Source organism: Dipodomys spectabilis, unplaced genomic scaffold (genome assembly GCF_019054845.1).
Source record: "Dipodomys spectabilis isolate Male_0828 unplaced genomic scaffold, ASM1905484v1 ptg000002l, whole genome shotgun sequence".
Lineage (NCBI taxonomy): Eukaryota > Metazoa > Chordata > Mammalia > Rodentia > Heteromyidae > Dipodomys > Dipodomys spectabilis.
In genome coordinates this window covers 26,500,591-26,644,769 of record NW_024870679.1, presented here as the reverse complement: position 1 = coordinate 26,644,769, position 144,179 = coordinate 26,500,591, and the positions used below count along the sequence as shown (strand labels likewise).

At 34.2% G+C, this 144,179-nt stretch overlaps 1 protein-coding gene across 1 annotated transcript; it reads right to left on the bottom strand.

Annotated features, from left to right (window-relative positions):
- Nucleotides 1-26,470: 26,470 nt before the first annotated feature.
- Adgrl4 (adhesion G protein-coupled receptor L4) lies at nt 26,471-135,066 on the bottom strand. The gene is made up of 16 exons (XM_042682767.1): nt 134,806-135,066; nt 133,328-133,477; nt 86,666-86,818; nt 80,597-80,746; nt 80,148-80,218; nt 78,382-78,561; nt 78,096-78,279; nt 76,244-76,360; nt 70,914-71,113; nt 69,025-69,198; nt 67,664-67,867; nt 64,870-65,090; nt 64,677-64,743; nt 29,121-29,212; nt 27,411-27,579; nt 26,471-27,071 (listed from the first exon to the last, which is right to left on the bottom strand). The coding sequence occupies exons 1-16, from the start codon at nt 134,825-134,827 to the stop codon at nt 27,009-27,011; spliced, it is 2,217 nt and encodes a 738-aa protein (XP_042538701.1). The 5' UTR covers nt 134,828-135,066; the 3' UTR covers nt 26,471-27,008.
- Nucleotides 135,067-144,179: the final 9,113 nt, after the last annotated feature.

The window sequence follows — 144,179 nt, the reverse complement described above, 5'->3', positions numbered from 1 at the left end:
TTCCTGGGTAGTTTATATTTTATTCCATTTCAAGTTGGGAAAAATACCTTGCTTCAAAGCTTTGTTTTCATATACTTTTTTTGTGAGGTGGATCACATTGTAGGCAATTTGGATAAAATGTTTATACTTATACAGGCTGAGAATCTGGTCCTTACCCAACACATATTTTAACATATAGCAAAAATCAGAGCCACATTATAATCCTGCTGTTCACGAAGCAAAGCTTGATTCTGGGACACACAAACAGTAGAGTAACTTTAGGAAATCCTCTCACAGTCCTTAGCCTTAGAGCTTCATATTTACAATAGACTAAAGCAATTCAAAGGAGATATGTGGATTCTGAGAGAATCCAGAGGGAAAAGTCAAAAATGATGTAGAGATTCCTCAGTTGCTTCATGTAAAAGAGTGCAGTTCAGCAAGCATTTCATGTATAAGATACCACAGGAAAGTCACAGCTTAAGAGGGTTGGTCTCACATCTCTTTTACTAATCTGCATTTCTGGGTACAAAAGAGCACCCGCGGTCATACGTGATAAACTGAAAGACAGGACAGGCCTTAACAATTTGGTAGTGATTCCAGAGGAAAAGAAGACTGCTGATGCACAAACCAAGAGACAAACAACACAATGAATATACAAGGAGAATGGAAAATGATTCATTCTGAGTAAATAATTATTGAACATGTTCTGGGGACGTTTGAGCATGAGATTGGGCTCTCATGGAATTTTCTACAGGTTCTCGAGAGAGAATGGGGATTCCTGGCTGTTGGTTCATGTGTAGAGTTAGAGAAGTAGAAGAGTCCACTATATTGTTTAAAAGTGGTACTGCCATGTAAAGTATATGGTGAGAGGTGAAACTGAGAAAATTAGACAAAAAATTATGGTAATCACAGACTGTAAAAAGTTTGGTCATCATGTTAAGATTACGGCTTTATTCTTTAGTCATTCAATATGTGAACTAAATTATGGCAATATCAGGTTTACAGTGAGTAAATATGTAATTTATAAACATCTTAATCTTCAAGACTATGCTGAGGCTTAGGAAGTTTAAGTAATGTTTCTAAGATATATATCTTGTTAATAACCTATCCAACTGAATCTCAACCTGCCTGCCACAGGTCCATGACTATTAACTATCAAACTAGGCTATCTTTTTTTTTTTTGTCAGTCGTGGGGCTTGAACTCTGGGCCTGGGCGCTGTCCCTCAGCTCTTCAGCTCAAGGCGAGCACTCTACCACTTGAGCTACAGCGCCACTTCCGGTTTTCTGGTGGTTTATTGGAGATAGGAGTCTCACGGTCTTTCCTGCCCGGGCTGGCTTTGAACCGCGATCCTCAGATCTCAGCCTCCTGAGTAGCTAGGATTACAGGCGTGAGCCACCAGCGCCAGGCAAACTAGGCTATCATAATATCAATAATGCTCTTTCTTCAGAGGAGCTGATATCAGAAGAACCAGATAATCAGTTTGAGGGATGCAAAAATATAGGAATGTGAAATGATGAAATTAGTAAGAATATCTCAATAGTCCAAAGAAATGATCATTTAAGGCATATACATAGAAATGACAGTTGAAGTGAAACAATGTTAAAGTTAATATGATCAGTACTCACTTCAAATATGGGGATATGTATGCCATTGTACAATCAGCTGAAATAATCCATCTTTTTCTGTTTCCATACACAGTGACTATACTTTATATAGTATAAATGGAAAATGTGTAGAATCATGGGATTAATTTGTGATAAATTATATGTAGAATGGAGATGTTTTATTTTTTCCCTTGAGTGCTTAATCTGTAATGTATGTCCTCCTCCACCCACCCCGGGCCTCCCTCTCAAGTTCTTTTTCACATTGGCCACATTTTTAGAAATCACCTTCTCTTCTAGCATGGTCTTTGAGTGCCTACAAGTTGCAGAGAGTGAATCAGTTGACCCTTTAGAGATTTGTGTACAAGAAAGCAAGCATTGTGATGATATACCACTGGGGTTTTAGGCTTATTTGTTATTTTAGCAAACATAACTTGTCTTAACCAGCAAAATTATAAGCTAACATTTATGAATTATGGGTTGTATTTAACAATATGCTATCATTTATGAGTACTTCCAATAGAACATGCATCTTTTTTTTAAGTTTTCAGAGGGAATCTACTGAATGAACACCATTATTATTCTATCATTAAAGGAGTATCTGAGATGTACTACTATTGATAGAGCTTAGCTAAGGATTAGTCAAATAAGTTAGATTTTCCTATTAGTCAAATAAGCCACATTTTAATCTTGGTAACTTTTTCCTCAGTGCTCATAGTCTTTTTTTTGGTCCGGTCGTGGGGCCTGAACTCTGGGCCTGGGCGCTGTCCCTCAGCTCTTCAGCTCAAGGCTAGCGCTCTACCACTTGAGCCACAGCACCACTCCGGCTTTTTCCTTTTTGCTTATGTGGTGCTGGGGAATCGAACCCAGGACCTCAGGCATGCAAGGCAAGCGCTCTACCACTGAGACACCTTTCCAGCCCATCAGTGCTCATATTCTTGAGCATCATTTTCCCCATCATAGTCTCTTGTTGGGATAATTGGGATAATAGTTGTGCAAATCTAATTAGTTGAAAGAATCATAGGACTCTTGAATGTGTGTTGAGAAGTGATTACATTTCTAAATATTTTTAGGTATAGTTGGATATTTCAGCAGCAGAATTGAATTGGGCAACTTTATGTCAGTCAGCTTAGCATTTGGTAGAACAGTCACAGCTAATGTGGAAGAAATAATAATGTCTCTCCACCCAAATGCCTATGTTGTCATTGCTCAATCTGTGATGTTATCTATATGACAAAAGATTTTTCAGTTGTGATTAAATAGTAATTGTGAGATAGGAGATTTTCCCGTATTTTCTGATGTTGTTGAAGTTATCACAACAGTTTCTAATAAGGGAAAAAATAAAGGGATCTAATGATGGAAGCATGTGAACATCTAAAGTCATCAAGAAATTTGAAGGTAGTATACTGCTGACTTAGTAGGTGGAAGAAGGGGTCACAAGCCAAGGAAAGCAAGTGGAAACTGGAAAATGCAAGGAAATGAATTCTTCCCTAGACTCCACAGAAAGAATGAAGCTCTGTGAACATGCTTTTCACTTCTGACCTACAGGAACAAATAAGATATAAGGTAACAATTATAAGTTGACAATTTTCTGTTGCTTTAGCCTGTAAGTTTGAAGCATTTTTAGAGAGGAGGTAAAAGGGTTAAGACAATTTATTACAGCAGTTGACAGAAGAATAATAGAGTAACATTCCCCTATAGAAGAATGCTTACTTATTTACCAAAGCTAAGATATGGTATAAACCCAGACGCCTCTCAGTAGATGAATGGATCAAGAAAATGTGGTAATATACAGAATGGAATTCTATGCTTCCATCAGAAAGAATGATATTGCCCCATTTGTAAGGAAATGGAAAAGACTTGGAAAAAACGGTGTTAAGTAAGCCAGACCCAAAGAAACATAGGCTCCATGGTTTCCCTCATTTGTAATAATTAGTATATTAGGTCAGTAATAATGAGTACATTAGGATAGTCCTAGCAGAGGTTCACCATAGCCCAATAGCTATGTACATATGACCATACAAAATGATGCTAATTGAAATGATCTCCACAATATGTAGACAAGAGGTTTTTTGTGGTTGTTTTGATTTTTTTTCTTTTTAGTGTACTGTTTGCAGTTGTTTGTTTTGTTTTTCATTTTTGTCTCCTCTGGTTTATTCCCTGTGGCCACTGCTTCTGATTTTGGTACCCTTTGTTTTTGTTGTTGTTGTTAAATACGACCCATAATTCATAATATTAGCTTATAATTTTGCTGGTTAAGACAAGTTATGTTTGCTACAATAACAAATAAGCCTAAAACCCCAGTGGTATATCATCACAAAGCTTGCTTTCTTGTACACAAAGCTCTGAAGGGTCAACTGATTCACTCTCTGCAACTTGTAGGCACTCAAAGACCATGCTAGAAGAGAAGGGAAGGGAACCACATAATTGGTGGGACAATGGGTGAACCAATGTAATGGCAATACTCACTAGACACTGTGTTGGAAATGAACTTTACAACTTGAGGGGGAGGGGATTTAGGGAAGGGAAAGAAGGAGAAAAGAAGGGTAACACTTTTTGAAAAGAAATGTACTCTTTACCTTACTTATGTAACTGTAACCCCTCTGTACATCACCTTTACAACAAAATATTTTTTAAAAGGAATGCTTACTTCCAGTCAGTAGGAACATGGTAGTTTTGACTTCATGGGCTCTTCCCTGCCATCTTCATGAGAATTTGCCCATGATATGGTTGATTACTAATATTCCTCAAATCCCATTTCTTTCTATTCATGCACTGGCTGCAGCATCAAGCCACAAAGGCTTCCTTCTTCTGTAAAGATGCCAAGCATGTGAACATTGCTAGTTTTCTTCTGCTATTCTCTCCACCAAGACAATAATACCCAATTATAAAGTATTTATTACATAAGTCATTGTGACATGAACTTTAAACGTATATGATTTTCCTGTTATAACTAATTCATGACAAGGTATCTTACCCACTATCACACTATTTACCAATAGGATTGCCAGATTCAAGCTCTATCAACATGACTATAACTTTTTTGTTTCTCTTTCATTTTTTCTCAAGACTTTGCTTACATGCCTATACACCTCATAAAAATATTTCCTCAGACATTCTTTATCCTTTGTAATATTGTATTTCTGCCCAAGCATTTGTCAGTATTTGGCATTGTATTATATACTTATTGGTTGTTGTCCATATTCTATATTAAACATGCAAGTTCCATAAGAACTGAGACTTGACTTATTTGCTTAACTACTTGGCACATAGTGACATTCAAATATTGGTTGGATGAATTGAATGATTAAATTACTGCATATTTACTCTATGCCAAGCATTGTTGTAGATATTTGGTCTACCTCCAAGATCCTTACTTTTTTTTGCAATTCACATTAGATGAGGATTTGGAAGGAAGAAACCAAACAATAATTATCATATAAAGAGTTTTTAGTATGTTCAAAGATGATAAATTCCATGAAACAATAAGGAAGTAGTGTTAGAAAAGAAAACCAGGAATGCTGGTTTTAAACTACAACTTAAAGAGTGACGGTAAACTGTGAGAAGATGAGGGTGGGGAATTGAACTCATACAGCAAGTGCTAAGTCCCTAAGGCTGGAATTTGACTGGAGAGCTATTGCTACTGTAGTTGAGTGACAGGTGAAGACAGTTAGAAGTAGAAATAGAGATGCAGGAAGTCAGAGCCAAGGGAAAAAGAGAATGCCAATTCAGTTTCAGAGAACTATAGCTTTAACATTGTAGGTAGCTGGTGTTCATGCATATAAGTGACATGATTTTGCAGAATGAATAAATGAATGAATAATCATGAAAAAGAAAAATCTTTATTATTCTCTTATTTTAAGAAATACTTAGAATGATGTCTGAGCAAATTCTCTCACCATGACCAGAAGCCTACAAAACAAAATTAGCTCAAACTTTATTAATATCCCACTTCTTAGAATGTGAGTTTATAATTCTGTAACAATTCATTAGGTTGAAAGAGAAGGAATAATTCCCACAATTTAAATGGGAACTCAGATATGGCATGGGACAATAGATACTGGTAGAAGAATAGCCAGGGGAAATTGTGAATTCTGACAAAATTGTATTTCTTAAGAAAATCTCTTTTAGTCCTTGGAAAAACCTATTTGCACTTTGTGGCATCAACTTTAGATTCTCTTTCATTAAAGCCACTGTTCCAGCACTAGGGATGTAAAATTAACTGACCAAGACATGCCCTTAAGAAGCACATAGTCTAGTGAGATAAAACACAAACAAATCACATTAATATGATGTGTTCCTTGAAATAATAAAGATGTATTTGCTATGGAGGCATGCTGGATGGAGCACTAAGTTAATTTTCACTAATCCTTTTCCCACTGCACTATCTGTTGAACACATGTAACAGAATCTCCAAGGAGAGTGTTCATTGAAATGGTGAATCTGGGCCCACCTCCCAAATACTGACTCAGAATGTCTAGAGACCAGGCTTAGAAATCTACTTTTATAACATGACTCTTAATGATTCTTATCTACCCCCAAAGCCTCTGAATTACTTCCACATAGTTCTTTTCTTTCCTCCAGTGATACCTGGTTACTGTGCTGAGCACAATGAGTTGGTTTACAGCTCTGTGGAGTCTCCGGAGAAATCCAATGATAGTCTTGTCATATGTCACACAGATCATCCAATGATAGTCTTGTCACATGTCACACAGATCTAGAAATTCTGAACTGAAAATAGAAAAACGCAGGCCCTCAAGTTAGTCTTCAGATTGTAAACATGCTGTGGTTGTCTGTGTTTAGAAGCTAGATATGATTATTTTGAATGATATGCTTCAGTCAATTTTTTTTATTACGATTCACTGTGATTTGCACTAATTTAGTAATATACTATACTTTTGAGTAAGTCATTTTCTGACCACAGACATGTCATTTGTAGTTTTCCTTTGTCACATAGATGAAGGGACCCAAGTTAGCTTGATTACTTTTATTGCTTCAATTGATAAATTCTTCATATAAAGTAAGTAAATGAGGAAGAAAAAAAAATTCTTGTCTCAGCTTCCCACTCTTCCACGAGGGTTTTAAAGATGCCTTTCTTACAATGGGGCTTACCTATGGAATTTATTGAAGGAATGGCCCGTTTATTGAAGTGAGGCCAGTCACCCAGACCTTTCATAATGTTTTCTCAAGGTCACATAGCCATATATATTCCTAAAGTCATTTATATTCCCATAATCTTTACCCTCAAATTCTCAAATCTTGTTGGCTTCAATTGATTCCTAAAGAATGCCTTTCTTTCATCTAGTTCCAATGTTTGACATTTCTATTTTTAATATTCCTAAAATACCACTTTCATAATTCAATGTGTTAGACTTATTGAGCCAAAGCACAAAAATTTGCCTTGACTAAATTGGATACTGAAGGATTGTTGGCAACAAATGCCCATTCTCTTTGCCTACCAGTGGCCTGTGTTTTATATGTTTTCTCTTAATTTCTCCTGTCATTTGTATAATTAGTCTGAGTGACTTACATAATAAACATCATTCATAAGGGAGGGACCTCTGTTGGAAATTAGGATAGGTCTGCGTCTTTAAAAAAATTACTGTAAAGGTGATGTACAAAGGAGTTACAGTTATATACGTAAGGTAATGCATACATTTCTTTTTGAACAGTGTTATCCCCTCATTTTCTCCCATTTCCCCTCCCTCTGGTTCCCTTCCCTCCAATTTGTAAAGTTCACTTCTTACATAGTGTCTCGTGAGTACCGCTATTGCAGTGCTTCACTGTTTGTCCCACGCTTTCTGTGATCCAACCGATTAAAAAAATTCAAAGTAGCCAGGCGCTGGTGGGTCAGCCTGTAATCCTAGCTCAGGAGACTGAGATCTGAACATCTGGCTCAAAGCCAGCCTGGACAGGAAAGTCCATGAGACTCTTATCTCCAATTAACCACCAGAAAACCAGAAGTGGTGCTGTGGCTCAAGTAGTAGAGCTAGTGCTTGAGCTGAAGTCCCAGAGTTCAAGCATCATGACTTACAAAAACAAACAAACAAATTCAAAGTATTTCTTTTTACTTTCCTTGGTAAGATTTCTTACCACGTGAGCATCGACATCATAAATCATGGTGTTGTATTCAAAGTTGACATTGCAACTCATTCCACATTATCTGTATGAGAATTTCTGTCCTTTCAGAGAGCACATTATCTATTCTTTCTTCCATAAACCTGTTTGATTGAATGTTATCCCTTGCTAAAGATTTTATTTCAAGTATTTTAATGCCTAGGTAACAGAAGTAAGTAGGCCTTAAAAGATCTGAGAACCTTTTCACTATAGTTTAAATTACTATGTGTAAAAGGGGAACTCTTTTGCTTGTATACTTTGGAAGTCAAGGGTGGATTTGATTTCATGTGCATTAGAATCTGAAGCTATGATGATATTATTCAGTTTTTCTCTTCATCCTTAAATTTTTGCTTCTTGTAGTATATCAGCTTAATGTTTTCTTTTTTCTTTTTCTTTTTCTAGCGATGGAGGAACTTTTTACATGTGTCTGATTAAAAACCTGAGGGTAGGCACAGGTCTTCATGTTTAGCTTAATTATGAAAGAAAAGAGACATTCTGTCTCTCAACTTTCTCTTTAGTAAAAAAATAAAAAAATAAAAATTGATTAGCTCTGCAAGACCAATCAGTTCCTGTTATCCTTTGGTGAGGGTCTTGGCTTTTATGTTTAGTTCAGTGCTGGCTGTGTTTGTCCCCTAGTGACCTCTTTTCAGGGTTGGTGCCCAGAGCATGCTGGATACCACCTGTAGCAAGATTACATGATTACTTTTCTTGTAGGAGAATTCTCCCAATAGAAAAAACAACAACAACAAAAAAATGAAGTAGAATCAGTCATTCATCATACATCTACGGTTATGACCTAATGTGAAGATTGTCCTTACTGTACTGGAACCAGTGAAGTAAGAGATAATGTCATAATGTCATTTTAATAAGGTTCAACTTTGCTGTGGGCTAACTTGTGAACTTGTATTTCTTGAAGTTGGATGCAATAAATCTTACAGCCCCCATCATTTTCTTCAATAAAATGCTATCACTTATCAAGCAAAAGGCAAAGTCTAACTGCCCCCACACTCCTTCCTCCAAATTGTACTATACCCAACACAAATCATGTTCAGCAGTGATGCACTGGATATGGGAAACCACGTTAAAAGAAGTCTGTCAGTTTTTGTCTTGGACTCTTGGAATATTTGTGCATTGACTATTCCATCTAGGTACTCAGAAGTCATATTGTAAAGATCTCAAACTATATTCTTTGATCACATAGCGATATCCTGATTGACAGTCATAGCTAACTAAACTTTGCATCATTCCAGCCTAGCCCAGAGCATGATGTGTGTGTGTGTGTGTGTGTGTGTGTGTGTGTGTGTGTGTGAATGGTGTGTGTGTGTGTGTGTGTGTGTGTGTGTGTGTGAATGAAGCATCATGTTAGTATATACTATAGGTTCACCTTTTCCAGTTATTTGTTTTTCTATCATTTGAGGCTCCATACATAAAGAAAACCTAAGCTACTAGGTGCTAGTAGAATTTCTGACCTCCAAAATTCTCGAGTATACTAAAATAATGGTTTTATGCTATGAGGTACTGCATTTGAGTTAGTTTGTTAGGAAGTAATACAAAATTAAAGGTTCCATGCTGTAAGTGCTCAGCACAATCTTTTACAGAAGGCCAGGAGTATATTTTCACTCTGACATTTAAGACAAATTGTTCTAGAACACAAATATATAGCCTGAAAATAATAATTTGAAATGCTACATTTGATTTTGTCCACTACTCTCTGTAATATTGTCAGTGATAATTAGAGAGGTGAATTTTGAAAAGTCATTGAAGGTTATTACTTGATATGGAGGCATATAAAATAAAACCCAGTTATAGAGAATTTAGGAATGAGCATTTACTTAGGAGAAAAACAAGTTGATTTGAGAGAGCAGAAATCTCCTTTTGTTTTTTTTTTTAAAAGAATGAAAACATTTGGCTTTGGATGATGTTCTAATAAGCTTACATGTGATGTCTTATGTTACAGAGGAGTCCAAACAAGAAGTGAGGGGAATGTTTCTGTCATGTAGTTATTAGTGTCTGGTAAAAAAACATGATTATTGGGTAAATGTAGACATGATAGAAGGAAAGTATGATAGTTTTCTGGCTGATTATGATTAAGGATTAGTTATAAAGTTTAGATTCCCATGGATGAACAATTTTTTTATTTTATTTTATGGTAAAGATGCTGTACAGAGGGGTATAGTTACATGGGTGAGGTAATGAGCACATTTCTTGTCGTGCTTTGTTATTCCTTCCTTCCTTTGTTCTCCACCCATCCCTTCCCTCTCCAACCTCCCTCACTCCTTTCCCCTGCCAAAGTTGTAAAGTTCATTTCCAATATACTGTCTTGTGGGTATTCTTGTTGCAATGTCTTTGTTTCAGCATTTTGTTATTTCCTTTCTCCTCCCCAAATTAGACAAATGTATATACAAGATGCAGGGTACCAAAATCAAGTACACTGACAACAGGGGATATACCATAAGGGGAAGAACATCCAACGGATTGACAATTTTCATAGTAACTCCAAGTATGACTACAGCTGGAAATTTGAAACAGCTGGGGACATAAGCTTATTTTTGAAGGATTTCTTGTGTCAGCAGTGAGAGATGCAGCTTTCAAAAAATAGTAGAAACAAAGAGATTGTCACATGACATTTTTATGCTCTCAGATTTTTCACATCAATCTATCAGTCATATCTACCAATCTACAAGATGTATTGGATTTTAGGTTTAGGATTTTAAAATTTCAGTGAAATAGAAATTAAATTGGATGCTTAATAAGAAATGTACTCATTATCTTGCCCATGTAATTGTAACCCCTCTGTACAATATTTTCACAATAAAAAAATTAAATTGGTAGCTGCTATTGTTTTTAAACAAAAAATTCATATGGGTCAACTATTAGCTGAGTATTTCATTGTTTATGGAAAATTTTGATGAATAAGAGATGTGGAAATATTTTACATATTGTGAAATGGAATACAGATAAAACATTTTAATTCTGGAATTATATAGTTTTGAAGGAAAATAATAGGTCAGAATATTTTAAAAATGTTGATGGTTATAGACATCCTAAGAGGTATCAAAACTGAGCTAGTGAAAATGGGGAGGCCTTTCTTTGCTGATGATATTTTTAATGTACTGTATGAACTTCATTTTTCTTTTATGTTTTTTTTTCCTATGGTTTATTCCATGTTGTCCCTGTATTTGATTTTGATACTCTGGGTATTGTATATATGTTTATCTGAATTAGGGAATGGAAGGGGAACAACAAAATGGTGAACAAAGGACAAAGGGTGAACCAATAAAACAGTGATACTCACAAGACAGTATGTTGCAAATGAAGTGTACAACTGTGGAGGGATTTAGAGGGAGTGTAAATGGGGAAAAATGAGGGAAGGGGTTACAAGTTGGACAAGAAATGTACTTAATACCTTATGTTTGTAACTGTAACCCCTCTGTACATTACCCTGACAATAAAATCAAATTGAAAATAAATATTAAATAAATAAATATTAGATATTAAAAAGAAAGAAAGTGGAGTTATGGCTCAAAGTGATAGGGCACTAATATTGAGCACAAAAAGGCTCAGGGATAGTGCCCAAGCCCTGAGTTCAAGCCCCACAGACAGACCCAAACCAAACAAAACTGACTAGTTTCTACATTTTTATGTGACACTTTCTATTGGGAGTAATTCAGCATAGACTGAATGTTGGAATGTTCTATTAGTTGTTGAGTTAATAGGTCCATTGCATAGGGAATAGAACCAGAATTGGAAATGGAGATAATGAGCGATATGTAGAGACTATGTTGAATCCAAAAGTAAGAAAGGGGAGATGGCAAAAGAGATATGTATAGATTGAAGGATAAAAATGTCGTGAATATTAGGAGAGTCAGAAACACTAATGTGATTATTTTGCTTTATCTGTTGTTCCCTCTTAATGGGAAAGGCTCCCTCCACTTCAAAGGTTTAATGGGACATTCTTGGTATGATCACTTACTTATTTAGAGTTATATCTGATTTAATTTTTTAATTCTCAAGATTTCTTTCTTTCTTTTTTTTTGGTTGGTTGTGGGGCTTGAACTCTGGGCTTGGGCGCTATCCCTCAGCTCTTCAGCTCAAGGTGAGTGCTCTACAGCTTGAGTCACAGCGCCACTTCCAGATTCTCAAGATTTCTGTACCTAATTTTTGTTATAGTATCATATTCTTTTACATTCTGCATTATATCCTAAGATATTTCAAGTTCCTAAATAATTTCTAAAAATTTTCATAAACTCAAGTTCACCATGAGATCAACTAATTAATACTGTTGTGAATCACCACTATGCTATATAGTGAGTACAGAATAATTTCACTGAATTAAACACAAAGCCTTATAATCACATCTTTTTAGGCCTATTGTCCCACTGTCCCCTGCAAAAATCAATCTTTTTCTGTCTTTAAGGGTTTTCTTTTTCCAGAACCTCATACATATGCAATTTTTCATTGTACAGAATGTTTCAGATGAGCTTTGCTCCATTAGCATTATAGTTTGAAGGCTTGTCTATGTTGTTCTTTAGCTCCACAAAACCATTTCATTCTATGGATGCACCACATTTTGCTTTAGCCATTCACCTTTAAAATGAAGGATATTTTGGTCATTATGAATAAGGGTTTAATAAATATGCATGGACACTATTGCTTACAATAATGAATTTCAAATCAATTGGACCAATACCTAGAAGTATAATTGGTGGATCATATGGTAAAATTATATAATATATAATATATTGTATTAAATTATATATAATTAAGATTCTGTACTAGCTTTGTAAGAAACTTCTGACCATTTTTCCAGTGTAGTTACATTCATTTCCAACATCAGTGAACAAGAATTTCTATTGTTCTGCTTTTCTGTTGGGTTGTTCTGATTTTAGTCATTGTAGTTACTTTTAACAGCACATGGTGCTATTTCAGTATTACTTCAATCCTTAATGATTAAGGATATTGAAATCTTTTCATATAATCTATGATACACATATCATTTTTAATGAGGTATCCAGAGCTTCTGCCCATCCCACTGAGTCATTTTATTTCTATTGCTGAATTTTACAGTTGTTTGTATATTTCAAATACAATTCCTCTGTCAGATATATGATTTGCAATTATTTTCTATCACACTGTGGTGTGATTTTAATCTCTGGACTTTTTTTTTTGTCAGTCCTGGGACTTGAACTCTGGGCTTGAGCCCTGTCCCTCAACTCTTCAGCTCAAGGCTAGCGCCCACTTGAGCTATAGCGCCACTTCTGGTTTTCCGGTGGTTTATTGGAGATAAGTATTTTACAGGACTTTCCTGCCTAGCTTTGAACTGTGATCCTCAGTTGTCAGCCTATGGAGTAGCTAGGATTACAGGTGTGAGCCACCGCCGTCCGACTTGGATTGTGTTTTTCAGAGAGCAGAATGTTTACTAAAGCTCAACTTGTAAAACTTTCAAGGATTTACTTTTCTTGTTATATATAGAAATTTCACCAGAAATGCAGTTATAGAGTTTTTTTTCAAAAATGTCCCCTAAATTATAGTGTATTATTTTTTATTTAGGTCTCTATCCATTTTGAGTTAATTTTTGTGTAAGATGTGCCATCTATTTCTCGATTTATTTTGTTATTGTTATTCCTGTAAATGAACATCTAATTGTTTCAACCTCATTTATTAAAAATATTCTATTTTCTCCTCCAAATTGTATTGTTCAGTATAAACATTAATTGCATACATATGTTTATGTCTGCTTTTGGATTAGCCATCTATATTGTAAGTGGATATAATCCTCAAAAGACTTTTGTAACTAGCAACAAGTTCAAGGGCTCCACAGGGCCCCCTCTAACTTTAGTCTTGTTGACTGCTGTGATTGTTAGTTATGTGTGTCAGATGGTTGGGCTATAAATTGCACATAGTTAATCAAACACAAATCTGGATTCTGCTTTGAGATCATTTTACAATTACATCGATAAAAGGAGATTATCCTCAAGTATATGGATGGAACTCATCCAATCAGTTCAAGAACTCACAAGTAAACACGAAAGTTTACTAAAGGAAAAATACGTTGCCTTAAGACTGTATTATCAATATTTTCTTGACTTTCCAATCTACAGATTTTGGATTCTAGGCAGCAGCATTAATTCCTGCCTGAGTTTCAGCCTGGTAATCTACCCCATAAATTTTCATCTTGTCATGTTTGACAATTGGGAGGAAATTCCCTAAAATGAATATTATATATGAGTATGTATATATTATTTCTCAGATTATATAGACATGTAAACATACCTTGATTTTATGTAATCCTGTAAATAAAGCTTTTTTCCTCAGATATTTTAATTAATATAGGTATAATTTCTGATGGCCCATAACCACTCAAAGGTTTACTCTACTTAACAGTTATTTTGTTATTGTTTTCATCTGTTTATAAAACCAAGTCTCACTGGGTTGTCTAGGCTAATTTGTCCTTCTCCCTCAGCTTCTCAAATGCTGGGTTTTAGAGAAGTTATATTTCCTTTTATTTTATCAGTATATCATAAATTATAATACGTTTAAGTATTTTCTAACATAAATTTCTGAAGATTTTAAATAAGAAAATTGTTAAAATGGATCAATTTTGCACCAGGTATATTAGCTGCAGCCAATGTATGCTATCATGTGTGTAAGCATAAGATGTTTTTTATTTCTCAGAGTGTAGGAAGAAGAAGCTGCCCCACCATCACATGGTCTTTCTTCATGTACATATTCTCCCAACAGATAGCTATTAATTACCTATTAATTTTTACTTATATAAATGATTTTTTGTGTGTCATTCATAATTAGGTCGTGACACTCTATAAAAGCCTCCACACTGGGTTACGATAAACTAACAACACTTTCAGAATGTCACATATTGAAAAATATACCTAATTACAAAATCAAAATAATGGCCTGTCTTCATTTCAAGCATCTCAGTGCCACCCAAAGGAATCACCACTGACTCTGAGACAACATTTTACAGACAGCCTAATTAGTATAAAGGATTCAACCTATTTATTTTTTTTGCACTACTCAGTTTTCCCTTCAAAAGGGAGAGGCCTATGCCATAGCCAAGGCTACCTGATAACTGTATGTAATATTTGTAGGCCGTGTCATTTGGGTGGTTTCAGCAGAAAACATTTTGACATGAGATTTTTCAGTTTTCTATTCCCTCAAGTTGCCCTGCTGGGTGTGTTGGGTGATTATGTCTGATTCAGTAGTCTGTAATACTCTCATCTCACTTGGAAGTTTTGCATACAAATCATCCATTAAAAGGGTAGACTTCAAGATATCGCTGAATGCTGCTTTAAGATTCGGTAGATGCCTTTTCAATTTTGTGTAGCTTCAGGGGAGGCATCCTGCAAACTGCTTTCATTTAAAGCTTCTTTCATCTGCTCACTAATTCATAAATTCATTTTCCCTTGAACACACCTTCATCTCTCCATTTGTACACTGTTATAGAGAAACAGGCCTGGGGATTTGTTGATGTGGCAGGTAGCAGGCACATATATTGGTAGTGAGTTGAAAAAAATTCCTCAACTTTTTCTGGTGTAAATGAAATCAGCTCTTACTATCTAACTTGTGTAGGCCATAAACTTTGACTTGATGGCTAGGAAAAGAGAAAGAATGATATAGTTCAAGTGACACACTCAATACTAATCTCAGTAAATATATTAAAATTTTTAATGAATTCTTATATTTATAAATTTGTATTTCCAAATTTTCTCATTCTAATTATTTTCCTTTTCTTATTTCTAGGCAGATCAATATGGTAAAATATTGTTTTGTAAACAGTATCTGATGCCTAGAACTGTGTCAGACCTGGATACGCTTGTATAACCTAAAAAATACTTGGGTGAGTATACTTAGTATGAAGAAAGTTAGCCAATTCACATTAGTTTAGAAGGTATGATACAATTATTAATCTTGTAATAACTAGAATTAATAATATATCATATTCAAATAGCACAATAATTTGTATGCACTTTGGTGAAGAGAAGTTATGAGGATTGTACAGTGTTTTGAAGAACTAGGCATGTTCTAAACTTGAAAGCATATCTAAAGTTAGCAAGGAAGTAAAAGGCACTTGTAAGCATTTGACCTACTTTAGGTTTATTAATACAACTTTGAATGTAGTCCTGAGATCAAGTTATTTGTGAAGTTCACCTGGGTAAACACTTACCTATATATTGAGTAGGACAAGGTTTTCACAAAATTATTCCTAAAATATTGCATATATGTTATAGGAATTTGAGCTGTTAATCATTCAGTCATTTGTTATAGTCTGTGGTAAAGAATCCTTGGCTTACCTCTATGTGAGGCTAGTGGGCCTTTCTTGTTGCTATAGAAGAATGCCAAATAAATCACTGGATTAGATGAATATAAAGCGATATTGTTACATATCGATCTCATACTTAGCTGCAATCATTCTCAAATCAAACATTGCTCAATATTTTACAACAACTTTACTGATCAGATCCATAGTTATGGGTTAGTGATGATGGGAGAATGTGTAAACTCTCATCAGCACTTACTGATCTGTGAGGTCTCTCGTATCTTAGAGTACTCTACAGAAAAAATGCACTTGGAGTTTTCAAAAGGGTTTTGGGGGTTAAATCAATTTTAAAATGTATTTAGACTTAAGTATTTCTTAAAATATGAATAATTTTCAACAAATTATATATTAGAAAATGTCACACTGATTCAGGTTGATGTTGGAGTTGATCATGAGGGTGGCTTTATGGAATTTCTAAAAAAATACATATTGAATATCTTTATTATTTTTGTGGAATACAAAGATAAAGTATAGCATGCTAATACTGTTAATGATTTTTAAAATCTATCCCGATATTAACTTATCATAACCAAAAGTCATTAATAAGGCCATAAAACTCAGGAATTTGTGGCTTTTAGTTCTTTACTGAATTGATTTTAGTTTGATTTAAAAGATCTACAGAAAACAGTTTTGTAAAATTCATGTTTGTCTGTCATTCAGGAATTACCATGATAGCTTTAGAAAGAACATAAGATTTATGGCAGATTATATTTTCAAAAAACAACTTCAAAAATATTTTCCCTTTGCAGGTATTCTTATGCTAAACAGCCTTGTCATTCCTCTATTGACAGGTAAATATAGTTCTCTTGTAAACCTGGATGGGTTTTGTGACTGGGGTGTGCTGTATCAGCAATAAAATATATCACTTTAGATAGAGGTAAGTAATAAGCATTTAAGTTTCTATAAAAGCCTTCTATTTTTGATTAGCATCATTTTATTATGATCATATGTACATAGCTCTTGGGTTATTGTGATACTCTGCTAGGACTATCCTAGGTGTATACTAATTATTACAGATGAGGGAAACCATGGATCCTATGTTTATTTGGGTCTAGCTTACTTCACTGAATATAATTTTTTGCAAGTCTTTCCAGTTCCTTATGAATGGGATGATGCCTTCTTTCTGATGGAAGCATAGAATTCTGATCTATCAATCTATCTATCTATCTAGCTATCTATCTATATCTATATCTATATCTATATATCACATTTTCTTGATCCATTCTACTGAGGGACATCTGGGTTGATTTCATATCTTAGTTATGGTAAATATTGCTAAAATGAACATAGTTATGCTGGTTGCTTTAGTGTAATCATATTTGTGGTCATTTGGGTAAATGCCAAGGAGTGGAATTTCTGGGTCATAGGAGATCTATATGTTTAGTCTTTTGAGGCACCTTCATACTGTGGTTGAACAAGTTATGTTCCCACCAACAGTGTAGTAGCATTCCCTTTTGGGCATATCCCCACCAGGATCTGTTATTATATGTTTTTGTAATATTGGCCATTCTAACTAGGATGAGATGGAATCTCAATGTTGTTTTGATTTGTATTTCCTTTATGGCCAGAGATGTTGAACATTTCTTCATGTGTCTATTGGGTATGGAAATAAAAGGTTTTGTGTGTGTGTGTGTGTGTGTGTGTGTGTGTTTGTGTGTGTGTGTACTATTTGCAGTTATTTCTTTTGTCTTTTATTTTTGCCTCCTCTGGTTTATTCCCCTTGGTCACTGTTTCTCATTTTGGTACCTTTTGTCTTTTATATATGTTTATCTGATTTGGGGAAAGGAAGGGGAACCACAGAAATGATGGGTCAAAGGGTGGACCAATGCAGTAGTGACACTCACTAGACACTATTCTGGAAAGGAACCTTAAAACTTGGGGTTGGGAGAATGAGGGGATTAAATGGGAGAAAACGAGGGAGAGGGTAACATTTTTTGAAAAGAATGTACTCATTACCTTACTTATTTAACTGCAACTGCTCTGTACATCCCCTTTACAAAAGTATTTTATTATCACCTTAAAAGTAAAATTAGATTAAAAAATTAAAAAACAAACCTAGAAGAAAATAAAGATTGAAAAAAATAAAGTATTAAAAAACAAAAAAGCGTCAAGAACAAAAGCCTTCTATTTTTGAGATGCTTCCTCAAGGCTTCTCAGAATACATACTGTGTGAATTCCATATGACACAAGGCACCTATGGATGGGTCTTGGTAGGCTGCCGCTGATAAGATTATAGTGAACAGTTATAGCACATCTCTGATGCCCAAGTTAGCGTGTTCCTGAATCCTCATGACAAACCCCTGTTGTAACTATCTGCCTGAGGCCAACTAGTCAACATGAATGCCAGACACAATAGTCAATCAATATGTGTTTAAGCCAGAAGATTTTTGTGTGGTTTTGCTTTATAGTAACAATTTATATGACAGAAGTTAAATGGGTAAAACATTCATATTCTACTAAAGATTTACCTTTATAATTATACTCTTTGTTTATTTGGCTCAACTTTTCATGCATTTCATAGTTGCAGTTTTTGTTCTACTAGACACTATATTCAACTAGCTACTATATAGTTTTACTAGAAACTATATTCATCTTGGCAAAATGCCTTAAATTCATTTCATTAGAAAATATGGTGCCTATGATTCTTTATGTATGAAATTTGCATGTCCCAAGAAAAAAATTAATCAATTTTATTTTTCTCTTATAAAGAAAATAAATTTCTTATAAAGAAAATGAAACAATACTAGGAAATAACATTACCTTCTTACTTACAAGGATATTGTTTTAGTGAATGAGAGAGAGGTTCCTAGTTACTAAGTTTGAGCCACAGCACCACTTCCAGTTTTCTGAGTGGTTTATTGGAGATGAGAGTCTCACAGACTTTCCTGCCCAGGCTGGCTTTGAACCGCAACCCTAAGATCTCAGCCTCCTGAGTAGCTAGGATTACAGGTGTGAGCCACCAGCGCCTGGTGTTTATTTACTAAGTATTATTGGGACAAGTAGAGAAAATGTTCAGTTATGTAGAGTTATTCAACTTATTCAATGTATGTATGCAAATCTGCTTGGAAGAGAAAATCACACAAAGCTAACCATGCTTTACCCTTTATCATAGAGAAGTGAAAAAATCTTATGTTTCAAACATGTGAAATGTTATCAGCATGTTGAAATTAATGTTGACAGACATAATATTTGAACTTTCAATTAGTAATTTAATAAAAATCCTAGCTTATTTGTATAAAAATATTTAATACCTACTAAAATTTGCTTTTTACACAATACCAGAGAAATCTTATTTTGCAAAATCTTAAATTACATAAATAATTAGATAAAAACCAAATGTACTTTAATACTTATATTTGCAAGTAATGTAGGCCTTTATTAAAATTTATTTCTCCTTTTGTATTGAAGACCCCTTTATTATTTTTTCTCAAATATTGAAAATTTCATTTGTGTTTGTCTCTGAATGTACCAGAATTATATTTTAAAGAACATAGTTTTTTTTTAGTTTTATACTATCCAAATGCAAATAAAATCAATGTAACATATTCTGAACAAGGTATGTGAAATAATCAAACAACATCAGTGTGAATATTACCTCCTTTGTAGAAATATATGACAGTACTTCTCAAGTTCATGTAAATGCTGTAGTATTTGTGTTTAAATAAAAATGTATCAGTGCAAACTTTATCCACATGTCACCTAATTTTTAGTTGAAACTTAAGTGATATTCTTGGATAAATTTTGTATGAATACATTACTCCTGCATGGTCAGATTTTATTTATATTTGTGTGTATGAAATAGTATGGTACGCAGGCTACAGCTTCAACATCAACAATGCTGAACATTTATATTCTATCTAACATACTACCAGCTCTACTATGGATAGCAATGAAATTGCAAATGACAAGAGTTGAGTTGGGCAGAATGGGAATTGTGGAAAGTAGATTATGTGCTGGTAGAAAATAGAGAAGTAAACCTACAAGTTGACATTATCATTACTCATTCTTGTTTCCCTTGCTTGTTTCAGAAATAACTTGTGGATAAATCAATAATGTGAAATCCTGACTTTGAACAAAAAATCTTATTTTTTTTTTTTTATGAGTTTGCTCGATTTTCACTGATGAATTTCACCACACAACTAAAACAGTTACTGGCACCTCATAAGTGTAAAATCAAAAGTCCTTCCAGGATATATAACAATTAATGCTAATCTTGGATGCCACTTGCTATATGCTGAACACTGTGCTCCTATATTTTGAGTTAATTCTCACAAGACTATGAAGTAGGTAGAATTGTTGCCTGTGTTTCATAGACAAGCAACAGAGACATGCACCGAGCTCTGACTTCTAGGTGACATAACGTACTGCTAGAAAGGGGATTCTAGCCCAGGCAGACTGACTGCAGTCTGACTTGGACTTGTATTCTGCTGAAAGTAAAGGTCAAAGAAGATGTGAGAGCGATTGTTTATTTACACATTCCTTTAGGAGAATATGAAGAATTTATCTGAGTGAGAAGAGCAAATTGGGGAGCATTTCAGTGGCTCTGCAAAGGAGTGGTCGCACCAGAGCAAGGAGAAGCAATGCTGTTTTGAATAATCACTTTCCTCATGCAGGTCACAGAAGGTCTTTCAGAAAAGCCTTATGTGTTAGATTGAGTGAAAAGATGTAGTTGTCGTGATTGCTGAGTGGGCCGAAGTGACAGAATAAATGACCTCACCGCACAGTACTGCTCTCCAGGAGTCAGGATGAAGAGAGAAGCAGGGAAATTTTAGGGTAATTTGAACAATATTTGCAGTGGTGGCAACATGTAACTGCTTCTTCACAGCAGGCTGAGGTAGCAGGGAGTCTTTCTTAGGGCTCCATTGTTCTCACCTAAAACTTCCAAAGCTTAACTGACTGCCAGGATAATTAACCCCCCTGCATACTCAAGGTTCTTTTAGATCCACTTCCAAAACATTAAAGACAAAAAGAAAAATAATCATTTTCAGGTTGAGCAGCTTGGCCCTTAGTTGCTGATCTATGGCAAACTGCAGTCCAATAGGAAATGAAACCAGATTTCTTAAGGATATGTTTGAAAGAAACCTATTATTTTTTCCCTCTTATTTTTGAGTGCATAAAATGGTAATATGCTTTATAGATTTTTATTATTTACAATGCCTCAAAGTAGGTGGTTGAAATCACAAATGTAGCTCATCGACACTGGTGCAGGTAAGTGAACCCTGTCATTTTCTGTTAATTGTAACTATCATACAAGCCTATGGTGTGTAACATCTGAATGAATTATCAAGTAAAAATGTTCTGCACTTCCGGCTTTGATCTTAATACTGTTCAAGCCACCAATGTATGGTAAATAACTCAAATCCTTGTCACTTAGATGAAAATGCTCAAGGAGATTTGTGAATCTTAAATCCATAGTGTATTTTTCACTGGATACTTAGAAATACTAATAAACAACCCTTACATGAGGTGGTGTAGGGGGGGGAGAGAAGATATTGTGTGTTAGTCTGGCCTTTTGAAAATACTGAAAACTTAAAGTAAGAGTGAGAGGTTGATTTGGGCTTATCCCTCATTGGATGCAATCAGTTGGCTCTGTTACTTCATGGCACCCAGGAAGCAAATAGAAGCAAGGAAGAGATGGTGACTAAACTCCCATTAGCCCCTTCAAACGCATGCCACCATTGGCTTAGCTTCTTTAGGTGCTACTTCTCAAAGGCTCTGTCAGGTCTCAGTATCATGAAGGGATGGAGACACCATCTAAAATATCTGAGCCTTTAAGAGCTGCTATTTATCCCAACCATAGCAATAATAGTACTTTGCCTATGCATCACCCCTTGGGGGAATTATGTTGGCTTTCCAGCAACAAAACCAAGTTGTAAGGTATAACATTGCTTCAGAAAGATATCAGAATCTTCTAATGATCACATTAATCCAAATTATATACCAGCTGGGAAATTCATAATTCTCTTTCAATATGGAATTTTATTCAACTCCTAAAAAGGATAACTCAAGCAACAAGGTGTTTTTATGATGAGATCTCATTTTAGTGATTTTAGTGTGATAATGTGAACAGGAAGAATAATATAGAATAGAGAGTTTGTTAAAATAAATTGCCTGGTTGAGGGTATGAATAGGAATGGGGGTAGAAATAAATATATGGAGCAGAGAGCAGTGGTTCATACTTGTAATCCTAGTGAGTTGGGAGGTGCAAGTAAGCATGACCGCAATTCAAGGACAGCCAGGGCAAAATATTCATAAAGGTCAATCTCAAACAATAAAATGTTGGGTACAGTGGTATCTGTTATCTCAGCAATGTGGGAAGCATAAATAGAGGATTATGGTCCAGGCAACACCCTATTTATCAAACAACTAAAGCAAAAATGACTGGAGGAATGACTTAAATAACATCGCCTGCCTAGCAAGGAAAAAGCACTGAATTCAAACCCCAATATCACCAAAGGGAACAGGAAAGAAAGAAGGAAGGAAGGAAGGAAAGAAGGAAGGAAGGAAGGAAGGAAGGAAGGAAGGAAGGAAGGAAGGAAGGAAGAAAGGAAGGAAGGAAGGAAAGAAGGAAGGGAGGGAGGGATAGAGGGAGGGAGGAAGGAGAGAGAGAGAGGGAGGGAAGGAAGGAGGGAGGGAAAGAAGGAAGAAAGAAGGAACAAAAGGGTTGAATAATCACTGCCATCCTAAATTTGTAACTTTTGTTGGGTTGCCAAAATGTGGACTATGAAGCATTTGTTTATGGAATGTCTTATATTTCTTATAATTGACATATTTCATATAAATAAGTTTTTCCCCAGGCAAGGTATAATTAGTCACCTAATACAGACTGTTTCGAAAAACAATCTTAATCATTTAAGAACTTAAGGGACTATTGTTTCTGTAGCTAACAGCAAGTTTTCACATGAAGAATTTGTTTGGTGTTTTTCCATTTCATTATTTCAGGGCATGGTTAAATACGAAAACTTTGACTTTTGAGATTCTACCCCGTTTGCTTATGAAACAAGGCAGAGTTTGTATGTTCGTCTTATTAGTGAATTTGTGGGCTTAGGGGATTGTGTTGACATTCTAACATTTATCCTACTCATTGCAATGATGAAGTGAAAAAGGAATAAATAACACAAGGGATAACAGCTACATGGAAAAAAGGAAAAGCTCCTCCACACTACTTTGATTGTTGCCTCTTCCATCTTTCTTTTTTTTTTTTAAAAAATTTTATTTTATTTGAGAACATACTGTACAGAGGGGTTACAATTACATGGGCAGGATAATGCATACATTTCTTACCAAGCATTGCAGCCTCCTCCTTTGTTTACCCTTCACATCCCTTCCCAGCCTCCCCCTCCCCCCACCCAATCCTTCCCCCCCTCTCCCCCCCACACCGACATTGTAAAGCTCGTTTTTGACATGACATTTTGTACTTCTCATTGTTGCAACAGGTCCACCTGAATCCTTAAATGACTTGTTTGTCCCCATCTCCTCCACAAGTTATACTGACATCAAATATAGTGAAAGCGGGGGTTACACTGTGGGGGAGGGACATACAAAGCAACAAAGAAATCATCTTATAAATGTTCGAAACACATGCATGAAAGAAAAAAAAAACATTAAAATACATATTTAAGGGTTCGCTTTCCTAACATCACATTATCTGACCTTTTCCGCTTGACTCATACATATACTAGATATTGCAAATAAGGGAAACCATGGGACCTATGTTTCTTTGGGCCTGGCTTACTTAATATAATTTTTTCCAAGCCTTTCCATTTCCTAACAAATGGGGAAATGTCATTCTTTCTGATGGAGGCATAGAATTCCATTGTGTATATATACCACATTTTCTTGATCCATTCATCTACTGAGGGGCATCTGGGTTGGTTCCATATCTTAGCTATGGTAAATAATGCTGCAATAAACATAGTTGTGCTGGTAGCTTTAGTGTGGTCTTGTTTGTAAACATTTGGGTAAATGCCCAAAAGTGGGATTGCTGGGTCATAGGGGAGTTCTATGTGAAGTCTTTTGGGGAACCTCCATACTGCTTTCCAAAGTGGTTGAACAAGTTTACATTCCCACCAACAATGAAGTAAGGACAGAAAGGAATCCTCCTTCTTTCTAAGCAAGCTGTGTTTGAAGCAGCATGGAGGCTTTTCCAAGCTGGCTTCTGGAATCTAATACCTAAAGCATGATCTGGAAATCCAGACCATCAATACCGATTAGACATGTTTCTTAGCAATCCTGTGGTCAGGACACAGCTGAAGACACAAAGCTTCCACTCAAAAAGCCAAAAAGAGAAAAGATCCCTACTTTTAAGGAAGAACAAAACTCAGCTCATTGCATGCCTTACATTTGCAAGACAGTGTGATAAATGTTAAATACATGTGACTCAAGGGTAACGCATGGTTGGAGATGACTAATTCCTTCTTAGCCCTAAGAAGATCTCTCTCTCTCTCTCTCTCTCTCTCTCTCTCTCTCTCTCTCACACACACACACACACACACACACCAAAAATATTAGGAACAAGTAGATGTTTGACAGAGTAATGTTTGTCACAAGAAAAATATTCTAGAAATAAAGAAATTGATAAACCATGGTAAGGATTTTCCCTCATGATATGAATAGTAAGCTCATCTCTAAAAATATTACTACAGAACTATTGCCATAGCAGTAAATTTACTGTGGCTGCTTTAGCAAATTACCATACACTTAATGTTTGAAATCATATGTTACTGTCTTACAGGTCTGGAAGCTAGAAGCCCAAAATAGGTAATGCTAGGCTAATAACAAAGTCAGCAGGGCTGACTTCCTTCAGGAAGTTCTGGGGAAGAGTCCCTTTTCTTGCCTTTGTCAACTCCTGAAGGCCATCACACTGTGGTATGTGGACTTCTTCCAATTCAAAACCTGTGGAGGTTAGTAGAGTCTGTCATGCCGCATGCATTGGGTCATACTGTAACTCTTTTGTTTTCTTCTTCCGCTTATAAGGATCCTAGTGATAACTCTAGTCTGGAATACATAACACGTTAGTAAATGGGAAATATTATTCCATCACAAGGCCAGCTGATTAGTAACATGAATTCCATCTGCAGCCTTCATTCTCTTAACCATGTAAGCGAAGATAATAATAGGTTCTAAATATCCAGGCTTGGGTGTTCTTTTTTCTTTTTTGGAAGGCTATCATTCTGTCCACCACCTTGTTTTGTTAATATATTGATTGAACTATTGTTTTTCAATATCTCATTCCTATAAAATATTCTGTAAGCTAGGTACTGGTGGCTCATGCCTGTAACACTAGTTAATTAGAAGGCTGATCTAAGGACTGCAGTTCCAAGGCAGCCTGCACAGGAAAAAGCTTGATATTCTGACCTCTACTAGTTACCAAAAAAGCTGAAAGTGGAGTTATGGCTCAAGTGGTAGAGCACTAGCATTGAGCAATAATGCTCAGGAACAGCAACCTGAGTTTAAACCCCAGGAATTATATATATATATATATCCCAAGCTTGTTCTATAATGACCATGACAATAAATAGTTACCAGCTTGTCATGAGAAAAATTAGGATATATAGTGAAGTTATTATCATGGATGTTCTAGAAATATAAAAGAGCTTATTGTCAAGCAGATTATTTCTTAATGAAATGACTTAGCAAGAAGTAGCCTGATTGTTTCATTTAGATAACATGTTTTTTCTTGGAGCACGATTTAACAGACTTTAACAGATAGGGAAATTCATTTAAAATCACAACATTCAATGATTTGGTGTATTTTTGCAGATAGATACAGAAAATTTACATATTTAAAAAAATAAAATAGCTACATCTTCCATTTAATGAGATTTGTGAATAAATAGGAACCTCACATTTAAACAGATACATTTAAATAGGTAGTAGAAAACTGACAGAAAATAGATCCCATGAAAACGTTTGTATTTCCTGGTGATTTCTTTGTCATAAAAAAGTTTTAAAATGTGTATTTTTCTGATGAGAAAAAATAGCAACTCACTTTATGAATCCTTCCATATTTACAATGCCCTTTTTAAAACATTAAGGTTAAAGGTACTATTGCAATATGAGTTATAGTACGTCTAAAATGAAAAACTTACATACTTAAATATATTAATCTAATTTCATATGGTAACTTTTCACTACCCTGAAAGGTTATAGAATAAAATGCTTCCATTTTCATTCACTGTGTTTCCATTAGAAGGCATAAAATATTATATTTTGACACATTTATTTATTTAGTGATTATGCATCTGAAGTTCACCATACTTATTTGTGAAGCAGGTATAGAAATGCCATATACTTCAATCTAATGTTAAATTTAAAACAGATATCTTTGTTTCTTTCATTTGCAAATTATCTTTTTACATTGGAAGCAAAATAAATGTAGTAAAAAGAAGTGTAGGTTGTGAAGTTCAGAATAATTCACAAAATGACACAATATGTTTATTCAGTTCTTTATTTTTACCTCATAATTTTCTCATCCAGTTTGCAGAAAAACAAGTTTATTCAAAGTACAGCCATTTTGATTGTCCTGTTTTATATTCTGTCCTTCTTTCTCTTATGCTCTGCTTTCTGTAACAAAGCTCATTACCAAGTGGTAGGGGACTCGTTTCAAAGGCAACACAAGTCACAAAAATATCAAGCCAGTGGTTTCCTTCAGGACATTCATATATTTCATGTGTTAGGAAGAAAATCTTTCCTTGGGTGCAGTGATATCACTCCTGAGAAACAAATTACTTTCCAAATATCTGCAGTACTATTTTTGACATTTAGGAAAACACACTATAGCTATGTGGTATATAATCTTACCTAATAATCTACAGTTCTCATAGAGTAAACTGAAAAAACTGAATTAAAATGTGTAACTACCTAGGAGCTAGTAAATGGGTAATAGGATTAAGTGATTTTTATACTCTGGTCATCCATAACTTGGGGTTTTAGTTTCTTTGCAGTTGTAATTATCCATAGTTCTCCATGTTTATCTTAAACATCCAAAGCAACACGGGACATTTTTGAACAATCTATAATACTCCTCTTGAATCTTGAAAAAGGAAAAGAAAAAAAGTTACATGTAATCATGACAAATGCATCAAATTACTATAAAGTCACAATAGAGTGGCATATTTTGTTTGTTAGAGCCTTATAGCTTTTTGTATATTGGAATAGGCTCCAGTAGATATGCACTATAATTACATACCTAATAGAAAGTATTTTTAAAAGCATATTATTTCCCCTAGGAACAAATAATGTTCTGATTATTTTAGTACCAAAAATGCACTGTGCTTAGGCATGAAAAGCAGAAGTCATCAGGCTGGTAGAATAAGAATTTCCTATCGATTTCAGTGTTGCCCAGAAATCATCATAATAAGAAAATACTTGCCTTTCTGGATAAAACACAGAGGAATAAGAAAATGAACATTCCCTGGAAGGCATTGCTGACAGTGAAGAGGTAAGCTGTCACCACGGAGGCGTGTACCACATGCAGAACCCCAAAGATCCAAGTGGTACCAAGGAGGAATAGGAGAGCAAGAGCTCCTCTTGCGCAAGACCTAGAATATATTTTAAATGTTTTAGTTAAGAAAACCAAGCATTGCTGGGTGCCAGTGGCTCATGCCTGTAATCTTAGCTTCTCAGAAGGCTGAGATCTAAGGACCAAGATTCAAAGCCAGCCTGGGCAGGAAAGTCTATGAGACTATTTCCAATTATCCACCAGAAAACAGGCTCTGTGGCTCAAAGTGGTAGAGGGCTAGCCTTGAGCAAGAAGCACAGGGACAGATCCAAGGCTCTGAGTTCCAGCCCTACAACCGATTACAAATGCATATATTCCCCTCCAAACACTTCAAGTTAGGTGAGAAGAATTTTTTCTTCAGCCAAGAAACCTACAGAGACCCCAAATGAGTTGGACACTGCTCAAAACTGTGTGACAGTTTGTTTGGCCATATTGGAACAAGATGTCTTCTGAAATCACAGCCCTATTATGAATATATGTCATTTTAAAAGGAATGACTTAATCTTAAAATATTTTATCTGTGATTCTGACTGTATGTGCACTGATTTCAGATTTAATGTGGAAGGAATTCTCAGGGAGAAGACATACATCTGTCAGCTAAGAAGTCTTCATAGAAAATTCTAGAAAGTGTTCCATATGGATGGAGCCAGTAGCTGTTTCTGACATCAAAGCAGACTTCTGTATTCCTTTCTGGGTTGGTAGTGAAGAAGGCATAAGCTATAAAACCAGCCTTCTTGTTTACCTCTTGGTTTGGCAATGCAGTTACCTCACATTCATGTTAGAATACCAATTTCTTAAGAATTAAAGGAAGAACACGCACACACACACACACACACACACAGATTCTCAAATGTATTTTCCACTGATTTTCAGGTAGCTTTTGGTAAAATAATATTCATTATCTCCCCATGATGATATTGCCTTGAAAATGAAGCAACTAAATGATTTTTCTTGCATTCATTCAGTCCAATCATTCCTCACTGCAGAAGGTGATTTTTCGCAGTGTGCCTCAGAAAAGGACTCATTTCAACTTTATTAAAAACAGCACACCACATGAAAACTGTGAATGTTGAGAACTAAAAGAAAGCAATCCATCAAACATCTGCTAAATCCAAACTATAAATCTTCTGGAAGACACTGAAACTACAAGAATGTTCCAAGCAATACAAACAGTCAGTTGTTTCCCACATTCCCTATAGTATACTTCAGCTTTTCCTGAACAAGCCACTTTCAAGATCTCAATAAATCAGTTTAAGAAGAGAAGGTTAAAGGAAAAATATCTTGGCAACATGTAAACTAGGAATTACAAGGGAAAAACATTTACTAAGCACAGAGAAATGCTTTACAAAGGAAAGCACCAATACCTATTTGGTTTCTAAAACAACCATCATCTATAAAAACAAAACAAAACAAAAACAGAAGAAAAAGCAAAAACAATAACCTAAAGGATTTTGGTTATGGCTCAGTGGTAGAATGGTTGCCTGGAATGTCTGAGACCCTGGATTCAATCCTCAGAACAATAACAAAACAGTGATTAAAGATTTTTATTACTAAAATAAATGAACTTCAGTGAACACTTACCTTACATTCTCATAGCAACTAACTTCTGGTTTCAAGCCAGCAGTGTGACGAAAAACTTTGTATATGATAACTCCAAAAGCCAAGAGATTCACCTGGGGGAATATATTAGTTTCCAGAAAGAGATAATTCATGGTAAATTAAATACACATAAAGGCAATAAATAAGTTGTAAAGATTTAAACTAAACAGTATCCACAAATTCATAACACACACACATATATACATGTATACTTATCACATATTATATATGTGTATATATAACAAACTATATACAGTATTATATACACTATATATAATATATATGTTATATACAAAATATACACTAATATAGAAAGTTACTGGAGGCTTGATCTCATAAACTCTGTAGCTGATTTATACAATAAAACTGAAAATCATTTGTATACATGCTAGGTATTTATTTTGAAGGTGGACACATAATCTTTTATTTAGTCATTCATTTAACATGTTTTTGAGTACCTACTATGTGTGTGCATCACAAACACTAGGTAGCTATTGTAATTCCCTTCATTTATTTGGTGACATTCCTAAGGTAGTGGTCAGATTTCCATCAGTATTATTGGCTTACTAATTCAGTTAATTCAGTATAAGTGGTCTTTGTCCTTTCCTTTCCCCTGTGGATAAAAATGTGCAACATGTAACAGATGCTTTTAGCCATCTATGAGATGGGTCTTCAGAACTCAAAGGAAAATGGTGAACTAATTCTGACCATGGAGCTACCAGAAAAAAAATTATAAAGCTATGAATTCACATGGAAAATATGCAGTATGGGTTATGGAAACATACTCATGAGGAAAATAATCCCTAAACCATAGTATGGCTGTACCAAATCCAAAGGTAAGGGAGGAGTGAGTGGCAGATACAAAGCACAAAAGGAAACAGATGACAGCAATACTACTTCAAGGAAGTTGAAGTAGTGGCTAGACAATGTGTAGTGTGGATGCTGTAGATCTGCCCAAGCTCCACACAGCACAGAATTGCATAGTAGATACTTCAATATCAGATTCTGTAGGCAGAAAAATGTTTCAGGTGTTATAATCACATCTACAGGTTGGTCAGTATGGTGTATTGCTATAATAGGATTGATATATACATAAGGATATATTTGGACCTGCCTATAATCTTAACTACTCAGGAAGCTAAAAGCTGAGGATTGAGGTTCAAAACCAGCATGGGCAGGAAATTCTGTCTCCAATTAGCTACTAGAAAACCAGAAGTGGAACTTTGGTTCAAAGTGGTCAAGTGCTAGCCTTGAGCACAAAAGCTCAGTGACAGCACATAGGTTCTGAGTCCAAGCCCTATGACTGATAAAACAAAAGAAAAAAAGAAAAGAAAAGAAAAATAAAAAACAAAACAAGCCAAAAAAACCCAAAACAACAAAACCCAAAAAAACATTTGATTTGGAAAACACTATAAAACCTTAAGGGCAAAACATCATATTCACTGTTGTTTTGAAGAGATGCAGATAACTTTTTTAAATGTTTTTTATTATGAAAATAGTTTACAGAGAGGTTACAATTACATAAGTAAGGTAATGAGTACATTTCCTATTGAGCATTGTTACCTCCTCCTTTTTTTTCCCCCTACCATCCCTTCCTTCCCCATTTCCCTACCTCCTCAAGTCCCCCCCTCCCCAAGTTGTAAAGTTCATTTTTAACATAGTGTCTTGTACATCTCATTGTTACAATGGGTCAACCCATATCCTTGTTTCAGCATTTTGTTATTTCCCTTCCCCTCCCCAAATTAGAAAAATATCTATACAAGATTCAGGGCACTGACTTCAGATACAATGAAAACAGGAGTTATACCTTGGGGGAAGAACATACAAAAGAAACAAAAAATATCACATAGTACATTTTAGATATGTTAAAAACAATAGCAAGAAAGAAAAAACAAGTTGTGTCCCTATCTTGGGGTTTATTTCACTTAACATCACCTTATATGGTCATATGTACATAGCTTTTGACCTTTTCTACTTGTCCTAGACTTATACTAGTTATTGTAAATAAGGGAAACCATGAAGATCTTCACTAGCCATACAATGGACAAGGGTCTCATATCCAAAAAATACTTAGAATTCAAAAACCTAAATCCCCCACAACAAATCCTCCAAGAAACAAATGCCCAATAAATAAGTGGGCTAAAAACATAAAGAGAAACTTCTCTGAGGAGGAAATAAGAATGGCCAATAGACACATGAAGAAGTGCTCAACTTCTCTGGCCATAAAAGAAATGCAAATCAAAACAACATTGAGATTCCACCTCACCCCAGTTATGGCTAGATTGATTATATGGCTATAATCAAGAAAGCTAATAACAACAGATAATGTTTTTGTAGATAATTCTCTCAACCCCTTACAGAATTTATTCTGGGAAGAAAGATTCAAAGGAAATTAGATAACTTGACCAATCACTTCAATTAATAGGCCAAAATTTTTTGAATGTATTTTTCTTTCATATAGGGCTTCTATTTATAGGGATATTTTTCCTCCAGACTTAACCTCACAATCTTTCACAGTCAATGGAATAAATGCTTGTTGAAGGTTATAAGTGATATTAATTTTTACTTACACCTCATATTACCAACTGAATAATGTATACACAGAGTTTAATGTGTTTTTCTTCTCTTTTCTATATTCTTTTGAAACCGACAAAGCATATTTGGAGTGTCAGAAGATTAAAGGAAGGTGTATTCTAAACGTATCAATGTATTCTAAAGTAAATAAAACAATACTATAAATATTATAATTGATAATATATTATAGAAATAATACATTAGCCCTTTGTTGACTGCATTTTACTAACCCAATTTTTTCAAAAGCCATTTTGAAATGAGAGTAGTTAAATATAATATCTTTTATCTAAATCTTCCTAGTAATTTTGAAGTCTGTAGTTATAAAAACTTTCTTCTAAATGTCAGTTAATTTATATAGCTTCACAGAATAAAACTGCACAATTATTAAAAAGCAGTATAGCCAGGCGCTGGTGACTCATGGCTGTAATCCTAGCTACTCAGGAGGCTGAGATCTCAGAATCAAGGTTCAAAGTCAGCCTGGGCAAGGAAAGTCCGGTCATGGGCCTGAACTCTGGGCCTGGGCGCTGTCCCTCAGCTCTTCAGCTCAAGGCTAGTGCTCTACCACTTGAGCCACAGTGCCACTTCCAGTTTTTTCTGCTTATGTGGTGCTGAGGAATTGAACCCAAGGCCTCACGCATGCAAGGCAAGCGCTCTACCACTGAGCCACCTTCCCAGTCCTGGGAGACTCTTATCTCCAATAAATCACTATAAAACCAGAAGAGGCACTATGGCCCAAGCGATGGAGCACTCGCCTTGAGCGGAAGAGCTGAGACACAACACCCAAACCCACAGTTCAAGCCCCAGGACCAACCAAAAAAAACAAAAAATAATCAGTATAACATTATGGGTCAGAGAACTTCATATTATCAATTGTTTTGGAGATTCTTTGCAATGAATCTCAAATAAATTAAGGATTTAGACTTTTTTTTTATAATTCCAGCTGTCCAATATTCTAATTATATGATTAATTAATTCTAATTACAGTAATGCTTTCATACAAAAAATACATTAGCAATTGTAGAGGGAAAATAAAGTATATTTAGTTGATGTAGTCGACAGCTTCAGTCTATTCCTATGTTTCAATAATTAGCTGAAGTAATAATTTAATAATATTTAATTTTATAAATACTTTTTAATGATTACAAAAGAGGGATACTTGGTATTTTCTAATAGCTATGGTTTTCTTCTAATATTGAAGACAATTATACTTAACTTTATAACTACATGTTACAAAATAACTTCAATTTTACTAAATTTAATAAATAATGTAATCCCAGCCACTATGTTTTAAAAAAACTTCAGTTTTTACTAGATATTTAATTTAAACTTGTTATCACTTAAATATAGTTGTTAATAAAATAAATTATTGCAAAATCTATCTCTAGACCCATAGTTTTCCCACATAAATAGTTAATTTAAAACACTGAAAATTCTTTGAGTTCTACTTTTAATAACACTGACTTTGAAAAGTACTTTCTCATATTGCCTGGTACCTCAGAAGTGCATGTACATTGTACATAGATCTTCTGTGTCATATGCTAAAATTGTGAACAGTGAAGAAGGAATATTCCCTGGGGGAGATACAGAGCTGTAAAGTTCATTGTTCCTGTGAAGAGGGAAAATGTTTATATATATATAAAAACCAGATGCTCTAGGCAAGTGGGAGACTAATTATTATTTCATAAGCTCATTTTTTTCTAAAGGTACAAAAAAAGAGATCAAAACATTTTATCAATAAATTTTATATGCTTTTTGCTTTCTTTTCTTTCTTCCTTTTTCCTTTCTTCCTTCTTTTTCCCTTCCTTCCTTTTTCTCTTCCTTCCTTTTTCCCTCCCTCTATCCCTCCCAACCTCCCTTCCTCCCTTCCTTCCTTCCTTCCTTCCTTCCTTCCTTCCTTCCTTCCTTCCTTCCTTCCTTCCTCCCTCCCTCCCTCCCTCCTTCCTCCTTCCTTCCTTCTTTCTGTAAGTCCTGGGGCTTAAACTCAGGGACTGTTTCTGACCTTTCTGGCTCAAGATTAGCATTCTGCCACTTGATCCAGAGCTTTACTTCCAGCTTTTTGGTGGCTAATTGGATATTAGAGTTTCAGGGAGTTTCCTGCCAAGGCTGGCTTCAAACAATGTTTCTCACCCTGTTGAGTAGCTAGGATTATGGTCATGAACTACTGGGGTCCAGCATGGTTTAAAAGTTTTATATAGCCAAAAAATTACAATATATTGATTACTTATACAGAATAATAATATAAATGTCAATTGTTTAGTTTTGTTCAAGTGTTTTCTAAGGGTTTGCTAAGTGTCTGAGACAATAGTGTAGGCTTGGTACATACATGTTAATAGAGCTGACTTTTTTGTTTTCATAGATTCTATTAAGAAAAGAAATAGTGAACAAAAATTATAGTGATACTTATAAACCTTCATACAGACTATGCTATTGATTTACAATTTGGACTAGTAGAAGAGACAGAATAGAGGTGGGCTAGATTTCCCAGAACCTCTTACAAAACTTGATGACTTACAATACATCAGCAGACAAAAAGAATGAAGTGGAGAAGGTAGTATATGAAATAAAAGAACCTGGATATGAGTCCCTAATATTTAATGGAGATGAGGAAGTGTTTTGCCTTTGGAAGAAGAGTTGAAGAAATGGAACAGCTTGAGAAGTAGTAGCTTGGGTAGATATAAACATATATCACTTAGATTTTATCTGAAGCGCAATACTGTTTTATATATTCTTTCCTTCAAAAATCACTTATGGATGATAGGTCTTTTCTTCAAAGAGGAGATATCATATCTATGAACAAGGGTACAAGTCAGTAAGTGGCCTGTCATAGATTGCATAGCAGATTAAAAGAACACTAGTGACATTGCTCTATAATGTAATTTCTAAGCCAGCATTGAAAGTCAGCATTGATGGGGAGGACATCAGAGAGAAAATATTGGGCTTCTTATGTTCACTCAGTGCCTAGGTGCTCAGATCCAAAGGTTCCAAGTATTATCTACTCCAAGTCCCTAGCTGACTGTGCTTGGAAGTGTAATAAGCATTGTGAGTTAAAAAAAAAAAGTCAATACTGAACTGCTGGCTTTTCCCTAAAAAAGAAAATTTTGTTGTGATCTTACCTATCTTAAAGCAAGCTTTTCTTATTCTTATGCTTACCCCTTAGCATACGTTCCCCTCTATCTCAAATTATTTTTAGAATAGGACACTTTTCCTAACATTCATTCATAGTCCCTGAAAGAGAACACCATGAAATCCCCCATGAGATTCTACAGAAGCTTTCTCACTTATCTCTGAGCTGCAGTACAGGCTTTCCTTTGATCTATCACATCCTATCTCATTGTAGTCTTCAGACAGATCTATTTAAACTAATTGTGAGACCATTTCTGTGTTCAGCACCCTCCAATGGCTGTCTCGTCTGGAATTCTTACAGGTGTTGAAGGTGTGAAATGTGGTCTCTGCTAGACTTCTTCCCTCAGGTCTTCTCTGTCCTTCACTGTCACATTCCAGGCAGCTGTATGGGCTCTGAAAGTGTACTAATACTCATTCCCTCATCACCTTGGTTTTAATGACATGACTTAATGAAAAACACAAAGTATTGTTCTCTTGGTAAGTTTAGTTCTTAAAAACTGAAAGAATTTCTCCTAGGAAAAATTAAGTCATGATTTCCAGGGCCCTCTTCCTAACTAAATGTAGACTGTAGAATCTCTGTATAGAGATTTGTTAGGGAGGACACTAAGTTCCCCCGATATCTACCACTCTTAGAATCTAATCAGATTTCTGATATCTCAAGTTGAGATATCTGGTCTTCTTTTAGCAAGACTGTTACCAAGCCAGTTTTACTAAAAATCAGCTCTTCATGTCTCTTCTTAAAAATTACTCCATTTCTTTCAATCATTCTTTTGCTGTAAATCCACAGTTGTCTACTGCTTTCAGAATTAAGCCAATTTCTCATTTTGCCATGGTGTTAACAACTACTTCATAGTTTTGAGTAAGTCTTTCTTTCCACTTAACAAACATCAGAACAAATTTTGATAGAAAAAAATTATCAGAATAATAATTTATAAGGTACCATGTGATTTTTTTTTTGCTTTGTATGTTCCTCCCTTACGGTATAACCCTGTTTTCACTGTATTTGATGTTGGCATAATTTGGGGAGGGGAAGGGAAAAAACAAAATGTTTAAATAGGGATACAGGTGGACCCATTGTAACAATGAGATCTACAAGACACTATGTTGAAAAACGAACTTTTCAATTTAGGTGGGGGTGAGGGGTGAGGGGTGGGAAGGGAGAGTGTACTTGTGGAGGTGGGGGGGAAGGGATGCTAGGGGGAAAAACAAAGGAGGAGGCAACAATGCTTGATAAGAAATGTAGGCATTACTTTACTCATGTAACTGTAACCTCTTTGTACAGTATTTTCACAATAAAACATTTATAAAAATAATTTTTACTCATATAATAATCTTAAAATAAGAATAGTTTACTTGAGTTGCCTCAAATTTTCTTAGTATTATGTTACTATGGCTCATATGATGCAGATATGTTTACTATATTTATTAATTACTTCTTTTATATTGGTTGCACTAACTCTTCATTAGAAAATTATATGTTACCATAAATTCTTTCTTGATAGAGTGATAAATCATATATAAAAATCAGTATCACTTAAGGTTACAGGACTTTATATATTTTAGAGATAGGTATCAAGTTAAAATTCTGTGTAGCATTTTGTGTGCTGGCAGGGCTTGAACTCAGGGCCTAGGTATTGTCCTTGAGCTTACTTACTCAATGCTAACACTCTATTATTTAAGCCACAGCTCCTTTCTGGTGGTTAATTGGAGATAACTGTCTTGTAGATATTCCTGCTTGGAAAGTCAGGCCTGGAAGCCAATAGCTAGAATAAAAGCCCTGAGCAGGACCACACCTTAGATGCTTAACTAACACAATACATTCTTAAATAAAGAAGACTTTATTATTTTATCATCTAGGTTACCCTGATTATTTATGTCTCATTGTTAGTGCCACTAAAGTATAGAGCTAATTTTCTTTTAATTTTATTGTAAAGGTGATCTACAGAGGGATTACAGTTTCATAAGTCAGGTAATGAGCACATTTCCTTTTGAACATTGTAACCCCTCCCTCATTTTCTCCCAGTTTTTCCCCTCCAGTCATCCCTCCCCACCAATTGTATAGTTAATTTCCAAGTGGGTTTATTGTCAAGTGGGTTTAACTGCTGAATTTGTTCATCTTTTGTCCTACCATTTCTGTGTTTCCCCTTCCCTTCCCCAAATCAGATAAACTTATATACAAGCTAAAGACACAAAGAAGACTCTGACAGAAGATAATAAACGAAAGAAAAAAGGGAAAAGAAAGAAAAAAGAACTGTAAACAGTACAATAAAAATTCTCTTACTTCCATTTCTTGGAGTTCATTTTGATAAGCATCACTTAAATGATCTTATGCACATGGATATTGAGCCCTTGTGATTCTCTCCTAAGAATATCTTCCATTGTTCTCACTGTGTCTATGTTTAGACTGTTGTTTAATTAGTCTTGTCCAAGTATAATTTTTGTCTTTTACTGTCTTTTGGGTTTATTTGTAGATTTATAGGCACATTCTAATTATTAAAAATGAGGGAAACCATGTGGTTTTGGGTCTTGCTTACTTCTTTTAGTATAATTTTTTCCAAGTCTTTCCATTATGAATGGGCCACTTTTATTCTTTCTGCTGGAAGCATAAAATTCCATTGTGTATATGTACCACATTTTCTTGATTCATTTGCCCACTGAGGGGCATCTGGGTTGAGTTCATATCTTGGTCATGATAAATAACAATGCTGCAATAAACCTGCTCATGCCTGGCTTTAATGTAGCCTGATGCGTGGTCAATTGGATAGATGCCCACAAGTCGGATTACTGGGTCATAGGGAAACTCCATGTTTAGTCATTATTTTTGGTATTGTCCTTGGTTGTGGGGCTTGAACTCTGGGCATGGGCGCTGTCCCTGTGCTCTTCAGATCAAGGTGAGCACTCTACTGCTTGAGCCACAGCGACACTTCCAGTTTTCTAGTTGTTTATTGGAGATAAGATTCTCATGGACTTTCGTGTCCCAGCTGGCTTTGAACTGCGATCTTCAGATCTCACTCTCCTAAGTAGCTAGGATTACCAGCCAGCAACATGATTCATCTTTTGAGGAAACTCCATATTGTTTGCCAGAGTAGTTGAACAAGTTAACTACATTTTCACCAACAGTGCAAAAGTGTTCCCTTTTGGCCATATTTCCTGATAGCATCTCTTATTGTTTTCTTGATTATGGCCATTCTAACTGGGGTGAGATGAAGTTTTTATGTTGTTTACTAAGGGTCTGTCCATTTTGTTAATTTTTTTCAAAGAACCAAATCTTTGTTTTATTGACCCTTGCTATGTTTGTTTAGACTCTAATTCATTTAATTCTGATTTAATTTTAATTATTTGTTCCTGTCTACTGGATTGGGGTTTGACTTGTTGCTCTTTTTCAAGTAGCTTCTGGCACATCATTAAATTTGTTGATGTAGGAACTCAAAGCTATAAATTTTCCTCTGAGTACTGCCTTTGCTGTGTCCCAGAGGAGCTGGTATTTTGTATGTTCATTTTTGTTAAATATCATGAATATTTGAATTTCCTTTCTGATCTCTTCAATGACCCACAGGTGATTCAACAATGCGCTGTTCAGCTGGGCGCAGGTGGCTCACACCTATAATCCTAAGTACTCAGGAGGCTGAGATCTCAGGATCACAGTTCAAAGCCAGCCTGGGCAAGAAACTGTGAGACTTTTATCTCCAATAAACCACTAGAAAACTGGAAGTGGTGCTGTGGCTCAAGCTGTAGAGTGCTCGCCTTGAGCTGAAGAGCGCAGGGACAGAGCCCAAGCCCCGAGTTCAAGCCCCATGACCAACAAAGAAAACAAAAAAACAAAAAACAAAAAATATGTGTTGTTCAATCTACATGAGTTCAGAATTTTCTATGATGGCTTTTAGTGTTGAGCTCTAATTGTATTCCATTTTGGTCTGAGAGAATGTAGGGAATAGTTCCAATATTTCTGAATTTGCACAGATTTGCTTTGTGACCTAAAATGGGATCTTTTTGGGAATGTTCCATATCCTTCTGAGAAGAATCTATATTCTAATGCTGCTGGATGAAATATTCTGTAGATGTTTGTTAAGTCTAATTGGTCTATGCAATTGTTTAGTTCTGAGGTTTCTCTGTTGAGTTTTTGTTGGGTTGATCTATCCAGAGGCAACAGTGGTCTGTTAAAGTTACCAACAATCAATGTGTTTGGATCTGTGTGTTTTAAGGGTAAGTAGTGTTTGTTTGATGAAGTTGGGTGCTCCAGCATTTGGTGTATAGATATTTTGAATTGTTATATCTTCATGTAAGAGAGATATTTTTATTAGTATGTAATATCTTTCTTTGTCTCTTCTTCTCACTAATTTTAATTTGATGTCTATTTTTATCTGGTATTATGGGGCTATTTATGGAGACCATTAGCTTGATAGATTATAGTCCAGCCTTTCACTTTCAGAATATGTTTTTGTGGGCAAGATGTGTCTCTTGAAGACAACAGATGGATGGATCTTGCTTTTGATCCAAGTAGTCAATCTATGTTATTAAATTGGAGAGTTAAGTCCATTAATACTGAGAAATGTTTGGTAGTTCCTGCCATATTATCCATTTTCTTAGGTGGTGTGTCTCATCACTTCTTACTCTATTTATTTGATTTGCTGGTATGGGGCCAATTCTCTGCCAATATCATATGTACTACATCTTTAAATATCTCAGCAACACATGGAACATTCTCTAAAATAGACCACATTTTAGGTCACAAAGCAAATCTGTCCAAACCCAGAAACATTGACATTATGCCCTCATTCTCTCAAGCCACATGGGAATAAAATTAGAATTCAACACTAAAAACAACCGAAGGAAATCCTGTAACACATGGAGGCTGAACAACATGCTGTTGAACTACCAGTAGGTTATGGAAAAGATTAGAAAGGAAATTCAAATGTTCATGATTTTTAACAAAAATGAACATACAAATTACCAGCTCCTCAGAGAAACAGCAAAGGCAGTACTCAGAGGAAAATTTATAATTGAGTTTCTACATCAACAAATTTGAGAGATTTCAAACAAGCAATTTAATGATGCATCTGAAGCTCCTTGAAAAAGAGCAACAAGCCAAACTCCAATCTAATAGACAGAAACAAATAATGAAAATTAACTCAGAATTAAATTAATTACAGTCTAAAAAACTATAGAAAGAAAAAACAGAGTTGGTTCTTTTAAAAAATTAACACAATTGAAAGACCCTTAGCAAATCTTACCAGAGAAAGAATAAACAAATTGAGATGAGAATGGAAACATCACCACAGAAACAACCAAGATTCAGAACATTATAAGGGACTACTTCTCAAATCTTTATGCTAATAAGTCTAAGAATCTAGATGAAATGGAAGAATTTCTAGCAAATATTGATATGTCCAAACTAAACCAAGAAGATTTAAACCAACTTAACAGACCCATATGAAGCATCGAAATAGAAACAGTAATAAGATACCTCCCATCCAAGAAAAGCCCAGGACCAGATGGGTTCACAACTAAATTCTACAAGGCCTTCAAAGCATAACTCACACCAACACTCCTCCAACTCTTCAATGAAATTGAAAGTGAGAGCTCACTACCATACTCTTTCTATAAAGACATCATAGCCCTCATCCCAAAACAAGGCAGGGACTCATCAAAGAAAGAGAACTATAAACCCATTTCTTTGATGAACATCGATGTAAAATTTCTCAACAAAATTATGGCCAATTGACTTCAACAAGTCATCAAAAAAATCATACACCATGATCAAAAAGGATTGATTTCAGGGATGCAAAGCTGGTTCAATATATGCAAATCAATTAATGTAATTCATCACATCATATCTTCTCTAATGCTGGTTTGGTGTAAATATATTGTTTCAGTTTTTCCTTGTGAAAGGTTTTTATTTGTCTCTTGATTATGAACAATAGCTTAGTTGGGTATAATATTCTTGGCTGGTAGTTGTTTGTCTTTAAGGCATGTCATACTGTGTTCCAAGCTCTCCTTGCTTTCATAGTCTTGGCTGAAAAATCTAGTTCTTTTAATTGGTTTTTCCATTATAGGTAATTAAGCTTTTCTCCTTGTCAGCTTTAAGGATACTTTCCTTTGTCTCTATTGATCTTGTGCAGATTACAATGTGGCAGTGGATGTTTTCTTCTGGTCTGGTCTGTTTGGGGTTCTAAAGGCTTCTTGTATTTGAATGGGCCTATCATTTGGAGGTGTATGAAGTTCTCTGCTAGAATTCTGTGCAATGACTTTCCTATCCCGTTAGGCTCCTTTTGTTAACCTTCTTCAATGCCTATTAGTCTTAAAATAGGTTTTCTGAATGAGCCCTGAAGCTCCTTTAAGTACAATTCTTGTTTCTTGGATAATTGTCTAGTATAGAGGTGATCAATGACATAAGTGAACTTTCATTCATTCTCACTTTTTCTTTAAAACAGTTTTAGAGTACCAATGAAGTGTCCATAATAATTTCATAGAAATAAACAAGATAGAAACCTTAGATAGAAAAGGGCTCACTGCTGCATTTCAGAAAACATATAAGAATGATTGAAAAAAGCTATGTAAAGCCACAAACTCTTAAATCTTAGAAAAAATCAATATTTTAACAGAAATATATTATTAAATTAATATATACTTAAATTAATTAAATATGCTTCTTAACCAGATATATGCAGTTTGTCAAAATTTAGCACACTTTCTGTTGTTAGACAAGGGTTAAAATTTTTAAGTGTCCTTTTTAAAAACAGAAATTTAAATGGATGATCCAGTGACAGAGTGAGAACTAACTGAAGGATTTAGACCTTCAGGTACATTGAACCCAAGGGCTTCAAATTTAGACTTCAAAATTAAGCATCACAATCAATCATTTTTCTTTTCTTAGCCTTTTCTCAATAATTGATGAAGCCATCTATATGCTGATGTCAGATCTCACCAAAAAGAATGAGAAATTTTCTCTTACAGCCCTTTTAGACCTTACTTTAAATTTTCATGTATATCAAATGAAATCTGCCCCATTTAAGAATGTGCCATGATCACAACCTGTATGTCCTTCCAAATGGTTTTATTGCCTTTAAATTAACTCCTCAAGACAAACTTGCTTCTACTATGAACAAAGGACAGCATTTTACAAGTGGACCAAGTGCCAGGAAGGAAAAAAGCCATTCATTTTCAGACCTTAAATCACTGTCAGAAGAGCAAAGCAATTATAAACTGAAGTCACAGAATCAAAAACCATGCTTTATTAATTGTCCACGACTCAAATTCGAATCAAATATAGAGTATGACTTGCATTTTTCTTTCTGTTGATTCAAATGCCCTAGTTTTAATGCTAATTTCTTTTCTTAATATTTTATTGTAAGGTGATGGGGGGGGGTGGTGGTGGTGAGGGAGGGGTTGTGTTACATTTACATAAGTAAGGTAATGAGTACAATTCTTTTTAAACACTGTTACCCCTCCCTCTTCCTTTTTTCTTTCTTACCCTCCTACTTCACTCTCTCCCATGTTGTATAGTTCATTTCTAACATAGTCTCTAATTAATATCATCGTTGCATTAGTTCATCCTTTGTCTTGCTGTTTCTGTGATTCCCTTTCCCTTCTATGGATCAGGTAAATTTATATACAAGACAAAGGATACAGAAAGCTAAAAAAATAAAGAAAATAGAAATAACTGGATACAGGTAATGCTAATTTCATATGGTATCATGCATGTTTGGATGTATGTTAAGCAGAATAATGTTCTTCCTCCAAAAATATAATGAAAAGGCCAGTTTGCATATAAAAATAAGATTATCAATTTTTTGATAAGGAGATGATCCTAAATTTTCCCTTTGGGCCCAATTTAATCATGTTAGCACTTAATACAGAAGTAATTGGGCAGATGTGATTAAATGAAGCCTAAATGAAAAGGAGACACAGAGAGTTAAAGCATGAGAAGGCTTCAACAGTTGTTTCTTTGAAGACAAATGGGTCATATGTTAGAGACTCTGAGGAAATCTGGCAAACTGAGAATGAAACTTGACAAGCTGTCAGACCACACTGTTTTATAACCAATAAAGAAATGGGCTCTCACTTCTACAATCACATGGAAATAAGCTTGGTCAACAACTTGAAAGCATAGGAAATGAATTCTCAACCACCCAGCACCTTCAAAAGAGCTGATATTTTATATTTATCCCAAATAAATTATGCAAAAAAGTCAGCTGAGTCATATTATACCATACCTGCTCTATGGAACTATGTGATGATACCTTTTGTGTTGTAATAAGCTGCTAAATTGTGTTAATTCAATGTAGCATTTATAAATGGGAGAAAAACACGAAAATATACATGTATATGTAAATAGATAAATAGATATACATGTACCATGTATATACTTTATATAAACATTAAGCATAAATGCTGACCTTCCCTATAATGTTCATTATTTTAACCAAAATATTCCAGTATATAATAAATACTAATTTAAGTATTAAATACTAATGTTTATTATTAATGCTCCACATGTTTAAAGTATAGGCAACTATATAAAGACTCATTGATTATTTGTAGATGATACTTCGATCTCTCTCTCTCTCTTTCTTCTCTCTCTTTCTTGCTGATCCTGTGACTTGAACTCAGGACCTGGAAGCTTTTCCTGAGCCTCTTTATCCTCAAGGATAACTAAAGTTCTACCACTTGAGCTACAGCACCACTTCCTGCTTTTTTTTTCTGAGTAGTTTATTGGAAACAAGAGTCACATGGACTTTCCTGCTTGGAATGAATGTTGATCCTCAGATCTCAGCTTCCCGAGCAGGATTACAGGCATGAGACACCAGCACATGGTTCTTCAATATTTCTTGAAGTAAATATCTAGCACAGTGGATATAGTCTATAATCCCAGCTACTTGGGAGGATATAGGTAGAAGAATTGTTATCCAGGATGGCCCTAGGCAAAAAATGTGAGACCTTATCTAAACAGTAATCTAGAGCAAAAAAGGATGTGGGTATGACTCAAGTGGCACTGCACTTGCCTAGCAGGTTCATGGATCTGAGAACAAACACCAGTCCTGCAATAGTTACATGTGTGTTTAAAGATGAATTATAAATAATAAATGACTTTCTTTTTAGGAAGTTATAAATTTGGCTTGCATTTTCAAGTAAATATCACATTTTCTTTTGTATAATATTTTCATTCATAGAACTACCAGATATAATCAATACAAATAAAGCATGCCAGTATAGTTCAATTTCAGAAATATAATGAACAATATTTTAATAAAAGCATGTTACAAATATGATTCATGTTAATCCAGCATTCCCTCTACTTTTTACACCTTCAAATTCATCTTTTACCTTTATTTTAATTAGGGACACTGACTTCTTAGTCAAACTCCTCAAGTATGTGTCTCCTCCTTGTACACTAATCTATTAGTGTGAAAAGAGACCACAAAAGAAGAGGGAGGAAGCTTTCAGATGCTCCAAATTTTGTGGAAATTGAACATATGTGCATATATCCAGGGCGGTAAAGTGCTCTAAAACTATAGTGGGTGAAAAAGCACCTTAAAGGATGGAGCCTAGAAAAGACTATGTCAGGACATGGCATAACTCTTTCCACTGTGAAAGCCCTCTGTGTGTCTGATAAAACTCTGCTAAAAAGTTATTAGGGTTGGTACTTACAAAATAACTTTGGTTAATAAAGTAATGGCTAGAAGTTGAATATGCAAATTTTAGGTATTTAATAGCATTAATGGAAATTTGATACATTCATAGAAATGATGACATGGTATTTATTGACTTATTGTCAAATTATGATGAAAATATTTTATCATGTATACCTACATGACATTGTTGGCAAATGTCTCTCCCTGAACATTAAGAGCCTTATCACTTGGTTCAGAATTTACAGCTTTGGGAATATCTATAGAGCTGAATGATAGCTCTCTGCTGAGGTCACCAACACCTAGCTCAGGGGGAAGCAGACTGCAGAGATGTGAGGTCAGTCTACAATTATATGAAATGCAAAATACTAACTGGAACACATTGAAACATCTGAAAATATAATAGATTCAAGAACCTAAAAATCACAAAGGAGATGATGTTAATAGTTTACTCTGAGACCTTATAGTTTTCATGGTACTACACTCATCTCTTGAGATCTATGCTTTAGAAAACAGCAGTGTTCTCCCACCAGGCATTGCCTTCTGAGAAATGCAACAGTTGTTTTTGGGTAGGATACCATTTTACATGTGCTTTATCAGGCAATGATAAAAATATTTTTGAACACTAATATTTACAGAGTGCTTTCTATGTGACAGATGCTTGTTTAAGTCTTCTATATTCATTTAACCCTGACACCAACTTTTAAGTGTTCTTCCATTACCATTATGTTATTATTGTCATTGATGTTATTGTATCAAAGTTTTTCAGATTTATTTTAACAGAAACATAAAAAGGTTAAATAACTGACCCAAGAAGCAGAGAAAAATCTAATACCTATTAAACAGTTTATGCTCCCAAGCACTTTGCAAAACTACCATATTGTAGATGAAGGACCCAAGTAGGACAAATCTACTGACACTGCAAACTCCAATATTTAATTATGTTGACATTTGTTTATATGAATCCTATGATTATTTCACTTTAGAAGTGGTTAAAATAGAAGTAAGACTTGATGCTGGTGACTCATGTTTATAATCTTATTTACTCAGGAGGCTGAGATCTGAGAATTGAAATTGAATTCAAAGCCATCCCAGGCAGGAAAGTTCATGAGTCTATTATCTTCTAATAACCACTAAATAAAGCTGGATCTGGAATTATGGCTCAAGTGGCAGAGAACTAGCCCTGAGCACTAAAGCTCAGGAACTGCGTAGGCCCTGCACTCCAGCCTAAGGACTGGTGTACCTGTGTGCATGTGTGTGCGTGTGCACACACGCACACACACATAGACACAGACACACAGAGTAGAAGTGATCTAGTTAGATATATAGTATTAATGGTATTAGTGTTCATTAAACCTGGCCAACATACTAAAGATGAAGTCTTACTATCGGTGAATAGGAATTAATGTATTATTCAATCAATCATCTGCTAGAGATCAATGTCTTCACTGTTCCCCATTGTCAAAAGATCAAAGAACATGGTACATTTTCACATTCTACTGAACAATTGTCGTTTCATTGTTGTTTTTAGGTTTTTTTCACTGATATCCAAAGTATGATGTCAAAATAAAGAGCATTGTAGAATTTTAGTTCATATTTTCTAAAGAAAAATACTTAAAACATGAATGACACATCAGATAGGGTCCCAGGAGTGATACAAGCTATTTTGAAAGATATTAGGTCCTCACCTCTTTGGTAGTCTTTAAACTTCCTACCGTGTGTGCATGCTTGTTCTGTGGATATTCATATTGTATTATATTCTTTTAATAAAGTAACTAATAGAATAGATAGATTTGAGATATTTAAATGTATATCATGGTTTAAAATCAACACTGACAAAGAATATATATATATATATATATATATATATATATATATATATATATATATATATACACTGATATATGGCCTATTATTTAGGACTCTAGGCATTATACATTCACACACCGAGGCCAAAGGAGAAGGAGGATGGACATAGGAGTATTTGACAAAGTCTCAATAGCTAGCTATGTTTGTTGGTTTGTTTGTATTTGGGAGGGTAAAGGGAGACACAGAAAAGGTGAAACAAAGGATAAACAAATACAACAGAGGCACTCACTAGAATCTTTGTGGAAAATGAACTGAACATCACGTGGGTGGGGATGGGAGGGAAAAATTTGGAGAGGGAAGGGGAGACATGGGTCAAGGACAATTGTACTCATTACTTGATTTATATATCTGTAAACCCTCTGTATATCTCCTTGATAAAAACAATGAAAATAAAATAAAAATTTAAAAAGAATATAACTTGCTAATACAATATTTATTAGTAAATTAATAATTATATCCTTTAAAAAATCCCTGAAATCAGTTCTTTTTTTTGTCAGTCAAAGGGCTTGAATTCAGGGCTTGGGCCGTCTGAGCTCTTTTTGAGTACTCTACCACTTTGAGTCACAGCACTACTTCCCAGAAATGTATTTTAATGTGCTCTATTGAATGATTAGTTTAAAAGTCACAGATAACCAAAGGCAAGAATTGTTCATCATGGTGATGGATGTTGATTGAAATAATACCAGAAAGATACGATAGTGTCAAATTTAAGTGTATTCTTTATACACTTAAGCACATCTCTTTCAATAATTACTGTTTTAAATGCAATGATAAGGTTTTGGGGAATGGATATTAGCATTTACAGGGAGGTAGCTCTGACACACAGAGATGAGAATTATGGATATTTAATGTGTATTCCTTTATGAGGTAGTAACTCTGGTAGTCACTAAAACCAAGCAGAAAAAGGCACTCACCTTGCATTTATGTTTGTATTGCTGTAATAAAAGTACAATAAATACTATATTTCAAAAATGATACCTTAGTGAGGTATCATTAAAATAGGTTAAATATTAATACTTCATTCTTTTTTATGTGTAATGGTGCTAGGGCTTAATCTCAGTATCTAGGTACTGTTTCTGAGCATTTAGCTCAAAACTAGTACTCTACAATGTGAGCCATAGCTCCACATTAGGCTTTTATTTTGGTGGTTAATTAGAGTTTACATTGACTTTCCAGAAGAGGCTGGCTTCAAATCACAATTCTCAGATTTCTTCCTATTAGGTAGCTAGGATTATAGGTGTGAGCCACTGGCCTGATATTTCATTCTTTATAAAATTTCAAATATGTTTTCTAAGATACATATTATATGCAATATAATGTAGCATGTAAAAGTAACAACTATACTACATATTTTCTAGAAGAAAACATACAATGGTTGAAGTAATGTACATTCTTTTTTCTTTTTTTGGTTAGTGGTAAGGCTTGAACTCAGGGTCCCTGATCTCTTTATGCTCAAGGGTAAGGGTCTACTACTTGAGCCACAGCTCCACTTTTAGCTTGCTGGTGGTTAATTGGAAATAAGAGTCTTACGGACTTTTCTGCCCATGCTGGCTTTGAACCGTGATCTTCAGATAGCCTCCTGAGTAGCTAGGATTACAAACATGAGATACCAGCACCTGGCTAATGTACTTTGTAACTGAAAGACCCTTTAGTCAAAAGTTGAAGGATCACTACTTCTTTTTTTATTGGTAATTTTTTTTATTGTCAAGGTGATATATGGAGGGCTTACAGTTACATAAATAAGGTAGTGATTACATTTGTTGTCTAATTTGTTACCCCATTCCCTCATTTTCCCCCTTTCCCTCCCCCAGTCCCCCCAAATTGTTCAGATCATTTCCAACATACTCATTTAACAATTTTAAGAAAACAACAGCTGTATCTCTAAAATAACTAGAATAAATGAGTTCTAGAACAACATTTCAAATTCCATGCCAGATACTAACTCAGCAATTTGTTGAATTATTGCATTAAAAATATCCTTGTGTGAAAATCATGGGAAATATTATATTTATTTCACATGTCTATCATGTGTACAACATAACATAATATAAAGCACTCAGAATAGTGCCTAATATATCTTGCCAACAAACATTACTTATTGTAATCTCATAAAATTTAATTTTTCCAGATTTTCTTAAATATCTTAAGGGTCCAATAATACATTTAACACAACAGTTGGATAAGCATTATATTGAGATATAGCTTCATTGGACCTATAAGTGACATCTTAAGGTGTTAGAACTTTATATAGCAGTTTTTATTTTGTGTCATGACCTTCATTATTAAAAAGAATTATTTTCCCTTATAAGGAATTTTGTTCTGAAATAATTTCAGCAAGAGAAATATTAAAATGAATATAATTGAAAAGCAAGTCCAGAATTTAACGTTCCTGTAAATAATTTCACAGGTAATTCTTATCCTGGGGTAGAATTAAATTTTCCAAGTCAAACTCTATTTTAAAGAAGTTTTTGGAAATGAAAGAAATAACTACATTGCAAAGTGTTAAATATAGAATATTGTAGATATAAGAGACATTCATAATGAATCTAATATTCTGGCATATTTTATGGAGGACAATAGCTATTTTTTTCTTGCATCAGTCTCTTCAGTCAGTAAACACTTTTTGTCAATAGCCTGATAGGAAATTTTGGAGGTTTTGAGAGACATATATTCTCTTTTACAACTACTCAAATTTGCCTTACCGTCAAGGTAACTTTAGATAACATGTAAACAAATGTGTGTGTGTGTGTGTATTTAAATAAATCTTAATTCACAACAATATAGACTATGGTTGTTACTGACTCTTAGTCTATAATAACGGATAAAAAGTAATAGACTTTGTTTATTCAGTGATGAATTTTTTTCAGCTCTAGAGCCATGATTGGCTCATAGACGATATACTTACTACAGTGTACTCATAAACTGATATGTGGAATTGAAAACTATGAACAACCATGTAAAGATAATAAAAATTATAAACAAAATCATAAAAGAAAATGCTCAGAAAACATTTGAAGAAAGCATTCCTTACTTGTCTCAGATACCTTTTATTCTACCATTGATTTGATGATACACTGCAATTTGAAAATTATGATTTAAAAGTATTTCATTAGACATAGATCATTTGATAGATGATAAAGAAACCGAGATGTATAGTGTAAATTATCAAATAAAATCAGAAGCAAGGAGGAACAAACTGATAACTTATAAACATTAGGGATAAATGACTCCCAGTTAGTGTAAATGGATTCTTTTTATAATCAAGTTTAATTGATCACAGACATTAAAAAAGAGGTCAACTGTGAATTAGGAAAACTATGTGAGGAGCATTTACCACAACTGTTCATTTAATGTCACAATGAAAACTGTATGATGAAGACTCTTTTGTAAAGCCATACATGATGAAAAATGTTTCTTATAAATATAGATTTGCAGAATCAATGAGGAAATAGGTTAGTAAGAATAAAATAAATGATTTGAATATTCTCATTAATCTAAGGTAGAACTGGTGCGATTAAATTCAAAAGTAACTGTCAAGTTAATTTTTAATTGAAGAAAAAGAAATGATAGAATTGTTCTCCAACTTATTAAAATTATCCTTTCTAAAACATTTTTTGGTGCCTTTAGTGGGCTTAAACTCTGAGCCTTAGAGCCTGAGTGCTCTCCCTTAGCTTTTTCACTCAAGGCTAGTACTATACTACTTGAGCCACATCTCCACTTCTACCCCTTGCTTATTAATTGGAGGTAAGACTGCTGCTTGAGCTATCTTTGAACAGCAATCCTTAGATCCCAGCTCTTGAGTGGCTAGATTTTAAAAAATATTATTGAAAAGGTTGATGAACAGAAGGGGTATAGTTACATAAGTCAGTTAATGAGCACATTTCTTTTTAATTTTTAAAAGATTTAAAACTTTCTATAATTGGGAAATTTTGAAACTAGATTGAACCATGTTCTCATAAGAGAAAGAAATCAAGAGAGAGCCCTACAGGCAGTTCATGTTCTCATAATGACTACTTTCTACTTTACAGGGCATAATAAAGATAGATGGGGAATTTGATAAACACAGGAAGTTTATTGTACAAGAGTTCTCAATTGGCTAGATGCCCAGGAGTGGGTGGGGTTGCTGGATCATAGGGAATCTCTACATTTGTTTAGTCTTTTGCGGAATCTCCACACTGCTTTTCAGAGTAGTTGAACAATTTACATTCCCACCAACAGTGTCGTAATGTTCTTTTTTGGCCACATCCCCTCTAGCATCTGATATTGTTACTTTTCTTGATAATGGCAGTTCTCACTGGGGTGAGATGGAATCTCAATGTTGTCTTGATTTGCACTTCTTTTATGGCCAGAGATGTTGAACATCTTTTCATGTCACTTGTCCATTCTTATTTTTTCTTCAGAGAAGACTCTCTTTAAGTTTTTCGGCCCCTTATTAATTGGGTTGTTATTTCTTTGAGGATTTGTTTTTGGGAATTTATTAACTTTTTGAGCTCTAAGTATATTTTAGATATGAGGCTACAGTAAAGCCACCAGCATGATCATGTTCAGGGCAGCATTGTTTACCATAGCCAAGATATGGAATCAACCCAGATGCTCTATTTATACACAATGGAATTCTATGCTTCCAGCAGAAAGAATGACATTGCTCCATTTGTAAGGAAATGGAAAGACTTGGAAAAAATAATTTCTTTTTTTACTAAAAGAAGTAAACCAGAACCAAAGACACACAGGCTGCACAGTTTCCCTCATTTGTAATAATTAGAATGTGCCTATAAATCTACAAGTAAACCCAGTGGACAGTAAAAGAAAAATAATTATACCTCAACAGGATTAATTAAACAGCAGTCTAAACATAGACACAATGAAAACAAAGGAGGATATTCTTAGGAGAGGACTACAAGGGATCAATATCTATGTGCATAAGATCATATAAAAATGCTGCTTCTTGAAATGAACTCCAAGAAATGGAAGTAAGAGAAATGTTTATTGTATTGTTTGTGGTTCTAATTTTTTAATTTCTTCTTTCCTTTTTTCTTTGGTTTATTTGCTCCTGTTTCTGATTTCTGTAGCCTTTGTCTTGCATATAAGTTTGTCTAATTTGGGGAGAGAAAGGGGGAGAAAAGAAATGGTGGGACAAAGGAAGAATCAATTCAGCAATGAAACACACTAGTCACTATGTTGGAAAAGAACTATACAACTTTGAGGGGAGGGAAGTCTGGAGGGGAAAAATGAAGAATGAGGGAGAGGGAGACACTGTTCAAAGAAATGTACTCATTACCTGACTTACGTAACTCTAACCTCTCTGTACATCACCTTTATAGTAAAATTTTTAAAAAATAAAAAATTCTGTAAATACTAATGAGTACTAATTAAAAGAAAGGTTCACACTTGTATACAACTTCGAATATGCTGTATACACAAATATACTCAAAGGAAGATTAGAAATCTAGGCATGAGCAGAATGCACACACTGTGCTCTTGGATAAGTTTAAGTAATTTAATAAAGTCTCATTGAATACATGCTTAAAAGTATTATCTGTTAGCCACAAATTAAAGTACATTATTTTCTTTCGTGAAATCAATCCTTTTAAAGAATTTACTTCTTACATGATAAAAATAGACCCCTTTGGATATTTATAAATAGGCAAGTCAAGATGATAGTGCCAGAGTATGAAAATCAAGTAATACATTTATGTTTTGCTAAATGACGCTACTACTTTTTATTTTCATGTGCTACAAATGTGTCTGTGGGGATTAACTGAGATACATTAAAAACTTTTATAAAGATTAAAAGATTATATAAGATAAAATGAACATGATGCTAATGACTGATTTAGTCTACCAGCATACTTCATGTTTTTTTTTTTTTTATTTTTCATATGTCCTTAGAAAACATTCCTCACTATCAAGCTACTTTTAGAGGGAAAAACTAATGATTTTATTTATTTTACCTGGTTCTTTCCAATTGGGATTAAGAGACCCAGGAGATTTAAAAATATTTTTTGTATCTCTCATTTATAAGTAAGTAGACCCAAAGAAACATAGGCCCCATGTTTTCCCTCATTTTTAATAATTAGTGTATGTCAAGGATAGTTCTAGCAGATGAGCAGAATAGCTCAATAACTAAATACATATGACCATATCAGACGATCCTAAGCAAAATGAACTCCAAGACATGGACAGGAGGTTTTTTCTGTGTTGTTGTTGTTTTTAATGTGCTATGTGATTTCTTGTTTCTTTTGTATTTGCCCCCGCCCTATGGTTTATCCCCTGTTGTTACTTGATTTTGGAACCCTGGGTATTGTATATACATTTATCTGAATTAGAGAAGGAAAGGGAAGGGAAGAGAAGGGGAACAACAAAATGCTGAGACAGGGACCAAGGGGGAACCAATGCAACAGTGATACTCACAAGATGATACTGTGGAAATGATATCTTTGAAGGTATTTGAGTAAAAATATAACTCCTATATATAAGAATATGTTTAAAATTACACATATCATGTCTATATTTGAGGCTATCTTTTAAATAATTCTAGCTATTTTTTCTTTTTTATATTTTATTTTATTTTATTTTTTTGTGAACATACTGTACAAAGGGGTTACAATTACATGGGCAGGATAATGCGTACATTTCTTATCAAGCATTGCAGTCTCCTCCTTTGTTTACCCTTCACATCCCTTCCCAGCCTCCACCCCCCACCTCCCCCCCAATCCTCCTCCCCCCACCAACGTTGTAAAGCTCGTTTTCGACATGATAACTTGTACTTCTCATTGTTGCAACAGGTCCACCTGCATCCTTAAACGATTTGTTTTTCCCCATCTCCTCCACAAGTTATACTGACATCAAACAACGTGATACCTATCAAAATTCCAATCTCATTCTTCAAGGAAATGGGAGAAGCAATCCAAAAATTCATATGGAACAATAAAAGACCCCGAATAGCAAAAACGCTCCTCAACGGAAAGAACACTGCTGGAGGAATATCAATACCAAATTTCAAACTTTACTATAAAGCCATAGTAATCAAAACAGCTTGGTATTGGCATAAGAACAGACCTCAGGACCAATGGAATAGAACTGAAAACGCAGAAATGAACTTGCAGACCTATAGCCATCTAATCTTCGATAAGGGAGCTAAAACAATAGAATGGAAGAAAGACAGCCTCTTCAGTAAATGGTGCTGGCAAAATTGGTTAACTACTTGTAGAAAACTAAAGCTAGATCCTTATATATCACCCTGCACCAGAATCAACTCTAAATGGATCAAAGACCTCGAAGTCAAAGCAGACACTCTGAAAACATTACAGGATGGAATAGGAGAAACCCTAGGTCTCCTGGGCTCAGGCCGAAATTTTCTGAACAGAGACCCGGAAACACAACAAATCAAAGAAAGGTTGGACAATGGGATTGCATGAAGTTGCAGAGCTTCTGCATGGCAAAGGACATAGCTAGCAAGATCAATAGAAAGCCCACGGATTGGGAGAAGATCTTCACTAGCCATACAACCGACAAGGGTCTCATATCTAAAATATACTTGGAACTCAAAAAATTAAATCCCCCAACAACAAATCCTCAAAGAAACAACTGCCCAATAAATAAGTGGGCGAAAGACTTAAAGAGAAACTTCTCTAGCTATTTTTTCAAAAAGACAAAAATAATGAAACAAGTTAAGTATGACAGTTAAGTATGCTTTATAAGAATATAGAAGAACATTTAAATATTGAAGTACTTTTTTAAAAAGTTTTATTGTCAAGGTATTGTCCAGAGGAGTTAGTTACATAAGTAAGGTAGTTAATACATTTGTTGTTGAATTGTTACCCCCTCCCTCATTTTTCTCCCACTTTACCTCTCCTTAACCCCTCCCCCCAGTTGTACAGATCATTTCCACAATATTGTCTTGTGAGTATTGCTGTTGCATTGGTTCCCCCTTGGTCCTTTGTCTCATCATTTTGTTGTTCCCCTTCCTTTCCCCTCCCTTCCCTTCCCTTCCCTTCCCTTCCCTTCCCTTCCCTTCCCTTCCCTTCCCTTCCCTTCCTTTCCCTTCCCTTAAATCAAGTAACAACAGGGGGTAATCCATAGTGGGGCAAATACAAAAGAAACAAGAAATCACATAGCACATTAAAAACAACAACAACACAGAAAAACCTCGTGTCCATATCTTGAAGTTCATTTTGCTTAGGATCATCAGATATGGTCATATGTACCTAGCTATTGAGCTATTCTGCTCATCTGCTAGAACTATCCTTGACATACACTAATTATTAAAAATGAGGGAAAACATGGGGCCTATATTTCTTTGGGTCTGCTTACTTCACTTAATATGAATTTTTTCCCAAGTCTTTCCATCTCCTTACAAATGGGGCAGTGTCATTCTTTCTGATGGAAGCATATAATGCTTATATATGTATATATATCACACCTAAAGTGACTTACAAAAGTCATGAATACATGTTAAATATGTGACATTAACTTAAAATGTATAAAGAAAACATTGATACTATCATTCAAAATATTTAAAATTCAAATGGGTAATGTTTCTAATATAGCTTTAATCAGGCCCTCTCAATTACTGTGCCCAAGCCCCGACTATAATGTTTTAAAATGTGTTATTTGTTCAAGACTCTGAAATGCATTCATATGTAGGCTACTTAAAATACAAGTCTAGACTGGCAGTTCCCAACTAAAAGAACTGGGAATAACATTGTTCAAGGACAATTTAGTTTGTCCTAAGACATTTTTGTTTGTCATATCTGAATGGCTGTGCTAACAGAATCTAGTCAGGAGAAACAATTCACAGATGTTGCTAAGCTCCTACAATATACATGACAGTCTTCACAACAAAGATTTTGTCCAAAGTGTCAACTGAATCACAGTTGTGAAATACTGACTCAGTATAATCCTTTCATTGATTTATATATTGCAATGTAGTCATTGGGACATCACAGTAGATGAAAATATATCATGTTGTGATAAGTATTAGAGAAAAAGACCTTCTCATGTGTCATTGATCTATTGATAATTGAAGAAATGGTTTTACAGATTGATATGTAAATTTCAAAATCTACATCTAAGAATCATTTTCAAACAATTCTCTGTGCCATATTATTTGTAATAAGGAAACACTGGAAATACTTATGCATCTATACGCAAAAGGTTAAATACGGTGCACTCATAATATGTAATAAGATGGTGGAACAGTATTTTCTAGTGGAGCAAGATGTAATATATTGTAGCCTGTAGGCACTTAAAAGTTTTGAACCTGTAACAACATATGTATTTATAGATGTATACATATATATATTAATATGTATGCATGCATATAAGTATATATACACAAAGCAAATATCTGGAAGGATGAAGGTTAATATTTAAGAAAGAAGCTGTTAGTTATCAAGGACATATGTTTAGGATAAAATTTTCACCTTTTACTTCACATAGTTTTATGATATTTTCATTTCTTTTAATACTGGATTTTTTGCAACTAATGCAATGTAAATATATCATATAATATCATATGAATGTGCACATGATATACAGATATAGATGTAGTCTGTCAGATAGAAGGTTAACTTTTAGGAGGTTTTATTAGGCATTTCTTGGTAAAAAGAGAATTAGAGAGGACATCCTTAGAAGAAACCACTAAAGATGAGTGGTGCTCTGGTCAAATCTAAAAAGAAGTGGATAAGAATAGTAACACAGTAGCACTCAATTATAACCATTTTGATTTGCATTCTAATGAAAGTTCACAATTTTAAAGAAAATGCCCTTATTTGGACATGGCTTAATTAGTATTTGCTTCAATCAAGCAAATCCAATTCTTCAATCCTGAAAGTATCTGTAGAAAAGTTCCATTTTTATTTAAAAGTTAAATTATTTTTACAAACTTTTTTATATTTGTATACTTGAATCTATTAGCTTGTATAGTTTTTGTTGAAAGAATTCAGTATTAAAGATTAAAAATGTGGAAGAAAATATTATGGAAATTATCATCAGACTGCAGCTTGCTTTACAAAGATTAGACGACTCTTTCTTCTACAGTTCCCTTTTTCAAAAGCATGGCTAGGCCTTTTCATGTGTAGTCACAATCATAAAATTTAAATGCAGTGATACATAGATAGAATCAATGGGGTCACTGGTTCATTTTTCAGATTTCAAGAGACTCTTAATATTAATGAATCAATACCTGAGGAAATACTTTCATAAGATCAATGCAGTAAATGTTGCTATTCAAACATCTAAGTAGTTAACACTTATCAGAATAGATTAAAAGCTTGAATATTTGTTTGAAACAACATACCTCGGGGCAGAAAAAGCCACCAGTGTTGAACCAATTCATTCTTATTCATTTATATATTGTCTCAAAGGCATTTTACATTTTACTTCCAAACTAGGCATGCCCCAGAGTTCTGTTCTTAAAATCTATCAGATTCCATTTGCTAGTTCTTTTTTCTATGGAAAAAATACAGTAATTCAATGTAAGAAAGGAAGTGGTTGTAAATTTTCCACAAAATAGGAGTATGGGGTATGTCTTCCTAGGTTTATTCAGGGAAAGCTATGAGAGAAATCTTGTCAATCACTTAAGGCAACAAGTATTTTCTGCTAATTCCATATTTAAATTTGAAGATTCACTTAGATGGTATCTTTATTCTAGAAAATAAATGCCATTTTATTAAGTCTCTGACTTTTCTCTATTTTAGTTATTTTTTTCTGTCAAAGAGTATAGAGGTAAAACAAATTCTATATTGTAATTGGTATTGCCAAGCTGCAGTCTGATCATAATTTCCATATTTTCTTCCACATTTTTAATCTTTAATGCTGAATTCTTTCAACAAAAACTATACAAGCTGATAGATTCAAGTATACAATTACCAATTATATCAAGATATGCCTTGATATAATTTAATGCTGTTACATAGTCACTAATAAATTGAAAGTCAGAATATGTATATGAGCATACATACTATATTTGATCTTATATGCATTCTATTGCATATTATTTTTGGCTGTGATATGTTGGTTATAAAATCTGTCTTAATTTTATTTTTAAAATAAAAAGAATAAAAAAGTCATAGGGTCATCAATCAAATTGCTGGGCATTTCCATTTTTCATTGTTAAAAATGAATGCTACTTAAGATTTTTTTCATTTTGGTTTAGTATTATATTGGGCTGACATTATCTTTATTTACATATTATACACAGCAGTAAATAACTTCAGAATGATCACATGGATTGTCTGTCTCATAAATTGCTATACTTTTATTAATGGAATGATTAGTTTCATAGATAATTACTGAGGACATAATAGCCAATTTTATGTTTTAAGAAGACCAAGGTTAGTATAATATACACAAAATTGTCATGTACAATATAAAATTTAAAATGTCTTTAAAAAGGGTTAGAATCCAAATACCTGCAAATATGATGGAAGCATTAGTTACAAACTTGTGCAATGATTGATAATAGTACTCAAGATAGCAGAACTTGGCATAAGGGATAAGATTGTAGATGAAAAAGCAAAAGAATATATCCAAGAAATATAAAATATTCTAACAAAGATGAAGTTTGTAATATAGAAATACAATGTAAGTGTTGTAAAAAAGGCAGGGTTAATCAAAATTATGTATAACTTTAAGTATCAGTCTTAGGTATTTGCACTTAGGTATTTGGACTATGGCTATCAGCAATGGAACTAAGATTGGAGGCACTAAATAGAAGCCCATGAATGTGTGCCCAAGTATAGTAATAGTGGCTATTGGGCAAATGATACTCTCCATACCTCATTTTTTTTCTGGTCCTGGGGCTTGAGTTCTGAGCTTGTGTACTGCCCCTGAGCTTCTTTTGCTCAAGGCTAGCATTTTACTACTTGAGCCACAGCTCAACTCCCAGCTTGGAAATAATAGTCTCATGGACTTTCCTTCCCAGGCTGGCTTTGAACTGTAATGTTCAGATCTCAGCCTTCTAGATAGTTAGGATTATAGGTGTGAGCCACTGGTGTTGGGCTCTTTTACTTTAAAATGACACCAATCTCTCTCTTTGTATCTCTCCATTTCTCTGTCAATCTCATTCCCTTTCTCTTTTTCTCTCCTCTTCCTGTTTATTTCTCTCTTTCATACATACATAAAATATAAACATAAACACATAGTGGTTAGTCTTTTATATAATAAATTAAAATGTGTTAATACATTCAGAATGTTTAGGTTTTAAAATCAACATATTTTCTTGTTATTAATAGATCACATGACCTGAGTTTATGTTGGTCCAGATTATGCTGCCTAGATTAACTCAAAATAAGAGAGAATATAGAAGAAAGATAGGTTGATGGCAAATAAAAAGGAAGTCAATATAAACTGAAAGTTGGATTTTAGATTTAGGTTAAGAAATACATTCATGTACTATCCCTAAGTTTCACATGTAGACTTCTATGCTTGGAGCCAACCACTTAATATTTTTGAAGCAAATTTCAGGTATAGTAAAAATAAGGATTACCCAGGTGCCAGTGGCTCAAGCCTGTAATTCTACCTACTCAGGAGGCTGAGATCTGAGGACTGTGGTTCCAAATTAACCCAGGCTGGAAAGTTCATGATATTCTTACCTCTAATTAACCATCAAGACACTGGAAATGTAGGTATGGCTCCAGTGGTAGAGTGCTAGCATTGACCATAAAAGCTCAGGAGCAGGATCTGAATTCAAGCCCCAGGACTGGCACACACTCACATTAAAATGGTTTTTTAAGGAGATCAAATATTTATATTCATACGTTTTAAAAGTAGTAGGTACTCAGTAAATTATTTTTAAAACATTAAAATTAAAAAATTGCAACTTACTGAGGGATACCAAATGCTTAACTTTAAAAGTGGACAAGATAGAGCTGTATTTATTTAGAAATAAATAATTTGAGAAACAATGACAATCTGGCCTGGAGGATGATGGTTTTGTAAAACATAACTCTTACTGGAATGAGGTAGAATCATAATGTTGCTTTGATTTGCATTTCCTTTATGGCCAGAGATGTTTAACATTTCTTCATGTGTCTGTTGACCATATTTACTTCTTCTGAGAAGTCTCTTTTTAAGTCTTTAGCCCATTTATTAGCTGGGCTGTTGTTTCTTTAGGGGTTTATTTTTGAGGATTAGATTTTTTGAGCTCTAAGCATATTTTTGATATGAAGTCTTTGTCTGATGGCTAGCTAGTAAAAATCTTTTCCCATTCTGTGATCTGTCCACCTTACCCTTGTTAGAATGACCATTGTTCAACCACTCTGAAAAGCAGTATAGAAGGTCCTCAAAAACCTAAACATAGGGGCTGGGAAGGTGGCTCAGTGGTAGAGTGCTTGCCTTGCATGCATGAGGCCCTGGGTTCGATTCCTCAGCATCACATAAGCAAAAAGAAAAAAGCCAGAAGTGGCTCTGTGGCTCAAGTGGTAGAATGCTAGCCTTGAGCTGAAGAGCTGAGGGACAGCGCCCAGGCCCAGAGTTCAGGCCCCATGACTGGACCCCCCCCCCAAAAAAAACAGAACCCTAAACATAGAAGTACATGTGACCCAACAGTTCCCCTCCTGGGCATTTATCCAACAGAACATAATCAAGGCCACACTAAAGCCACCACCCAAACCATGCTTTTTGCAGCATTATTTACCATAGGTAAGATGTGAAATTATTCCAGATGCTTCTCAATCGATAAATGGTGTATATACACAATGGAATTCTAATCATCCATCAGAAAGAATGATATTGAACCCGTTGGAAGGAAATAGAAAGACTTGAAGAGGGTTTTATTAAGTGAAGTAAGTCAGATCCAGAGAAAGACAGGTTGCATGACTTCTATTACATTAGTGGGAACTAGAATGTTCCTATAAATCTAGAATTAAGCACACTGGGTGGCACCTAAGCAGTTATAAATGAATTAACTGAAGTATAATAGAATCTATACAGAGCACAAATAGTGTAATTCTTTAGGAAGTTTAAGTCAAAGGCTAACAAAATGAATACTAGGAAATGGGTACTTGAAAGGGGGGAGATGGGGTAAAAGGGGAGGGGTAGAAAAATGAGTGGGGGAAATGAGTAGAATACAGGCAAGAATGCATTATATATGCCACAGAACTAAGAAAAATAAGGGAAATGAGGGGTGAAAGATGGGTGAAGATGTTGAAGAGATGGTACAGATAAAGATACATTGTATATATAAATTTCTTTTTTAAATGGCAAAAAATATAATATATAACCTAAAAGTTGAGAAAAGTGAAGGAAAGGATGACTTTGGAGGGAAGCGTGAGAATATTAAAAGGGGTGACAGTGATCAAGAGGCACTGTGTTCCTAAACTGCTCTATTGAATGATAACTCCTTTTTATAACTACCCAAAGAAAATAAGAGCATCTTAATTGTTACAAATTAGGGAAACAATGGGACCATGTTCCTTTAGGTCTGCCTTACTTCACTTAATATGATTTTTTCCAAGTCTTTCCATTTCCTTACAAATGAGGTGGTGTCAGTTTTTCTGATGGAAACATATAATTCCATTGTGTGCATAAATATATTTATATGTATATACCTCACATTTTTCTTGGATCTATTCATCTACTGAGGGCATTTGGGTTGGTTCCATATCTTAGCTATGGTAAATAATGCTGTGATAAACATAGTTGTGTTAGTAGCTTTAGTATGGCCTTGTTTGTGATCATTTGGGTAAATGCCCAGAAGTGGGGAGCTCTATGTTTAGTCTTTTGAGGAACTTCCAAATTGCTTTCCAGAGTGGCTGAATAAGTTTATACCTCTACCAACAGTATATTCATGTTCCCTTTTGGCCACATGCCCTCCAGTATCTCTTGTTATTAGATTTCTTGATCTTCCTCTTAAAGGATCTGGTGTTCTCATAGAATTGCGTGGTAGAAATATAAGTTCACATTTTAATGCCTTGCCCAATCTGTATCAAAATTAAAAGCAAAGGTGCTTCTTGATATTCCATAAGCAGGCATAGATGCTGAAGACTTTTTAAATACCTATGGGAAGTGTTTTATTTATTTTTTCCATCCTGAGGTTTGTAACCAGGGCCTGGGCACTGACCCTGAGCTTTTTTGCTCAGAGCCAGGACTGTACCATTTAATCCATATCTCCATTTTCGGCCTTTGGTAGTTAACTGGAAATAAGCATCTAACAGACTTTTCTTCCTGGTCTGGTTTCAAACCTTGATCCTCAGATCTCAGTCTCTTGATTAGCTAGGATTACAGGAATGAGCCACCAGCACTAGACCTTCCAAGGGCATTTATTGATTGCTTCTGCATCACCCCAGTTCATATTTTATTTAATTACATACTGTTCTTTTAGTCTTTGTCATTTCTTTTGTCTTCCTTTGTATTTGCCACCCAAGTCACCAGGGGAAATGTTATGCAATGATTGGCTATAAAGTAAGTTGGTGATTTTCCAATCAGCATGTAATTGCTTTCTCCCCAAATGGCTAGTGATCAGTTTTGAAGATGTAAATCTCATTTAGTTAAACAGACACCTTTTAATATAAAAATGATTTTTTTTACTCTGGGCATGGCACTGGCAAAACTTTAAGTAATTTTAAACTCAAAAGAAATATATATTATCCTTCTTTCTCCTCTTCAGAATTTTGGACTCCACGTTGTCTGAATGAAATGTGTATGAGTGTGGGATAGATGGCTTGGTTCTGGGATCCTGTCTCTACTCTCCAGTTGTAGAAGCGCTCCTCCAGGGCTAGAAAGTTCTCATCTGTTGGCAGTTGAGTGGAGGTGGAATCCACACCACTTTAGTGTAGAGTAGTTCCTGTTACTATGGATATTCTTCACTTATGAGATAGACTCCATCTTGCTCAAATATGTTCATTTTGGTGTTTGTAGTACTTCATTTCTGCCTTCATGCCCTCTTTGGAACTGTAGTCTTCATTCAACACATGCTCTTAGAAATGCATTTATATTGAGGAGGCTCACAACTCTTTTTAGCTTTCTAGTGTTTCTATTTTTATTCTCTTTTTGGGATTAAGGGTTAAGATCGAGACTCTTTTTTAGCCCAGCAAGGACTCAAACTTATACTCCTCCTGCTAAGACTCAGAGGTACTGGGCTTACACCATGCTTGGATATCCTTTCTTAGCATTTGTGTTCCTAGAATAGTTGAAGTGTTTACATGTTGTCCAATCATTTGATCCCTAGCCACACTATATGCTATTACCGCTGTTGATACTCTTTCAAACATATAGCCTTTTGGAAACTTTAAGCAAAAAAGGTGCTAGTCTCAATGTTTCTATTTGGCCTTGAATAAGAAAGGCATATGTCAAAAAATCATGTAGTGATGTGCTCTTAGTATTTTGCTCATCTTACATACCAGGGAGATATGAAAGTTATATAAGCCCCACTATATATTTTGGGATCAGGATGATAATTTTCCTCTGATTTTTACTTTATGCAAAATCTTTTCTTAACTTCTGCTCCTATCGACTTCAACAGGTGTGGGAGCACTGCCTATCTTTCTCACTGGTAGGGAAAGTAAAAGTTACTGAGATTGCTGTGTTCCCTAAAAGTTAAGCACTCCTCAATCATAGCTATCTCTGTTGGAAGCTTCCCTTACAGGGTTATATCTATTCATAATGTCTCTTCTTAATATTAGTTGGAAATTTGGTAAGGAACCTATGGTCTTTTCACTTGAACTTGAAACTATTCTGGGACAAGAGGAAAAGTACCACTTATCATCATGTAATACAATTATATAGTTCTTAACACATGGATATTAGCAGATAATAGGAATCGCTTGTTTCCATTCATTTTCCTTGAGAAATTAAGATTTTTTCTTATTTTGGAAGACATAATACATAGAAGCAGAATTTAAATTTTGGGGAAACAGAAGTGCTTTACCCATTTCTTAAGCAGCCTGACCTTCTGGGTAATCTGGGAATATCATACGGAAACTGTACCAAAGACACATGGATTCATTAATTCCAGATGAGAACAGGATTAAAGTTCGCAGGACTGGTTTTTAGATAAGCCCATCTAATGTCTGCACACCTTACTACAAAATATTTTAAAATCATTTTAAATAAACTTTTCCTTTCTTACTTTAGAAAAATATTTCAATTTTTCTGTCCCTACCATACATTTTAGCCTTTTCTTGTTTATATGTATACTAAAAATCATTATTTCATAATACCTCTACTTGTACAAAGCAGTTTCAGACATGGTTTGCTCAATAAAGCAAGACTTAAAATATATCTCCACATGAAATACTCATGCCAGAGCCACCAATGAAGATACATGTGTTATGCTAGGCTTAGAAAACTGGCACTCAATCAATTCCCATTATTTTAGCTGAAATCTAACAAGTGACTGCAATTTATTTACTAAATCAATTGTAAGAATTAGAAGCAATTTTCTGGGATGATTAGAAAGTATAATTCTTGAATGTACTTGATTTTACCACATCATTATAAAATAAAGCTTGATGAAAATTCTCTGCTTTGCAATTCAATTTTTTCTCTACTGAGTTGCTCCCTTGAAACCATAAAGCACTCAAGGGAAAAGAGGACAACCTAAAATAATTTAAAAAGATGACTAGCTTTTGGTCAAAACATATGGAACATAGTCGCCCAAAATGTTGTACCAATTCCTCTGGTGACAATTCATTCCATTGTAGAATCTTGTCAGAGTTCCCAGATTCATTGACAGACTATTATATTCTAAATGACTGTTGAAAACCTTCAGCACTTAGAAATGCTCTTGAAACATATAAAAATGCCTTTATTTAGAATGGAACATATAATACCTGCCAAATTTGCAGGATTGAAACCACTTTCAGTAAGAATTAAAAGGCCTTCTTCCTTGCTGAAACAGGACTATCAATATATGATTTGTCTGCTCACGAGAAATAGTAGGTTCTTGTCTCTGATGTTGTAATTCAGCTTAAAATCACTTTATGATGACAGGGTACATAAAGATGATAAAACTGAGAAGATGACAGTCTAATCTTCAAAGATGGCTGATCATCGATAAAAGATTAAGTAACCTAAATATTTGAAATGCCAGATTAACAGTTGGTTGGGATACTCTCAGTATTTCAGGATAAAGAACCATCCCTGATAAGTGATTTATTCTATTTTATGCAAAAATCTATCTTCCCCCATAAGTGATAATTGTTTTGAATCTGTAAACTAGTTTGTTTTCCTCAATCACAATGCATGTGTAAGATGTTAATAAATAATATACGGTAAAATCTTAGTAAATGATATACTGCAAAATGTTCCAAGACCTTTTTTTACAGTATAATGCCTGATTTAAACACTTCTTAATCAGAACTCTTTGGATTATTAATAATTATTATGAATATATACGTACAAGAATGATTAGACACGCTGGTCCTATAAAACTCCAAATAAAGTTGTTTTCTGTGCTAAGCCAACATCTGAAAAGTAAATAAAATATAAACCCATAAATACTTTGAATGCACTTAAACAAAGCAACATTCTCAAAGACATGCAAAGAGCATTCAGAATTGTGCTTCAAACGATCAAGAATTATCTTCACTTACACTTTGGTGGTGCCATAATATCTGTATCCCAAGGCTGCTGAAAATCCCACTACCACAGCTGGGCTGAGATAGCCAAAGATATAAAAATTCTTGTGCAAAAATCCCTTGTTGTAAATGACTCCCACAACAATGAGATAGAGGTGTATGCCCTCAATGCACATCCATGCAAAGGCAGCTAGAAAGAAATAGTGGAGCAGCCCGGCAATGATTGAACAGAAGAGCTAGAAACCAAAGAAAGAGACCATAAGTAATTGTTTCTTTAAAAGTATCATAACATAGCTTTTGTGTTTCCTCATTAGATTGTACCATTTTATAACATGATTTTTCACGTCAAAATATTCCTTCCATACTAGCATTTTAAAAAATGTTCTACACTTCTGACTTTAAAGAACTGTTTTATCCTTAACCAATCCTGTGATAAAACTAAGCTACTAAGATGTGTCATGTTAAGTACAGTTTATGTTACATGGGATTTTTCACATGTAAATCATGGTATCTTGGGGTGAACATGTACTAATTTAATTTTAGTTTGGAGATATATCTACTCTCTTTTACTTATGATCAAAGAATGAACATTGTTGGTAATAATAGTATGATAAAAATTAAAATAGATATATTAAGTGATAAAACTGAATTTACAAAGCAAATAATTTCTTTTTACCAAAATATTCATTATATGATTGCTTCAAGTTCTAAGATTATTGAGTAAAATTGAGATGACTTTCATATAAACACAATTTCTGAGCTTTTGAATACTTAGAACTGAACTTAAGCTTACAGGAAGAGTACAAACAAGAAAAGTTCCCTATTGTTAGAACTAATTATACCCATCATTGGAGAGACAGCATAATATCCATCCTCATACCACTCACTAAAATAGAATAAAATTCAAGAATAATATGATTTTATTCTAATATAGAATTGGAAAGTAACATCTAAGGTTGAGAAACAGAATGATCACTGGACAAACAAAATTTGAAGGCTACTTTAGTGAGAGCAGAAATACAGTATAGAAGATGGCAGGATTTGATAGCTCTATCAAATAAGCACAAGCAAAGAAAAAGTTACAAAGCAAAAACTATGGTGGGAGGAATCTGAGAAGCAGAAAGAGACACTTAGTATTGTGGACTGTGTATAAAATTGAGAAGTGCCATAAATAGTGCTGCAAAACATAAACACAGATATGGAATTTATAGTCCAGTTTCTACTATTTCAGATAGATGCTTTATTGTAGAAGAAAACTTTGATAACTGACTTCTAGTTTTAGTCCTTGAAATATTTCTAGGAAGAATGAAAATAAAGAGGCACTTAGATGTTTTGTGGTCATGAGAACACACTTCTTCAGTCTTTGACTGCAAGGAGTGCCATTAATCCAGAACTCTAACTGCTGCCACTGTTATGAACTCCATTGCTGTGGATACATCTCTCACAGGCTGCTGCAGCCTGTGATTGAGTACAGAGGGTTACTAAGGCTTCCCTGTTCCTGAGAGATGGGGGGAATTCCTCTGACAGGTGTCTTTGGTTCAAGGATTTCCAGAAGGACTGTTGACAGCTCTGATGAACCTTCTTTAGCATGGTAGTGCTCTGTAAAGTTCTTCACTTATGTGCGCCCATTATTACAATTTGTTTAGAGGAACCTTATCTATTGCTGTCTCTGCATTCTCCCTACCCTCTATCATTTAACAGTTTTCAGTGATTCATTGTATTATGCTCACAAGTCAATACCATGTATTTCAATAATATTCACTCTGCATTAATCTCTTTCCACCTCCTTTCTTCTTTTCTCCTGAAAGCCCTTTGCTTGATTAATGTACACTAACAGGCCATGGTGGGGTAATGATAGCAGAGAAGGTGGGTGGAGAGGGACAATTAACAAAAGTGAATGAGAGTGAAGTGGCCAAAGTATTTATATTCATGTATCAATCTAGGTCATTGGAATCTGTTGATATTTTTAAAGGGAGAAGCTAGGTGAGGGTGATTCACATCTGAAATCTTACTTAGGAAGCTGAGATCTGAGAATTTCAGCCACCAAAGCTAGAAGTGAGGCTGTGTCTCAAGTGGGCAAAAAGCTCAGAAACAGTACTCAGGCCCTGGGTTCAAGCTCCAGGACTAGCACCAAAAACAAAGTAGATGAAGAAGAGGAGAAAGAATGAAGGAAAGAGATGGAGGTGTGAGTTTGATCCAGGGTGCATTAGTTCTTTCTTCTTTCCTTCACTTGGAGTTAAACTGCAACTTGTCTGTGGGAGTCGAGGCCATATTCTCTTTCAAACAACTGCCACTTGCAGATTTATTATAGATTTCATCCCATTTTAGTGCCTCATTCTAGGAGATTCTACATAATACAATATGTAATGATTTAATAAGGTCCTGGAGCAATAATCGTAAGAAATGAGTATTTGAGGAAAGTGCAGAGAAGAGGTTAATTATCATATTTCCTCCTGTAAGTCCTAGATACATGCTTAGTCTCTATCCTATGTAAACTGTATTTCTCCTTAGTCTTTGTTTAATGCTCATCTGAAAACAAGGAAGTATTTCTTCAATTTGTTGTGAAGCTTTTATTTTCCCAGTAATTTATCATAGGAAGTATATTTTTGATTAGTTATCTTGATATATAAGCTGCTTAGATATGTTAGCAGTATCAAATTTAAACTTAGAAATTACATTAAAATAACTTAGGAAGAAACCATGTTGTCTGCTTGCCCATTAAGCCCTTCATTATAATTCATGCTTCTATGATATGCATATTTAGGGAAGTACAAAACAGAAAATAAGAAGAGTGAAGAGGGCTACCTACCTTATTAGTGTTTATGTTGATCCCAACAAGAAAAACAAGTTCCGCAAGGAATAGGCTACAGCACAGATTTTTGTGAATTGTTGTCCTGGTGCTTTGAATTTCACTGAAGAACCAGAAGGTAAAAATGCATATGGCAAGACAAATCAATGAAATAATTATTCCAAGTTGAGTGATCCTTGTGAGGATATTATAATCTTTAATACCCTGAGGGAAAATAATAATAAAGCTATAAGAGGATAATTCAGTTAACTTGTCAAAGCAACTACAATGTGTAATGAACTTTTTTTTTCTGGAAATCTTCAATATCCAAAGAAGTCTGATATAAATCATGTGACACTTAAATGGTGCTGAAAGTAAGGACTTTCTCCTAAGCATAGTATATATTACTGTGTGGCCTAGCAACGTTATTGTCATCACTTTTGTGATATTGGAAAGGTAATTCATTATTGTAATGGGAAATGGTTAATTAAAACAGATTTATCAGTGTTAAGTCCAAGTCTTATTTCTGTGTAGCAATTCATCTAAAATACATTAAACAAAGGTATAAAAAAAAGCTGAATATACAGAAGAGCAAAACTGTATAGTTCAGAGACTTTGAAATGGAAAATGTTGGTTTAATTCTACCATGGTTAGTATTTACTTTTGTAAACAGACTAGAGACTTATTTGCTTCAGTCTTATTTAAGCCAAAATAATAATCTTTGTGATTGACATTACTTTAAGTAATATACTTAGCAGTGCATTCTAAGTATGCATGGAAGTTAAAAAAGTCCAATCTAATAAAAATTATTATACAGCTATAAAATAAGAAATTGTACAATAATTACATACTGTAGGATATTACTAAAATATATATTGGTAAGATATTCATTTAAAAGAGATTTTTCATATTTGAAAATCTTATGGGTTTCTACATTGCTAAAAATACGATATTAATTACAAATATGCTAAAACATTCATTGGCCATCAAATATTTTGTGGTACTTTGTGACAGGTAAAAACAGTTTCACTACATATGCAAAGTCCCTTAAATTCCATGATATATTATAATATGTAAATGACTTTTGAAAGCAACATTAAAAACTACTAGTCAACAGATGTATATTTCATACAATATATAGTAACTAGAAAAGGATTAGAGAATTCTAGATTAGAAAAACCTGGAATCAATACTACATATTTCCTAGAAGACAGGAAGAAAATTAAAGACCAAAAGAAAGATAATGTTGAAGTTTTACAAAAATATTAAATATTTATTACACAAAAGAAAAACAAAACGATTCCTTAGATGACGTAGGTGAAGAGCAGAGAAAGGAACACAGTTGGGCAGATTTGATAATATGAAGTGGAAAATAGTCTTACAATTTCAGTACCAGAAGACATCAAAATTGCAAAATGTGTCAGGTGATTGCAACGACATGAAGTGTGGGTTTCATTTGAATATGTTAGTTCACAGCCTTCCAAAGACCAGCTGCCATTCATGGTATCAGGTGAGTAGTTCCAAAATGCACATTGAGTCCTATAATTATCTTTGATCTGAAAACAAAACATTTTACTGATGAAAAATGTATTCTATTGCATCATATAGTTAATATGAATAAACTAAGGCTTCTTTCCTTCCTTCCCTTCTTTCTTTCTTTTTTCTTTCGTTCTTTCATTCTTGCATCTATACTATAACTTGTACTTAGAGCCTTGCATTGTAGCCTGTCTTACTTGCTATACCACTGGAGCCATATTTATGGTCAAGCATATTTACTAACTAACTGAAGGTGGAATCATTCTGACTTTTCTGCCAGAGCTATACTGGTTTTGAATCATGGTCCACTAGCTCTCAGCTTCCTGAGTAGCTAGGGTTACAGGTATGAGTCACAGGCTCCCACCTAAATTAAGAATTTTTTAGGATAGAAATTGAAATTTATATCTCAGCAATTGTATTTATTAATATTGTGTTACAGGATTGTGATAGTTTTTTATTATTAATGAGATTTTATGTGATTAAAAACAGAATATGAGCTGAGCATTGGTGACTCATGCCTATAATACTAGATATTCAGGAGACTGAGATCTGAGGATCGGGGTTCAAAGCCAGCCTGGGCATGGAAGTCCATGAGATTCTTATCCCCAATTAACCAACTGAAAATAGGAAGTGGAGCTGTGACTCAAAGTGGTAGAGTACTAGCCTTGAGCAAAAGAGCTCAGGGACAGTGCCCAGGCCCTGAATTCAAGCTCCAGGACTGACAAAAAAAATTATAAATATATTCATCATATATCTTTGATAAATATCATATTATATATATTAATACATAAATATTTATTACTTACTGAATATTTATCATTTATATATGCACTAAAATACAGTAAAATATGAGCAATGAGCAAAAATTAATTTTTATTATGAGAAATTTTATCTTATTTTTCTCAAGATTAAGTTTATGAGTGTCTAGGTTTTTTTTTTTTTCTTAAGGTCCAGTTGTGGGGCCTGAACTCAGGGCCTGGGCGCTGTCCCTCAGCTCTTCAGCTCAAGGCTAGTGCTCTACCACTTGAGCTACAGCGCCATTTCTGGTTTTTTTCTTTTTGCTTATGTGGTGCTGAGGAATCGAACCCAGGGCCTCATGCATGCAAGGCAAGTGCTCTACCACTGAGCCACCTTCCCAGCCCTGATTTGAGGTAATATTTACCGATTCTTTTCTCCTCCCTCTCCCTCTCCTATCTATCCCTTTCCCTTTGCCTTTTCTTCTCTCCCATCTCTCTGCCCTTCTTCCTTTCTCCTCTCCTTGTATATTTCTTTTTATTTTTAATCATCTTGCTTAGTCTCTAGAGTACTGTTATTACAGGGGTGCACCATGATCACCATGATGCTTAGCTTACATAAAGTTTTTTTTCCTTTTATACATTCAGTTACTGTTTATATTAAATTACTGCCAGAGCTGCTCTCAAATTCTGATCTTCCCAATCTCTGATTACTGAGTAAGCTGACACTATAGGTGAACCACCACGCCAGGCCTTCATAGGAATCAAATGTTTTATAGAAACGTTAGTTGAGATCTGGATTTTCCTACAACCCACTAATAGCATGAATAAATACTCAAGTTCAAACCTCAGCACTGTGAAAGAAAACAAAAACAAAGGTCAAAACCATTCTATTCTTCTAGTTTGATTTGAAAGCTGTATGTTGAACACCCAAATAAGCAGAAGTTCCCTTCTCTGGGTATATTACAATTTTAACTAGCAACTCTAGGAAAACAAGTTACCTTTATGTGACTCAGTGTAAATGTAATTTTTTCAAGTTCATACAGGGTGGATGGGTTTGAGGTGACCGAGGCAGAAACTACTGAAGAGATGACTTGTTCTTCCTCCTCAATGTCTTCACCAGGTTCCAGTAAAAAATGGTCAGATGAGGAAAGCAAGGGGCCAATACCCTTGTAATATAAAAATGCAACTGCAACATTGCCTAGCAATCAAATAAGTACATTAGGTGAAATTTTTGGAACTCAAAAGAACAAACGTAAGCCCTTAACACAAAACAGACAGAAATGTTACTCTTAGAAGTCACATGAAGACTCAAATGGAGCCCATGTTCTATAAGCCCATGCTACATTATCAATCCAGGTTAACTTTTATATTCACTGGCCTTTCATAACCAAACCTCCATTCCATTTTCTATAACAAACTGTAGTGAGAAAAGTAGTTCTATGTTCACTACAATAAATTATAGTTAGAAAATTAGTCCTAGATAAGTCTACATCTAAATCTTAATAAAGAACCAGAGTGAATCCCCTTGAGAGAGAACATTTTGAGTTATTACTTCCATGTGCACATATGTGACTTAGAGAACTTAAGAGTAACCATTACCCATCTACAAAACTACATAAGAACTGAATGAACTGGGACCTGCCACAGACTTTAACTTTGTGCTCCCTGCAGGGATTTCTGTTTAATACTGAAAACATAACAACAACAACAACAACAATAGTACTGATAACATATACAGTCCCCAGAAGGAAAATGGCTTCGGGATACAATCATTAATATAATCCCCTGGTACTCCTCAGATGTAGTATATTAGACCATAAAGCTACAGAGTTATGGATACAAATATTGATCCCACTGTCAAAAATGATTATGATGATACTGGAAACTTCTGCAGTCCAGTAAAATGTAGTATTCTTTCTGAATGATTAGAAGAGGCAGGAGTTGGCAAGTGTTGCTGCTACTCATGTTCTGTATCTTTATTTGAAAAGACATCAGAAGATATCCTTGTTTAATCTAGGTGCACTACTTAATGCATGTTCCTGGTCTACAGCTTTCTTGTTTGTTTAATTTGCTGGTTTCTGTTTTCTTTTGTTTTGGCTCTGAAGCTTGAACTTAGAAGTCTCATTTGAACCAAGTCTCCACTTTTTTTTTTCCATTTAATTGGAGATAACATGAGCAGATAGGTTGGCTCTGATCTCAGATCTCAGCCTCCTGAGTAGCCAGAATTATAGGCATGAGCCACTGGTACTAGCCCTAATCTGCTACTTTGAAAACTTTGTCAAAGAAAGAAATGGACATGAGTCTAACATAGTAACAGTAGTGAAACTATGATTCCTAGTTTTGACAATTATTCTAAAATTTGCTGGACATAGATCAAACTCTGGCAAAGGACCTCAAAACTTTTCTTGGCCAGTCATGGGGTGTGAACTCTGGGCTTGGGTGCTGTCCCTGTGCTCTTCAGCTCAAGGAAAGTGCTCTACGGCTTGATCCACAGCACCACTTCCAGTTTTTCTGGTGGTTAATTGGAGATAAGAGTCTCATGGACTTTCTTGCCCGGGCTAGCTTTGAACTGTGATCCTCAGATCTCAGCTTCCTAAGGATTACAGGCATGACCCACTGGTGCCCAGCCTGAAAACTTTTTAAATCAACCAATATCAAGTTTAAGGGGCTGTGACTTCTCAGAGACGATAACTGGAGAGGGTCCAGTATCAAAGGAAGTATCAAATTAAGGTAGATTTAAAAATTCTAACAATCACTACTATCCTGTCTAAAGATAAATGATTATTCTTATCAATGCTTTACTCTGGACAAGGGCTTCCTCAAAATGCTCTAAAATCTCTTTTGATCACCCTTGGGAAAATTGTTTCAGTATGTGTTCAATCTCAGCATTTTGAACCTCTTGTGAATACTAAAATTTGTCACTAATTCTAGATCTCATGTAGATTCAACCCTCCTTACCATAATCAGTGCCTTATCACAAAATTAGGGGTTCATACTTTCTCATTTTTTCTTTACAATATTTGTGCTCTAGATCTTAGTAGTATATTTCTCTAGATAAAAGGTACTCTATGATTCAATGAATAGAACAAATACTTTAGTATTTACTTAATGTAAATAACTCTTCTAAAATTCTAGAGTTTCCACTTCAGAACTAACACATTCTTTTGTTAAAGTTTTAATTTATTGTGTTTCTGAATCTCTATTAAGAAAATTTTGGCCTGTGCCAAGGAGACCTACGGTTTCTCCTATTCAGTCCTGTAATGTTTTCCGGGTGTCTGCTTTGGCTCCGAGGTCTTTGATCCATTTGGAGTTGATGTAAGGTGATATATAAGGATCTAGCTTTAGTTTTCAACGAGTGATTAACCAATTTTGCCAGCAACAAATCAAAGAGAAGTTGGACAAATGGGATTGCATGAAGTTGCAGAGCTTCTGCATGGCAAAGGACATAGCCAGCAAGTTCAATAGAAAGTCCACAGATTGGGAGAAGATCTTCACTAGCCATACAATGGACATGGGTCTCATATCTAAAATATACCTGGAACTCAAAAAATTAAATCTTCCAACAACAAATCCTCAAAGAAACAACTGCCCAATAAATAAGTGGGCTAAAGAATTAAAGAGAAACTTCTCTGAAGAGGAAATAAGAATGGCCAATAGACACATGAAGAAATGCTCAACCTCTCTAGCCATAAAAGAAATGCAAATCAAAACAACATTGAGATACCACCTCACCCCAGTTAGAATGGCTATAATCAAGAACTCTAATAACAACAGATGCTGAAGGGGATATGGACAGAAGGGAACTCTACTGCATAATTGGGAGTGTAAATTTGTTCAACCATTTTGAAAAGTAGTATGGAGGTTCCTCAAAAGACTCCACATAGAGCTCCCCTATGACCCAGCAATTCCACTTTTGGGCATTTACCCAAATGATCACAAACAAGACCATACTAAAGCTATCAGCACAACTATGCTTATTGCAGCATTATTCACCACAGCTAAGATATGGAACCAACCCAGATGCCTCTCAGTAGACAAATGGATCAAGAAAATGTGGTATATATACATAATGGAATTCTATGCCTCCATCAGAAAGAATGACATTGCCCAATTTGTTAGGAACTGGAAAGACTTGGAAAAAATTATATTAAGTGAAGTAAGCTAGACCCAAAGAAACATAGGTCCCATGGTTTCCCTTATTTGCAATATCTAGTATATGTCTGAGACAAGCAGAAAACGGTCAGGCAAATTGATGTTAGGCGAAATGCAAGATAAGGACTCAAATTGTTTTTCTTTCTTTCTGTTGTTTCTAACATATTTATAAGATGATTTCTTTGTTGCATTGTATATCCCTCCACCATGGTATAACCTGTGTTTTCACTGTATTTGATGTTGATTTAATTTGGAGAGGGGAAGGGAAAAAACAAATTGTTTAAATAGGGATACAGGTGGACCTATTGCAACAATGAATGAGATGTATAAGACATTATGTCGATAAACGAACTTTACAACTTTGCGGGGCGGGGGCAGGGGTGCTTGGATGGTAAGGAGAAACAAAGGAGGAAGAAATAATGCTTGATAAAAAATGTACTCATTTCCTTGCTCATGTAATTGTAACCCCTCTATATGGTATTTTCACAATAAAAAACTTATTAAAAGTTTTAATTTAGCAGTCCTTTTTTGGATTTAGCTAGTTTAATTTGTTATCTATATTTCTTTGAAATGAACTTAAAAAAGATTCATATTACTATAATCCAATTCCAAGTTATTGTCCAAACTACTGGAAAAGTATTAGGGAGAGAGAAATTATAAATTTTCCTTCATGCTAAATTCTAGAAACAATGTTTCTATCACAGCCAATGCAATGGATTCTTTAGAGGATCATTTGCATATTTAAAAAATGAATATGTTATTAATGAATTTCTTCAATAAGTAAAATCACTTGTAGACAACATCCAGAAGATGTGAATGGTTTGTAAAATTTGCCCTTACTTTTAAGTTCCAACCTTGAGGAAAACATATTTTCTCATTTTGATTTTTTGAGGGCATATATTACTGTCACTGAAAAATGTCAGTTTGCTTGTGTTATCATTAAGTATAACAAAGCTACCATACAAACAGACAGTATCTATTTGAAGTATTAGCTCTACGACAATTTTATCATCTGTCACCCTAATAGGTATTTTCAGTATCTTTCCCTCAACTTTAAGCACTATTCAAGTAGTCTTTAAAATTTCAAGTTTAATTTTTTTCAGATATGATTTTAAATATTTTCTGTATGTTTGATTGGTTATAATATGGTAATAGAACAAGAGTTAAGAGTTTAATAGTAACATGACAGTCATTTTCCTTTGTTTGATAATCATTTGTTGCTTACTTTTGTAAAAAAAATGGTAAGAAAAAAGTGGTGAGGATAATATTGATGGGTAAGAAAAAAAATTTTACCAGTGAAGTAAAATAAAACAAAGCAAAGTGAAATAAAAAGAAATTCTCCTGAGAATGCATGTATATATGCTTTTGGACATAAAGAAAAATAATCATTTGATGATATGGTGTCTATTTGTGAGATCTCTGGCATTTATTTTATAATTTTTCTATTTATAACCAAATTTATATTCTTTGAGAAAGTATTTCAACTTATGTCTCCCTAAATAATGTAGTTTTACCTTTCTGAGAAGTTACAACAAAAATTCTCCTAATAGCATTCTAGTTAGCATATTGTTTCAAGAGAATAAGTAAATAGTTATATTAAATGATATTAAAATCTAGGTAAGTGACAAGAAAAGCTGGTTGAGCTGATTTCTTAGTTAATTACCTCCTTTCTAGTTCTGGTTCCATACTACTTGCTGACATACACCATGGCAAACTCATTAGCATTGCACTTCAGTTTCAAAATGCATCCCACAGTGGGTGTTGCATGCCCATGAAGTTGCCTTCTAGAGTAGCATTCTCACTTAAGAGTTTAAAAATGGTGCTTTAGATTAATTGAAGCGTTTACTGTTGAAAGGCTGAGAAATGACAAGTGGAATGAGATGTCTAACCCCAAACAATAGTTATTTTTAACATATTATCTCAATTTACTTTCCACCCAATGACAAATTTGGTTTAATGGTTAAGAGTAAGTATCTAGATATTTTCAGTTAAAAGTCTTCTCAGGTATTTGTATCAGAAAGAAAATTTCAATTAATGTATAAATATTCTGTATATAGATATCAAGTACTTTTTCTATAGAAAGGCCCGTGTCAGTTATAGATATGCATGATATAATTGAACACATGAGTATTGCACATTCATTGGAATATTATATATAAGATGTTTAAAGTCCTACCATCTGAATCATATGTAGTTTTCCTCTTTGGAAATATTTTTATATAATCTCCTTCCACATTCATATGAGGATGGATATGTTTCATGTGATATGAATCTAAAAGGAAAACTTTGAGAGCTGCAACAAAACCATAAAAATCATAAATCCTCTGAAATTATTTTAATCAACATGTATTATCAAAGTTTTATATAGACATAACTCCTTCAATCATTATATTTCAGCTAATAGATGGCAATTAGAATAAATATTATGAATATATTTGGATAGGACTATGTATAACTAAGTTGAAAAGTTTAAAATTTTTCATTTTTCTATAGCACCATGGTTTAATCTTTACTGACGCTAACAAAAAACAAAATATACATGAATTCAGAACCACAATTACTAAACAATGAGATGTAATTATTACATCTTCAAGTATAGTATGCATGAAATAAATATAGCTTTCTACCTGAAGAGTAATTGAATTAAATTCTCGAGTGACAATTTCCTTACGTACTATATATTTACTTTATAAATACAGAAACAGAGATGTTACATATATATGTAAGGTGCATATACTTATATACATACATATTCATAAATACATGTATATTATAGAATATATAAATTATAAATATAAATAAATATATAAATTTGTAAATAAAATTTAAAAATAAAATATATATGTAATATAGGATTAAGTATATACAGGTAAATTTGTATATATGTATATCACAATGCTTCTAACCTTAATTTAATAAGTGGTGAATCTTGATAAGATAAAGATTGTTGTAAAACTTCTAGCTATCACAGAGAAAGTGAAATAGACATATGCAATGATTATTTCATAAAATATATCCAGTTTCTTCAGAATAACTTTATAGGCATCCTCAATTTACACTAAATTTCTGATTTTTTTTCAATATTGGGGTTTCAGTTTAGGGAACCTTGTTTGCTACCACTTGCACCACTCCACTAGACCCTTTTTGTTTTGGCTATTTTTTTGAGATGGTGTGTATATAGACATCCAGGTCAGCCTGGACTTTGATGCTCCTATTTGTGCTTCTCTTTGCCAATAGGACAGCAGGCACATTTTGCCTAGCCATTTCGCTTGTCCTGTAGCTTGAGATAACATATATACACCATTAGGCCCAACCAAGATCCTGAATTTTTAAAGTATTATGACTTGATGCCAGGTGCTGGTGGCTCACACCTGTAATCCTAGCTAAATCAAGAGGCTGAGATGTGAGGATTAAGGTTCAAAGCCAGCCAGGGCAAGAAAGCCTCTGAGACTTTTATCTCTAATAAACTACTCAGAAAAAGCTGGAAGCGGAGTTGTTGCTCAAGTGGTATGGGGCTAGCCTTGAACCAAAGAAGGTGAGGGACAGCGCCCAGGCCCAGACTTCAATCCCTAGGACCAGAAAGAAAAGAAAAGAAAAAAAGAAAGAAAAGAATGAATTGCATGAAACAGGATAATTTCTAATTTACTATTGTGATTGTTTCATGTTATCAAAACACAAAGAATTCAGAAACTAAGATATTAATATATTGTATCAGATAGAACTATTATTGGTCATGGTAGATCCCAACAAATTAGAAATGACTTAGTAACAATAACCCAGGAGTAACATACTCTGTGTTCTTAAACAGGGAGAGATAGACATGACAGGAAGAGTAACCCATGCAGATACCTTTTTACTATGGTACTTTATTCATATTGCTTTCATAATATGAGCCACCATTCATTACTCCTCCCATAAGACTACTATCAGTCTAACCAACAGTTTTTCAAATATTTTCCCCACTATCTTTTGGGAATGTCTCATTTGGAAATCATTATTGCTTTAAAATTTTGACTTTCACAACTTACCTACATCAGTAGAATTTGTACCAAACTGAGTGGTCTTTTGGAAGTTCTGAGAAATTCCTAAGGTAGCTTGCTCAGCAGTATGCAGGAGTTTTGTAAGACGAGTCCTTCTTTGATTCATTGATAATTTGTCCCAAATTTCAAATGTATTCTTTTGAACCAAGTTATTCATGGTTTTTACAAATTCCTATTTTTTTTAAAAAAAGCAAGTCTTTAAAACACATTGGAGTTTCACACTGATCACAAATGTAAAGAAAATATATTAAGAGTTAAAGATCAACATACTCACAGTGAGAGTTGAATTAGAAGATAGGTGCTTGCCTGAGATAGTTTTATTCATATGACCTAGTAATGAAGATGATTGAGCTAATATTTCTATGTATGTAATTATATTCATCAGTGAAAGTTCTGTCCCAGAATTTCTATAGATTTGATGTAGCAAAGTCACAGGGTCATCTGTGTGCCCCATCTAAAATAAAATCCAAAATAAAATTGGAAAAAGAATTTCTTTTGGAGTTCTTTTGGACTTCCTTTTCTTTAGAAGAAAGTATGTATGATAAATTTATTGTAAAGTTGGTTTTCTTGTCCTAATATGTAAATAAGTTACCAGACTAAACTTGAACCATAACATTCAGCACAGTAATGTGAATTTATTTTCAATGGATTAGCAAATAACTAGAAAAGCATAGAGGTTATTTCAAGAAGACAAAGAACATGTTTGAATAAATAAGCTACAAAAGTAGTTTTTAAAGTAACTTTGTAATCTTCTGTACATAAACATATTCTAACCAATGACCCTATCTTAATATTTGAACTGTTTAATACTAATAAATATTTATTCTCTCTGTAATAAATTATGATTTAATAACTTGAACCAAATGATATGGAATTAATAATTCTTTACTGTGTGATCAAATGGACATTTGTTTCAGCTAATAATTACTGGTTGCTTTGAGATTCGTACTTTGAATCACATGTCAATAATTTTATAAATATTCTATTTTATTCACTTTTTTTGGGGGGGGGGGGGAATCTGTCGTGGGGCTTGAACTCTGGGCTTGGGTGCTGTCCCTGCGCTCTTCAGCTCAAGGTGAGCTCTAGCCGCTTGAGTCACAGCGCCACTTCTGGTTTTCTAGTGGTTTATTGGAGATAAGAGTCTCACAGCCTTTCCTCCCCGGGCTGGCTTTGAACACTCAGTACTCAGCCTCCTGAGGAGCTAGGATTACAGGCATGATCCACTGGCACCCGGCTTTTATTCACTTTTTGAGATATTCACCAAATATAGTTGCATTCAACTATGTCTCCTTTAAAGGTGGGAATGAGTCTTAAGTCCAAAAGAATAGTTTCACATTTTTATTTGATAACTTTACATATTGAAAACATTTTTAGTATGATTAGCAAATGAAGAAATAACAAAAATAAAATATCATAAAAAATGGTGGGACAAAGAGTGAATCAATTCAGCAGTGATACTCATTAGACACTACATTGGAAATGAACTTTACAACTTGGGGGAAGGGCAGTCAGGAGGGAAAAATTGGGATAAAATGAGGGAGGGAGTGACACTCATTACCTAACTTATCTAACTGTAACCCCTCTGTATATTATTACCTTTACCATAAAATTCCTTTAAAAAAGTAAAATCCAGCTAGGGAAACACATTACACAGAAAATATTTTTGGAAGGACATTTTGCATACCACCTAAATTAGTAGATACACTTTCTATTTTTCTATATCTTGATTTTATTTAGCACTTTATTCTTATTTGTATTTGTTAATATGCTCCTGTGTTAAACACTTGGTCATTTTGATTCATTAGTTCGTTGTAGTTTGTTTTGTATAAATTGAATATGAGTTCTAAAAAAAGTCTCCTTCCATATTTTAGATGATTTCAAATTAATTCTATCAATGAATTGAACATAATAGTTAGATTTCTGTATTTGAAGAATTTGAATTTTACAGAAAGTTCAATTGCCAGTTATTCTTTTCAAATATAATATTGTAAGACTTTATAATTGAGACTACAAAGGCAAAATAAACTTTGATGCACTTACTTTTTTCAAGGTTTTTTTAACACTTGTAGCAATACAGGCATTATCCAAATGGCAATTTGTATCCACATTTTCTAGAGAGAAAAGAGATGACAGTAAGTTCTCCTGATCCATTTGTATTCTGGTTTCTTAAGCTGATCATACTGATGCCAGTGATTTTGATTACCCACCTAAATATTAAGGACACATTCTTAACATTTGAGTTTCTATTTCAGTTTTGAAATGCATAATATTTTACTGAAAATGGAGCAAAATGCTATTAAGAATTAGGAGATGAATTTTGACTTCATAAAACATGCTGACTACATCTTCTAGTAAATAAACAATATCCTCATTTTAATTAATAAGGAAAGAAGGTGGGCACTCTGTGGAAGTACAGTTCTTTATAAATGTGCAGTAAACCTTTCACATTCTTCTTTGATAATACATAGAACTTAATAATAAAAAAATACCTTGGCAGGATGAGCCATCATCAGGTGTGAACTGAGACTTCCCTGTGGCTGTCTGATAACCATCCTTGCAGACGCAGTGAAACCCGCCATTCACATTTTCACATATTGCATGATCCCCACACACCACTGATTCACTGCACTCATCTATATCTGGAAATGTTATCAAAATTAAAATTTAATTTAGTGCTCCTTTGATACCTTGTTGAAAACATATGCACATTGAATAGTAGTTTCATATAAAACTTCACAAGAATGCAAGGAAAATTCTATCATTTAAAACAAGGAAGAGCACTCTTAGTAACATATGCTTATATATATGCATATATATAAATATATATATATATGTATTTGTGTGTATATATGTATATATATATATATATATAGTGTGTGTGTGTGTGTGTGTGTGTGTATACATATACACACACACAATTTGGCCTATCCATTTTGAAAGAATATTTATTCTAGTTATTCACCAATTCAAAGTGCTTTAGGAATAGCATGATTCTTCAACAAGTTCATTAAACTCATTTATATCATTGATGGTATAAGATGTAGTTCTCAAAAATAAAAGCTCAGGTTTCAAAATAAGCTGCAAACTATTTGTCTTCTGGTTTTAAGCTAAATCATAACTACTGTTATCTAATCTGCATGATGAAAAATTATCTCACTTTTTTCAAATTTCAATTCTTTGCATGCATTACCCTAAACAGTAACTACGTCTCAGAATCGCTTTTATTTATATCTGATAACCATACAAATGCTGGTTTTAAGCTCATATACATACTTAATTTAAATATTTATATACTATAGTGAAGTGTGCCTGGAACTCAAATGCAATAAAAAATACTTAGCTTGGATTTAAAGTACGTAAAAGTAACTGAAGAAAAAAAGAAAAGTCACTGAAGTATTTAGATTATTGCCTTAAGTTAATGGACATATTTTGTGTCTAAATTAGCTCTGTTATCTTCAAAATACCTATGAGATTAATAAATGAATCTATAATTTTAAATTTACAACTTGACTTCATCCTCTTTACTAGAGAAAGGAGTTATCAAAGTCCAATTAAAATTTCATCTAACTTGTTAGCTGAAATTCTTCAAATTTCACACTTAGAAATAACTTCAATGAAGAAATAGAAAACCATCTAACATACAATAGAAAAATGCAGAATTTACACAATCTTTTTGCTACATTCTTAAATTTTCATCAACTAGAGAACTGTTGCTAGATTTTAAAAGTCCATTAACAAATGAATGAGGGTTAGAAATCTTATTCTCCCGCTAAGTCTATCTACCTCATGATCTGGGCTATCCAGAAATCCAAGTGCTCTACCTTTAAAGAAGCAGAAACATTATTATAGCAACTTTGTATCACTTTCCTTTAGTTTCACATATACTCAGAAGCTACCACTTCACAAAAAACAAAGGGCTGAAAATAGACTATGGGAAAAGACTATGGACAGTACATCAAGAGTAGCATGACAAGCTGGGATGAATATCTAAAATATACTTGCAGTTTAGATTCAGGTAATTATTTTTTATGAAATCAGTGAAGAGGATCAACTTGGGACTAAAGCCATGCTGAGTTCCGCAGAAGGGCACTGTGCACACCAACTAGAAAAAATTTACTCAATGAAGTTTTGAATAGAGCCATGCAGTATCAAAAGCAATATGTGGGCAAGGTGATATGTCCCTATATCCATGTTTTATTGTTCCTGATACTATCTATGGCTACTGGTAAGGTGTTCATTTATCTAAATTTTAAGACAATTTGAATATGAAACACTCATAGGAACTTTATCCCCAAACCAATCTCTGAACAGCATAAAAACTATTGCTTTATAAATTCAATTTGCATCCACTCTCTTGGGCTTTGGGCTTCAATATACACAATCTTGGTGCCAATATTTGACTCTATTTCATTTTCTCCCTGTGCTTCACTCACTACCTTGGAGAATTTTTTTCGTTTTCCTGTGATAACACAAGTCCTCCCACCTCTACTCATTCATCATGCTGCTAATTCAGCAACTTAGACTCAGTAGATATTGCAGATTTTTACTTCAGTAAGTGATCTAATCATAATAACAGTCACTGTAGCAGTATCCAAGGTTAGAATTTAAGATTAGTGTTATGTAAACTTTGATATTCAGACTCAACATTATCTGAAATAATAATACTTATCTCCTCAAAGTAGTATTTTTCTAACTGCTGTTTGGTTTATACTTTTGTTTCTATAATACTTTACTAAGATGTGAACATGAGGCTTACTGAATTTGATATGATCATGCTAGGCTTTCTTGGAAGTTATTGAGCTCAACACAGTAATGCCAGATTGACCAGCCTTACTGGTTGTAGGCCAAGGCAGTCAAGGGAGCTGTAACTTTCCTCACCTTGCTGTCTTCCTACCTTTTGCCCTTGTGGCAAAAGGAGAAGATGAAAGGCTTATAAAAATATTCCATTTTAAGATGGGACAAAAAATATGATTGACTTCTATTTTGGCATGAGATCCATGCTGTCTGCTCTGGGAATCTCTTGCAGGACATAAATGGATTGAACCTTATAAATCTACTTTGTTTCTATTTCCTGCAAGAAAACACACTAGATTAGACCTTAATTAATGTCTCAACTCTCTTACTTATTCAGTTGTGTAATGTTAGGTAATACCTCAACTAATACAGCTAACTCAAAAGCGTTCTGTCTGATAACAAATCTGAAGGTAGATGTGAAGATAATCAGAGTAGTACCTACACTATAGCAGCTACCTCTTTTCTAACTGCAAAATCAGGACCAGTGAACATATTCATGTCTCACACTTTCTTAATTTCAGATGCCTGTGCATAGGTACATTTGGAGATACAAACTAATGATGAAATTTCTTTCTAGGTTGCCATGTTCTGGTTATTCCCAAAGCCAAAAGAGATAAAAAATTATCTTGTTCTCCAAAATTGCTGCTATGCAATTATTTAAGTCAGGCTAAGACTGATAGATCAGATTTAATAACTCATTTTTGCATACTGCAAACTTATCATTTGAATTTATAAAAATACTTCAGTATTCCTAAATTCAAACACATTATTAAAAATCTCAGGTAATTTATTATTTTTCACTAAAACTCTTATGCTTGTTTATTATATTTACATTTATCCAACACAGTAGCATTTTATCATCTCTAAAAATGTGTTTATGTAATGGTTTTGGTTACATACTTATAACTGACCTTAACAAAGAGATTTTATAATGGGTAACACATACTGCAGAGAAAGATAAAATATTTAATTAGGGCTGGGAAGGTGGCTCAGTGGTAGAGTGCTTTCCTCCTCGCATGCATGAGGCCCTGGGTTCGATTCCTCAGCAACACGTAAACAGAAAATGCTGGAAGTGGTGCTGTGGTTCAAGTGGTAGAGCGCTAGCATTGAGCTGAAGAGCTGAAGGACAGCTCCCAGGCCCAGAGTTCAAGCCCCAGGATTGACAAAAAAAAATTAATTATTAGAAATAATTTGCATAGAAAAAATTCAATTTGTATAGTATTGAAGCCAGGGAAAAAACTGTATTCTATGTAAGTGAGACCCTATTCTACTCAAGAGAGACACAGACACAAATGCAAGTAGTAAACATTGTTCTACAGAAAGGACAGAATTCTTAGTTTCTATTCATTTGGCCTTAGGAAGTAAAATCTTGAATTCCTGTTTTCTCATTAATAGGATGAACTATTTGTCAAGAACTTAGTCTCACTGGATCTCGACATCTGTGATTTTAAGGAGAGAAAAAATATATGTAATACTAAATCTCATCCAAAGCTTTTATGACGAAAGTTACTTTATATGTGGAAAATAGTAATTGAATATGGATTAAAGGTAAAGGATTTTGCTTGGGTCATTTCTTCCCAAGTTGGAATCATCCTACATTTTCTATTTATTAAGATGTTAATGACTACAACTATTAGTCACATTAAACTTAAAAAGCAACTAAATTTCAAACGAGAAGCATTATACTGCATGGTGATATACTAATGTAAAAAGAAAACACATTTTTGGTTCTCTGTTCAAATTCCCTAAGGTTTATTATAGTATGCAAGGAAAATTGCTACAGAGCTAAAGAAAAAGAAGCACTTGTACAGCTTCTCAGAAGAAGTTAATCCTTAAGGAAAACAAAAGTTGGTGAAAAATAACCCTTTTTTATAGAATTAGTTTTTCACTGAATAATCCATCAAAAAAAGAAAGTATGAAAGAAAGAAAAATGAAAAACTCTAATAGGTAAAAACAGAAGGACTCAGTACTGGGTATTGAGTTTTGATATAGTTTTTGTATTTACTGGCTACTTAAAATATCTGAAAAGGGAATTACCAAAAATTTAGCGGTCTCCTTCAGTATTTCAATAGAAAGAGTACTGGGAGAAGTCTTAAGAAACGAACTGTTTACTCCCTTAAAATGATGTCAGTCAATCATCTGTGTGTGTATGTGTTTGTGTGTGTGTGTGAAGTGTATGTGTGGTGTGTGTGTGTGTTTTCTTGGTTGGTTCCAATTCAGTATTTTTAAAGTAGAAATTCTTACATGTAAGAAATATAAAGGCAGAAGTACAGATTCTTGTGAACTGAGGGAAATTAACTGTAAGCCTGATCAGATGGTGTCCTTTAGAGACAAGCAGCATTAGGAAATGGAGAGAATAGTTAGAATTGCATTGTATTGTTTCGTATTGGCTGCATGGATTGGATTGGTTTGGATTACAGTGATCAAGGTATCACAAACTAGATTCTTTCACTAGCAGCACTTCTCCTACAACTTACACAATGATAAATTAACTATTAAACCTTAATGGCCTTATATAACATTGTAAGGTTAGCAACAAAATATAGTCTTGAGGAGAATAGAGCATTACTATATATTTTCTGGGGACAATTTCCTGGATTCCTACATTTTAAATACATCTCAATGGTACATTCCACGAAAATACTTAGATGTGACTACTAAAGGTATGGTTCAATATTTTCTTATGCTTTCTTATCCTTTAAGTCTTTTATATTCTTGCAAAGATGGATCTACTATATTGCATGAGTCAGTGTGAATTTTAAGTGGACCACTCACTTAAGTATCCTGTGGAAATAACAATGGCTTCCAGCACATAAGATTGTTTCATTTTAAGTGTTTGAACCTAGAGTAATCCTACATATTCTTGAGGATAAGATGAGGCAAATAACATATATCCTGTTTTTGTTTTTGTTTTTTGTTTTTTGGGTCCAGTTGTGGGGCCTGAACTCTGGGCCTGGGCGCTGTCCTTCAGCTCTTCAGCTCAAGGCTAGCACTCTACCACTTGAACCACAGCACCACTTCCGGCTTTTTTTTTTCTGCTTATGTGGTGCTGAGGAATCGAACCCAGGGCCTCAGGCATGCAAGGCAAGCACTCTACCACTAAGCCACCTTCCCAGCCCCATATATCCTGTTTTTGCAACAGAATAAATATGAAGCATTTATTCTTTGATACAGACATTTCACTAATAATTTTTCTTTGAACACTCCAAAATTAGCATAAATTAATGTGCATATTAGCAGAGTTCTTCTTAGCTTACTGCTTAAATGTATCTGGGAAAATAATAAAGGCTTTGTGATCGAGATGAACTTGAATACTCCTCTTTTATCTGTATTATTCATTAAATATGTAGGGTAGAAGCAGCATATTTTTCCTATGTTACACATAGAGTCCTAATTTACAATCCCATATCTACCTTGGGTATGTGATTAAATTATTAGCTTATTTATAAGCAATTTAGATTATCAGTCATAAAATTATATTTGTGGTAGTACACTGATTAATATTTTGAAACTATTATCATGATTTATCATTTATTATCAAAGTAAAAGTTTTGGTTTCCAACAAATTTGCTAATCATTTTCTTGTTTCCCTGAATAAATTATCCATAATATAACATTGGAGAAATAAAGAAGCAAGTGATATTTCTGGAAGTATTTAATCACTAGGGTACAATCAGAGAGCAGCAGAATTTCTTTCCACATTTATTATTTAGTCAGTAGAAAAAATAAACAATAAGAATTTTAAGCTCAAAAGTTGAACTTACCTATGCAGAGGGTCCCATCATTAGTGATAAACTTGTCTTGATTACTGCTGGATTTAAACCCAGAGGCACACATGCAGTAATAACTTCCCTCTGTGTTAGTGCAGTTAGCATTTTCACCACAGGACTGGGTTAAATTTCCACACTCATTATCATCTGTGGACATATCAATTTAAAACATCATTTTGCAAAATTTTCATGAATTTCTATTATGTTCTTATCAGTTTAGAATTTTGACTATTAACTAGTTTAAGATAATGTAGGTATTAAAATTTTTATCTTTTTTGCATGGTCTATGATGTGAAATCTATGCAGTTGCAAAGAAAACCAGGATATCTTAATAGGAAATGCCTATGCATAGGTACTGAATTTATATTATAATATATGTATGTTAAATTATGAGTTTATAATTTGCTTTACAACCATTCAAAGCATATCACAGGTAAAAATTACAAATTGAAATGCTCTTATTATATTATAGTTATTTTTATTATTGTTTCCTGGGAAAAGTTTGCATTACTGGGTCTATCTTTATATATGATTATGAATCTGGGGATTTCCTTCCTTAATTCCTTTTCCTTTTTTCCTTCCTTCTTCTTTCCTTCCTTTCTTTCTACCTTCCTTCCTTCTTTTCTTCCTTCCTTCTTTTCTTTCTGTCTTCCTTCTTCGTATATACACACAGGCACAAAAACACTGAGGAATTGTATCGATGCCCATACTATGGTATTCTTATAGTATATCAGAATAGGTATGTTAAATATCCTTTTTACAAATCAGACAACACTGCTTATTATCCATCAAATAAGTCAATTAGTTTGTAAGTTACACTAAGTAAATATGTAGTCTAGAGAGAAAGAATATTTCTGGGAGGCATGAGACTCTGTGGTGGGTTGAATTGTGGGCTCAAAAAGTTATGTTCAAATAATAATTTCATGAAGGTTTTTGTTTTTCTTTTGTCAGTCTTTTTTCTTTTGTTGGGCTTGAACTCTGGGCCTGGGTGCTGTCCCTCAGCTCTTCAGCTCAAAGGCTAGAGCTGTACCACTTGAGCCACAGTACCACTTCTGGCTTTTTCTGTTTATGTGGTGCTGAGGAATCAAACTCAGGGCCTCATGCATGTGAGGCAAGCACTCTACCACTGAGCCACCTTCCCAGCTCTCCATGGATTTTTACAATGTGACTTTATTTGGAAAGATCTTTGTAGATGCAATGCAGTTATAATTACATTATACTAAGTTACGTGTGTCCTGATCCACTGACTGGTGACTACATAAAATAATGGAAACTGAGAATAGAGGGAGAGGAAAGGTGTTATGAAGGGAAGTAGAGACTAAAATGATGCTGTTGCCACCATATGAATGCCAAGTAGAGCTCATAATGCCTACCAAGCTAGAGAGAGGCCAGGACAAATGTTCTCTGACTGAAACATGGCCCTTTCTAATCCCTTAATTCCAGATTTCCACCCTACAGAGCTGTGGGTGAGAAAACATTATGTCTTTATAAGCCACCAAATTATTGCTTGTTTGCTTTGGAAGCACTGGGAAATTAAGAAGACTCACACTGAACAATATAGGACAGATAATTTACTAGTAAGTTACAGAGAAAAAGAACTAAATGAAAAAAGAGAAACGTACATACATAGGATGGTTGAGGCTTTTCTGATCATATAGAAAACCTAATTGGAGAGTGTCAAGAGAAACAATCATAAAATAACTGTTAAAATAGGTTAGTTTGGAAAATGCCTTGAATATTAGGAAGGTTTCTTTTTTTTTTTTGGTGTGGTATTAGACTTTTCTCCCTTGACATAGCTACCTTACTGTCATGTTGAGTTGAAATTCCTAACACCTGTGAAGAAATTCTAGTCCCTAGCCTCTGGCCTGGTTTATCCTTTGGTAAATAGAAAGGCTGAGCAATATGAAAAGAGCCCTGAAATTCTTCTCCCAAAAGGGCAACAACTTTCGACAAATAAGAAAAAAAGGATGAGCTCTCAAAAGCTGTACAATATAGGCAATATAGGTAGATAAGTGGAAAGTTTGACATAGCAAGATGTCAAAATCTAGAAGGTTGCAGTGCATGGAATACACTTTAAAGTATCGGCATTATTACAAAACAGTATTTAAAACATTGTGCTCAACTAGCATTTGACATTGCATTTGTATCTCCTCCATTTCATTTCATAGCATTTTGGAGAAACAGAGGAGTTTCTAAAAATAACAATAAAGTAAGATAAATTGTGAATAGTCTTATTAAAAATTGCTGGAAACATTGTAACAATAAGATGTACAAGTAGTATGTTGAAAATGAACTTTACAACTTTGGGGGAGGTGGGAGAGGGGAGCAAGGAGTTGGGGAGGTGGGGAGGAAGGGGTGGAAGGGGAAAAATAAAGGAGGGTGTAACAATGCTCAATAGGAAATAAACTCATTACCTTTCTCATGGAACTGTAACCCCTCTGTACAGTATTTTACAATATAAAATATATATTAGGAAAAATTGCTGAAGAATTAATACTTGAATATCTACTACAGACCTACTAAATTTATATCATTGAATAGATAATATTACATACTATCTATTCCATATAAATAATTATGCAATACTATATGGCTCTATAAACATACATACTCAGAAAGCAAGAGTATAGATGTCCATGAATGCATATAATAAGAATTAAATGAGTTTATTAAAATTAATGAAGAGTGCTCATAAATTGAACATAAGCCCCTAAATCAGGTAAAAGAAAATATTTCACCCACATTGGGTTTGATTTAATCATTTAGTTGCTCAAATATTTATAGAGTTTCTCAGTTCCCAAATGTGAACATCTACACTGGGAAATAAGTAAAAATTCATCAAAAAGTCAAGATCTATGCCCTCTTGTCAGAGTTCACATTCTAAAGGCAACTTAACATGCAGCACATAATTGAGTTTTTATTAAAATAAAAGTTTTCATTTATATTTCTAAATTTGGCTCCCTCCACAGAATACGGGGAGAAGTTTCCATTAAACTTTAAAAGAAACTCTGTTCTCAGATCAGTATTGGTAATTCAGAAAACGATGAGACCTTTCTCCCTTGTGGAAGATTGCTATAAAACTGATTTGCAAAGATGGAAAGGACTCACTACATTTGTGGTATTGGTCAGAGTTCATGAAAATGAACCAGTAACATCACCTGTTTCAAAAAATAAGTTAATATAGCAATATGTTAAGTAACTCCAGTATAATTTTATTACTCTTGGGGAACATGTAAACAGGTAAAAAATCAAAACAAAACAAAAAACAGTTGACACTGGTTTTTCTGTTTTTGTCCATACTATGTGGATTTTGGCATCTGACCTTATCAAAAATTTGGAAATAAAACTATTTCCTATTATCCCAATATGCCAGATTAGGTATATTATATTATAGACACATTCCCTCATGGCCCTACTCAAATTTTGTTCAATAAAATACCTCTTATCTAAAAGTAACCTCTCCTCTTCCCTAAAGATAAGGAAGTTAGGTACAAAATTATTTTGTGAAGTAATATATAAATATGAACTACTTAAATAGCTTTAAACTTTCCAATAGACACCTTCATAGTAACCAATCTTCAAGGAGAAATTTCCTTTAGAAGAGCATATTATAGAGAAATAAAAATATTTGTGCTGTCCTTTTGAATATTCAAGTCAAATTTATAACTCATACTTTCCACTCATCTAAACTTTGCATTTAATTTTTCCTTGGGGTTTATGAAATATATATGTAAATGATGATGCTCCTTGAAAAATACCATATAATATAAATTGGAGATAAATTGAAAAATGTTATAAAAACTGTTTTTGTTTTGTTTGATAGATAATGATATTTTAATAAATAGAGTCCACTATTTCTTTTTTTGGTTAAGTATAAAATGTGTTTTATTTGGGAAGTAATTATTATGTTTTATTGTCAAGGTAACGTACACAGGGGTTACAGTTACATAAGTAAGATAATAAGTACATTTCCTGTTGAACTTGTTACCCCCTCCCTCGTTTTTCACCTACTTTCCCTCAATCCCAATCCCCCTCCCCAAGTTGTACAACATATCATTTTGTGAGTATCGCTCTTGCATTGGTTCCCCCCTTGTCCTTTGTCTCACCATTCTGTTTTTCCCCTTCCCTTCCCTAATTCAGATAAAGTATATACAATACCTAGAAACCAAAATCAAATACAATGACAACCGGGGATAAACCATAGGAGGAAGAACACACAAAAGAAACAAGAAACCCAGAGTACATTAAAAACAACAAGAAGCAGGGCGCTGGCGGCTCATGTATTTCTATCTACTCAGGAAGCTGAGATCTCAGCATGGCAGTTCGAAGCCAGCCTGGGCAGAAAAGTTTGTGAGACAATTATCTCCAACTAAACACCAGAAAACTGGAAGTGGCATTATGGCTTAAGTGGTAGAGCATTCATCTTAGGTGAAGAGCTGAGGGACAATGCACAGGCCCAGAGTTCAAGCCCCATGACTGACAAACAACAAACAAAAGCTGTTAATATGTAGAAATATTTGGCATTCTCCCAAATTTCTTGCTTCTTCTTTAGCGTGCTGAATTGAGCATGACAGGAACACAGACGTGCATTTGGTCCCGGTTTTGTGGGATCTATGGTTATTGGTAAAGGTACACAATGGCACACATGATTAGAAAATAGGACATCTACTACATAAAGGTGGTCTCAAGTAATAGAGTGGCAACTCATACAAAGGAATTGGTCCTCTGCTTGGTTGTAGGATAAGAAGGTGAAGATTATTTGCAGAGAAGACTTCAAAGAGAAAGTAAAGTTTGGGCTCAGTGTAAATAGGAATTGAGGCATAGAAAATGGGCCCCAATAACACTTTTAGGCAAGGGAAAGAACATACACAAATGGAAGCAGCTCTCTCCAAAAAATAATCATATTATTTAAGCGCTAGGATGAAGGTAGAGACTGCAGGGCAAGAGGCTGTATATGTAGCCATGGTCAAATCAGTGAACCGATGCCAAGAATTTGGAACTATAGTTAATAGGTCAAGGGTAACTATCAATACATTTTATCTAGCAGAAAAATAGGATTAGATTTGCATTTCAAAACTTCTTTTGAATCCTAGATAAGATTTGGGTTGATGTGATAGAACATTATTGGACTTGAAGTAGCCAAAGCAGAATCAAGAAGAAATAAATAGGCTATACTTCACAGATATTTAGATTTAGCAAACTGGGTAAGAGAAATACAGCAAGCTGGGTAAGAGAAAATATCCTAAAAGTTGAAACATGTGCCATCTGGCTGATGGCTAAATGCTGATGATAGATATATGTCTATTTAAAATTTCCATTATAAAATAACTTCTGAAATTTCACTGTGTCTTGGAGATTAATTTGGACATTTAAATTGGTTGGAGAAGAACAAAAATAGTTTCAGTTTCTGACATGGCAAGATTTAGTGGAAAATTAACCCAGTTACCAGGAGTGAAGAAGTCAACAAGGAGTTTTATATGGGTTGACAGTGAGTTCATTTTTGCAAAGAGTAAGGCACCTCAATTGATGTAGGAAGAGCTATTGCTTGATACATTGTTACTCCCCCTCCTTCCCTTTCAGAGGATATCAGATTCCAGAACAATGTACTCCTCGGGCTCCCTTGCAATTGGGCAAGCCAGCTCCTTCTCTGTACCTTTGTCTTTGCATGGACCAACACTCAGGCTCCTTCTAATTCTTGTTTCAATACCAGTTTAAATAAATGGAGCTCTACCTATTACTGTATCTTGTTTTGGCTTTCTGTTTTGTGGTTGTTATTGTTCATACAGTGTTTTTTGCTGGTTTACTTTTTTCTCACTAAATAATGATAAAGTTCATAGAAATAAAGCTATGATATGAGACCAGAGAGAAAGGAAAAAAGAAGACCTTTCAAATATATTTTTGCTTTCCACATTAACCGGGAGAATGCTTAGAGTTCCACATACTTTAGCCCAACACAAGGGGAGGGTTTAAAATAATAAATGCATAGATGTGAAATTTCCTCTTCTCAATATATTCTGTGCAGAGTGCTCTTGTGACAGTTACTCATTATCTTGCATTTATATTAATAATTGGATCAGTAAATTTACACCCAACAATCTGAAAGAAGAGGGAACATATTTTCAAGTGCTTTGCTATATAGCACATTTTACTTAATCATTTCAATAACAAAATAATTGAGAGTGTCTCTATTTTTCTTATGCCTAATCGTCATCTGAGAGGGGTAGATACATAATGTCTTGGACCAGTGCTTATATGTAGACTTCCTTCCTGGTTCTAAAGAAAAAGTTATATTTTTTAACATTGCTGAATGAGGTATACTTTGTCCATTGTATTTAAGAGATAAATAATATTCATCTAATTATCCAATTTGAAGAGAAATATTAGGTATCCTAATGTTTGGCAACAAACCAGTAAGATTGCATTACTTTCTGGGCACAACAAAGCACAATTTATTAGTTTTGTAAGACATTTTGAGTATTCAAAAATCTGATCATGATTTTAATTTGTATTCGAATTTCCAAATCTATTGAATGAAGATAAGGGAAAATAATTTACAAGGTGAAAATATTCTATTCTCTTTCTCTCACTGCAATATTATTGGCTAGGCTAAAATTGATGATAAAAACTTGAAACCTACCGAAGTTGAACGGCAACATCATCCTGGTACATATTTCCCCTCCAGACATGATTGCAAGTGTTGCTCTGTAAATTTGAACGCTAAAATGACTATACCATTATGCGAGTCCCTGTGAAACAGGCCCTCTGTGTCAAAAGTGGAGCAACACAGAAAACTTTTTTTTTTTTTTTTCATGCTCAATTCAGACTGCTAGGCTCATTTGTTTGTAGTAGCATTGGAAACTTTCTTCTGTTATCCAGTACTCTAATGAGCTTAGAAAAGTCATCATGATCTTATATTTGTACTTTCTATGGTTTGTATCTCTGGTGAATACCAAGGCAAATATAAAGGTATGGAAGTTAATGGGAAAGAAAGGTCAGCAGAAGGGACAGAAAAATAAGAGAACTACAATGAAGCTGGAATGTGTCAAGTACTAGAGTTATTGTTCCCACACAAGAACTAATGTCATTACTATCCTCTATAAAAGACAAAGAAGGGACAGAAGGAGGACAGAATTCTATCTTTCTTTTTTATGTGGAACTTTTTTGTTCATGAATTTTTAAGTGCAAGAGAAAATGCAAGTATGATGCACTTATAAACACATTCTCCACCTGTATGTAGTCACACGTGTAGAATTGATGAACAAGGAAGATGAAAGAATAAATCCAATTCTAAAGATAAAAGTGCATTCCACCTTTATATTGTAGATTATAAAGTGCACATCGTAAATCATGTTTCCTTGACCATAGATGTAACCGGTCCTGAGATTCAGTAAACAATAAGTTAGACCAACCAAGGGAAAGCTACTACAGTTTTCAAGGTAAAGGAAATGCCCTCTACACAAGTAAAAAAGTGTTTATAATAGAGATTTACTGTTATTTTTAAGCTTTTTAAAAAGTGAAAATGTAATTTTTAAGCTATTTGAAAAAGCAAGTATTATTTCAAGATTTTTTGAAAGGAAAAATATGACTTTGATGATGGATCAGGTTTTGAAAAGGATTTCTGACTAGGACAAAGCAAACAATTCATGCACAGAATGATTGCTGCTGCTGTTTTTGCAAATACTTGTTCTCTGAGGGAAATGTAGCACTCGAGAAAATGTTTCCATTGTATACTGATTTATTATTTCTGATCTTCTCTTTGTCAAGACTATTAATACATACAGATTATAAAAATAAGCAAACTGGATACAAGTGGAGGAGGCAAATAAAAGGGAAAAAGTCTTATTTTCTTATATACTAGAAACAACTTCTCTTACTCATTGAATGCAGATACTAGGACAAAATCCTAATACATTTATTTCAAGCTATCAATGATTCTGAAAATTTTCTTGTTCCTTTGGACCTATCAAAAGTAATATTTAAGATGAATAGTGCTCTTAGAGTCTCTCTGTATTTCAGTGGCGGTTATAATGTTGCATTTGAAAAACTAGCTTTATTGACTTTTTTTTAATCATTGAAGTGATACATATATAATAAGGAAAATCAAATCATTGATAGAGGTATCTGATAAAATTTCAATTGCAGAAATATTGCTAGTTCATATGGGAAAAAGAGTAGTTATCAGAATCTCATTAGCAGGATCCAAAGACAGTGGAATAACTTGTGGTGTAAGTTTCTGAGATAAAATGTCTATGTCCCACTCATTCTTTCTTCAGCTCAAGTAAATTTGTAGAAATACACAGACTCCAAGTCAATCACTCATGAGCAGTATTAGAGAACTGTTCAAGATAGAATTCTACCTAAGTAACAATGACTTCATAAGCCAGATATCTTTAGAGAAAATTAGAAAAAGTTTGAACTATGAGCACTGAGACCTACATATATGCATTAGAGTGAACGATGACTATGCAATTATAAACATGCTGTGTAGTCATCCCTGCGTGTAAGAGGGGATTGCTTCAAAATCACCTGTAGCTGCCTCAAACTGGAAAGTACTGAACACTGTATACATATACTCTGGTTTGTTCTATGCATATATATCTAAGATAAAGGTATGCTATATCTATGATATGGTGACATGATAGGAGCAGTTACTAAGCATCAAATAAGACTATTGCAATAATGTAGTTGTGGAGTTATCTGAAGGTCTCTTAACATATTTAATTATACCTTACCAATCTTATCATAAAAAATACTTTATGAACATTGAATTTTTCATGAGTACCTACATCTTTCTGGATCCTCTTTGGCATAGCTCAGTTTCCAAAATCTTATGTCATCAAATATATGTGTTTTAGACCGACATTGACACTGTAGAAAATTAGATTTGGATCTTGAATTCCTAATCAAAACCCCCAAACATAATTTTAAGGCATTAGAGAAACCCCACTGCTTTATAGGGCTTATTACCAACATGTGGGCATCTCTTCAATTCTTAGAAGAGTTATTCATTTAAAACACTGTTGTTGCTCAATGGTAACAACAGTGTGAGTAATTTATAACTACTTAAAGTGGAAATTCTTCTGAGTGTAATCAGGTATCAGATGATCAGCCCTAAAATAATTACCTAGAAGATCAGTTAGAAATTGCATTCCTCTAAAAGTCTTTAGCCTTTTACAATTGGTTGGGGATGGTAAAGATGGTTTAACTAATAGTACAGACCTGGAAAAAAGGCATGATGCCTTATTTTCTGAACCACTGACCTGACAGAACATGGGATTATAGAACTCATTATGTAACATCAAATAAGAACATTTATGTGCAAAGGAGACTGATCAAAAAACTTGGTTCTGCTTGAAAATGAATGTTCAAGATCTGAGTGATTCTGATATTACATAAAATGTACATCTCTTTATCGCTGTGTTGCTTTTCTAGCTTAGAATATACAGTTACTACACAGTATATCCAGTATCAGTCTTTTATGACAAGCCACTGAAGTCTCAAAGGTATTTCATTTTTATTTCCTCCACTGTTTTTGATCAAAGCAGATCTTATGCCTACACCATAACCTTATAGTTAAGAACTTTACATCCCCATCCATGATGCAAAAGAAAGGTAAAGAGCCAGGAAATTGCAGGCAGTTTTTATTAGGCTGTGTTCCTAGTGTCTACTTAAAAATGTTTTTATATTTATTTTTTCCCCTATTAGCAATGTCATTCTAAAACATAATAAAATTCTTCCATATAAATTCTTTCATTCGACAATACTTCATCCATCAAAGTAAAATAGTTTTTTGTAGTAGACTCATTGCAGATTGGCATACCACGATGACATATGCACGTTCTCATCCCTCTTATCTTCACACTGAGCAAAGATGACAGTCAATTTATTAGTTGAGATACTGCTAAGCTCACAAAATAAAGGAGTGTTTTCTGTTCCTATAATGTTTCCTGTCATGGAATCTAAGTTGGTTCTTTCAAATTCCTTTTTAAAGATGGATTGTGATGGAGTTAGTTATGCTGTGCATAGTTGTTGTCCAAATGGACACTTCTTGGCTCTGATTAATGACTTGCTGTAGATATTTTGGAGGAAGGAGACATATCATCAGAATGCAGCTCTGATGATTCGTATAATAAAAACTATGTGAACTTTAAATTAGGAAAATTAACCCCAGTCTTAGATTTATTTACAGTTGATTATTCCTTATTTTAAGCAAGTCACTTAATTCTATCATGTGTGTGCTTTTCCTCACAAATAAAATTCTCATATTAACACTGAAACTTTACTTTGTGCAGAATTACTTCCAGCAATAAATGAGATAGTCCCTGTAAATGGACTTGAATAAGCAAAACTGATTCCTTTGCGTTTCTAGTATTAAAAATACAAAATTGCTTAATTCATAATGTAGAAATATATTCCTCATTTATGATTATCTGGTCCAGATTTCCTGTAAGATGCATATATACATTTTGGGACATTCTTTTTTAATTTAAAAGATAAGATTATATATGACTTAAAATGTTTGAGGAACAACCACCTTTAGATGACTAAATAAAGCTACAGTCTGTACAATGATTTTGTATGAGGATAAAATTTAGTTGAATAATTAGCCCATCATTTCATTTTTATACACTTTTTATTGTAAAAATACTGTACAGAGGGGTTACAGTTACATGAGCAAGGTAATGAGTACATTTCCTATCAAGCATTGTTACCTCCTCCTTTGGTTTTCCCCTACCATCTCTTCCCTCCCACCTCCACAACAACACTCCCCCCCACCTAAATTGTAAAGTTCATTTTTCAACATAGTGTCTTGTGCATTTCATTGTTACAATGGGTCAACCTGTATCCCTATTTAAGCATTTTGTTTTTTCCCTTCCCTTTCCCAAGTTAGAGAAGTGTATATACAGGATGCAGGGCACCAACAACAAATACAGTGAAAACAGGGGTTATACAATGGGGGAGGAATATACAAAAAAAAAACAAAAAATATGCGAGGAAAACAAGTATTTGGAGCACTATGTTTTGATAGTGAGAATTATTGGAGATTGTTTGCCAAGTAATCAAATTTAGTTTGAGAAAAACATGGTGGAAAATATTTATTTCACAAGTCACTGATTTTGCAGCAAACAATAAAATTATTTAGCAGAAACAGAACTTAACCAGAAACTTCTTTTAAATAACTTATTTTAAAGGTTTCCAACTATTGGAAAGAATGAGAGATTCTTACTTTTAGTAAGAAATTATTTATATGCATGAGTTATATGTTAGGTAAAAAGACCAACTATTGGAAAGAATGTGAGAATCTTACTTTTAGTAAGAAATTATTTATATGTATGAGTTAGATATTAGGTTAAATTAGCTATCACTTAAAGATTATAAAAAATAAATCTTTGAAATAATACTGTCCTCATTTTATAGATGGCAATCCTACAAGCACAGAGTTGTTAAACAGTTCATACAAGGACATGATATTAGTGTGTCAGAGCTGACTTCCAAATCTAGACGTTGTGCTCACACTAAAAAAAATTAGTGAAGATTTACATAATCTCAAATCATCATGGCATCAAAAGAATTATTTTAAGGTTTATGTTTTTTATTTAAATTTTAATTTTGTTGTCAAGGTGTTGTACATAGGGATTACAGTTACATAAGTAAGGAAGTGAGTACATTTCTTGTTGACCTTGATCCCCCTCCCTCATTTTTCAGATCATTAAACAAAATCAAATCAAGCAAGTGAGCAAACTAAAACAATAGCTGTTGCTTGGAGTTTTGGTTGAGGAGCTGCCATAAAGAATAAAGTTTGTTCCTGACTTTTTTTCCTCACCTGAATAAAATGGAAGTAAGGATGCCTGTTGTAGGATTATTTTTAAGGATTAAGGACAACTAAGCAAAATTTAATGGTTTAGGGCTGCAATACTAGCTATTTGGATGGAGAAGATTGGAGGATCTTGGTTTGGGGCCAACCCCAGCATAAAAGTTCACAATATTCCATCTGCACCAATGGCTGGGCATGGTGGTTAATACCTGTTATCCCAGATACAAACAAGGTGCAATGGCGGAGTGCGGTGGGTCTTCTTCATCATCCACACTGATCAAAAGAAGGAAAAATAGCAGCCATGTTGGTCTAGGCATTAAAAATAATTGAGACCCCCTTCCTTGACAATCATCAATGAAGAAATAGCTTGGGGGCATGGCTCAAGTGGTAGAGCATGTGACAAGTAAAGCAAGAAGCCCTGAGTTCAGTCTCCAGTACTGACAATAAAATAGATAAACTAATAAAATAAAATAAAAGGAAGTGTTAACTATTTTCATCTACTACAAGCCATATTATAGATTACAGATGCAAACAGTATGGGGTTGGTTACACACTGATTACAATATGATTACAGATGTACAAACAGTACGGGGTGTGAAGTGTGCCGATGCACACTAACGTAAATAATAGTGTGGAGAAATTAATTGTCAATTTTAGCTCACAATTATGTATGTGTGGATCCTACTTCTGCATATGTAAGGTGTGTATTTATTATCATCCTATATGATAATACTGAAAAGCTCTGACTGGACTTTATGCCACTATAAATACTTAGCACTCAATATTTATAAGAGTATCTTCACTAAGCTCAAAAGCTTACACATGCTGCAGAACTCTAAGATTAAGATGAATAGATCACATAATTGCTATTGATTCATGACATTTCTAGTATATATTTAGAATTTATGGAAATTGCAAATAGCAGGGAAAAAAATAAAATCCCAAACTCAAGGAGGATCCTTCATAAAAGAAAGCCAGAGGAAATAGTATTTTTGTTGTGCTTGTTTTTGTATTTGTGCCATACTGGTGCTTGAACTCAGCATCACACTCTTGTTTGGCTCTTTCAAGGCTGGCACTGTACTACTTCAACCACACCACCACTTCTAGTTTTTTGTTGGTTAATTGGAGATAAGGATCTCATGGATTTATCTGCCAGGGCTGGTTTCAAACAAATAACATCTCGTCTCAGACTCTGTAGTAGCTAGGATTACAGGGAGTCAATAGCTTTATTCCTGTAACAACCTATATGATTTCACTGCTGTCTACATTTACCACTAATACACTGACATGCCTTTACTGAACTACAAAGGGAACATGGTGAGAATTCAATTTATTGTTTGACAGATGTGGAAAACAGTACATGCATGTAATTTCCTTATTGGTAAAGGCTGAGTCAAATCTCTGCAATTCTGCTTTCTGATGGGGCAATGTTCAATTTCGTGATTAATTTCTCCAGTCTCAAGACCTTTCACATGATTTCTAAGCCAACAGACATGTGTGTAAGGTTCTGGGCAAATGTATTTTGTACTACAGCAGAACTCCATCTGGTGTAGCTGCTTGCCCCAGTCCTCCCGCAAAGCGTGGGAAGTTTGAGTGAGGGTAAGATTACCCCTGCTTGCAGCAGGTGCAGCCCTCTCACTCAGCTAGGAACATCTGACTGGATTCAACTGCAGAGCACATATTTCTGTAGTTTTAAGGGAAGCCAGACAGGTGGTACCCTTAGGTTTTAGCATTTGCATTTTTCTTTCAAATATCACATTTGCTCTGCTTCATTCTCTGTTTTCCTTCCCAATTTAGTCTCCCCCCGTTAGGAGCTAGCCTCAATATATTAAAAATAGATTCATATTTTTATAAATTATATTAACTATAAGGAGCTGTACGAAGGAGCTATCATTCAACACATCAGTTTAAAAAATATAATGTATCTTTATAGATATTACCCCTTTCATTATTCTCCCTCATTCCTCCCAACTCATCCCCTCAAAATTGCTTCTTAATTCTGGTTCATATTTTAGAGTTAAACAAGAAACTACTTTTACTGTCCAATTGCTGTTTCTTTTTCAATGTAATTTATTTTTGCTCTCTTTCCTTCCTTCCTTTCTTCCTTCCTTCCTTTCTTTCTTTCTTTCTTTCTTTCTTTCTTTCTTTCTTTCTTTCTTTCTTTCTTTCTTTCTTTCTTTCTTTCTTTCTTTCTTTCTTTCTTTCTTTCTTTCTTTCTTTCTTTCTGTTGGTTGTGGGGCCTGAACTCTGCACTGGGCGCTTTCCCTCAGCTCTTCAGCTCAAGGCTAGCACTCTACCACTTGAACCATGGAGCCACTTCCAGCTTTTTCTGCTTATGTGATGCTGAGGAATCGAACCTAGGGTCTCATGCATGTGAGGCAAGCACTCTACCACTGAGCTACCTTCCTAACCCCTTTTTGCTCTTTCTTACAGTGTAAATAACTCCTCTTGTCCTTATTATACAAATACATACATATCTACATATATATATGTATGTATATATACACATACATACTGGTAATGCAAATATGTATACACACAAGAACATCCATAGAGGGGCTGGGAAGGTGGCTCAGTGGTAGAGCACTTGTCTTGCATGCTTGAGGCCCTGGGTTCGATTCCCCAGCACGACATAAGCAAAAAGAAAAAAGCTGGAAGTGGCGCTGTGGCTCAGGTGGTAGAGCACTAGCCTTGAGCTGAAGAGCTGAAGGACAGTGCCCAGGCCCAGAGTTTAGGCCCACTACTGGACCCAAAAAAAAAAAAAAAAGAACATCCATGGATTGCATTCAATTCTGAGAAATTCTTAGTGACTATTTTGCTTATAAGTAAAATAATGCATTAAGGCTGGGTAAGATGGAACATGTGTACAAACTCAGCTACTCAGGAGATAAAGAGGCTTACAGTTTGAGACCAGTCTTGGCAAACAGTGATAACTATCTCAGTCAAGATCTTAGGAATAATGGTTCCCGCCTTTAACCCCAGGTATGGAGAGGACTATATATAGGCTGATGCTATTCAAGGCCAACTTTAGGCCCCTCTGTCCCAAACAATGAAACCCTATCTGAAAAATAACTAAAGCAAAATAGAGTTTTAAGCCCAACTCAAGTAGTAGAGCACTCATCTAGCAAGTGGTAGGAGGTCCTGAGATCAAACCCCAAACAGTACTGGCAAAATTGTACTTAGAAATTTTATCTGTAAGTACATGCTAAAAGTTATAGATTGTGAATGAGAATGTGGAACATACAGGCTCTTCCATGCTGTAAGGGGAAGCCAAATGTTTGAACCACATTGCTGAACATTCTGTCACTTTCTGATATAGTTTAATACATCTTTACACAATAAACAAACATTTATTCTTCCACTTGAGAAGAATATTAATACGTGGCCACACTAAGGCTTGCATATAAATCCTCATAGCAGATTTATTCATAATAAGCTAACAACAACCCCAGTGCATATCGAGTTAATGTGTAATTAGACTGAAAAGTATGGATAACAAAATAAAGAAATAAAATTCTGATTCTTCCAAATCACAAAAAGACGATGCTGACATTCTGTGTAATTGAAATAGACACAGGCTGATGACAATCAGTCAGTGGCCTCAGACCTCATTTGGGGGTTGTCTAAAACTGACTATAATAAATTTTATAGGCATCATTTGGGGTGATGAAAATGTTCCAGATGTTAATTATGGCATTGGTTAGATGTCTTTAAAGATGCACAAAGTATAAATTTAACATCGGTGAATATTGTTGTAGGGAAATTATACTTCAATAAACTATAAAGAGATATGTTTTTAATATACTATTTTTAAAATTTTATTTTAATTTCATTGTCAAGGTGATGTACATCTAATATACGATGAGTAGAAGAAAACAAGGTGGAATGACTTTATTCCTAGAAAGTAAGTTCACATTCATTTAGACCATGTGATGCTGGTGCAAAGAACTACAAAGAGCCAGATGGAACAAAATTACAGCCCAGAGTCAGACAAGTGTGCAGAGCTAACACAGGTATGCTCGGGAGAATTTCGGAGAATAGCTGCTGCTTTTCATCCGGCACTATGGGAACTTGGGCATAAACTTACACTTGTAAATAAAATTTATTGCCCAGGTCTCATACCACTTTTACTTGTAATTAATTGACAAGGTCCTTTCCAACACCATCAAAATAGTCAATGAACCCTAGCAGGTGTTTCTATAGAAATCACTAAGAAAGAAATTTAAATCCTGAGATAAGAAAATACATGTATTAAGTAAAGTATGTATCTGTACTTAAATTATTATTCACATTAATAGCACTCACAACAAATTTTGTAGTCACATAATATCTATAACCATTTCCCACTCTGCTCTCCTTATTTATCTTGAGCACATAAAAAAGGACCTATTAAATTATAATAAATTCTACTTGGCTTTTGAACCCAACTCAAAGTACTCAATAATTTCAGCATTCCAGATGTCTTTCAATTTAAGAGTAACTCATAATCATCTATATTTCTGAATTAGTCATCTTTGTGCCTATTGTTGTGTGTTCCAGATTTCTGGAGTTAAAGGTATTTCCTTGCCCTGTATAAAGAATTGGCATTGTCTGCACAGTGGTTGAAGCCTGTAATGCTAGCTTGGGAGGTAGAAGCCAGGGGATGGGTATTAAGTCTTCATATTAACTAAAGGCTGGATGTAGTAGCATGTGTGTTTGTTATACTCAATGAGAAGGTTTTCAGTAAGAAGGATGATTTCAGTCCAAGCTAGAGTGGGTATAAAGCAAGACCCTAACTTGAGAATAATCAATATATAAATGGGCTGGAGGAATGGACCAAGTGGTACAGTGCTTGTCTTGCAAGGCCTTAAGTTCAATTCTCAGCATAGTCTCTCTCTCTATACATAGAGTCTCTTTCTATGTAGCCTATAAATATATATATATATATATATACCTGCAAAATATATATAAAGTATATATATATACATATACAGGTTATATATAGTATATATAAACTATACTGTATATTATACCATACTATATATACACTATATAGACTAAAATATATGTAGAGAGACTATAAATACTCTATATAACTATAATATATGTAGAGAGACTAATATACTATATATAACATAATCTATATATTATAGTACATATATAGTTTGATACACTCTATACTATATGTAGTATAAACTATAGTCTATATACACTATATATAGTTTGTATATGTACAGTCTCTCTCTATAGTCTCTCTTTGTCAGGAAGTCTATATAATATATCTTATATATAATATATATTACTGATTGGCATATTGAACATTTTACACATAAGGTTGTTCTTGTTTTATACATATATAGATTCTGATGTACCTAACACTATAAAAATCAAATACTTTTTTTATTATTGTGAAAATACCATACAGAGGGGTTACAATTACATGGGCAAGATAATGAGTACATTTCTTATCAAGCATTGTTGCCTCCTCCTTTGTTTCCCCATACCATCACTTCCCCTCTCCACCCCCCACCCCCACATCCCCCTACTACCACCTCCCACCCTCCATCCCCCACCCCGCCAAAGTTGTAAAGTTCGTTTTTCGACATAGCGTCTTGTACATCTCATTGTTGTAATGGGTCCACCTGTATCCCTATTTAAACAGTTTGTTTTTTCCCTTCCCCTCCACAAATTATATCAACATCAAATACAGTGAAAGCAAGGCTTAGAAGAAGATCTTCACTAGCCATACAACGGACAAGGGTCTCATATCTAAAATATACTTGAATTCAAAAAATTAAATCCCCCAACAACAAATCCTCAAAGAAGCAATTGCTCAATAAATAAGTGGGCTAAAGACTTAAAAATCAAATACTTTATCTTTACCCACAAGACCATGGAAAATATGAAGTTACCCTTTCCAGGTAGATGAAGGGAATTTTCAGTGCTCCATTTCCCCTTGAGTAATTCCTCGGGCAATTGTTGCCAGATATTTGTTTCCTTACTATCCTCTTGTAGCAACTATCCTCTTCAACACATATAATAAACTTGATTCTCCAGGAAACTTCACCACATTTTATGAATATGAACAAAGAATAGCATATGTTGAGCATTTCTAATGCTGAATCTTTAAAGGGCTTTACAGACACTGTTTCAATGATCCTCCAAGAAAATTCATGTAGGTTACATTTTTTTAGTTCTGTTTCAACAGTTAGAAAATTTGAGACAATGAGGTGAACTTTCCAATTTTAAAAAGGTGGGGAATAACTAGAATACAAGTTAAGTCTCATGCCAAAAGTCTCTCTCTTTTTCTTCTCCATTTTAACAGCTGTAAATGTATAGATAATGTGAGGCCAATATTCCACATTTAACTATTCTAAACTTGTTAAGTATGTGTCATTAATGACTACTACCAGCAATTTTAGAATCTGTTACAAGTCAGACTTCACGAAAATAAATGGTCAATGTGTCCAAAAATCCACCATAGCCTTCAGGAGACCTTTCCTGTTATCTCTCTATTGTGTGTGGCCTTCCTAAGAAAGCAAATCTAGGGCTTTCATGGTCATATATAAATGGTTAACCCTATTTTATCCTTAAGAATAAATACTAAACAAAATGTAAATGCTTTTTTTTAATTTTTATTTTTTTTAGTGTGAAAATACTATACAGAGGGATTACAATTACATGGACAAGATAATGAGTACATTGCTAATCAAGCATTGTAGCCTCCTCCTTTGTTTCCCCTTCCCATCCCTTCCCATCCTCCCCCCGCCCCCAACACACAATATAAATGCTTTTATAGTACTTTTTAATTTTATTTTTATTATCATGGTGATGTACAGGGAGGGGGGGGAGGTTACAGTTAGATAAGTAAGGTAATAAGTACATTTCTTGTCAAACTTGTTACCCCTTCTCTCATTTTTCTCCTATTTTCCCTCTCCCCAACCCCCCACAAAGTTGTACAGATCATTTCCAACATATTGTTTGTATATCCTGCTGTTGCCTTGGTTTCTCCCCCGGCTTGTCCTGGCCTCACCATTCTGTTGTTCCCCTCCCTTCCCTTCCCTAATTCAAATAAATTATACTACTACTTTTTAAACTGCTTTGTTTTCAAAATTGACTTTCTGTATTGCATGAAGTTGAAAGCCCTTTATATCCAGTTTCAGCCTCATCCCTTTTTTCTCCCATTTCTGTAGCCAGTAGTTCAGACCAATTAAGTATTTGGAGATTTAAAAAAAAACTTCATGTTGCTCATTTTTAGGATTGCTAAATTTGTATTTTCTCTAAGCTATTATTTGCTCTTAGGCCTAGCTTTAATGTAGAAAACTAATACAGAAAAAAAAAAAAAAAAACGAATACAGAAAACTAATGTTTTAGGACATAGCTCATGTTTTATTTCCCAGCAGCCTTTTTGACTTCTGATTTGCACACACAGACATCTACACACACACATACACACACACACACACACACACACACACACACACACACACACACACACACACACACACACACCTATTTGTATAGCAGCAGTATTCCTTTCTCCCATGTGTTGTCTCTTAATTCTGAGATCCAAATTGTTTTAGTCACCTTTTTATTTTTTATTAGACCTTTCTAATGAAAAAAATCTTTTCTTCCTAGTGCTGAATACATTTCTAGTTAGGACTAGAAATATTATCGGTGGTAAAACCAAAACTAAAGTAATATTTTCTCCTATAAAATCTTATAAATTGAGGTCACTTGAGTTTTTCAGTGCAAAACAATGCTAAGCTCTATAATTAAGAGTTTTACTTAGTCTTCCTAAAAAAATAAAGAAATGACTTTTTATTGTTATTGTAAACATGATGTACAAAGAAGTTATAGTTATAAAAGTTTAGTAAAGAGTACATTTCTTTTTGGACAATGTTACTCCTTCCTTGTCTCCCAGATTTTCCTTCCTGTCCCCTTCTACAATTTGTATAGTTTATATTCGACATAGTGTCCAGTGAGTAACATTGCTGTATTTGTTCACCCTTTGTCCATCCATTTCTGTGCCTCCCCTAACAATCCTAAAGAGATAAAAATGAACAAACAGTACAAAAAGAAAAGAAAAATTCTGCAAAAAAGAAAAAAAAAACTCTTGTTTTCAGTTCTTGGAATTCAATTCAATAAACATTTTTTGTGTGATCAGATGCACATAGGCACAATGCCTGTCTGTTCCTCTTCTATGTAGAAAAAGAAAAATTTACAGCTGTATAGAAATTAAAACTTTATTAATAAAGTCAAAAAAAGAGAAGAAATCTTTGCCACTAGTTTACCACTGAGAGTACTGACTGTAGTCTAATTGAATTTATGAGCAGTTCTGAAGAAAGAGGTTGTTTCTTCACAGAATTACACAGCTGGAATAAACTAGAAAGGTCATATAGCTCATTTTTCATATTTAAATCATCTAAAATATAAGAAAGTTTGCAATGTAAAAATCTGCAGAATGTAGTTATGACAAGTCTTGTAATGCATTCTACGCTTAACACATTTGACCTTAAAAATATGTCTCCAAATGTAACCCAATGTTTTCTTTATACTTTGACCTTATGTCTTATTGTATGATTATTTTTGAAGCTCCAACACTGCAGGTTCATCCTTCTACATGTGAGCAAATACTACATACTCATGTAGTGTAGCCTTTTAATGGACTCTAAGTACTTTTTTTCTAATGTTAAATATGTATTTTCAAAAATCAAATCAATACTTGGTACAACTGGGACTTTTTTTTACAAGACATTAACTTTTCTATATAACAACTTTTGAATTTCCATTCCTCTCTCTAAGTAAGTACTTCCCCCAAATAGCCAAATTATAATGTAATTATATGAATAATTATGAATTATATGAATAAAATCAAATAAACATGAAATGCTCATAATAGTAGAGGTGAAAATAATATGTGAAATACCAGCTATTATGAAATCCATGAATTGATTATGTCTATTTTTTATTATGTACACTTATTAAATAACAGTATAAAAAGTAATACTCTACTTATTTTTAACCTGTAAAATCTTACAATAAAAGCATCTACCTTGCAGAACTGATGAGAGTTATATGAGCCAATTGCAAAAGCTATTGCACTGAAAATATCCTCAGTAAATACTAGCTGGCATTATTTGTAGTATTTGTTGTAGTATTGATGTTTTTTTATATATGACCACGTTGTGTCATATTAATTCTAATCACAAATAACTCTACTTCATATTTTAGTTTTCTTCTTTTTTTCAGAAGAGGCTGCAAAGAATATTAAATATATCTATCTTATGCATTGAGTAATTATTAATGTAAAACTAAAAGTAAATACAATTTTAATGATTTAAATTATTAAATACTCTTTTCTGTTTCTTAATGTCCTTGATATAATTACAGGATACTTTGCTTTGTAAATTTTCACTTTATGTTCAGTATTTATGGTGATTCATTTTCAGGCCCAATATTTATCTCTTTTCATAGTCTCCTTTCTAATCTGCCTCATAGCCAGTTGTGAGTCCTACCATTTAGATCTTTTGAAAAATATGATGAAAAAAATTTCTTTGAGCCCTACATATATTTTCACTTATGTATTTTAATTAAATATTATTTATGAATTTTTGCTTATTCTTTATAGAATTAGTATGGAGCTAATAGAAATACAGACAGGAAATTTTGACCTTTAAAGCTTGTAGATAGTGTGCTATGGTGATAAATCAAAACCTGACCAGGCACTGGTAGCTGCTACCTAAGTCCTAGCTCACTCAGGTGGCTGTGATCTGAGGAACATGGTTCAAAGCCAGCTCAGGCAGGAAGATTCCTGATACTCTTTTCTCCAATCAGTTAAAAGCCGGAAGTGGAAAGAGGTAGAACACTAGCATTGAGCAGAAAAGTTCAAGGATAGGCCCCAGGTGTAGACTTCAAGCCTTGAGACAAGCACTAAAAGAAAGAAAACCAAAACAAAAGCCCCACATCATGCTTGACAAGCAAATGGGAACAGGAAGCTACAAAAAGAAAGAAGTAAAAAGAAAGAAGAAGTAAACAGGGTGGGGATCTAAGGCTGGGAAAGTAATCTTTGGCACCACAACCTTACAGGAAATAGAAAGAAGACCACTAATCAGAGAGCCATCCAATCCTCACATTTAACCAAAGGCCAACGCTCTGTAATGCAGACCAAGAAAGGTTGCCAAAAAGGCAGACTTGGCTCAACTCTGGACTGTCTCATGGCATGGCTGTAGCAAGTCCTCTGTTTCTCTATTATTTGTTTCCTCATAAACTTTCCTAACAGTTTTACTTATGCTGCACATGTTGCCTGAATTATTCTATTGTCAAATACAAGAATCGAGGTTATTTAGCTGTCCTAAATTTTCTGGTAATATTTGTTGTGTTGGCTGGACAGTCAGGGATTAAGTAGGACGTTTTCTGATTTAGACTCCTCAAATGGTTACAGAATTATGAATATAAGTTTTATCCCATTCTCCAAAACAGTTTCCAAAAAACCCCATTCTAAAAATACAGGTGCTGTTTTTGATCAGTCCTTACAATCCCTTGCTTTAAAATTCTTCTTCCAAGACAATTCTCACCAATTTGGGAACTTACATTCAAGTCATACATGTGATCAATTGGGAACACAAAACTATAGGGAGTTAAATTATAGATCATGGAAAGTGCTTTTGGTTGTAAGTAACAGAAAGCCCATTTCAAAATGGCTTGACCCATGATAATTATTTCACAAAGTACCAGCTATAGCAGTAGGCAGTAGGGTACATGGTTTATTAATTTATCAGCATAACTAAGTAACTAAGGTAATTTCTTCTTTCTCCTCTGACATCTGCAGGGTTAATGGCATTCTCTTGGGCTAGCTGCCTTCCTGGTCATAAGATGACTTGTAATTGTTTTTAATTTCTGTTTTGACATATTGTCAAATATTAAGATAAAATAAAAAACTAGACTATCAAACAAATCTCTGAAAGACTTTTAAGGAATTTTTCAGATTTAATGGCTTCTCTGAATTGCTGAAAGTTAAGACTCATTCAGTGATAGGGTGGATATATGTATATATATTATATTTTTGCTTACATATGGAGTTATATTTAAATTATTTTTTCTTGTGGTTAAAACTTAAAATCTTCAATGATAATACTTTTTGAATTTAATTTTTTTCCTGTTAATTCCTAGTAAAATGAGAGTTGATAAAATGGGTTATAAAGATGTGAGTAATAATCCAGTTTGCTAACAGTTCTATCTGTCTATCTACCTATCGATCTGTCTTTCTGTCTATCTGTCTGACTGTCTTCTATTTGCAACATTCTCTGTAATATTTTTTTATGGGTATTCATACATAGACAGCTTGATTAATTTTAATTAAATTTATAAAAGTAAATTTAAGGGGTAGGCTGGGGATTTGTTTTATGGTTTGTGATAAGAACATATACTTTTTATAAAAGTAAAGACTCATTCTAAAATATATATTTATAAACAAAAGCATGTTTACTATTGATCGAATTAGCAAGAACAGCTAATTTTGACTTTTTAGTTCTGCCTATGAAACTAATTCGTTTCTCCCAGTGGTAATGCTTATTTTGTAGCCTCTCATCTCCTATTTAGACTAAGATGGAAAACCAGAGAGAAGATTTATGTATGAAAACTTCCATAAAGGTCAGACTAGAGGAATGGCAAGGTTCAAGCAATATGTGAAAAGTGTGATTTACATTTAAATTCTTACAGTAAAAACATGACAATTGGGCTGGTTTTTTGACAAAATATCTGCAACAGAGATGCTAATTTTCAAAAGAATCCATTGCCTGCCTGCCTCCCTCCCTTCCTTCCTTCCTTCCTTCCTTCCTTCCTTCCTTCCTTCCTTCCTTCCTTCCTTCCTTCCTTCCTTCCTTCCTTTCTCTCTCTCTCTCTCTCTCTCTCTCTCTCTCTCTCTCTCTCTCTTTCTCTCTCTTTCCTCTTTCATCTTTTTTTGTTGTTGTTGCTTTAGAATTTGGATTCAAGGCCTCTCATACCTACTCTACCACTTGAGCCATGCTACCAACCTTTTTAATTTTTTCTTTCACAGGGTCTTCTACCTTTTGTCAGGAATATATGATGTTTCATAATCTTATGTTTGCCTTCAGCATGGCTGAAATTCCAGGTTTACTTCACTATTGTACTGTATTTTCCTGGATTAACCTCCAGTCAAAATTCTCTTTATCTCTGCCTTCTAAGTACCTGAGATTAGAGGCATGAACAGCCATACTTGGCTAATTTTTTCTTCTCTAAATCAAGTGATCAAAAGCTGAGGTATGAGAGAATCTTTTTCAACTAATAAAATGAAATTTAAATCCAAATGGAAATTATGTTGCTATTCAAATTCAAATGTTTTCCATATTGTATTGTTGACTCATCAAAACTAAGAACAGCTGGTGTCCTGTTTGAAATATCTATAAACAATCTCAATTTAAACCCTCAGATATATATATATATATATATATATATATATATATATTTATATTTATATATGAAAAGAGGTTGGATAAAGACTGTAAAATTGGTTTGACCATAAGGGAGGTGTTCTGTAGCAGTAAGATGCTTTGAAGACACTTTCATTTCAATATGTATGTCATGAAATAAAAATAGATGTATCGTGGCAAGATGCTATCCTTTCAACAGGAGATTTTGGATGGAGATGTAAATGTTATTTTAAAAGTCTGCTTTCAGATGAAGTTTTTAAAGCAAGAAGTTTAGTTTAAAATGGTGCAAATCTCAATATCTAAACCACTGTCTAACAGAAAACACAAGAGTTACCATCTCAATACATAATTAAAATGGCATCTAACTCAGTATATAAATGGCTACCATGGGATTTTTACCAACGTGCATAAGCAGTTTCACTCATTTTCAAACTACAGCAAAAATAATGGGTGCCAGTGCCTCACTCCTGTAATCCTAACTACTCAGGAAGCTCATATCTGAATATCAAGGTTCAGGCCAGCCTGGACAGAAAAGTCCATAGGACTGTTAATCTCTAACTCTTAAAAATTCAAAAGTGGGGCTGTGGCTCAAACAATAGAGAGCCAGCCTTGAGACAATAGCTAAGAACCATCACTCAGGCCATGAGTTCTAGCTCCAGTATGGACACACACACACACACACACACACACACACACACACACACACACAGATACAGGAGAATATGTACCACAAAATATATTTAAATAATTCTATTCTTAGGAAAAATTGGTAAGACTCCTTAATTTGGTTATATTTTATACATTTCCACTTTAGGATATTTAGTAGTTGTAGATGGATAGAAATAAAACTAATGACTGATGAACTGAATTCTTAGTTTGAAAATATTTGATGAATGAAGATAAAAATTTCATCAACATTATTTAAAATGAGGTTTATTTTCACTGTATTTCTAATGATTGGAATGCTTTCTGAAGGAGCATATTCATAAGTCCTTTGTGTATGTGTGTGTGTGCATACTAGTACTGGGGCTTGAATTCAAATCCATGAGCTCTTGCTTGGCTTTTTCACTCATGTCTGGTACTCTACTACTACTTGAGTCACAGCTCCATTTCTATTTATATTTCTTTCAGCTTAATCAGAGATATTTTTCTGCTTACTCGGAGATTGTAGCTTCTTGAATAGCTAGGACACCTTCACCCTGTTGCTTTTTGGTATGGCAATCTCTCAGAACAATAAAATAGCCATCTCTTTATGGGCCATCACCAATACTTTCCCAGTTTCCAATTCTTTGTCTTGTAGAAGCTAATGTGGTTTCCAAAATGTAGATATTGAGAAATATCCAGTTTTCCTATGGATGACATTAGGATCTCATATAACATGGTAGCTGACCAACTCTGTAGATCTATGAGCTCTCACAGAAGCGCCTTACATACTAGAACACCTTACATACTATATCTGTTTGTTCCTGGCATTCACATTTCTTTCTCATTCACAAAATCTTCCATCAATGCTATGACCAGTCTTTCTCTCGCCATTCTAGACTTAAACACATGCTTTATGTAGCCAATTTCCAGCTCAACACGCAGTTTCAATATTGCCTCATGGTGAATATTTTTTGGACACTCAGACCACTCAAATCATTAAGTACTCATTCGGTATAATTTTGTTTTTATTGTTCCTTTCTCTTTGTAGAAGCAACGTATGCAGTGTGCGTCTTTTTATTTAACCTAGAGAAGTACTGTAAGTGCTACTCAAATATGTATTGAATTCGTAGTACATGAATTTATAAATGACAAATTATTGTGGAGGCTTCCAAGTTGATTGAACTTTATTGCTTTACGTTTTAAGAAATGTAATCTATGTTAACTATAGAATGGATCTTTAGACTAATGATAGGACATTATTTATACTGTTATTACTTAAAGCATTTTAAAATGGCCATCTCATTTTTTATTCCTGTAATTCAATAATATTGAAAAATTTGGATGAAATAAATAATGTATTAGAATTATAAGTTAACAACTTTAAAAGCAAAGCAATTTAAAGTATAACCTAATCATTTCTTGCCAAATTACGTAGCAAAAATAGTGTAAAACAAATGTAATTATACCTGTGGCTTGCATATTTCAGAAAATTTTAGAAAAGTTAAATAGATCATCCTTTCCTTGATAATCATTTTTTTTGAAAGGAGAGTTTGAAAAATAATAATAGATTCAGTCTCAGGAAACTCACATAAGGATTTCTACCATTTTCCAAGCATATAAAGTCTGTTTTACCTTTTTGAAATGTAAAGTTGTGCTGTATGTAGTAGCTGATATCTGTAGTCCTAGCACTATGGAGGCCAAAACAAGGTGATCAGGACTTCAAAGCTAGCTTAGTTTACATAGCTAGACTCTGTCTCAAATTTAATTAAGAATTAAGAACATAAAGTTGATATTTAGCTTCCAAAGTTTGTCTTTCCATTCTTAATTTGGCTCATCCTTACTATTTTTAGCTGGAGAAGTTTCTGTATTATTTGTTAGCTTTACATTACTATGATAAAACATTTAGAGCAGCTAACTTTATACAGAGACTAAGTTTACTTCTTTCACACTTTAGGAGGCTCAACGGTATAGTACCTGATTAGCTCAGTTCTGGTAAGCATTCTGGCAGCGTTCACAAATGGTGAACACAAATGTGTGGGAAGAGTTTACATCTCTGGAGGACAAGTCATCAAGAGACTTGGGTCCCACAATGTTTTAAGCACACACTGTCTCCCAGGATCTAAGGCTTCTAATCATCCTTTACCCCCTAATAATACCACCCTGGGGACCAATACCTCATCACAATGGACCCTTAGGGAACAAGGTAAAGATCCAAATCATGTTTGTTTCTAAGAAATTATATAGAGTTAAAATGCCATGAGTAAATATTTGATCAGCTTGAGTTGATATAAGTTGGGCCATCACTCGGAAATTTTACTGAGTCCAATGAAAGTGTATTGACATATTTTCACTCCAACCAAATTTTTCTTCAGGATGAGAGGCTATACCTACGAATGCTTGAACATTATGGAAGCAAAGAGACATAATGGAGTAGTTTTAATCATTCCTCTCAATAGTTATTGTCAAGAAATATAAGTCATTTCACCCAGGCATAAAAGTCATGGTAAGTGCTGTCTCATAAAGCTGTTCTATAGACTTATGATTTTTCTGAGCTTAAAAATCTACCTGGAATTTAGATGGATTACTTGAGGAATAAAACCACAAGTTTTAGTCTTTGAATCAAAATTGCACCTATTATTTAATCCTTATAAGTCTACAAAAATGTCTTCATGGTATCCATGTATGTATGTGTATATATATATATATATATATACACACATAAAAATACATATATTTATGTATGTGTATATATATGTATGAGTATATGTATCTGTATGTGTATACATACATATTTACATATATACATACAAATAAATATATAATATATGTATATGTGCACATACACACATATATATTTGCAATATGTTTATCCATGGTATCCTTCAAGTCATTTTTAAAATTGCAAAATAATAAGCAAAGGAAGTTTCATATATAGATATAGCTATAATTTGTCTCGGTTCATATAGTTTTAAAGAGCTTACTTCAGTGAGAGATTGATTAAAGTCATGCAAAAATACCTACGTTTTTCTAATATACAAATTTGCTCAAATTTTCATGCAAACACTATTGTTTCTAAGCAATAAAATACTAATGGATCTTCATATATTTGCTAATTAATTTGATAAATATTCATTCCATATATGCTAAGTGATCACAATGTTGTTGTTTGTAAAATTTGGATAAAGAAGTCATTATTATGTATGCAACATTTGCACAGACTTTCTGCCAAATGATCTTGGGTTGGTTTCCCAAAATTTGAGAGGTGGGCAGAGTAAGTCTATCAACAGAAGTGACTGGTTTATATTTGTAAAATTGCTCATTTAGTGAAGCCTAGTTCTATGGCTACCATTATAATTAAATATTTTAACTGTTTTATTTCTCTCTCCCTCTCTCTCTCTCTCTCTCTCTCTCTCTCTCTCTCTCTCTTCCTCTCTCTCTCTCTCTCTCTCTCTCTCTCTCTCTCTCTCTCTCTCTCCCTCTCTCTGTCCCTCTTTCACTCTCTGAGTTACTGGGGTATGAATTCAGATCCTTGTGCTTATTCTGCTTGCTCATTAGGCTGGCATACCTTAATTTGAGCCAGACTGATGTTTTACTAGTTAACAGCCTTTTTTTCCTGAGTTGACCTTGAAAGATAATCCTCCAGATTTTAGCCTCTGACGTAGCTAGAATTACAGATATGAACCAGAAACTGGCTGTAGAATGTTCTTTAATGTTCAAAATTATTTTTAGATTGATTAAAACTATGTTCAACCAGTGGATATGGAACCCAGAATCAGTTTTGCAGAGATCTATCATTTATGACTTTGTCTCTCATGATAAACTGTAATTCTACTTCCTACTCTGTATACACAGGGTTATTTTTTATCAGGTTTTGATCAATATTGATTGAAATGATTAATATTTATCTTGTAAGTCTAAAATGCTGATGCTCATATCTTGGTGTTAGAGCTCCAACCTAATGTTTATTCTATTGGAACCAACTTTGAAAAAAAGAATAATGATATTTTTTGTTTTCACATGTACCACAATTTTATTTTAAATTTTATTCTCTACCTGTGTCATATTTGTCTATTTGTAGAATAATTTCACTAGCTAATATAGGAAGTTATCTGCAACTAAGAAGGCATTAACTGTAGTTATTGTTCTATGGACCACAATTAGGGAGTAGTGGTTTCTTTTATAGAATTGATAAGATTGAGCTTTTATTTTCTCAACATAGTAATTTGATTATGGACTTCTCTCTAAAATCTTGCTTATATTTAGATGACCACTACACTTCGTTTATTCTTAAAACAACTATCTGAATTTTTCCAGATAAGTATTAAGAGGTTGTTGACTATAAAAGAACACTTAATGCTTGTGCTGAAAAATTTCTGGCATATTTGTCTACTAATAAACTGAAATTCGGAATCCAAAGCACATTTAAATGATCATTCTTCTCTACATGGTATTCCATTATGAAACTGCTGCAATGAACATAACATTAGTTCAACAAACATAATGCTATAATCAAGCATCTGTTTGCCTTCCTGCATTGCATATACAACAGAGACTTGTAGTTTTTCAAAGTATTCTTAATAGGTTTCTGTGTTGATAAAGGTCCAGAAATAATCTTCAGGACTTATCTTCCATATGGCACTAGGAAACTTAGTGTAAGAACCTTTCTGATACACACAAAAACATGTAATGCTCTTATTTCAGAATATCAAAATTTCCACAAAAGTAAAACTATCAAGCAAGTGCTAGAATCATCTTAGTTTCCGTTTAATCACATCAAAATTTGGTTAGTTGCCAGCACATGTCAACTTTAATGATCAAAAATGCACAAGATTTCACATTCCTTTCTAAATTCCAATCTTAATTGTTAAATGTGACCTCAATTATATATTTGCTATTAAGTTCTGTATGACCCAGATGTGTACTTCTTCAGTAGAGAGCTAAAAATATGACATCCCTCAACAGACTGACATGTATGGACTGACTGTTGGACCTTCTGAAATGTGCAGAGGTCTCTATTTTAGTTTGATGTTGAACATACAAAAAGCAAATAGATTGAAAATGTATTGTGTAGATGACTAATTTGAGTAATGTAGCCCAAAATATCTCATGGAGAATAGGCATTTGAGAATCTTGGGGGGCAGCTTTTACAAATGGTTTTAAATTCTTCTCTGCAATCTTTTTTTCCCCTATGCTAGCACAGTCAGAAGAAAAAAAAAACTATGAAAAAGCTGGTATTTAGATTATATGAAGTAGGTTGACACTTAAGGATGTACTTTTATCTAACACTTTAAAAATTATATTGTAAAATATAATTGATTCAGAAAATCTTGATTTATGTCTCCATATGCTCAACAACATGTACTTTCTCATTTATGATTTTGTAAATGTAATTTTAAAATATTAGAACATAAAATACTATATTTAATTTCTAACATAATAAATTATAGGGTTCCACCTTCAGTATAGGAAGACAACCAATCATAATGTTAGTTACATGAAACTATATACAATAGAAGGGGGATGAGTTAGTCTCCATTCACTAGCTAAAAGTTTCCTTCCTTGTAATGGTAATGCAGTGATTTTACTTGGGAGTTAAATGTGAAAGAATAATATGGTTCCAAGTAATTTTGGTTTTTTAACCTAGTCAAGACACATTGCCAGATATTTCAATTAATGTGCACCAAGGTCACAAAATCAATTTCTTATCAGCCAAAAACACTCATACAGTAAATTTTATTTTCAAACCATAATCTCTAAATTAAATCTGTGTACCTAAAAAAATGCACTGCAGAAACTCAGTCACTGGGTTTTCTCCCTGATCGTATTTTTATAAATGGCACAAGGCTTTGTATGCTATATTTAGCCTACAATGTTTGGATAGATTCTAATCTTCTTAAGGAAAGTCATTATCTCTTTCCATGGTAAATAAAGACTGAAGTGTTAATTTCTTCCTTAGAATAAGTATAAGGTTTAAATAATTCCAGCATTCTGTCTTCCAGTCATTTATATGAAAACTTTTAAACAATTGTAAAGAGGCTGTATCCTAATCTGGATTTCTAGGTAATATAAATTATGTGCCTGAAACTTAAAGGTTCAGAAAAAAAATTATGTTAAGATGGAAAATAGCATTACCTTTAAATAAATCCCATATAAAAGAACTTTGTGGAAACTGAGCTTGTCTGACCAATGACACTCAAGGTAATGACATTTTTAATGAAAACTCTTTGACTTGAATATAAAATACCATCATCTATTTCCGATGCTAGAGTTCCTTCTCTGTATTCCAATTGTTATCCACATATTTTTTTCTCCCCCTCACAATCCTCATGACTACAGCAGAAACTACAGTCACTGAAAGTTAGAAACTTTCATCTAGGCTCAATGGTGGTGGAGTAAAATAGTTAAAGAACATAAAATACTTCAAAAGTTAATTTTGAAAGTTCCTTAATATGTTCATATTTAGAAAAATCCCAATTTTCTGATGCTTTTTCAATTTTTTAACAATCTAAATGTTAGGTACATTTATGTGAATGCATGAAATTCAATACACAGTGATAGTCTCCATATAGCTGACTAACACATACAAATGTACTGCAACTACTGATCCTTGGGACTAAATTGGTGTTTGATGGTTGACTAAAAAGCAGTATACAACATCATATCTGACACAGACAGGAAGTAGAAATTAGCTGAGATAAAACATTCAGAGAGGCTCGGCGTCGGTGACTCACGCCTGTAATCCTAGCGACTCAGGAGGCTGAGATCTGAGGATCAAGGTTCAAAGCCACACGGAATCAAAGCTATGTACATATGACCAGATAGGATGATGTTAAGCGAAATGAACCCCAAGATAAGGACACAAGTAGTTTTTTCTTTCTTGCTATTGTTCCTAACATATTTATAATGTACCATGTGATTTTTTTTTCTTTGTATATTCCTCCTCTGTTTTCACTGTATTTGATGTCGGTGCCCCACATCTTTTATATATACTTCTCTAGCTTGGACAGGGGAAGGGAAAAAACAAAATGCTTAAATAGGGATACAGGTTGACCCATTGTAACAATGAGATGTAGAACTCCGTGCGACTCTTATCTCCAATAAACCACCAGAAAACCGGAAGTGAAATCAGAGATCATCAACTCATTTCCCACACGTTCTCCTAAACCTGTGAACTTTTATTTGACTTTAGTACTACTAAATAGGGTGAAAACAAATTATGTAGTGAGAGATAAAGTATACTTGGGGATCTAAAACTCCATTGTATTTAGACAAAATATTTTTTTGGGGATAGAGATAATATCTTTTCATAAGCTTATTTATATACTGAGAGTACTAAAATTCTAAGTGATTTAAAAGTATGAAGAAAAAGAATCCTTTCATTTCAGTTTGTCTATGGTCTATTATTGTATTTAGTCAAATTTAGTTTGATAATAACAAAATATTTTTGGGCCCAATTGTAACAAAATGAAGCCTTTTATTTTGTACACATTCATGTACAGAAGATAAAATGTCATTTTCAATATTTTAACAATAAATACATAGAGCTTCATCTATTTCCAAAGTTTGGCTTTTGTAATTAATGTAAAAGCTTTGGAAATACTAATATGACTAAAAGCAATGATTTTACTTTTCTAAGTTTCAATGAGTTCATGCTTTCTAGAACTTTTGTGAAAAGGATGGATATGTAACATCCAGAAAGAACTAACACAGTCAACATGACTCTTGAGACTCTCAAAAGACATAGGCCAGGTAGCCTCAAAAATAGAAGACCAAGCCTTAACATTTCCTAACAAATGGACAAACGGGCGGTGTCATTCTTTCTAATGAAGGCATAGAATTCATATATCTATATCTATATATATATATATCACATTTTCCTGATCCCTTCATCTATTGCGGGGCATCTGGTTGGTTCCATATCTTAGCTATGATAAATGTAGCTGTGATAAACGTAGTTGTGCTGGTAGCTTTAGTATGGCCTTGTTTGTGATTGTTTGGGTAAATGCCCAAAAGTGGGATTGCTGGGTCATAGGGGAGCTCCATGTAGAGTCTTTTGAGGAGCCTCAATACTACTTTCCAAAGTGGTTGAACAAGTTATACTCCCAACAACAATGCAACAGAGTTCCCTTTTGGCCACATCCCCTCCAGCATCTGTTCTTGTTAGATTTCTTGATTATAGCCATTTTAACTGGGGTGAGGTGGAATCTCAATCTTGTTTTGATTTGCATTTCTTTTATGGCTAGAGAAGTTGAGCATTTCTTCATGTGTCTATTGGCCATTCTTATTTCATCTTCAGAGAAGTTTCTCTTTAAGTCTTTAGCCAAGCCAGACCCAAAGAAACATAGGTCCTATGGTTTCCCTTATTGGCAATAACTAGTATATATCTAGGACAAGCAGAAAAGGTCAAAACTATGTACATATGACCATATAAGATGATGCTAAGTGAAATGAACCCCAAGATAGTGACCCAAGAAGTTTTATCCTTCTTGCTGCTGTTTTTAATGTATTTATAATGTATTATGTGATTTTTTTTGTTTCTTTTCTATGTTCTTCCCCATGGTATAACCCCTGTTTTCACTGTGTTTGATTCTGGTGCCTTGAATCTTGTTTATACATTTTTCTAATTTGGGAAGGTGAAGGGAAATAACAAAATGCTGAAATAAGGACACGGGATGACTCGTTGTAACAATGAGATATAGAAGATACTATGTTGAAAAGGAACTTTACCACTTCAGGGAGGGAGGAGAGGGGGAAGCTGGGGATGTGGGGAGGGAAAGGATGGTAGGGGAAAAATAAAGGAGGAGGTAACAATGCATTACAGTGAAAACAGGGATTAAGAAAGCTGATTTTAAAAATCATATGCATAGGTTGTATTTATTTATTTATTTATTTATTGGTCAGTCGTGGGGCTTGAATTTAGCTGTCCCTGAGCTCTTCAGCTAAAAAGCTCATGCTCTACCACTTGAGCCACAGAACCACTTCTGGTTTTCTGGTAGTTAACCGGAGATAAGAGTCTCAAGGACTTTCCTGCCCCAGCTGGCTTCAAACCTTGATTCTCTGTTCTCAGCCTCCTGAGTAGCTAGGATTACTACAGATATGAGCCACCTGTGCCTGGCTTACAACATTGCTATATTTAGATTTCCTTTCAATACTGTGGTATGAACTCAGTTCCGTGTGCTCGTTACTACTGAGCCACATATCTACCCCTTTTCCTGTACTACTTTTGTTTGAGCTAGAGTCTCACTTCTTGCTTGGGTGTGTGCACTGGACTGTATTTCCCCTACTATAAAATTTTAGGAATTGCTTCCCATCATATCTAGCGTGACATGGACATACATGCTCAGCTTCTACCCATTGAGATGAAGTCTTGAAGACTTATCTTAACTGCCCAGAACTTTGATCTTCCCAATATCGTACTCACGTAGCTTAGGATGGCAAGTATGTTCCACCATACCTAGCTATATGTGAAGAATAGTCTCAAACATTTCTGCCAAGGTTGGTCTTGAACTATTATCCTCCTGTTCTCAAGTAGCTAGAATTAGGTGTGAGCAACTGGTGCCTACCACTATGTGAATCTTGAAGGAATGAGAAAATGAGGTGTAGATACAGAGGAGGAGTAGCAATTTTATATTATCTTTAGTAGTTACACAAAGCAGTGCCATTTAACAGTTGTTTATTAATACCTTGATTAATGTCACCTTTTTCAACATTGTCACACATCTCTCCTCTAACTTTCCCTTTTCTCACTCTTCTTAATTGTCAGGTCTTTTAAAGACTATGAATAATCGAATCAAAGTGGTGAAAAAATAGAACAGCACGGGACTTTATTGCCAATGTTACATCTGACTGAACCTCAGAATATACTGCTTCCTAACTTTGAACATGTTCAAAAAGTCCAATAAACAATTTAAATTTCAGCCTTACATAGTTGACCATACAACATAAAATAGAAAAACAAGGCTATTATGCAGGAAACAAACATGCATTTTTATGTGCAAATTAATGTAAATTTTCACCTGGGCTATAATAAGTATTCTTTATTTATAGCAAAATATCTGGGATGAGACTTTATTTACAGGATTAGGTTGTCCAGCTTTATCAGCCTTTGTAACATGTAAACCTCACCCCAAAGCTAAGTGCCTGGTTAGTTCATGCAAGTAGAAATACATCATTCACAATGTCTTAATCAATTTACCATAGGCAAGAAACACTAGAACTGTAACATTTAGTATATTGGATCCAAGATACTTTGATAGTTTCAGAGGATATAAGCTAGAACAAGAACTAGTCATTGTTAGAATTCCAGAAAATCAATCCCACTCTGAAAATGTACATCAGTTAGATGTATAATATAAAATAAAATGAAATCACTCAACATGCAAAACACAATAATTAATAATTAATAAACTTTAAAGGCCTTTAAGACAAGTGATACCGTATAGGATTTAGATAGTACCTCTCAATCAATACCATTCTCCATAGTGAAAGAGCCCAGTTTCTTTCCCGAACACATATGCTAATGATTATTTTGCCCCATTTTGATACCTACTAATAAAAGACAAATACTCAATTATAGGTTTCTTCCAGAAGAGAGTACTTGCCTCGCTGAGCAAATGCTGACCATAAACACTCAGAAATTCTTTGACAATTACAACACAAGAACACATTTCATTAGATAACATTTTGTAGCAGTAGTTACATGGTTATTATGATGTCACATCATGCTCCTTCTCCCAAAGTGGATACCTACATGCAATTCAGAGGAAATACTCTGAAGCACGCATATCTTAAACATGATTAAACATCCCCAATAGTTAAGAAAATGCAAAAATTATGATTTTATAGCCTTCAAATCATTTTAATTGTTCAAGTGATTCCAATATAATGTTCTCATATTAATCATTTTCAATGCTTTACCTTGTAGCACTGTAAAAGAAAAGTGTGCTAAGAAGACTGACCCCAAAACTTATTTTAGAGGAGTAAGAAGATATCAGAGAAAGCATGGAAAAAAGTTTTCATTTATATGCCAAGTTTTAGTGATTTGTGCATCTGCTTGGTTATATTGGGAGAAATCTAAGGTTACATTTTGAATTAGCATATTTATGACTAAGTAGAAATCTGAAGAGTAGGTGAAAACATCTCCTGCATTGATCCTGCCAGCTTCAGAGATCAGTTTAAAAGAATGGGGAAAATGAGATACTTGCACTATTATAATGAAACAAGTTAGATGAGTTTAAACAAAAAAGTTTGAGACAATGGGGTACTCTGGCCATAAAGTAAATGCAAATCAAAACTACACTGAAATTCTATCTCACTACAGTTAGAATGGACATCATCAAGAATATGAACAGTAACAGATGCTGGTGTGGATGTTGGTAAAAATGAATCCTAGTACATAGTTGAGAGTGTAAACTTATTCAATCACTTTGGAAAGAAGTACAGAGGTTCCTTGACAAACTAAACATAGAACTATCCTATGACCCAGCAATTCCACACTTGGGCATTTATCCAGAAGATTACAGACAAGGATACAGTAAAGCTACTAGCACACCTATGTTCATTGCAGCACAGCTAAGGTAAAAAATTAGCCTAAATAACACTCAGTGGATGAATAGATCAAGAAAATATGGTGTATAAACACATTGTAATTTTGCTGATACATTAGAAAGAATGATTTTGTACTATTTGCAAAGAAATGCAAGGATCTGGAAAAAAATTACATTAAGTGAAGTAAATCAGTCCCAGAGAGAAAAAAGATGTATGTTTTATTTCATATGTAGAAGCTAGAATTAATTTATAATTATATAAATATGCACTACCCTTTGAGGTGGTATTCAAGTGTACATAAGTTCATTAACTGAAATACGGTAGATTCAGGTAAGAACTCAAACTGTGCAATTCCTTAGAAAAGCTAACTCACAGCCCAACAAAATAAACACCAGGAAAGGGTCCTTGAAAGTGTGTGGGAGAAGATCAAGAGGAGGAGGATAGAGGAATAAAGAGAGGAAGAGGGGAGAATGCACTCAAAATTCAATGAATTTTGTACAAAATTAAGAAGATTGATTCCATATCTTGGCTATGGTACACAAAGTTGCAATGAACATGCTCATACCGGTGGCTTTATTGCGGCCTGGTTTGTGGTCCATTGAGTAAATAAATACCCAGGAGTGGGATTGCTGGGTCATAGGGATGCTCTATGATTATTCTTTTTTTTAAAAAAAATATATTCTTCATTGTAAAGATACTGTACAGAGGGGTTCCAGTTACATGAGCAAGGTAATGAGTCCATTTCCTATCGAGCATTCTTACACCTGCCTTTGTTTCCTCCCCAACTCCTCAAATCCCCTCCTTCCTTCCCCCACTGCACCAAAGTTGTAAAGTTTATTTTCAACATAGTGTCTTGTACATCTTATTGTTACATTGGGTCATCCCGTATCCCCATTTCAGCATTTTGTTATCTCCCTTCCCCTCCCCAAATTAGAATGTATATACAAGATGCAGGACACTGGAATCAAATACAGTGACAACAGGGGTTATACCATGGGGGAAGAACATACAAAGAAACAAAAAAAAATCACATAGTACATTATAAATACATTGAGAAGAACAACAAGAAAGATAAAATCTCTTGTGTCCCTATCTTGGGATTCATTTCATTTAGCATCAGGTTATATGTGCATATGTACATAGCTTTTGAACTCTTCTGCTTATCCTAGACGTAGACTAGTGCAAATAAGGGACCACTAATCCTCAAAGAAACAACTGCCCAATAAATAAGTGGGCTAAAGCCTTAAAGAGAGACTTCTCTGAAGAGGAAATAAGAATAGCCAATGGTCACATGAAGACATGCTTAACCTCTCTAGCCATAAAAGAGATGCAAATCAAAACAACATTGAGATTCCAACTCACTCTAGTTAGAATGACTATAATAAAGAAATCTAATAACAGATGCTGGAGGGGATGTGGCCAAAAGGGAACCCTATTGTATTGCTGGTGGAAATCTAAACTTGTTCAACCACTTTGGAGGTTCTTCAAAAGACTACACATAGAGCTCTCCTAGGTTTAGTCTTTTAAGGAAACTCCACACTGTTTTCCAGAGCTGTTGAATGAGCTTACATTCCCACTAATAGTGCAAAAGAATTCCCTTTTGTCCACATTCCTGAAATCTCAGGTTTTTAGGGTTTGTTGTTGTTGTTGTTTTGTTTTGTTTTTGTTAGTGGTAAGGCTTGAACTCTGTGCCTGGGTGCTGTACCTCAACTCTTCAGCTCAAGGCTAGCACTCTACCACTAGAGCCACAGCGCCACTTCTCTTTTTCTGGTGGTTAATTGGAGATAATAGTCTCAGGTCTTTCCTGCCCAGGCTGGCTTTGAACCTCGATCCTCAGCTCTCAGCCTCCTGAGTAGCTAGGATTACAGGCATGAACCACTGGCACCTAGCTAAAAATCTCAGTTTTGATATCCCTCAGTAGATCAAGAAAATGTGAGATATATATATATATATATATATATATATATATATATAATTCTAATTGATGATTATAATTCAATTATATATATAATGTCAAAATATACAATGGGATATATATAAATGGAATTTTACTCATCCATCATAAAGAATGATATAGTACCATCTGTAATGAAAAGACTTGGAAAAAATTATATTAAGTGAAGTAAACCAGAGCCAAAGAAACATAGGCTACATGATTCCCCTGATTTGTGGTAACTAGAATGTGCCTATAAATCTACAAGTAAACATACTGACTGATTTAAATAATATATCTATATATTATAACTATATGCACAATATTGATATATGCATGATAAATTATATAGGAATCAAGACATTCACATACTGGGGCCAAAGGAGGATATGCATAGGAGTGGTGAACAAAGAATCAATAGCTACGTGCAGATGATCATATAAGATAGTATTCTATGAAATGAACTCCAAAAAAAAGAAACAAGGGACATTTATTAATTGCCATTGTCACTGTCTTGTTTTCTTTTCCTTTTGTCTTATTTATTACTTTGTTTTTGGGAGAATAATGGGGGCACATAAAAGGTGGAACAAGAGTGAACAAATACAACAGTAATATGCACTAAACATTATGTGGAAAATGAATTTGATATCTTGTGGGTGGGGATGGGAAGGAAAAACCAGCAGAGAGAGATGGAAGGGGAGACATGGTTCAAAAAGAATTGTACTCATTACTCATTATTTGATTCATGTAACCATAACCCTCTGTATACCAACTCTACAATAACAATTTAACAAAAAAGAAGATTGAGGGCAGAGGTGGTGTGGGTAGGGATGGGGGAGAATGATGAAAAGGGTGACATTTTTCAAAATTCTTTGCATTCATATACTACTTTGTTGAATGACAACACCTTTGGACAACTACGTAGAAGACAGAAGTATATTTTTAAAATTTGAGCTCTTATGCACTTCTCTGTACCTGCCCCTATATGCACTAAGCAGCTATTCACTTTTATAGATTGCAGAAGGAATCACTCTTAGTGTGTGGATCCTCATGGCCTACCTCTGATCCCTTTTCCTATTCCCTCTTATCCCCCACTGATTCCTTTCCCCTCTTGTTTTGTCCTGCTATTAGGTTTGAACTCAGGGCCTTGAGTTCAAGGCATTTTACCACTTGAGATACTTTCCAGGCCCTGATTCTATTTCTTTTACTGTCATTTCATTTGGCTTAATGGGTAGATAGAAAAGAGTTAAACAGCTATTAATCATTTGTGAATTTCATCAAGATATTAAAACTTACAAACATTCTAATTTCAGGGCATTTATTGGTGGGAAGTTTTAATATATTTCTTATACTATTGTAGAGGAAAGAATAAATAAGGTGTATATAGAATGAATATGATTTATTTTTACCTTGGTTAGGTTTAATTTCCTTTATTGTAGATTTACCTTATAGAACTATTTGAAGCAATTCTTTGTTTAATCCATACATAATCCACAAATTGATATACTAGTCCTTACTTTAGAGACTTACTGGGATTAAATTCACAAATACATGTAAAGTGCTTAGAATAGTATTTAGTTTACAAAGAGCAATAAAATTAACCTCGGTAGTACCTTTTTTATTAAACTATAAATCTGAAACTTACTTAGGAAAAAAATAACTGTAAAGTGGTTTAAATAGTAGGCAAATACTTTACTGCAGAAATCATGTCTGTGTAGTAGGCTGGTAAGGGGATTGTAAGGGGACATAAGGCTGGTAACTGACATTCTTAGAACAAAGAAAAGTCTCCAGTTCTGAAGAGTAGTCTGAAATCCTAAAACATATCCAATAGCAGAGCTATAAAAAACAAAGCAAGACAGGTGTGGCAACTCACACCAGTAATCCTAGCTACTTGGAAAGTGGAAATCAGGAGAATTGAGGTTCAGAGCTCGTCATGTCAACACAGTTAGGAGACCTCATCTCAACAAATGAAGAACAAAGCAAAACTAGGTCATCTTACTGGCTTCTCTGGTTCTATATCTGGCAGATAGCCTAGAATTTTTCAGCTTTCACAATTAAGTGATATAATTCTCTCTCTCTTCCCTCTCTCATCTCTCCCTGTCCCTCTCCCTCCCTCTCCATTTCTCTTCCTCTCCCTTTCCTCTTCTCTTTACAGTGCTGATAATCAAACCCAGTGCCTTGTGCATTCAGGATATGACTTTTTTCTTAATTTAATATCTTAGCAACTACTGAAGAGATGATTAAACTGAAACTATTAGGTGGCATAGGTCCCATGTTCACTTTGCATGCAAAATAAAATCTAATTATACAAAATAATATTCCATTTTATTGCATTGGTCCTTTACCATCAACACTTATTATAGGGCACGTGTTTATATACTAAGATCATCTTGTCTGTTCAACTTGTAAATTGATGTTTAGCCTAAAATAGAGCAATATTTTCACCTGGGGGAAAAAATCTGCATCCTAACTCAGATAGTATTTCTGATGCCGAACTTGAAAATATACTGTGAAGAATATAATTAAAAATGAATTTAATACAGAATTTTGGATTACTGATTGTTGAAATTAGAACTGAGAAGCTCTGTGTTCATTTGTACTAGTTTCATCACTGTGCTATTAGTTAATACTAATTTTCTGGTTTTAGACAAGCAATAACTCCATCACAATGTTACTAATTAGAAAATGATTAAAAATAACTAATGCTTATGTGAAAGGAAACATTTTATGATGCTTCATCATAGATTATTTGGGATAACTGATCATGGGAAATAAAAATCATGTGTTAGAAGTGGCGCTGTAGCTCAAGTGGTAGAGCGCTAGCCTTGAGCTGAAGAGCTGGGGGATAGCACCCAGGCCCAAAGTTCAAGCCACTCGACCAAAAGAAAAAGAAAAAAGAAATAAAAATCATGTGTTCATACTAAACCTTTGAAAGTCTTAAGAAAACCTAATTAGATAGCGGGAGAACCACTATCTAAGAAGGGGGTAACTGCTCAACAAGAAATATACACATTACCTTACTCATGTAATTGTAACCCCTCTTTAGATCATCTTTACAATAAAATAAAATTTAAAAAATTAAAAAAGAGATACCTAATTATTATGTCATTAATTGTTTCGTTGCCTTGTAAGATCAACAAAAAAGTAAATGTGAAACTTTCCTGAGACTTTGCAACATTGACACGGAAAAATCAGTTCTGAGAAAGTTGGTCTTTATAAAACTCTGGAACTGACCAGAAAAGTTCAAATGATACAAACCCTCTTTCCCTTTATTCTTTTTAATATAATGTTTTCACAATAGTTTATTGTTTGATTTGTTTCTTTCAATAATTCATAAAATTTGTAATCTTCCAGAGTGGATATTTCTGAGGAAATTCCACCAAATTATTATGGTAGGTTTTGTTCTCTCTGTTGTACAACCCTTCTTGAGAAGAGGAAAGAGGTCATATTTTTCTAGTACAATGGAAATAATTTTGTGGAATTGGCAAAGGTACTTGATTTATTTGGATGAGGTTCACAGAAATTGTGTGTCCTGGAATGGAATTCTTGAGTTAAGTTAGATAATTTTTTTCCTAAATAAATTGCATTTCCAGTCCTATGTAAGAAACCCCCCACAAGTACAAGACATGAACATGTTTCATACATCAGCATCTAGAAGCATATCGGAGTTTGTACTTTTCCAAATATTTAGTACTATCACTCATTAACTTCCTCTGAAATGTTACTGCAAAAAATACATGTACTCACAAAAATCTGAAGGAATTTTTCACCGTATATATTATATATGGACCAAAATGTATATGTAATATTATTGAAATATGTATTTTTCAACTTTTCAAATATTTTAAGTATTAGCAAAAAATCAAAAGCCAATTCATTCTGAGGACTTCAAAAGGAAGACACAAAATAAAAAGGGGTAAGGTAAACTAGAAACAGTGATAGGTAGGAAAAAAAGTATAAAATGTAAAAGGATGAGAAAAGTTTCAGATGAACTATGAGAACTGGCAAAGAATGATAACTGAAATATGTATGAAAAGATGCCCAATGGGAAGGCTTAAGACAATAAAAGGAGAGGTATAGAGGTTATTGTGAAACATTGCTTCTCCATGGTTATCTGAACTGAGAAGTTTTGGTTCATTCTTCATTCTTGGTATGTTATTTCCCAGAAGTTCCACAGCTATAAAATTGCAATGTAATTTGTGATCTCCAACATATTGTATGATATCATATGAGTATGTGTAATTTATTACTGTGACATCACATTGGCATTCAAAAGGCTATAGATGGTAGAACATTTTATATTTTAGATCTTTGGGTTAGAACTGTTTAACCTGTGTGTCTATGTATCAAAGTTAAAGGTGAAATAGTGTAGAAATGCAGTACTAAAATAAACAGAATGCATTTCTATTTACATTTCTATTGTGGAAATGATAACTTCATTAAATATTGAAATCTTTAATTATTACTTATAAAGTTTAGAAAGTATAGTTAATTATGTGATCTGATGTGCAAATACACATAACACTTATCTGCACACACACTTTGTATGCCTCACATTTATTCCGATATCTATTAGTTTGCTTATTTTGATGAACAGCTTTTTTTTATTACTAAGGGATAAATTTTATGTAAGCAATAGTTTGTCCTCAGCAATTCTTGTGAATTGTTTGAATTGGCACATCATGCACATTCTGAATCCACAGGTCAATTCTTATAATTCGTCGGCCACTATTGTGATATGGTTTGCTCTCTAGTTTATTATAACTTTTTCCCAGTTGAGTTCTACAGCCTATGCTTATTAGATTTTGATGAAAACTGCTTTTGAAATGGAAAATGTGTCTTTTCCAGTGTTGCTATCAGGACCTTATTATTTTCCTTGTGATGTTTTTTCATAATAGTCATGTTCCAAGCTATGCAAAGACATTTATACATATGTAAAACGCTATGTCAATATTTGACAGTTCCTACCCTTACCCTTGGAGCAATGCTTTTCTCACTCTGATTCCATGAAACTCCCAACACAGTCTCATGTATGTAGTAAGTGTTATCTGACAGTAGAGGGACTATCTCTCACATCTGTTCTCAGATCCACATACCCTCTGCTGTATGTTTCCACTTATTCCTCTTTGTGACTTCTTATAGCTCGCTTTATTCTAAAGAACAACAGTGAAGGTCATGTTACAGTCACTGTTACAATATTATGTTCTAGATATTCATAAAGTTTCTGGAAGATGAGCTATCTCTCACTTCCTATATTCTCATGAAAATTTCTTACCAAGTGAAATAACCCATAAAGAATAGCAAGAGAAATATATGTTTCAAAACTAAAATGACCTCTTTTTAGAGTCAAATATCATCAACAGCTTCAAAACTTTTAAATGTATCTTAATATTTTTCTTCACAATTTTCTCCGTTTCCTTAGTTTTCCCCTTCTTCCTTCCACTCTTCTTTCTGTTCTGACTTCCTTCTGGTTTTGGGGTTTGAACTCAGAGCTTTGCACTTACAATTGCTCTACTACTTCATTCCCATCCCTGAGTCCATTTTGTTGTAGTTATTTCTTTTCTGATCTAGCCTTGCACTTTTGCCTTGGCTTAGCTGAAGAATATGATGTTTCTATCTAACTCCTACATAGTTGGAATTATGGGTGCATACCAGTGGCTGGCTTTCTGTTGGGACTGATTTCCTTAATTTTTTGCTTTCTTTGAATCATAATTTTCCTGATAACACATCCCAAGTAGCTGGGAGTTTAGATGTGAAGCACTGTGCTGACTTTCCATTCCTTTTGTATAATGCTCATAAACATCAAGATAACCAAAAATACTGTTATGTCAATATAGCTATTAAAATAATGAACTCTTATTAAAATGACCTTTTCCTACCAATTTTCCAAAAGCTTGGACTACCCTAATTATTCCAGTCAGAAATATGTTAATGTTTAGTAATAACAAGAGGGTTGAAATCTCAGTTTTTGAGTTCTGACTCTACCACTTAGTTTTGGGGTGCAGGAAAATCTACATCAGCTTTCAAGATCCTGTTTCTCTCACATAGAAAAGACTGTTGTCTGGACCTCCATCAAAACTAGTATTATCAGCAATAATGTTATAATAAACAAAGGTAGTACCTGCCCTTTTCATTTCAGATATTTGATGTCAGAATTGAAAGTGGTGCTGTGGCTCAAGTGGTAGAGCGCTAGCTGAAGAGCTGAGGGACAGCGCCCAGGCCCAGAGTTCAACCCCACAATGGACCAAAAAAACCAAAAAACAAAAAACTATGACTGGCTCTCCTTTGTACACTGTATTGCATCTTATTTCACCTGAACTTAGTATACCTTTCAATTGAAGTGAATCTGTGGCTCAAAGTGGTAGAGTGCTAGCCATGAGGCAAAAAAATTCAGGGAGAGCACCCAGGCCCTGAGTTCAAGCCCTGACTGACAAAAAAGAACATGTGATATTCTTTAAGTTGAAGAGGAATTTAAGTTTAATATAAACTTAAAAAATAATTCCCAGTGCAAATTTTATTTTGAGAAAAGAAATGTAACTCCAAAGGTCTGAAAGTACTATTTGTCCCCTAATAAAAACATTTTCTGTACTTTATTGACTTTAATAATGACACTAATGACAAATATCTAAGTAAAAACTCATTGTTGTTTAAGAAGTATTACGTTGTAGTCAGGAGTTGGTGGCTGTGCAGGGAAGGTGGCTCAGTGGTAGAGCGCTTGCCTTGCATGCATGAGGCCCTGGGTTTAATTCCTCAGTACCACAGAAACAGAAAAAGCCAGAAGTGGCTCAAGTGGTAGAGTGCTAGCCAGGCACAGAGTTCAAGTCCCATGACTAACAGAAAAACAAAAAGAAAAAAAGGAGCTGATGGCTCACACCTACAAGCCTACCTACTCAGGAGGCTGAGATTTGAGGATCTTGGTTTAAAGCCAGTCCAGACAGAAAGGCCCTTGAGACTCTTCTAACTCACCAGCAAAGAAACTGAAAGAAAAGGCATTGCTCAAATGGTAGCATCCCAGCTTTGAGAAGAAAAAATTAAGCAAGAGTGTGAGGCCCTGAATTCAAGCCCTAGTACTAGCACTAAAACCAACCAACCAAAAAAAAAAAAAAAAAAAAACAACAACAAGCAAACAAAGAGTACTATGGTCCAGTTTGAAGTGAGGCATATTAATATATCTCATATAATATTTTGAAGATCAGTCAGCTGTTAACTTTCCATTATGCCATTCAATTAAATATAAATAAAATTTATAAGTGTTTATGGAAAGAGTTATGTAGTGCTTACACAATAGTAGATTACACATTTTGGCTGCATGTAAAGACAGAAACATTTGTTCTAAAGCACTATTAAACAAACCATAGCTCTGCTGTACATTTTTAATCTGATTATGATGAACATTAGTCAATATATACTGTATATTTCATCTTTTAAAAGATGCTTTCAAATTGGATCATGAGATCAATCTGTTTATGTTATAAAGAACTATGTATATGCAATTGTTACACTGAATAATTTTCTGGTTTAGTTAGAAAAAGTACATGTTATTTCAAACAGTTCTATGAAAAGAATGTACCTCAGGAAAGAATGTCTTTTCAAAATTGATTTCTTTCTGTGTTTCATACTCCTGCTTCCTTTCCCTTCTTTCTTTCCTTCCTTTCTCTTCCACTTCCTCTCCCCTTCCTCCTCCCCTCTCCTTTTCCCCTCCCCTCCCCTTCTTTCCCTTCTATTCTCTCCTTCTTTTTCCTTTCCTTTTCTATTTTTTCTTTCTTTTTATTCTTTTTTTTTTCTTACAGGATCTTCCTATGTCACAATTCTTCTGCCCCAGTCTTCTCTGAGTGTATGTATTATAAGCCTGTTCTCTCTCCATTTTCTACACTTATAGTATGTATGAGAAAAATCTCAAAACTCTTAATTTTGTCTTTATGTGTGGGTAGTAAAATACCAAAACTATCTGAGTATCTCATATATCAGTATATAATGGACTTCAGGAATCTTCTGTTCTTGTTCTCACAATCCCTGACTCTGCTCTTTGCTCCTGGGTTTTCCAGCTTAAACAGAATTATTTTTAATGTTCACACCAAAAAGCATATAAAAACATCTGTAGTGAAGCATAAAAATTTTTGATATAGGAAGTTCAAACTCATTATTTGTCTGCTCAGCTTTTATTTTTCTCCATAGCATGAACTCTAAAAGTTTAACCTAAACATAATAATTTGTGGAGAACAGAAAAGAAAGTTCATCAGACTAGTTTTACAATAAGATCAAAAGATGTAAGGCAGGTTGTTTACCTTCACAAATGGTGACACCATTTCCTGAATAGCCCACATTGCAGTAGCAAGCTTCAGCTCCATTGCGGATTTCACATTTTGCATTTGGCAGACAGGGTGTTTTGGTGCAATTTTGAGTATGGGAACAATTCAACAAAGTGGAGAAACACACTAATAAAATAAAGAAATACATCTTTTCAAAAAAACTTTCTCCCTCCAAATTGTTGAGTTAGAGTTCAATAAATACAAATATTCTCTTCCTTTACACCTAAGCGTATGCATTATAAAATTTTCCCCAGGGAGTATTTACCTATACAATAGCACAATAGCAATCAAGCAAAATGATTAAAGCTCTTTAAAAAAAAATTCAAATGTTACTTAGAAAATTTCAACTAAGGAAAATACAGTAAAAATTCCAGCTTCATAAAAGAAAAGATAATTAAAACCATAGTCTCATGATGATCCAACATCATTCTTTGCCCTAAAGTGAAATCCTTTTCAAAAGCAGATGCTAATTGTCTCCTTGAGAATTATTTATTCGTTTGCTTGTTTACTTTCTAAAAAAAAAAAAAGCAAGGCAGATTACAGATTGAGTTCTTTCAAAGTCAAATTTTTATGTTATTGTAAAACAATATTTAACATCCAGGAGAAAAGATGCAATCAATTCAGGAGATTAATTCTTTATTTTATTTTCCTAACAAAATTCTCTTAGATCTTCCTTGAATTTGGGGAAATTAAAGCACAATTCAACATATTGCGTAAAGACTGATCCTTCAGAAACGAAACATCCAAGTACAACCAACGGAATTGTAAGGAAAGAAATTTTCCTTCGGAATTGTTGAAAATAAGATTGGAAATGAAACTGTGTAGACTGTGAGGAAAAGATAAGAAAAAGCATTGGACGTTCCTTGCCTGCTTGGGGATGAACAGCTATGAATCATGTGAAGTCATTGTTCCAAAAACAGTCATTTGAGATAAATTGTCCTTCTCTTGTGCCAAGAGATTCTTAAACATTAAATTCTCCATGTCAGGCCTATATTAGACTATACATAGTCCACATATACACACCATCTACACCAGAACACATTCCCCTTCAGAGATGCGATTTATTTTCTTTCTGCACAGTACAATCAAATTGGTGGTATATTTCCTGAACCCAAAGTCTAGGCAGGCTGTGCCTTTACATAAGGAAACCTCCCCCAAGTGTTTAATGGTTTGGATTTCCCAAGTTTTGGTGGGGGAGATCACAAGAAAGATCAAAGTCTGGGACTTTGAGTTTGAGGGATTTAAGAGGAACACAAAGGCAACAGTTCTGAGCTTAGATTATTCAGCTCCCAAGTTGGAAGGCCGAGGGGGAAAAACATCCTGAGTAATACTAAGTTGACTTTCCTCCTAGCCTTTTGCCAAACACACTTGCCACTTGAGCTATAGGGAGTAAAAACAATCCTGCTCCCTACAAAGGATCACCCCTGCAGGGACCAGGGGCTCCAGGCACTCACCTAGGAGCTGGAGGAGTTTCATTGGTGGTGACCGGTGGCGAGGTGGCGGTGGCTGTGGTGGTGGGAGGCTGGCAGTGCAGGTCCGTTCCCAGGATAGCTGGGCGGGCGCCTCAGGATCCCGGCTCCGTTCCCTCTGACGCACCGGTTTCCTCTGGGACACTTTCCGGACTCTTTTGTGTGAGAGTGTGTGTGTCAAACCCAGAGTCTGCTGGCCACGTCCGGCCACCAGCCCCTTTCCCCAGGCCACCTGGGCTCCCTTCCCTGCAGGGTAGCCACCAGTATGATTGCAGACCCACCCCGAAGTAGGAATCACATATCCTGGGCTCTGCTTCCAGAGTGCAGCCTGTAACCAATGAGCAGAATTCTCCCCAAGCCTAGGGAGTGTCTGTCCTGGGAAAGCATTCACAACTAAAAAAGGCTTTAGGGACCCTCCTTGGCACCCAAAATGTCCCTAATACAGCCTTCTCTATTCGCTTCATTTATATCCATTAAAAACAATGGGACCAGAAACTTGAGTCCAGGCATTTCAGTACTTACCTTGCTAGGACTGGGGCTCCTAAGGTGTGAAGATTAGAGCTGAGGTTAAAATAACTAAAAAAAATAATCAAACCAACCAAACAATTCAAGCAAACAATAATGCCAGGTTTCCAGAATAAAACAAATAATGAAATACGAAATACTGTTTTTCGTTTTCAAATGAAATTTGAAGTAAAAGCGGGTCTTGATCCTAATCTCCAGAACAATTTATCTGGCATATACATTTTCCTTTTGTATGTTCCTTATATTGTTTGATTTATAGAAATATCTTTCAGGTTGGAACATGTAACGAGCCTAGCTAAAATATTAAAAATAGCTGACAGGCATAACAATCTTCAATGACAGAAGCAGATGGTTGGTTGCCTGATTTTAGGGGAAGCTGAGGTACAGATCATAGAAAGGCACAAAGGAAAAACTTAAAGGTAATGGTAATATTCTATCTTAGTTGAGATGATGAACGCGTTGAGTACATGCTTTTACCAAAATTCATCCAACTGGACACATAAATCCAGACCACTGATGTATATAAGTTGAAGAAATTATATTGTGTGTGTTAATAAAGTGAATTTAAAGCAAAGTGTTTTTCTTCATGCCCTGTCTCAGCTCAAGTCATTGTTGCTCTAACTAGTTGGGCACAGCTTTGTCACATCCTTATGTTTAATTTAACATTTAATTTAATATTTAATTTTATGTTTCATTGAATATTGACTGTATCTACTTGGTACAGAGAGCACTGTCCCAAAGATGAACAGCTGTGGCCCCTGCATTCTATGGAGCTACAAAACAGTGGAACAACAACTGAAAAAAGTCACAAAGACACAAAGGTCAAGTACTTACATTGAGACATATTTCCCTGGCTCCTGATAGCATTTTCTTAGAGCTTTTCTAGCTTAATTTGAGATGGGAAGAACAGTTAATGAGACTGACTCCGCAGTACCTGAATCATTTGGGTCACAGAGTGGGTATGCACGTTTCTCAGTGTGATACCTAGAATATGTGGCTGGTCTTGATTTCTAGGTAGGCTGCTTTGTTGTAAGTCCCTGCTATATTCATTCTACAGTGAGTGGTACTGCCCTTGGAAAGGTACTCCAAGAAAGTGGAACATTAAATAGTAATATTATGGAAGTTTGAAGGGATGATTTGAATGCTTGTGATAGGATAACATATTTTTGATAATATTTTTCTTTCCTTTTTTCCTCTTTTTCTCTTTCTTTAAGCCAGATAGTAATTCAGTGGGAAAATTCCAACAACAGTCCAAATCATACATTTTAAGGCAATATCAACTACAAAAGAGCAAGAATAGACTAAGAGTAGTCCCAGAAATTGCCAACAGCTTCAACATGAGTAGGAATGTTAGGAGTGGGAAGAGTGTGGCACAATCTAGAAAGGTTTAGATAAGAACCAAATTGATGGTCTGGTAAGGTCACTAAGGTCAAAATTTGATGTTTGCCTAGATTGTAAAGGACATATTTGAGACTAAGTGTGAAAGTCTTCTAGCTGTATGAGTACCAAAAGTTTAGAACCATTGACAGGAAAGCCAGGATGAAGATTAGCTTTGATGCAAAAGAGAGATGACTTCTGTTTTGTTGTATTAAATTGAAAGTATTCTAATGTCGAATGACACAAAATTTCATTTTACCTAACTAATTTAGAAGATAAAAATAAGATTCCAGTATCAGTAGTTCACATTTTCTATAATATAGGCACTTTTGATGTTGATTATAAACAAGTAAAATACATAAAATGTATCTCAAGTGTTCATTATCTGGTCTGTATTAGATAAAATGCTGATATTTCCATTAAAAGACTATAGTCAGATTTGTTTTTATAATTATTGCTCATTTTATTTTTATTCCTTATAGAATTCTATCATTAACAGCGTACCTTCTCATATTCACTACAAAGCCATATTTTCGAGAGCAATATTATGTTTTTACTTCAAAGAAATAACTTTTGAAAACTTCATAATAATAATCCATATCACTAAAATTGCCAATTCTCTGTTGACTATTTTCCTTTTTTGCCAGCTGAGATTAATTTTATGCATTGCTTTTACTTTCAGAGCTAAGATTGATAAGGTTGAAGAGACGCATCTTGTTTACAGTTTTCTGTGGTGCATTACTATACCATTTGAGAGAAACCATATGATTATGGTCTTAGAGGTTGTTCTGTAAATATACTAATTTTGTTCCATTTCCCTACTGTCCTTGTCAATAGAATGGCTAACTATCATCCCGTTACTTTGTTTTGTTCTTTTATTTTCCTGAAGGACTTATAAGGCTGTCAGCAGTATAGATTAATTTTGTAGAACTGTCATAATAAAATGCTCACACCTAACAGTGATATTTGAATTTAAAGTATATCTCCTATTGTCATATGTAAAACTTTTTTCTTTTTTTTTATTGTTGGGCAAGGGGCCTGACCTCTGAGCCCGAGCTGTCCCTCAGCTCTTCAGCTGAAGGCTAGCACTCTACCACTTGAGCCATAGCTCCACTTTCGGCTTTTTCTGCTTATGTGTTGCTGTGGAATCGAATTGAGGACCTCATGCATGCAAGGCAAGCACTCTATCACTGATCCACCTTCCCAGCCCCTTATGGAAAGCTTTTATGGTACAAAACATTGTAGTTGATCTGAGTATTGCACAGCACTGAAGAAGTCTTAAAAAAGTAAAGGAACTTGCCCAGATAACAAATGCATTAAATATTATCAACTCTCAGCCTATTACTATATTATTCAACTATGAATCATGTGACTCAGTCATGGGAGGTATTATCATTAGTAGTCTATAAAAAGTACACAATAATTAAGGTGCGGGAAACAATAAATGTAAAATGTTTTTAATTTCCTTGCTTAATTTCAAAACCTGTGTCCTAATTCACGTTCATCATGCAATGTTCATCTTTTCCTGGTTTCCAGTGCTTATTGCTTTATCCCTGCCTTCAGTTCATTTTGCTTTGGTTATTTTTCAATTTTTCAATTAGCGATCTATATTTTAAGGCATGCAGGTCTTGATGACAAACCATGATCTTCTGTATCTCTGTCTACTCCATGAAGTTCCAAGCGATGGATGCTCAAACTATCGTACATAAGGCAAAATTGAACTGGAACTATTTAACTTGAAGAATCCTGAATATTTTAGTTTTCCTCAATGGAAGTCTCTTTAGAACCCTATACGGCTGATACCAAGGTCTACCGTGTTTTGTCCCATGGATCTTGTTTAAGAGACATAGAGCCAATTCTGGCAATGATGTTGCTGTTACAGAACTTCATTGTGGCTCAGGGAATCTTGAGAGATGAAGAATTTGCAAGAAACCTACACAAACTGGCCCAAGACAAGTGGTTTATCTTACTAGTTATGTGAATTGATCAATCTATTTATGAAGGTGGTAGAATCCTAATAATTTCCTAAAAGGTGCCCACTCCCATATCTTAAGGTCTTACCATGGGAGATTATGTCAATATGGTCTCTAAGGGAACGAACTATATTTGTCTATAAATGTCTGCTACTTTTTTCACTTATTTTGATGTCTAGGGATCCAAACAATACTAGAAGCAATAAACATTTTCTCAATATTGATTAGGAGATCATACCTTATTAGTGCATCATTTTATACTCAAATTCATTGTGCATTTTGAACTTCTTTGCATATTTTGGGCTTTTTAATTTGTTAGTTAAATTACAATGGTTATCTCTGATTAAAATATAACTATTACATGAAACTACCTCAATTTTAAGTATTCGATACTTTTTTAAAAAAATAAAAGGTGTCTTAAAGAAGAGGTTGATATTATTAATGTAAACTCATGAATAGTTATTTTTCTTTAGATTATTCCCCAATGCTGACAAAGCTTTTTTACTCTGTATAAATCAATAGAATGATGCAGAAACAAAGTTTTAAATAACTCCAAATAAATTAATTCCTTCATCTTAATATGTCACTGAGTTGATAATCTTGAGATCTTTCAAAGTAAGATTTAGGATTTTCCTGAGTTGCAAACTCTTTCATTGATAGAAAGCTATATATTTTTTTCTGCTACAAAGAAATGTTTCTATGTCCTACTCTACAATTTTTTCAGGAATAGATGGAAGTTTGCTGCACTTTTAAACTGTATCAGTTTTGTTATTTTTTAATAATTTGGGATGTTTATAATTTAGAGTGCAACTTGTACTTCTAAAAGGAGATTTAAAACACTAAAATGTATCTGCCCACTTATACTTATTTGCATAGATCAGGATAGACTTACAGATTAATAGTTAAATTGTTTTTCATATTAATTATACTGTATAGTCAAAATCATACAGATTTTATAAAGCCAATAGGATGCCATAAAACTATTAAAGTGTTATATATTGATTATTAAATACAATCTGAAGTACTAGAATGATTGCAAATACTGTTTTAAATAGTTCTTGCATTATAAAGATGATACAAAATTGTACATATACTAGTATTTTCAATAAAATTACCAGATAGTAAATACTCATAATGCCTTAGTTACAGTAAAGTACATTAAAATACCCAGTGGACAAAAATTAATGTACAGTTATCACATATGATGAATATGGACTACCATTTTAGAAATGAATCTGAATCTGAAAACTATCTACCTGTCAATGGTTTCTTAGATAGGGAAAATGAAATTGATATAACATACTGTTATTCATAAATAGGAAGGAAATTATTTTACTGTGAAAATATGAATGAAACAGGACATTAGACTACCTGAATTAAATCAAATATGAAAGACAAGGAATTTATGATCTCACATGTGGAATTTAATAAAGCCAGACTTTTAAAAACAGAGTATAATGGTGGTGATCAAGAACAGAATGCCGGACATAGGGTAGCTGTTTCAATTATGGAGGCTGAGCAAACTCAGGAGAGCTAGCATCACATGAAAACTAGCACTAACAACAGAGCCTACTGCAGTTCCATACTCAATAAAAGTTTGTATACTCAACATGTACAGCATGATTTAAATAATACAATATAAAACTATTTACATGTATTTCACTTATAAGATATTATAAATAATCTAGTGATGATTTAAATTACAAAGGATGGTATGCATAGGATATGTGCAAATACCACATCATTTCACATAAGGAACTTGAGTATCAATGGATTTTGCTATATGAATAGATCCTGAAACCGGTCATTCAATAATGCCTCATCACTGATAATACTGATTGCTTCCTTGAAATTTTCTGTGTAGATCTTAAGTATTCTCACCACAAACACACAGAAAAAGTAATCATGTATAGTGATAGATGTTAATCAATTTAATTAAATTAGCTATTACATGTATATATCAAAATAACATGTTTTATTCCTAAAGTAATTTTATTAATTAATTATATTGCAATAGAACTAAAAAGACACAGCAATGAACCATGTGTGCAATGCCATCTACCAGTAAATGTCAGTGCCCAGAGCTTATCCCAAAGCCTGTGGTTTCATTGTTAAATGAGTAGTTTAAAACCGAATTGTCTGTGACTAATAATAATAGATTTGTTAACCACTCAAAATTCAGTATGAGGATACACATATAAATACATACATAACTTTTATTTATAGATATTCAACTTTGAAGAGTGTTGTGTATTAATTTACTCCACTTTTTATGTTTGTGTTCTAACAGTTTGGTACTGCATCTTGATGAAGTAGATCCACCTCTTCCTGTTGGAGCAACAGGAAAACAAACTTCCTCTTTCCAGGGTGTCCTCAATAAGTCGCCAAGTAGCTTGGCCAATTATTGTCAGGAAAACATCTGAATATCAATTATAGAAAAATCTGTGCTGTGTTTTACACCAAATGTCATGATATTCTATTAAGCAACTCTAAGCCATTTTGTTCGGCTAAACACATTCACTTCCTTGGTCTGGTTTCTGACTAGCATTCTGATTAACTCCCATGCATATCACTGTTCCACATCAATTACTTTGCAGGAAATGTGTTAATATGTAGAGGTTGGAGAAAACAGATCTTGAGTTGTATTCTAAGGACATTCCTGACCCTGTCCTTGAGTATTCCTGCTTTTATGGCAGGACTGTGATGTCACAATCAAACCATTGCTGTTTTCGGTGTTTCAATGCTGTGTAGAAACTATGCACTATGCACTGTGACAGAAGTGTCCAGGTAATAAGATGGTTGGGAACATGGCAATTTGTATTTCTGGTATTATGTTTAAACCTTTCATCATAATGTGATCATCTCATTTAGGTTAATATATATATATATATATACACACACATACATACATACATACATACACACACACACACAGACACACACAGACACAGACAGACAGACACACACACACACAGCTGACATTTTTCCAAACAGTTTTCTGAATCTTTTCATTATTTAAAACAACAATCTCCCCTCCCCAAAAAGATGAAATCTGAAACTGAAATGCAACACTTTCAATTCAGAGCAGTTCCATCTTATTACTCAGATAATACAATCCTCCAATCACTTTTGGCTTCTCTCTCACACAGGAGAGAAAAATTCATTCTTAGCTTTTTGTGAGCTCTGTTTTCCCAAATGCTTTGAAGATCAAATCTTTTTTTGTAGACAAGATCTCTTTGATAGTGATCTAAGCCATCAGTAGCCATCTTTTGGATTCCTCCATCACTTTCTTAATTCTACTCTCATTATTAGGAGTATTTGTGTTTACTGTGCCTCACATAGCACCAGAGTGATCCCTTTAAAATGGACATCATATGACACTACCCTGCTTAGAACCATCTTGTGACAGCCTAAGCCCATCTGCTAACTCCCAGAGCCTACAATAATGTGTAGTCATTTCTATTGCTATAACTATACTTCCTTTGCTTCTCAACTCCTGTGCTCCTGCATTAAGGCCAGTGCTAGTCTCCTCAGATATTTTTACTTTGAAATATCTTGTGTAAAAATATTCCCCACTTAACTTTCAAGTCACCTGCTCAGTACAGGCACCTTGCGTGTGAATTTCAGGTATATGTTTAAAAATCACCTTAAAACGAAGCCTTACAAGCATTGTAACCCCTCTGTATGGTATTTTCACAATAAAAAAAAAGTAAAGAGAAGGTTATAGAGTTTACTTAAGATGTTGCTAAAGAATAAAGAATGACTTGATGGAAAAAAAGAATGAAGCCTTTCCTGCTTACTCTACTTAAAGCCACACTCTTGGTCCTGCTCCAGCCTCCTGGGTCCTGCAATTATAGGCATGGGTGGCTATGCCAGAGTCAAACAAAAATGTTAACAGCTAAATATGTAGCTGCCTCTCTTTTTGGCAGAAACAGAAACCAGAAGATCCTTGTGTTAGTGTGGGTGTAGATCAAGTGAAAATTTGTATTTTAGCAGATCATGGTAAGGAAATAAAATAACCTGTAACTCAGTAATTCTGTTTACAGAGGCCTAAGTCAAGAAGTTTATAGACATTCATTCTGGGAGACAAAACAAAGATGATCAAAGCAACTCTGTTTGTAAAACAAACAGAAACAAAACCACTTAAAACAATCTATATGACAGTTGTAAATAAATATTTCTAAGAAAATGTTAGTAAACAAGCATATTCACATAAAACAAAATACAACAAAATAAAACAAATAAAAGTGGATATAGCTTAGAAACAATACAGAAAGGGGAAAAAATGATGTTAGCAGAAGGGAACAGCCAACATTTGTTAAGTCTCCAAATACAACTCCTATTATAGAGGATTTGTACTGGAACAATAAAAAGCAAGGGAATTTTGCACAAACAATGTAGTTTCTTCTGGGTAAGAGAAAAGAATAACTGGTCAGAGAATATATGTAGTGCTCCTCAATTAGGGGTTTATATTTATGTACATGTGGTTTTGCTTTCTCACATTTAATAATAAGACTGTAACATATCAGGAACAGTGCAATATGAATAAATGATGCTAGCTTTTTTTTTTTTTACAACTATTAAAACCAACGCCGGTATCTTTCTTCTGCTTCCCATGGTGTTTGCTCTTTTAAATTTAAGTACTTAGAGATATATCCACTCAGAAGAGAGCCAGCACATATAAAATATAAGAAAATGTAACTTTTATGTTTATGTATTTTTGTTGTATTGTATTCTTGAGATTAGTGTTGCTTAAACAAGTTGTTCTCTCATTTAACTATTCAAATCACTTAACTCTTGTTGAATTGCAATGAGCTAGGCTATTTTCAATCCCTATCAATATAATTCCTATGATTAATTACACATGAAGATCAAGTAGTTTTTAGTTCAATAAATTTCACACATTACTTTTTTATTGGAACCGTATATTTTTAAAATTTAACACCTTTAAAGTAGAAACTATAATGTACTTTATAAATATTAATTCCTTGGCTCTATAAAATTTTAAGAGAACTTGTTAATCTTAGTATCCTAACATAAATTTTAAAATACCATTTCTTATAAAAGCAAATAATTGGAATGAAACTAGTTATAAGTGGCTATAAGCATGTTTTCAGATAATTGTTGAATGAATTATTAATCATTGCCAATACATTGTGTGAATTAATGTGTTAAAAACAATACTGCCAGGATGGATGGGAAATGCTGTCATAAAATTCAATTCATATTCCACAAAATTAAGAAAACTGAGTGAACAGGTGGGTTAGGAGGGTTGGGGAGAATGGTGAAAGGGATTAAGATGCATGTATTCATATACTATTTTATTGAATGTCAACTCCTTTGTAAGACCACATAACTATAAAATTAAAAAAATAAATAAAAGCTAAATAAATAAACAAAATAAAATGAGAAACAGTAATATAAATGTAAGGAATTTGATCAAAGTGTGTTACAATGTGTGTTGTAAAAATAATAATGAATAAT

Bases quoted from the DNA above. Each gene is read 5' to 3' on its own strand.
- Adgrl4 (XM_042682767.1), bottom strand. From the start codon at position 134,827: ATGAAACTCCTCCAGCTCCTAG. The intron at 133,478-134,805 runs GTGAGTGCCTGG...TTATTTTATTAG, and splicing joins GAAACTCCTCCAGCTCCTAG to TGTGTTTCTCCACTTTGTTG. The intron at 80,747-86,665 runs GTAAGTTCAACT...TAACATTTCCAG, and splicing joins TGATGGGACCCTCTGCATAG to ATATAGATGAGTGCAGTGAA.